This window comes from Dufourea novaeangliae, unplaced genomic scaffold (genome assembly GCF_001272555.1).
Source record: "Dufourea novaeangliae isolate 0120121106 unplaced genomic scaffold, ASM127255v1 scaffold53, whole genome shotgun sequence".
Taxonomy (NCBI): domain Eukaryota; kingdom Metazoa; phylum Arthropoda; class Insecta; order Hymenoptera; family Halictidae; genus Dufourea; species Dufourea novaeangliae.
Window position 1 is genome coordinate 476,282 of NW_015373925.1, and position 144,179 is coordinate 620,460.

Below are 144,179 nucleotides of genomic sequence, written 5' to 3' on the forward strand. Positions count from 1 at the left end.
TACAAATAAACAGCCCTTCTTGTAAGTTTCAAGTTACATTGATCAACTGTATTAAAAGAACATTTCTATTTGCTTAATAATGATGAAAAACAGGTATATGACTTCAAGCATACACAGCCTTATGAAGGTTAAGAGAACATACGCCTTCACTTTCTTTTAAAAGAAAATATTAAATCATCTACAACGTATAATGTATCACATGGTAATACATCTAATATTCGTGGTATATAATATATTCAAGCGAAAGTTTCGAAACGAAACGCGAAAGTTTCATAAAACTTACCCCGTTGGGCCGACTGTCGGGGGACTTCGCCTGGTCCTATTCAAACAACTTTCATTTGTCAATTTGCTGCAGCACGATTGGTCACAAATGGCATAAACCGGGCTCGTTGACTGCAGCTTAACACATCGCCGGGACGGTTTACCGGATGGATTAACTCGAGGGTTTGTCGAGAAAGTTCTTAATGTCGTAATGAAAACAGAGGGGTTGCCTTCGGGGTTTGGCGGGCCAGACGTGAAACCGGAGGGGACGGGTAACTGAAAAACTCGGGTAACGTCCATGACTATCGTATTCTCCCTTCGTTCTTCCCGAAGCACGCTTAATCCGATGATAGAAGACGGTTCATTTCTGTACAGGACGTCTAAGGATCACGTTCATTCGTTACTGTACAGAAAAACCGAAATTGGTGGTCTCGAAATGGAGAACTTCACTTAACGATGGAACGTTCATGCAGAAATTTTCTGTTCACATTCGCATTGTCAAAAATAACATTTTTTATGCCATAATGAAATATAATAGGTCGTTTAAAAAGTTTTTGCGTATTTTATAGGATGTGATTGTAACGTAGTTTTACGCATTTGTATTTTATTTCCACCATTTCAGTGTTTGTTTTCTTTTTTGTGTATCGGTGTATCATCAATGTTCTATTAGTAGTAAATCAAATATTTTAAGATCTATGAAGCACGAACGTGATTAATGTTCATGCAACTCACGTATGCTCTTTACTGGAAAGTTTAATTATTTTAGTTATAAAGCGATCAATGAAATCCTCATTCAGTTCGTAATCAAACACTGTGCATCACTGTAATTAAGTACCTATACCTTCCCGAATGATTAATAGTTTTGCGGTGATACCGCAGTCTGTACAGCAGCTTTTATCTGCTGTTTCGTTTCGGAAATTTTATTCTCCAAAGGGAGTGACTTTTTGTGCCCCGTAATAAATTCTTTGGGGTACATATTTTGAAGTAAAAGGCAGAACTGGAGTGTGTAACATCAATGCAACCCCTTTCCACTGAGAGTGTTCGTAAAATGATAAAGCTTTGGATCCAAGCTTCGAAATATTGATAAAGTTTTATACGTAAAGCAGCTTGTGCCGAAGTTCTGAGGGATAACATTCGCGAGTTCCCATTCTTTCTCTGTACTTAACGGTGTGGTAATATTCCAAAGCATTATTTTTTCACCGACCGCAGCCAGAAGCTGAAAGCATCGTTCGTTTATTAATTGAACACCGCGGTTTAATCCTCGTGGCAATAATGTAGCAGGATTAATCGGCTGATGTGGCGAAACAAGTGAATATTAGGCGATAAGGGATGGAAACTGTGGATAGAAGTCTGAAAATTATTAATCGAACCCGTAAGAAGGGAACTGAAATTGTTTGATACCGCTTATATCGTGCGGTAATTGCAGTTTTGGCAATACAAATTCATCGTTTGTTTACTACTCTGAATCAACATCCATGAAAAAAGGGCGTAAGTGTCTCTGGCGCGTAAAGTTAATATTCATTTTCTCGTTAAAGTGAATACAATAATGAGAATCTAAATGATTGTGGATAATAAATTTGATACTGCTTACACTTGTAGTGCAGGTCATAGCAAAGTTTACAAAATAAACGTACGTAGAGAATCGAGACAATTTATCTGAGAAATCTATATTCTACGAAGACAGTAATACAAGTCTACGTAACAATGAAGTAGGTATACTTTTCGTTACTATTATGTAATAGTTTATTAGATATATTATTAACATTTAAGGATATGTTAAAGATATTTTCGAGTGATTTTATTAGCTTCCAATATTATTATCACAGAAGAACCTGTAAAAAAACAGACGCATAAACTTTTTAACAGTAATACCCAAAGGTAAACTGCGGATTTTGTACATTTACCACATACACGATCATTTACGAATCAGTGCATTGAAAAAGATTTCGTATTGTTTAGAACCTGGTAGAATCCTAAATAAAATGAATATGAATCCATTTAACTTCAGTTTCGATAGATTACCTCATAAATATCTGAATTTGCATAAACGTCCGCAGTGCAATTCAATACAATGTAATTTCAAACTTTCTTTTTATTTGCACTGTACTTCCTCCGATTTCATTTCAAACTTTGCGAGAATTAACTCTACGACTTATCAATCAAATGCCGAAGACAAAACGTAGTAGGGGAGACCGGGGCTAGTTGACTAATTTGTAATATGTCTGATTATAACAGATGAACCATTCATATTTTGTTAACTTGATGCATAGCAAAAGTTCACACATTTACTTAACTATACAGGCCTAATTTTGTAAATCGCTTTAATTAAGCCTAGGTTGTAGTTTTTATCATATTTAGATTAGTGCGAGCAATAAGTCAACAAACCCCGGCTCTGGGGTTAGTTGACTAATCGTTTACTTTTAAATGTTTAAGAACACAACAATGGTATTAAAAAAAATTAAACACTTAATTGTTCATATATATTTATTGTAACGAATTAAATGATGATTTGTAGGAAAAATTAGGACCAGTTTCGGCCTATAAGTCGTAATTGGAGTCACAGTTAATGCACACATAAAAAACTATATTAGAGCTGATGCAGTTTTTGTGAGTCCATCAACATACGCTATCACTGTAAAGTTTATTAAATACAAGCATTCTGCATCATATTTCGACTCTGAGAATAATCCTACCTATGCTTAGTCAAGTAACTTCGACCGAAATTGTAAAATGTTAAGGGCCGTATATAGAAAACCTGTACATACAGGATAAAATGAAGTACTGTAGATTATAGTCAATGCATCACATTTACACAAAATATTCATGGAAAAGTATTATGCAGTACTTAATGGATAGAAATTCATAAATAGTCAGGACAAAAATATTTACTCATTGCCGATGTTTTTAGATTTTTTATTCTGATTGATATAACACGGAAGTTTCTGTCACGGCAACACATTAAATGGCGAGATAGTTCACCGTTTATTCTATAATACAATAGTTAAAGGGAGTTAGTCGACTAACCTAATTAGTCAACTATCCCTGGTCTCCCCTACACTTTCGGACCATGCATCAACCCCAATGCACCGTAATTAGAAGTATCGTTTTTACATTAAAGCGAGGAATACCTATTTCGGTTGACAGTTGTCTATTGGAAAAAACGTTTCACAGTGATCCGATATTCGATCAACGAGATTTAAATCACGCTTGACAAGTTATGAACGTCATTTCACTTCGATGGTACATTCGAAAAAGCATTCGAAATTGACGTGTTAAACGGGTATAAAAATGGTATCCGCGAACGACATCAAACGCGAAAGAGAGAACAATGTTCCCGGCGTTAACCGGTTATCTTTGGGCAGCAGAGGCGAAGAAGGATTAAATCATTGCTGCAACATGTGTCATCTATTGTGCTTGGCAGCTCGACTGCAGAACGATAGCATATGGGGGCGTCGGCTCGTGGACTCGTGAACCGGGGATCGTCGTCTTGCCCGCCGCTCGACAAACGTTTCGGGATCGTTTTCACCCCGGGGCGCCTGTAAATCTTCTCACCATAAACACATCGGCGAGGTTCGGGCACCGAGCGCATAAATTGGGGACGTCGCTTGGCAGATCAGCCGCGGCGATAACCTCTCGACAGTCTCTGTCCCACGTTCCCCGTCGCTATTTGCATGAATTTTCCCCCGAAAAAAATACTGCAACCACCTCGACCCTTTAAATGAACTATAACTGTGAAACTAGACAATATGCCCGGCTTTGATCCCTTTAAGTCCTAAGCAGTGAAATAAAGCGATTTTTACACGTACAGTTATTTATTACGTATACAAGTGTATAAGAAAGAATATAATGCTATCAAAACATTTTTGGATCGATAGGTACTTTTTGTGTAACGAAATCTTGCGTTTGGAGAACTTTGTGTAAGTTTTCATTGAGAAACGTAAATAAAATAACTTATGTACTACTTTGCTGAAATATAAAGATTGCATTATAATACTAGACACAATATTATAGAAGCCCACTACATGAGAAATATACAACCAAAAATTTTCCATGATTTAAGAAAACATTGATTTATCATACTGCAATGAATATGTACCTCAGTTTCTTTAAATATGAAAACGTTCTAGGATCCATGTGGAAGAAGTGATGGAACGATATTAAACAATAACTGCAACACGAATAACAGAGTTGGATAATGGCCTAGTCCCCAAAATGTTATGTACAGCAATTTAAAAAAGCATCTAAACTTCATATACGAAAAGCAGATTAGACAAACACTATTAGATAAGTACACCTCAAAATATCAAACACATGGAAGTGATATCGGATGGCAAAAGTTTTCAAATACCCTTAATCACACCACCCAAGCATTAATTAGTAGAGTCAGGATAGGCCACACTGCTTTAACACACTTACATTTACTAACCAATCAGGAACCACCAATATGTGAACAATGTAGAACACCGATCACCATTAATCATGTATTACTAGAATGCATAAAGTACAACCGTGCTGGAAGAATTTCAAAGTTACCCAAAGATACAACTATCCTTAAGTCGGATGAATATCTATCAAACCTCACTCAATTCCTACAGATCGCAAAACTATACCAGAACCTATGACTTAATGTATTATAATAATAATCAACAAACAGAAAGAAATATGTACGAGTTCTCTACCCAGACAATATAAATAAATGTACCGCGTTGCTAATGACCTTGGCTGTTAAAGCAACGTTAAAAATATAAATAAAAGAGAAAAATGTTGGATAATGTAAGTTCACTGAGAAAAAATTGCGAGTGAAATGTTGCGTTAACGTAACGTTGGGTCCTAATGGGTTAACGAAAACTCAATAACAGAATAACAATTTTTTTTAATAGTTCTTTATTTTCTCTGCCAAATTACCTTAATTTTTCGTTTCCCTTCTCAAGTATTCATGATCGAAACTTAAGGAAAAGTAACAGAAGATAATGATTCTTTTTTGTGCCTTGTGTAGGGCATTTTATAACACAGTACTCAGGTAAAATGCCTCACGCATGTGATAAAACGCCCCCACATAAACGAGTCTTTATACTATTTTTAATGAAATAGGGGAGAAGCCGGTAATATAAGCTTATTCTTCATTGTAAAAATATGAATAATATAAAACGCACCTACTGATATTACCTGTAGTTATATATTTTGTGTTCTTAATGATGCATCGCGATGTCGTAATAAACAATTGCTTATTACGTTGAATTTTTTGTTTTAAAATATAGTCCTTATCCATACAAGCTTAATGCCAATCTCGTATGGAATTTAATATATTACGAACTTTCCGAGAGTCTGTTAAATATGAGTTATTAATTAATTTGTTAATTAGTTAGTTATTTCGACTGTTACTTTATTGACACCTATTTCGCAATGCGTTTCACGGTTGTTCACAACTTCGTAACGAATCGTCAACAGCGTAAGTTGACATGAAATTTATTTTATTTTTACTTGTTTATTATATACTGTCGTAGTTTGTCGAAAAAAACAAGCAATACACTGTATATTTCAGTAATTTAGAAGATGATTTTACACACTAAAATAAGTAAACAGTGGTATATAAATATTGAATCGGAAAGAACAGTGAGTATTTTCAAGGAAAATCATTGATCTGACCCTGAAGACAACAAAATGCTTCTAGTAGAACACAAAAGGTTACATGAATTTATAAGATCAGAGTAAAATAAATAAAATACGGTCAAAATTATACGTATGTAGATTTTTAAGTTCATAGTCGTTATATTTTTGAATAAAGCTCTCCAAGGCGAATTTAATAATCTATAACAATGTGATCTTTGGACAACGTTATAACACAACAATATTTGCACATTGTAGTTATTTATACTAAATATATCGAATGAAGCAAAAAATACACAACGGTAAGAAACACATTATTTTGTACAGTGATAAAAAAAATATCGACATATTTGTGATTGTGTAGTAAAAATTGTGATAAAAAAGTATCGACATATTTCTGTTTCCGTCGACAATTTTTATTAATACTGAACAATAGTTACTGTGTCTCCCGCACAGAATAGTTCGTTGCATTTTCTATACCTTTCTGTTTTGTTTTAAAGGAAAAGTTAAATTCTCCGTCGGTAAAAATTCAATTGAACAATTATACCATTTTAAACGTCGCGGACATTACTTTTACGTAGATTTAATTGTTATATCGAGCAGAATTAATAAAATTACAATAATAACAAAGAACATTGTATTTGAAAGCCTACAATAATCGAAGAGAAGGTAAAACAGTAGAAATTAGTACAATACAATCCCGGAGTGCAGAAATTTGTTTTTCAAAATTGGTTGTGTGGTATGTTTTGTATGTACATGTTATTACCTACTGTATTCTAATTCTCTAATTTAATATTTACAATACTATATTAAGTAACAGCAAAAGCACACCAAAATGGTAAAAAACTATAGTAAATCAATTTCAAATAGATTGATATATGCAAGTACTGTTTTCACCCTCTGTAATTCCTTTATCGTTTATAATTAATTTTTCACGTATTCTAAAGGATCTTGCTCATTTAATAAATATTATTATTATATTCCAAACATCGTAGTGAACACAAAGAGTACTAGAAGCCATTTTATAATTGTGTTGCAGTTTGTTTGAAATTGTTTTAAACATCCTGTAGCTCGTTCGGTGTATAACACATTTTTGATTATTTGAGTGAATAGATTTGATATCTGACGTATCGACGTATTGTATGCGTGGGAACACTCCATATATTTTTTCACTCTTTCAGCCAAACGAAACCGTGTACGGGCGGCAATAACGAAAATTACAGCGGGAACTTCATATTCCCGAAGAATGCAGTACCTATAAAACGCAAAAAGGGAGGCGCGTGTGGTGATATTTGAAGTGCCGACTGGATGTAGGAATTTCAGACGACAATCACTGACGATATTATTTATTGAACGTTTTTTCCATTTTCGAGAGAGTGAGTTCCTTGGAACTAAAATTTAATTGGGGACTTGTTCTATATATGACTCCTACCAAAATTAATGATACATCAGCGCGTAAAATGAGCATCTGCATAGTCAGACTCCGTCTCTGTCTATTATTACTGAACTTCCTGAATGTTTTATTATACAGTTCTGAAAATACTTTAAGAAGCTTCACTTCAAAGTTAAACGACAAGGACCATTGAATATTTGAGAATTTATAGCAGTCCATAAGTAATATCTAAAAGTGCCATTCCGATCATTTTATAATCACGTCGACATGCAAAGCTAACTGAAACTAGATAAAATAATCATAAAATCGTGTCTACTGCTATATCTATAGTTGCGTCCCGCATTACATACTATAGAGTACAATTTTGTTCGAACATCAGATTCTGTAGACACATTATAGGGACACAAAGGATATTTTACGAAGATTTGTAAGAGTTCTGAAAAGAGATTTTTTGTACTTAAGTAGACGAACGTTGTTTCTGAAACTTGAATATTGTATGTGACTTCTGTATGCAATAAGTTCCTTCCGCTCACTAAAAGATACATGTAATATTATAATTTGTTGTACAAAAATGGCAGAAATAATGAGTTCGGAAGGTATTCCTTATGAAATGGCAAATTTATTTCATGTATCTGGGCACTATGAAAAGGATAGATTACAACAATAATTAGTTTATCTTCTTGGAAACCAGAAACCAGACCTCCACGTTGTCAAATGTTTCCAAGGATACCATAAAATATCAGGTGCGCTTACCCTGTATTATACAGGGTGATACAAAGAAGGTTTCATAACTTCTAGGGTCGATAGTACTCGCCAAATGATGTAAAAACGTTCTAATAGAGATAGGTTGAAAAATTAATGTTTTCAAAGTTATGAACACTTTTTTCTTTCGGTACAAGTTACTGACCTCGCTTCGGGAGCTATCGAACTGTATGGAAACAATGAGTTACCTCATCATTTTTTCTTTTCCTCACTACAAAAGGTTATCGATAGTTTCATTAGTTTTTCTACAATTTTCTGTATTGTTTCCATACGGTACGATTGTTCCTGAAGCGAGAAAGCCACTCACTTTATCTAAAACGAAAAATTGTTTATAACTTTGAAAATATTAAGTTTTCACCCCGTACTTAAAAGGATATTTTTATCATTTGGCGTGCACTATCTACCCTAGAAGTTCTGACCCCTTTTTTTGTATCACCCTGTATGTACCTACATAGTTAAGTCAATAAAGAATTCACACACTTACACTAACTTTTGCTTAAAACAGCATACATTCGGCGTCAAAAGTATTCGTATACCCTTTAAAACGGAACAACTTTTGTGTAAATAAAATTGAAAAAGTTGCAATTGATTGGAATCGCGAAGAAAATAGTAAGTGTCGCTTTTTACAACTTTGTAATCTGAGGTTATAATGAAAATTTAATAAATACAGTTCGAAGATTTACGTTAGTTATATACACGTTGAAAATTTCATCAAAATCGGTTAACGTTGTTACGAGATACAAACGATTAAAAATATTGAAAATCGCAGTTTTTCGCGACTTTTGACCTACAACTGTAGTATGTCTAAAAATTCTTACATCTCTTGATGCCCGTTATTTGTTTCTGTATTAATAGATTTCAATGAAAGTTTCAGTATATATATAACTAACATAAATCTTCGATACGTATTTATTAAATTTTCATTATAGCCTCAAATTCAAAAGTTGTAAAAAACGACATGTACTATTTTCTTCGCAATTCCAACCAATTGCAACTTTTTCAATTTTATTTACACATCATTTAGTAAACTAATGTCTAACTTCACAAAAGAACTCAAGCCATTTGAATCAATTTAAAAAAATTCTTCCGTTTTAAAGGGTGTACGAATACTTTTGACACCGACTGTATATATCTGCCGGTCGGTGGCTATATAATACAGGGTGTCTTAAAATAGCTTCGATTCCCGGAAATGAGTGGTTCTTGAGATGATTTGAAACAACTTTTTCCTTAGCGAAAATGTAAACTGAGGCTTTGTTAATGAGACATTAACGAAAAACCTCGACCAATTAGAGCGTGAGTCTGCCGGCCGAGCTCCTGCGGTAGCGCTGGGTGCGCGCTGCGATTGGTTGCCTACGGTACCGCGGGAGCTCGGCCGGTAGACTCGCGCTCTAATTGGTCCGTGTTTTTCGTTAATATCTCATTAACAAAGCCTCGGATAACATTTTCGCTAAGGAAAAAATTGTTTCAAATCATCCCAAGAATCACTCATTTCCGGGAGTCGAAGTTATTTCGGGATATCCTGTATATGTAGATGCAATATGATTATTGATGTATAGTAAGTACCTATCGACCCGATTGTGTTATTCAGTCGTATATTGATGTGCGTTAAACATCGAACGTCATGTAGAAAGTGCGTCCTAATTTAAAATGCGTGAATTTACCTAACGCAGGTAGGCGATCGTCGTGTCTTCAGCCGTCGATACGGTCATCAAACAATCATAAACAGAGATACCTGGACAGCTGCACATCACGTGCAAAACATTCACTACCCTCAGAAAAAATACTTACACCAAGCCCCACTCCTCCCACCTCATATTGACAATTCTTCCACAACATATACCAACCAAAATCCTACATTTTCCACCAGTCACAAGTTAGTTTGTTGCAACAAGCAACTACGCATACAACTACCAACAGAACACATTCAACCGTAATCGAGAACACATCCAACAGTCAGAACAAACACAACTAGTGTACACATACGGATACATTATATTCTGTTACGTTTATATTGAAGTTTAAGTGTGTTACAAAGTAGTGTTATCGTATTCAAACCACATAATGTCACCATCTTCATTTATACCGTTTCCAACGATCTTCGCGATATTAACACTAGAATTGCATACCAGTGTTGAATGTACAATAAATTAAATTTCATAATATACTTACATATATTAATACTATATGATACAGTATAGCATAATATAGTGTAATTTAACATATATGTATAATGAATTAAAGGTCGACATGAATATCGATGAAAGCATTTTTATGATTTCAATAATTGTAAAATAACAATCTTGAATTCCGTTATTTTCACGGGTTTGATAGTTCTAGTGTTAATTTATAATCGAGCAGTGACAAGTCGCGAGCTTATGGTGAGTACACCACTACAACTGTTATACCATTTTTATGAGCAAAATATATAACCGGATAAAAACTATAACCGAAGTGCAATTCTTCGAGAATTATGTAATGTCTGTGTATGCATAAAATGCCTCGAGCCGTTTAGTCAATGATTAAGTAGTGCAAAGTATTAACATATGGGCGTGATGAGGTTATCGACGAGTACCGTGAAAGGAAGGCCAACAACTGCGATAACTGGAAATAGGACGTAAATTTTTTGAAACTGGAATTTCTAAATTAGTTCCCTATTACGACAACTACAGAGACTCTGTGACTATACAGTAAATCCTGGATGAGTGTTCGAAGGCTCCTCGGCAATGACAAAGGGAGGTCCCTAGGTGTAACGCTGACTTTTTAATGAAGTTGAGCACAGCCACAAAGCTTGAAATTCCGAAGCCAATAATGTTTTAGTCGCGCATGACCCTTAGTTTATGAAATATTTAATGTTCAGAGCCGAGAAGCCTTCGAACACTTATCGAGGATTTACTGTGTTGAAAAGTAGTAGTAAGCTGTCACTGTACATTGGTAATGAAAAAGATTTTTTACATTCGTTCGTATTTGTTTTTAGAAGAGGGGTGTAACTTACGTTTTTTTATTCACACACTTGTACAATATGGCAACTAATTTTGATCATACCCAGAAGTTTGTTGCTCGTTTCCGGAGACCCTCGAGCGTACGATGGATCCGTCGAAAGAGAAAGTTGACCCGTCAAGAAGTAATCCTCCGTAGAAAAACAAATTGAAACGTCGAAAACGTGCTCGGTGTAGATTAGACCAACTGGTTACTCTTCTAACCCCTTTCGACTGTCGGCTCACCCCATCGCCCTTACACGGGCAAATACATACATACGTTGAATAAAAGGACACGTGACATCGAAAACCATGAATAGTTAGGGACGAACCCTTTCGTTGAATCAATAGTCATTCTGCCACGGTCCCACGGAGATGGACGTAACGACGAGCTCGCTGCTCGAGTGGCCGCACTCGATCGAGTTTGCCAATACACTCGGGCTACTTTCGATCGAGTTATTCATTATTATTGTTACACCGCGGCGGATGGATCGGTCCAGCGATTCCTGAAGTTGCTTGTACAGAGGGTCGTCGAGACTGTGGAACGATGACGATAATCGAATAGATGTAGTAAATGTGTAATTGTAGCGTGAACACTTACGCCGAATTAATCAAAGTTGTTGTACATCTCGCATAACAGTGGTAAGCAACCCGTCTTTCGGCAGCTAGCCAAAATTGGAAACCCAGTAATACGTGGGGAACCGTTCAAACCATAACCTTAAGAAATCTAATTTATTAATTTAAATATTATTTAGTTTAATTTACCTTTCGCTTGATCTTGTTTCTTCACACATTACCTGATTGAAAAGTGGATCGCAGAAAACAATTCGTGGGGTGGTAAGTAAAGGGTGTTCCACGGCAGATTTAGGATTTTGTAATGAAATAGAAATAAAATCAAACATTATATTTGTTTACTAAATGATGCAAAATGGGGTTGAGTCAAGCGGATTTCACTTTTTATAAATAACCTCGGTTAAGTGTCCTCCATTGTTCTGCAAACACTCTTTGAATCTGTCCATTACATTCCGCGCAACTTCTTGAAAAACTGTTGCTGGGATCTCGTTAATTTCCTAGCAAACATTATCTTTTAATTTGAAAATATTTTCAACGTGATTATCGTAAACCTTATTTTTTAAATAACCGCACACAAAGAATTTCATAGGGGTGACCTCGAATGATCTCGGAGGCCATTAGATATTGTTGAAGTTACTTGAATTTAGTTTTTTTTTTATATGGAATGTGTACAGAGCGTATTTGATATACGACTTGCCTCTTTGTTTTGGTCACTAGCCGTTAGTGGCAAGCCCTCTAGAGAAGGCGTGAACTGCTACTTGTGAATCATGAGTGATTCGATCACGTTCGTTCCCAAGCACGGTGATTTTTCGTGATTTTTCGTGATCGGTTCTGATTGGAGGAGAAACATAACAGTTCTTTACACGCGACATATAACTTGTATATTTTATATTAACGACATCGAAACAAAAGTCGAGTTATATCGTATAAAGTGAAGAAATAATTAGAAACAATGAAGAATAATGCATACATTAATGATTATAAATTATAATCTACATGTTACCTAGTAAATTATTCTTTTAGAATTTCTTGTTTTTTCTAATGATTTTTAACAACACAAAGAGTAATGTAATTTATCGTAAAATCATATTGAATACGTTTTTCTGTTTAAAGATCAAGAACATGCAATTGCAGTAAGCCAATTCACTCAAGATAAAAATATCGCAATTACGGTCGTGAATGAAGTTAAATCACGACCGTGATCGTGATTCGGCGATCACGGTGATAAATCACCGTTAGTGATTTTGCACGCCATCTCTAGAGCCCTCGCCGTATGAAACGCGTGATTTGTTCAGAAAAGGAAAAACAGTGAAAGCGTGAGATAGAGTGTAAAAGATAGTCAACTGGCACGTGTATCCACCGATGTATTATGGTTTCTTTTATTGGAATTTGTTGATTACATATTTTCTGTTTATCCGACTGATTCAGAGTGTAGCCTATTGTTGCAATGCATAATTTAAATTTTGTTTTTTTGTGCTCCATTATCAAACACGTGAGTTGTGTTTTTTTAACATAACCCGCAACAGATATCACTGTATTTGGAAATCAATTTTCAATGGAAAAGAAAGAATCATTACTTCTAAAATATGACGCGATTGTGAACGCACGTTGTTCTCTCGATCACTGCGACATTGTTTCTGATAAATCCGCACGATTAATAAAACAAATTAACGCCTTCTTTTAGGTATCGAATCCTAAAAACAGCGGAGATATTTTCAATGCAAGAGATAGACGGACCCCCCTATATACTCTTGTACGTGTGCATATCTGTTGTCATTCTTTGTGTCTTTGAGTCTTGCCTTTTTAGCTTGGATGTCCATAAATTGGAAATAAAACCTATAAATAGAAGTCTTTATTGCTTTTGAAGTTATAGAATTTGACAAAGAATTCGTTCAAATATGTTTTGCATATAAATAAATCTATCGTTCTATTTTGTGTACATATAATGTTTCAAGTGCCAAGTGTTTATATGTTTGTGGTAAACGTGAATGCACAAAACTCTTAAAAACACTTCGATAAAGTTCAACGAAGTAATTTATGTTTCTTAAAATTTCAAACAAATACCCTCCGTCAAAGTTATTGGACATCATAATCCACTCCGCTTTGTAACAAAAAATTGTATGAGAACTATACATAATAAAAATCTACTACAGAAAATTCAGAGAGAATAAAATTAAATTATACTTTATTCTATATATTAAGACTCCGGGTGGATTAAATATACATTTAAATATGAAGTTAAGCTGGGTAGAGTATTAAAATAAAATAAAATTTAATTTTTGGGCCGGTTAAATATACATTTAACCACAGTGAAGTGTAATTAACCAAACAACATTCAACCAAAAATATGCAATAAAGTGTATTTCATTTCATTCTCTCTAAATTCGCTTCCGTAAGAATAAATCTGCATAAACATGAGCCACCCATTGGATCATGCTTCTAACCCCGTGCACTGAATTAATTATCGGACCTATATATCGAGTAAACAAAGAAGCATCTCGACGGATAACGGTTGCTCGTTTCTTTTCCTCGACACGTGACCAGCATCATCCCGCGGTCTTCTAAAAAAGATGATTAAACGGGGACCACCCCCGACGAAGTAGAATACACGGTACACATAACCCGTCGAATCCACCCTCGTAACGGACAGCGGATGCATTAAAAAGCCCGGGACAATGAAGCGAGCAAATAGACCGAGCACACTCGCCGGTTTGCGGTTTGTCAAGCGCGCGCCGCTTGTTTTTTCGTGCTCGTACAACATGTTTGACCGACAAACTCTCTTTCTTCCATTACTTTAAAATAAGTACATTAGGGACCGTCCTCGGCCAGCTCTTCGCCCTCTCTCGTGTTTTCTCTCGTTTTCTGCCCGACCGACGCGATGCACTGTCAAACAGGTTTTTCAACCGGTGCTCAGCCATCGGTTGGACCGTCGAGTTTTCGATTATAAGATTTTAATCGAATTATAATTACGCGGGGGTTGGATCGGTTGACATAACGACCGGGGATTGTTGATTTATTATTACAACCCCGAGGACTTTGTACGTTCGTAAGAAAGTGTATTAGCATAGACTGTAATGTAAGCTGTAATAAAGTTTCTGAAAGGTGTTTTGTGTAGACTGTGGATGTTTATGTATTTATAGCATAACTTAACTTGGACAATGCAATATAATCAATATTCTGATTAATTTTTTTTAGTTTTTAGATATTAGTATCTGAAATTGGGAATTTGCATGAATTTCGGTGATCTAGTGTTGTGTAATGTTTAACTAAAGAGAATTTCATAATTGAGGAAATAAATTTGTATTAAATATGCTTTTTGAAAATTTGTCGAAAACAGTGAGTGTCTGTGAGGAATCGAAAGTCTAATTGCACTGAAATAAGTCATATATTCTACATTATATGAAACTTGTGTCAGATTTATGAAATTTTATAATTATGTATATTTTTAGCTGAATAAACTCCATAAGAGTATAGGTTTGTATGGATTGTATAAAAGAATGTCATTTGGCATGTCAGTTCGCCAGTCCAATTGTAATATAAAGACTAAATTAAACCAAAAATATTTTTTGTAGGTGAAAATGACCCTGACATGAACACACTGGACAAAGTTCCATTATCGTTTAACAATCCCAACGTCTTATAAAAAGTGTTTATAAAGTGGAAACTCGTTTTTGCATAAAATAAAGAAGTGATGCTTCCGTGGAAACTAACAATTTTAAAAAATGAAAAAGCATTCAAATTATATTGCCGTTCACAGGAATGCACTTTATAAAATCGTAAATTAAACGTATATCTATTTCTGTAACTAAGTATTCCAAGAAAACAAAAACAAAGTAAGAACGTCGTGCAAGCGTCGTTAAAATTTTAATCTTAAAATAAAAACATTGCACGCAATTGTCGTTAAATTTTTTATTTTATTTTTAAAATAAAAACGTTCTGTAAACATCGTTTACTTTTTTATTTTAATTTTAATATAAAAACGTCATGTGAGAGTCATTAAATTTCTAATTTTTATTTAAAAATGAAAACGTTACGCAACCATCGTTACATTTTTAATTTTTAGTTTTGAAATAAAAACGTTCTTTATCCATCGTTACATTTTTAATTTAAATTGTAAAATACAAATCTTATATGCAATTTTTGTTAAATTTTTTATTGTAATGTTTCCTGAACATATACTAGCGTATTTCATAAAGGCATATACACCGCTGTATAATTACAATTTTTGGCTGAAAAGAGAAGACAAAAGAAATCACATTGATGTGTCTGTTCCGCGTGCTCGATGTAATCTGTCAAATGAGAAGAGGACTTGGACAGCTTTTATGGCGATTGTGATCAGCCCCCGTCCCCGAAGATCGGTCGCGTGACCATGCAACTTTCGGCGAGCATCGACGGCGAGCACTTCACCCTTCGTATCTAGGGGGTGGGGGTGGCACCCTTCGTTGTCGAGTGGCTTCTTGTACGTTTCTCGTAAAAATCAAACCATCTTTTATCACGATCGTTTGCGTTGATTTCGCCCGAAGCCTCGTACTCGACGCTTAGAAATTTACTGCTGACCTCGCTAGAGCATTCGATGGGAGCAATTGAGCGATAACGAGGGGAAAAAGAACGTTTTGTTATCCTCGCACTGCTACGAAACGGTATTTTCCTAATATTGACCTCATCGAAATAAAGCAATATGTAAAATTCTCAAACTGAAATTTTATAAATCGCTTTTTGTTTTCTTAAACCATAATTATTGTTTAATGATAGTACATTTTTAATTTCATGGACTAAGATTAGTTTGCATCGTTGTCAATTAAATTCATATGTTTGAATGACACAGTATTGCATCAAGAAAGTTATAGTAATAATCATAATAATTTATTCAAAGTAGCGGGACGAAGTGCCTTTTATGTAGTATACACAAGTTTAATTATCACGTCGCAAAGTAACTTGATGGATGAGAAAAAGGAACCTCATTCAAAGAAATTTCACTTATGACTTTCAATTTATTTTCTTATAGAGAATCACACATTGCTCGTTAATACTACACTTTGTGGAACATCCTGTATATCACACTTCAACGAGTTATTTAAAAAATAATCATTACGATTACATTATACATATTTGTTTGAATTGATCTTGTTTTGAACATGAGTGACGAAAAGGTGTACTTCGAGCAATTTTATGTTTTCTTTTTAATTTCCGTTCATTTACAGCACCATCATTATGCACATGAGAAATCTTTTTTGTTATTTGTATCACGTTTTTCACACTTTTTGTCGCTCATTTTTAAGATAAGATAAATTCAAGGAAATTTACTCGAATGGTAATGATTTTTATTTAAACAACGCGTTCAAGTATCAGCTTTCAGGAATTTTATTAATTGGAAGCAGCGATTTGTAGCGATCTTTAAAAAAGCATCATCTACTGCAGAAATCCGACATTACTATTTGGTAAACTGGAAAGAATTGCACTCTATATATTGTATTAAATTTCGATCATTCGTGCATGTTATAAATCCATAAAACCTCTAACATAATTATTATATTAAATACAAAGTGAAATATTCCCTCTAATTAAAAGTAACTGTTTATATATGAAAATGAAATGACAACTTGATCGTGGATAATTTATTGTTACCAATTTCAGTCATTTCCACATGATGTAAAATGTAACAGAAACAATTCCGACAGGACTGACTATAGCCCATTTTCATACGTGATTGTAATTTGTTACACATAATATGGATTGGTTTACAAGCAAATAAAACTTTAAGTGATTGGATAACAATACACGTTGCGTTTTGATGTAAAAGACAGTTATCGTGGAAAAACCTTCAATTGATTTCTACCGGTCGGTTCGGACAGATGGTAGAAATTTCTCCGCATTAATGTAACTGATTTCCATCTCCCTCGACACTAACGTAGTGGACACTTCAACATAATTAAAGTAATTATTTAGAACATGGTCCTCAGCATCGATTTCAGTGAACTTGAAATATGTTGTCAAGGCCATCATTCTGAACAACTTTTGCCCATACACATTATAGGCGGTCTCTTTTAGTTTCCGAGATATCCGCGAAAAAGTGCTCCTACTAATCATTGAATTTTGTCTATACGTGTACGTTCATGGCAATGGGTGCGTCAGCATCGGGCAACCGTTTACCTCCTGTTTCTATAAATATAGTACAACCGGCGGCAAACAACAGGTGAACTTAAAACTCACACTTAACCAACTTCAGTGACTTTGAATACTGAAATCAGTATAATGCGTTAAATAGTATATTTTTTTATTCTCTAACAAGCTCTAACCTACTCAAATCGGTATAATGCTTTGAACAGTATTTTTTTGTTGTGGTTAACTAGCTCTAACCTACTCAAATCAGTATAATACTTTGAACAGAATTTTCAGTTTCTCGCTAATATCACCTGTAGATACAATGCAGTATTACTGATTTGAGTAAGTTAGAGCAAGTTAAAAACAAAAAAAAATACTGTTCAAAGCATTATACTGATACACTTAAAGCAATAGTTAAGGTGGTTCGACCCTGACTCTCTAGTCAATACAGCATCATATTAATAATTGGTATTATACATCCGCTAATATATTTTAAGAATGTATAAAAGTTATATCTATGAAATTCAATGACATTTCCATTGATCATTCTTCATTATATTATAAATAAAAAATATATTTTGGTTAGTCGGATGACTCCACGGTGCTCGTTTCTGGCACGTATGGCAACGTTGTCTTTGCACGCATATCTATATACGTGGTGCGTGTTCAGTTTTCCCGCGTAGTCAATATTCAATATTCTTATATGTAAAGTTAATTATATTCTCGTGCATTATAATGTAGAAAATTAGACTTCACTAAAACACAAAATAAGTAAAATATTTTTACGTTACCAAGTCCTCCACATAGTCCCAATAACCATCCAATAACCTACATATCCTGGATTTTATTGTCAAATATCTTCCTGGAATGTTCGGCATGGTACAAGATTTATTTCATTATCAGAAAGCTCAGAAGTTATACTTTCAGTACCTAGTTTTTAGTTACCATTTTTAGTTTTAAAAAATTATACTTCCGGTGAAATGTCGTAAGACTGCTAAGAGTTGTGTTGAAAAATCAATTTTTGAAAAGCTTTTTCTTATTTATTTCATCGGTGACCGAGTCACAAATTTTTTTTGTGTGTGTATTTCGTTCTAACAAACAATCTGTATGAATTTTATTTAATTCTCTAGTCTTTCGAATTTGACACGAGCCACCTTAAATGTATAGATTAACCAAGTACTAGACAAGAATAAATCGACTTGCCCGTTTTGTTGCCTTCTTTGCCGCTGCGACGTATTTATAAAAAGAAAGGACTAGCGGCAGTCGCTGCAGCAGCAGTTTTTCACGAATATCTCGGAAATTAAAAGAGACCGCCTATTATATGTATATGAAAAATTTGTTCAGAATGATGGTCTTGACGATATATTTCAACGTCATTGAAATTGGTGCTGAGGACCATGTTCTAAATAATTACCATAATTAATTCTGATTACGAGTAACTTATATATATGGACAGAAATGTATACGTAAAAATACACGAGGCTGAGTCAACGAGCAAACATATAACAGTTTTTTTATTCGCAAAGAAACTTAGACATTTAATTAAAGCTACTGTGTATTACTTTTCCACGTAGTCCTCTGCGACTTGAATGCATATCTGTCCTTCACTATTAATTGGATTCTTCGAGAAGAAAAATCTTTTGAGTGTTTGCATAGGTAAATTTTATGCACCGTCCATTTCATCTGGTCATCCGAATTCCAATTTCTTGTCGCGGAAACCTTTCTTGAGGGGACTATGCACATGGTAATCACACATTTAAATGCGCGGTTCGGTAATTGTTTGAACAATGACCCTTGGGTTATGTTGCAAAAAGTATATAAAAATCGATTGAACCATTTCGTTTTGATTGGATTGCAGATTTTAAACGAATTTCAAGATGATCACGATATATGTGGTCGCACGAAAACTTCGTAGCGTTTTATGCGCAGTGCCTTCGTTATTTTTTTTCTGGACGATGGAAAACTCGCTTGATCTGGTGAACAAATATTCCAGGTGTAAATGAAACGTGTTTACTGTACATGTTCTACGTCGTTTTTTTTCTCTGAGAAATACTGACGAAACGTATGAAAAAGCGCAAAGTCCATTTTTGTTACGTTCTATGAAACTTGTAAAATGTTACACTACTTTGACTGGAAAATTTTGAAAGCATCTACCAATTAGTAAGTCTAACCACATTAGATAATTGTTTCTTTACATCGTTAAAATATTCTGTGTTGCAGAACAACGTCGAAAAGAAAATCCATCTAGAAGCAGATTGAAGAGTTTTTTTTTAGTCAAAATAAACGAAGTTGTGTATCACTGGTACAATGAAGTTAAAGTAAAATTAAAAATGAAAAGTTGTAAAAGCAGTAATATGTAAGAATATGATATGAATTGTTAAAATGTAGGTTGTAACTTTGCCCTTAAAAACGATACGAACTTTCCGAACAGCACAATACTTCAGTAATTAACAGTAGCTAATGAATAGACTGCAGATGTTTATGCTTTTATAGTATCTCTCAAATTGGAGGATGCAATAAGATGAAGGTTTTATTAAATTTTAAATTTTACGTAGTAAGACTTTTAGCACAGAATTCCAAATTCTACCTCATTCGAGTTTTTAGATATTGCTATCGGAAATTTCGAATTTACATAAACTTCCGTAGTCTACTAATGAATACGGATTAGTTTATGTTTCTGCACTAAAACCGCATGCAGTTTGATTTACAAATCTAATCGCCATCGTAAGGTCGCTTATTGATTCTACTGCATCTTATTTAAATTTTGTCTCCTTTTAATAGAGATCTCTTGATTCATTAAATTCAAAGAAGTTTCAATTTTCTGATTTACACAGAAATAAACAATGAAGTCGCTATTTCACTGAAAATAGAGTTATATTAATATCAGGTACTTAGATAATAAACGTGTCGCATTTGAACCGCAGAGTTTGAACAGTTATATTTTATTTCGAGAGAAAGATTTTTCACCGCAATAACATCCATCTTAATCAATACACTCCATCGAATGAGTTACAAGTTATTTTATTCCATGTTCAAAAATTTTGAAATGGCTGATATGTAATTAATTGAAAAACGACATGCATTTAATTCAACGGAAAGATTCTGCTTTTTCGCATGCCTCTTGCTATATTTAATTAAACAATTCATTATCAGTGATTCTTTTGTTCTCAACATTTCATTTGCTTTCTGTCATAGTACATACTTTCTTAACAATCGCATGTGGAGTTTCTTGGTTTCTTCTCTGTTTGAAAAAACAATCTTTCAAATAGCATACTCGTCATGCATTGCTCTATCCTCATAGAGAAATTTCTATTAATTGGAATTGCTGTCACATAAACAGTAAAGAAACATTTGTGAAATGTATAGAGAAGGTAAGGGTAAAGTTTAAGTGAATCTAATATGCTTTCAGAGTTTATGATTAGAGGAGTTTACTATAGATACAGTGATTCCTCGATGAATGCGACACGAGCAACGGCGTTATTCCCACCACTGGGGGAGTCACCCTTTGGAACCAATCAAAACAGAGTAAACAGAAGCTAAACAGAGGCTCGGTTTCGGGCAAAGAACAAATTTATGAGGGGCAGAAAACCTTTCCTCCTTGCCATAAATGCTTCGAAGCGGTTCCGAGTACGTCGCACTCATCGAGACATTACTGTATTGCACTACATTTTAGACAGTCCAACGCAATAGACGCAGATGATTTAAGACAACAATTCCCGTAGCCTGTTGCGTCGTTACTAGAGTTACTAGCAATGAAATTTAATGTGTCCTATTCATTTACCGTTGAAGCACCCCATCGGATCAAACAGCAACAAAAAAAACGCAAAAACTTTCCACTCGACTCGATATTCCGCGACAAATTAACAATTACGTTGGATATATCGTACGATTATTACGAATGATCGCTGGTTACCTCATAGAAAGTCCCACCAAAGCGTAACACGTAAGGAACACATGTAACTTTCTCCAGAAAAACCATACGTGCTTGTGGTGGTGGCGCGCGTTCCCTTACCTGACAGTGAAATTCAGTGACGTCGAGCGTTACGACGCTGCATCGATAAAAAAAAAGAGGAACGAAGGGGAAACGGCGGAGGGAAAAGGAGGCGAGTGAAGCGCGGTAAGTTCGCGTTGGTGGATCGACATTTCGCGTTCTACCATCCCTTTCATGTCAATCCGGCTCACATTTTCCGCTCAAAAGTTTCGCACTGCTGAAATCCGCAGCGGGACGTCGAATCTTCAAGCCGCTATACGCAAATCGGGCTCCGTAACCCAAGAGAAAATTATTCCGATGCGGCGCCACCTCCTTCGACCTTCTTACATCGTCGGAAATCCGTGTATTTAAAGATAATTTGTAAAAATATGGGACCAAGTATAACAATATACACTAGCTCATGAGCGTAGCCAGGTTATCAATCAGGGGGAGGGGGGCAAAAATATTAACACATCGACTGCCACAATAAAAAAAGCTGTACGTAGCCAGACACGTTTTATTTTGTTTTCAAAGTCAAAAATCGTTGAAAATGTATGCGTTTTCTTAATAAAGGCTATTGGTCGTGTTTCAGATTATACAGCAATATTAAATATTACGCAAAAATTTTATAACTCTGGGAGCAGCGGGTGGGGGAGGGGGGCCAACATCTAATTTTTTTCTTGTAGGTTCGAGCAAAAGCTTCCTTTTTCCGTCTAGGCAAGTGCCCCCCGCCCCCCCCCTGGCTACGCACATGCACTAGCTCAAAGCCCCCGATGGGTCTTTTTATAGACCTAGGAATCAGTTTTCTTTCATTCCTCTTCTTCTTTAAGGGATTAGGTTATTAGCTACCTGCGAGCTCGAAAAAAGACATGTACTTCCGGAATTTATTTTTAAAAGATTTGAAGACTTTTTTAAACAAACGTCATTGTATTCGAAAGTATACATTTTAAAGTGCTTATAATAATTTCTTCAATGCAAAATATGAATAAATAGGGGAAATATCAGCGATCTCCCGGCGGCGTTTTTATTTTAGGCGTTTTGCGGTGACCACTGTAACTTCGAGTTCGTTTATCTAAAATAAAAAATCCGAGCCAATTTAGTTAATATATTAAATTATCTAGTGCCCGATCGTTCATTATTCTGTAAAATTATTTTACGACAAAATGGCGGCTGTTCAAAATCGAAGTATTGATTTTTGCCAAAAAAATCGTTAATTTTTTATCTATAAAACAAAAACTTCGCAATGAAATACGGAAAGCCACGATCAGGCACTAGATTTTTATATATAGAATGAGTCCACCAAAACTGAATCAGTTCGGTGCAGCGGTTCTGGAGATATTTTGGTCACCGATTTAGAAAATGTGGTTTTAAGAAAAACACGTTTATAGTTTCAAGTCAGGTTTACAACCAAATCAATGCAAATTGTTTATAAATAGTTATTCTTAGTATTATGGCTTCGTATAGCTTTGTGTATTTACTAACATAACCATAAATTGCATTGGGGCACAGTATTCATGACGTACGCACCCCTAGAAAGGGATTCTACTATTTTATATTTGCTTCGAAACTTCCAAAATCGTATACTTTAAACGGGCGTAACTCCGTCAATTTTGGTCGGATCAACATCAAACTTTCACATAATATTTCTAAAATGATGTACCGTAAGAAAATATTCACACCCAAAAGTCGATTTTTTCAAAATTTATAGGTAGGCATTACCTCTTAATGATAATGAAAAATGTTGAGGGAAAAAATTCGGATAATCGTATCTTCTAAGAGGTGTGTGAAACAAATATGCAAGACTACACAGCATAAGCGTAATTACAACAGTAACAGATAAATTGATATTACATAAATGTTCGCTGTTTGTTTTAACTATCAAATCATAATCAAGTTAAACATTCTCCACACGTTCTAAATCGCAATCATATCTACCTATATGATCGCATAAATACATACATTCCACACATTCTACTCCCACATATACATATAATAATTTCTTAAGATTTAATATAGGTGCGTAACATTTGCAGAATGATACACTATCAATATAATTCACATTATATTATTAAATGATGTATACAGTAAAGTAAATATTCCTATCAAATTATGATAAATATAGATGAGAAAAATAAAAGAAAAAGAAATCTCGACTGTCATAATTATGAAAAATGAAGAATTCTGTCCTTGACATTATTTTCGATTCATTGGTTCGCAGCGCAGAAGAACTACGAATACGCGTGAAAGCGCGACGAGCCAAGGGGATGGTGGATGGGCATAGAGTAAATCGATGTATCCTATCGTGAAGGCCGATTCTGCTGGTGTGCGATATGTCCATCAACGTGGCCGAAAACGTGAGTCCGGTGCCTTCCCGGAACTTACACATTGTTCGTAGCCCGATCGAAATGAATGAGATAGCGGAGAATAGGGGGGTCGCGCACGGTAACAGAGAAAAAAGGAAGCAAAGGGGAGGATCGTGTTATGTACTCTGGAAAGGGTTCATTAAAGACAATGAGCTCTAACAAAAGGTCTTTGTTATTGATTGCACGTGAAAGCTGGTTAGAGATTTGCAATAAAATGGATACCATCGTGCGCTAGTTAACTTTCGAATGTAGTTGATAATTCTCGAGCTCTATTTACAATTGATCGACGAGTGAATACGTAACTATCGCTGGGAATATGCTACCCAAAATAATTAATGTTTTAGATAACATTAGATGCATCGCATAGTTCCAACAACGTTATAATACTAACAAGGAAAAGTTCTGAACCCGAAAATTACAATTTTAACGAAACTTCGCAGAAATGTAAAGCATATTGAACTATGCTTCGAGCAATCTTTTTTCGCGCCCGTTTTTACTCTGAAGGGGTGAAACTAGCCCTTAAAGTTTTCACGTCTTTTCATTTTTTTAATATAACTTTGTAACTATACGAGATAAAGCAAAACTGTAGATACAAAAATTTCTGTAATGCGTCATTTACCAAAAAGGTGATTTTTTTGTTATTTCACATATAAATTTTTAACCGTAAGAGACAGAGTCATTGCATGTAACAAATGTGCATTTATCAATGGTGTAATTAATTATGAAAGCGTATGAATTTTATACATTCTTTTATTTGCAAAAACAATGTTCCACTTTTGTACTTACATATATGCTTATGCATACATATACGTGATATCTTGTGTCATTCGTATTTTGTTACTTCATATTCTAAAACAAAGATATGCTGTCATAATTCAATAAACGGTTGATAAATGCACATTTGTTACATGCAATGACTATCTCGGTCTCATAAGGTTACGCATATATATGTAAAATGACAAAGAAATCATTTTGTTTATAAATAACGCATCGTAGTAAAGTTTTCTTTCTGTAGCGTAATCTATCATAAAAACCTGAACAATTTTTGTATTTACAGTTTTGCTCTATCTCGTACTGTTACAAAGTTATATTAAGAAAACGAAAAAACGCGAAAACTTTAAGAGCCGATTTACATTACATTTATGCGAAGTTTCAGTAAAATCAGAGTTTTCGGGTTCGAAACCTTCCCTTGTAAGTTAATGGACATTATTCAAATAACATACAACTTTGAGTTATTTGGCAACATATCTGGAACCTTAAACAAGATAGTATGACATTTATTGTCACGCCATATCACGTCGAAAAAATGCAGCCATAATCTTCTGGTAAAAAAAACTGTTTCAGAATAAATGTATTCTTAATACGGCAGAATTAAGAGAAAGAACCATTTCTCATAGAATTCACTTTTTACATATTGTTAGTGGAATTTTTCCTAAGAGTACGCATCTCTTGCAGCAGCACAATAGATTGGCCTGTGTCGGTTAAGAGTACTAAATACCTCAAATTCTTCAAAAGATTCTACGAATGACGTGTTCGATGAAACCATTATCATTCTGAATGCAAAGTATTAAGAAATAGTAAGTAATGTGTACCACAACCGCTTCTATTTCTTATATTATTATTATCTTAAATACTTCAGGAATACTCTTCGAAAAGTTTAAATAATATAATCATTCTGTCTATTATAATCATCACATAATTATTCTGTATATTATAGCAGAAACATGCAATTAGTACCTATACAGTCACTTCTTAATGTTTATATTACTAACAATTAACAGAATAAATTACTGAATTTGACATTGTTATGTGAATGCTATATACTACAATATAAATGAACTTTCGTTGATTACAATGTTCAAATATATATTTTTAACATAAATATGGAACATAAATAGAACGTCTGTTCGAATTTTGGTAATTTATTATCACCGACTTCAATTACACCTGTAGATGATAAAATTACAGACATCAACCCTTTGCGTATCTGACCATAGCTTGCACTATATACAATTGTAATTTGTTATTTTTAATGATATTGGTTGGTAAACAAATAATTAAAATCAATAGATTTCAATGCGCATTCAATTTCGATATAAAAATCGACGATCAGACAGTAATCATTGAATTGATTTCTACATCTCACTTTAGACGGATGCAAAAGGTTTTTCCTCCGCGTCAATGTAATGCATTCCTATTTTCTCTACGCGAATTTAACGAACATTCGAGACAAATAACGAATTCAATTAATATTCTGCTTATATACGACTAAAATCAGTCACTAGTCTCTTCACATTTCTCAATAATCTTGCTACACTCGATCATAGTCAAATTGATCCATTGTTATGCATGCTCATAAAAACGAAATCCTTCCTTAACAGGCGCCAATCATAACACATTCACCACAGATTGCAGTTCGTTATATTGAACGGTCGTAATCGATCTATCGGCATCAATCATTCGAAACTCCATCCTCTAATCTGTCAGAAATAATCTTCATCCGTGCCTATCAGTGGGTTCAAATTCCGACTCCGACGAACGTTCATTAAACATTCAAACGCAAGAGTCTCGCTAGCCTCTGAAAAATCAGAACAAACGTGGAGGGCGAATAAAAAAAGGAGGGAATAGGGGGTAGAAGAAAGAGAAGCTGGAACCTTTTTTTCGTCCACGTGGATCGCTCGATCGTGTTTTTCAAGGGGCAAACTCATTCGTTCCTTTCGTCGTCGCTATTCATTCGACCCTCTTTCCTTTGCTTCTCGATCCTGACCAGCTCCTCGGGCGGGAGAGAAGGAGAGAGAAAGAGAGAGGTAACGAGAAATCGGCCACGGGGAAAGAGGAACAGTGGTTATCAGATGTACGGAAACAAAGCGCGAAGGAAGCTGAGCTGAATTCCGGGAGTGGACGCTCTCAAAGGGTAGATGGTATCCTTCAGCCCCTGTTGCTAGTGCATCGCCGACCCTGGAACCGGACACTTTTCATTACGCTACCCTTTGTCCTATGGATATTTTTTTTGCGACTACACCTTCATTTCGGGCCGACAGTCAAATTCTGCTTGCAAGGGGTATAGCTTGTCGTGATTATTGATCCCTTTGCCACTTTGTTTTTCAGTCATGTATGTTATCACTGGACTGCGGATTTTATGCATTTATAGCTTACATACGGCTAGGTGAAATTCAATGGAAGACAAAACTCTTGTCAGACGCACACCGATTACCAATTTTATTCTTAATCCAATAAGACACTACCTTTAAGGGAACACGCCACTTTGGTGGGGTTTAAATAAAGCACAAGTTCAAAAAACTTGTTCCACGAAATTGCTTTTCGAAATCAATTAATTTTTTTACAGTTATATTATTCAATCATAGTTAATTTAAAGTACCTAATTATTCAGAAAAATAAAAATGTGGCGGCTACAGCCTGATGCGTGAAGGTTCTCTGCCGGCTTGAAAATCGTGGACGACTCGATTGTTCGGATATCAGTGATCGAAAATTAAAAAATAATTTATTTTCTGAAATGTAGATAGTATAGCTAAAATGTGGCATACGCATTTTTGAAAATTCGGAAGATTGTGAAAATGAGTAATAGTTAAATCTTTATTTTGGATTCTTGCCTCAAAAACTCAACTTTAAAAATTTGTTACGAACAAATGAATCAGGGTATACAAAAATTCGTACGCTATATTTTAGCTATAATATCTACCTTTCAAAAAGTAATTTAGTTTTTAATTTTGAATCACCGACATCCGAGTACTCGGGGCTCTCATGCATCTGGACGCCGCTGGAGGATTATCACGCATCAGTCTGTAGCCAGCATGCTTTTATTTTTCTGAATAACAATTTAACTTCACTATGATTGAATAATATATTTCTAAAAAAATTAATTGATTCTAAAAAGTAGTTTTGTATGAAAAGTTTTTTGAATGTAGTTTTTATTTAAATACTATCGAGGTAGCATGACCCCTTAAGGGGGTACACCACAATGACACAATTTTAAAAAATCGAAATGTTTTTTCTCTTAATTTCCTTAAAGTCTTAATTTTTGCATAATTTTCTAAGGCCAATTGGAGACGAAATATGGGTCTGTGGCTATAATATGGAGACAACGCAGTAATCGAGCCAGTGTACCATTTATACATAAAATCCTCGAACTTTCTCATCAGGCCTTCATACGTCACAATTTTCACGGAATTTATTGAAATTTTCAAGAGTAGCGAAAAATTTTTAAATGCAATCTCGACAAAAATCATTCTCCAATCACAAAAAAAATATTTCACGGTTTGTATACCGTTCAATGTTAGTTTTCATCTCGCAAAGAATCACGGTTCGTAGTTTGTATTTCAACGAATGCCACCATATAATTAATACACCGCGGCAAAACTGAGCATCCAACGGGAATGAATCATCGCGGCAATAATTATTATAATGGTGTAGCAGTTGGTACGCCATTGGGTAATTCTCGCGATACGTTTTAAGCAAATGTGCTTCACATTCAATTTGTCGGCTCGCCGCGGTACAATCGGTCATTAAGGATGAGTACGTTGAGCGCGAGACGGAAAAATGCCGACTATATCGTCGAGGGTTCGTTAGCCGAGCAACGTTCATTCGGATCCCCTCGCCCCTGTTCGCGATGCAGATTCTGGAAAAAATTAATCATCCATCCGTCTCCGCAATCGTTGCTTCCATGAGCCTTTTGCGGGAGGTAAATGTTATTATCCCTTAATTGGTAGAGTTGACGAACGTGAACTGCTATAACGGTTCACGTATATGAGGATTTATTTGGAAAAGATTAAATTAAATTTCATTAAAAAGCTAATGCACATATATTCTGTCTATTGATTTTGTATCAAATAAACAGGGGAGGATCTGATTAGTTCAAAAAAAAAAAAAATAAAATAGGGGGTACCAGGGACAAATACAACAAGAGGAATAGGAGACATCTGTAATTGTGAGACAGACAATAGATTTAGGCCTACTAAGGCGTCTCGCCATAGACACGTCCGCGTAGCGTACAACATGACGATTACGCTACGCTCGAGATTCTGTCCACTTGAGCATATTGAAAGCGTATAGAAAGCAAATTGAAAGCTTCATTTTCCTGAATCGCAAAGATGTCGAACGACGAAGAGGACGTTATAGCCTTATATAATTATATTCGACGGCGTAAAAGTCGGAGAAGATATTGGTTACATCCTTACATAGAAAATTGTAGACTATTTGTTGCTGCGCTAGGATTAGCATAAGATGATCATGTATTTCATTCTTTCTATAGAATGAATAAAAATACATGCAAGAATTTATTGCGTTTGGTAGCTCCGCTAATCCAAAAACAAGGCACTAAAATGGAATGTTGTGTTAGGCATGCAAAAACATGGCTATTTTTTCTATTTTCTTATATTTTACGAGTAACTTTTCAACAATCCGTACGAATTTCATGGCCAACATATTTCACACTCAAACAAAATGAAAATTTTGCGTCCTTCTATACGCCCAGTGGCAGACATCGTTGACGACGCGCTTAATTCCGAACGCATGCCGCGACGGAAACGCAACGCTGAAGCGTATGTGGACACACGTTCATTGTTTCACATTGGTCGCTACACGGAAGCGTCCTGCAAGCGTCAAATGTCTTTGAAGTGTCTATGATGAGTCGCTTTAGTGGACAGTAGGCCTTAGGTGCACTGAAGAAGCACCGTATGTATTGACAGGGTTTTCATTCAGTGCTATTCATTGCTAACCACTGTAGCCAAGAATACAGGATTAGTCACGAAAAAACGGACACCTAAATATTTCTGTTGGGATTGAAGATAGGAGAATATGTTCGGCAAAAAAGTTGTATTGTTCAAGAAGGCAACGGTGGTGGTGTAAACAACTTTTTGTTTGATGATAGTTTCAAGGTTATTTGGAAGTCATTGACGCTTTTTTAAATAGCATCACGTAATTTTAACTTCATAGCGTTGTAGCTGATGCTAAGACGGGTTCAATGATTGAGCATAATGTGACCTTGAAATGACCTTCAATTCAGGAATCCAGATTGGAATAACGGAAAAGTCTTACCGACTAATATTGAATTTTCCAATTTTATGTACCTCTTTCTGAAACATCGTTCGAGATATCAAAACCAAAGTTTAACCACGCGCATTTTGGACCTTCTTAAGCATACTCACATGTTAGACTTAAAACCTATTGCTTGGAACTGAAGGTATAATTTTCCCAAAAGTACTTCATCCTTCTCCTCATTTTTCAACAGTGATTTTACTACCAATGAACGAAATAAGATACAGAAGATCCACATACCAATTTGTGTATCGAATTACACGGAACATGCGGCTAAAATTTCGTTTCAATATGTTTTAAGGTCTCCGAGCAAAATATACATACAGTCAGTCAAAAAAGTCTCCATACACCCTTTAAAACAGAACAACTTCAAAATTGAACCAAGTGACTTGAGTTTCTTGCGAACTTACAATTAGAAAGATTAGTTTACCATATATGTAGAACAATTTTTGAAAAAGTTGCAACTGGTAAGAATTCCGAAGAAAACAGTAAATTTAGTTTTTTACAACTTTTTCATCGGAGACTGTAATGAAAATTTAAAATATACATTTCGTACATATATGTTAGTTATATACATGCTGAAAATTCCATCGATATTGGTTAACGTTGTTATAAGATACAAATGGTTGAAAATTTCGGAAATCGCAATTTTTCACAACTTCCGACCTACAATTGTACTAAATCTAAAAATTCTTACATCTTTCGATGCCTGTCACTCCTTTCTGTATCAACCAATTTCAATCCAAGTTTCAGCATGTATATGTATAACTAACATAGGTCATCGAAATGTATTTGTTAATAAATGAATAATAGTGTTCTTGAATTATCGGTATACAATAGTTTTATTAATAGAATACGATGTACAAGAAGGGCAGAAAAATACATACGTGCGTGCTGTCTGTATTCTGTCGAGTGGAATACTGGAAAAAGAAACGCACGAGATCGACGTCTAGATATAAAAATTCTGGAGTCCCGGAGCTCACACAGCTCACATAAAATATAAATGTACCATACTCAACAGTATTTATTAAATTTTCATTACAGTTTCGTTAGAGAAAAGAGTTGTAAAAAGCGCCCTTTACTACTTTCTTCGCGATTCCGACCAATTTCAACTTTTTCGAAACTGTTTTACACATCATTTGGTAAACTATTCCTTCCAACTTCACAAAAGAACTCAAGTAACTTGTTCCAATTTTCAAATAGCTGTCCCATATTAAACGTAATATATGGAGACTTTTTTGAGTGCCTGTATAAGCTTTCAAAAATGCCATCTCTCGGGAAATCAAGTACAAACGACTCCTACTTAAAAAAGAAAAATCTCTAGCAAGCTTATATCTATTCGAGCACTAAATACACAGTAGAACCCCGGCAAGTGATTCAGCTGTGCGAGAATCAATCAAAAGCATCGACTTAAGCCCGCAGCATCCCCCCCCCCCCCCTGCCAACCCCCGGTTATCATTAGACATCCCCGATAGCCCGTAATCCCGGCCCGTTTCCCGCCGCCCCGATACGTAACCGCTTCATTTTCTCGTTCGGAAAATAATTACTGTTCCGCGGCTTGTGATAATTCGAGCGTAATGTCTTTATAGCCTCTTCCAACACGTTGCGGTTCCCTCTGCGGGTATCGGACGGACGGCCCGTCGTAATGAGAGCCGCCGCGGCAAAATCTATCTCATTGCGGAGAGAAACCCTACTTTTCGAGTGCTTCCCGTGTATGGCATCAATCGCGGATATCGCATCATCTCCATCTGCCCATAAAATCTGCCGTACCTCGTTAGCCACGCTTGTTATGTTCTGCACCCCAAATTCAGACACGCTCCGCCCTCCACCCACCCCCCCGGCTTACCCCCTCCTGTAGCCCCAGCTGGCAAGGATTTCGCGTGTGGGAGAGGGAGATGGAGGGATCCAGGAGCCCGTATAGGTACCGATGCACGATGAAACGATTCTATTCCCAAGCACTTGTACGTATCGTCAGCTACCCCTAATTATTTCGAGTCGGATTTAACGAGAGAGAATACCGGTCAGGGGAAAATATACATATGTATCAGCCCGATTCATGGATTAATCCGTGTCATTAGTTCCCCCGGGGAAATTGATAGTTCTACTCTGGAACAGGACGTGTTCCGTTTTTTTTTTTGGATCAGTTCGACCATCGTCGTAACCGCTGCGTTTATTGAGTTCGATGCGTAATGCAGGTGTGAATTGTAGATGGTTGTTTGTAACTGTAGGTAGAAAAAGAGAGGAGGTTCGGTTTTCTTCCTTGGAATGCAGGGATCTGCGCGTGGCAGCGTCAAACAAAGGAACGGGACATGTTCTGTGTATAACAGTTTATCTATTTGTCTTATTGCACAGGATGTTGATAGAAATGTGGGACAGTTTTACAGTGTGGATTCTACATGCTGAACTAATATGAAACAATTATGTTCGAGGCTTCGTTTCCGAATTGCTGATTGTTGAGAATACGGGCGGAATACGCGTGAAATACTTCCGGCGGGATGGTGTTGTATACCAACGTTAATAAGGAAGGAAATCGACACATACGCAATGTAACTATTTATAACAGCGTTATACTTAATTGTTAACTCCCATTAACAATTTTTATGGCGGAAGGTGTTGTATACCAACGCTAATCTTCTTTTAACATTAGTATTAGTCATCTGCGTACTTTCCGATAATTATCCCAAAAATCCAGCAAGTCAGTCCCGACAGTAAACATCCAAAATTCTACTTTCTATGATCTCATCCTTCCCTTCTTACTCATCTTGGAACTTCGCCCTCAATGTCTCACCCCTTAGTGACTGCTAGACTCAAGATTTCCCCACTATCCAAATTACCGAACCTATATCTTACACGCATCTCTCTCAAAACCCAGCATTACTCTCTGCACACTCTCTGCATAACCGCCTAGAAGCGACTTAAGGAGTACTATTGTACGCGCAAACGTATTAGTCTAAGTTTCCGTAATTGTGTGAAGTTCTTATTAAATAAAATAAAAACTACCAGTCAACGGAATACGACAATGGGTTATTCTATTTGAGATACGCGTTCTTCGACTGTTCCACGACTTAACCCGTAACTGCTGCTAAGCTATTATAGATACGCTTACACTGCTAGCCGTTCAAATTGACCGGCACGCGTAAATCGTATTTATAATATGTATATGTTTCAGCACACCTCTCCCCTTCATTCCTAAAATGAAATAAAAAAGTAAATAGTACAAATCGTCAAAATTATAGCATTTATTGATGTAAACATAATCATGTTAGATACAAAAACGGTAAAGCTGAAAATTTCATATACATATTGTGCAATTATGTCTCGAGCATTGTGAGCACACAGGTTTATGTCAAGTTATGCAAGCATGCGATGCTTTTCTTTTTTTTTTGCAGAACACAAGTAACAAGTCTTACATTTCGGCAATTAGATGTCTTGATAAGTAGCACGACTACAAAACAGCGCGTCTACCAGGCGACTGACATTCAGAATATGAGAAAATACACTGGCGTATGAATTCACAACTATAAAATTAACCGCGTTTTTTAAGTTTTAAATAGCGCTATAGTCAAATTGACCTGATAGCAGCAGTTAAGGGTTAAGGCTCCTTTATACACATCCGGGCAGTGTGCGTTCGGTGTCCGATCCGAGCGATTGGCTCTGTCGGTGCCACGGATGGCGCCGGACACGGCCCGGATATGTATAAAGGGGCCTTAAAGGTCGATTTATACATATTATACGCACAAACAAGGAACGTATCCGATCAGACAAGTATTCTTCAATGCATTTGAATATAGGTTGATATGTGCAGTATCGGCACGGACACGTACCGGCATAACACAACCGTAAATATTTTTTTGTAACCGAAGTATAATTAACCACCGTTTGATGGTGCTGTGACATGCTTACCATGAAGTAACTTTCTGTTGACTGATTGATCGGATGCCACCGTATAACGGCCGTATAATAGAAGTACACGTGTCTTTGCCTGAACGTTGCCGACACGAAACCGATCCGTGTCGGATACGGATAATGTGTATAAATCCACCTTCAGTTCCGTTCATTTCATTTTATTGTATTTGAAAAAGTGTGAATTTCATCTGCGAAAGGGTGAATTTGATCTCCACGAAAGTAGAATTTGATCTGCACAAAAGTTGAATTTGATCTTCAAAAGGGTGTATTTGATTTGCAAGAAATTGATTTTATTTTGAATATTCAGAAAATTAAGTCTCATCAACAAAAACATTAATATGGAAAATTATTTTATTAACACTTCGACTTCCATGTCACCTAAATATGGGTGACACGTACCTATATTACAAACAGGCTGGGTTATTGAAACACTGTTAACCATTTTTTTGCGTAAAATTAATACCGTAGTATAATTTAAAACAAGGCCAACAGTCTCTATTAACTAAACGCATATATTTTCGACAATTTATAACTTACAAATCAGAATAAATTGGGTCTGGTTACATACGGCCGTTTTCACTGTAGCAGTAAACGTGTTAAGGTTGACTAACTTCTGTTGGAAACATTTCTTTGACAGTTTATCGAAAATGCCTAAATAATGCTGATTGATCATAAAGGGTACACCCAGTATAGTGTGGCCTAAGATATTTAATGTAGAGAACACTCGTAATTTATTGATCCCGAACCCCGCGAAATCGAATCGTAGGAGCGTTTCAACTCGGCAAATATAAAAAGTAAACGATAGACTTCAGGATCGATGCTCGACAGAGCCTTCCGTTAAATAGAGTAGCCAGGGTTCGCCGTCGCGCTTTCTATCCCTTTTCGACTCGTTCTTCTCTTATATACCTCTCGTAAAAATAAACAGTGACCGGGGAAAGTTGGTAAATTCGCGGCGAAAGGTAATTCCAACAAATACGCCGCCTGCCGGCTACTGTGTCCCTGGTACGCGTATATACACACAGGAGATGCGTGCTTTTTCAATATCGGTAATGCATTTCCCCGGGGTCTGTCCAATCTGCGGCAAAACGTCCCTTCACCTCATCCCCTCTTTCCTCCGCCATCTCCTCGGTCCTCTGTAAATGATAAAGTTGCATCGAAATCCTCGATTCTCGCGGCTTAAAACCCCGAAAATCGGTACCGATGGCTATTCGATTCTAACCGATGAATGGCGCGAATAGAATCCATCGGCCACTGAATTTAATTACACCTTTTCCCACGGTTTACTCCACAGAGGGATTGTTTCGAATTAGTCGAGGGGTCCACTGCAGGAGGAAGCTATTGCACAACAGTATTGTGAGATATTCAGGGTTTGGTGGAAAGTAGTGTACATCATATGTAGTGTACTATGATTGTATATACAGTCACGAATCAGTCCTCACGATTTTTTTGGCACTTCCAAGCATCTGACAACAATATAGTGTGAACAAAACTTAGTCAGTACTAAATCAGCAAGAAATTGCAAGTTTAAAAATAGCCAAAATAATTTCCCTTCAGTAAGACATGGGAGTTATGATAATCTATTTTTAAATGGGAGTACGTATTTTTAAGTTCATAATATTGGAAAAGATGTAAAAACGAATTCAATGACCTAGTATTGGGTAAGTCGGTGGAGACGTGGCTTAGATTTTGATCCTCTGATGGTAAGACGGAAAACAGTAGAACCTTAAAATTTATACACAGTTGTTTACAGTTGAAATACCGCAATTACGCGGTAGCTTTTAACAGCTTTGAAATTGAATCAGAAGCCTGTGATTTTAATTGAAAGAACAATGCGAATTTTGATAAACGAAATATGTAAGTTCGTGTGTGCAACACCCCAAAGCAAAAATTTTATTGATGGTTAAATATAATTAATGGTAGTCACCATTTAAATTGTGGAAGATTAAACGAAGATGTCAATGATGTTATTGAAATCATTGCGTTTTGTCTTCAAAGATGAAGTTTAAAAGATGATCCACGTGAAATTAATAGTGAAATCTGAAAAGATGGACGAGTTGTTGGTATGGCTTATAAGTTAGTTAATTTTGCGACACAACTTCCTCAAAGTGATACATTTTATGTCCAACTCTATTTATTATTATACTAATACTTACTTCTTGTGATAAAATCATCGTTTGCAAAGTGTAATGAACATAACTACTCTCATAGACGACGATACATTCTTGCCCACTTATACAGGGTATTTCGTTCTATGTGGGAAGTACAGCAGAGGTGCAAATCCCACCAAAATCGGAACAATCGTTCGATCATTCAGAGTTCGGAACATAATTAAAGGTTCCTAATTATATAATAAATATATGATTTACAAGAACTTCTGAAAGAAACAAATGAATTCTGTTTCTAATAACAAAAAGTTATATCTGGATCATAAACAGAGTCCTTCTCGCTGTTTTAACCCTATTGCTGCACTAACGTCAGCCGAATGGTAAGTATACAGTACGGCAATGTGGGCCGGTGTAGGATACCTTCTTCAGTTATTCTACCGTTTTCAGTTCAGTGCGTTACAAATTTATAAAATGAAAATAAAATCTGCCTAAAAGTAGTTATTTAAAATTGTATTTTATGGAATGTGTATTTTATAAGAATGGAAGCAATATGAAGATAGTGTGAAGTGTTTTCTTTTCAAATATGTGAGGATATACAGAGTGTCCCAAAATAGCTTCGACTCCCGAAAATGAGGGGTTCCTGGGATGATTTGAAATAACTTTTTCCTTAGCGAAGATGTTATCCGAGGCTTTGGTAACGAGATATTAACGAAAAACCCCGACCAATCAGAGCGCAAGTCTGCCAGTCGAGATCCCGCAGTAGCGTTGGCTACCAATCGCAGCGCGTTTATTTGGATTATTGGATATTTGAAAATAGGGGATCGGTGTGATTGGAACTTATGGCGAATTTGTACGATTCATTTTATGTTGCGATCTAACACAGGTAGGCGATGGTCGTAGCGATTGTCGCGTCTTGGGTTGTCAATACGGTCGACAAATCATTCCTAACAGGGATTCCTAAACAGCTGTACCTCACATGCAAAATATTCGCTGTCTCTAAATACAGTTTTTTAAATGTTGTTTTCATGCTGGCTTCTAGAAATCCCAAAAACAATACCTACTTACACCAAATTTTTTTTCTTTAATGAAATTGTGGTCTTGAGTATAACAAACAGTTTTTATTAACATTTTATGAAAATGAAAAATTGTTTAATCTGTTTAAGATAATCTTTTATTTTTTCTATTATTTCCTAATAATTTCCGTTTCTTTTCTTCTCCAATCTTCTTCTTTCGCTCTTCTGCAGCCAAAACTCTTATTCTCTTCTTCTCCTCTTTTTCGTTTTTTTTCTGTAGAGAAACCAAGCCCCACTTCTTCTCCCTCATTCTACCACTTCTTCCATAATATACACCAACCAAAATCCTGAATTTACCACCAATCACAAATCGATCCATTACAATAAGCGACTACGCATAGGTACAACCACCAGATAGAACATATTCAACTGTCAACCAGAACGCATCTAACAGTCAAAGCAAACACAAGTATTATACACATTCACGTATCATACATACCTATGCACATTCTGTTATGTTTTATTAAAGTTTAAGTGTGTTACCAAGTAGTGTTAACTTATTTAAATTACATAATATCACCATTCTCCAACGAGTTCCGCGATATTAATTTATCAACGAGCAGTGACAAATCGCGAGCATGTCGTGAGTACGCCGCAACACTTAGGTTGAACGATGTAGTTCATTCAACAAAATTGAAAGCAACATGAACAATGTGAATTACCATTCGATCAAAGTGTTCAACTGAATTGAAAATTTTTCGTTGTTGAATCAACGTCATTCTTCAATCAAACTGAACCGTGTAAATTTACCCTTTATGTATGACGACAGCCGATGGGGACACGTGTGCGGTTCCAATACCCATTTCAAATCGCGACGTTGCAGTGTTTCAAAACAGCGATCTGACAGCGTATAACTATACTTCGTCTTCAAAGTGTGAAGATCATTGAGAACAAGTAAGATCATTAAAGATTACGATGTTTTTATATTGTTTTCTTTGTGAATTCGGAATATTTAAAACAAAAACTGAATTATTTCACTGAGAAAAAACAAAGATTCAGAAATTGTACTATAATCATTTTATTATAGGTGTCATTTCAATTTTATGTTAAATTATGATTTAATTATACCTTAATTGTTGTACTTAGCGTTTGTAATTATTATATTGGTATAGTAAATTAATCAGATTCATCGGAAGAATTCTTAGTATCGCTATCAACATAAATAAAGCAACTAATTTATATATCGATATTTTTCTCTTTTCTTTACAAAAACTATGGGTTTTTCGTGCTATGACGGTTGTTTTAAAACCAAGCTGACCGTCAACGATAACTTCGTGTAAGTTTGAGTACAAGGTTTAGTTCAAGCGTCTTAATGAAAGTGCAAGTGAAGTTTCGAACCCGAGAGTTATCGCAAAATAAACTTATTTAGTCACACAAAAGAAGTAGGAGTTACTACAAATTCCCCTACAGTGCCCCTAGGCATACAAAACAAGTACATAGTCGGAATCTGTGTTTCTAACAGAAACTGACAAAGTTTAAAGGATTTGTCCGTCGTAGACCCGAAACGACGGCTTTAGAATCTGACATTACCGTTATTTTTTATTATTTTATTTCCTTCGTTCAAGCAATTTCAATTTCGTTGACACAAAAAGAATAATAGACAAAAGAAACGAACATTTGGTCTGCAGTCCGCCATATGCGCTCGATAACTGGGACCCATCCGCGCCTGGCCTTACCGAGGCGCACTGACTCGCAGACAATACAGCTATAAACCATACCGTTGTGAGACTCGAAAATTCGTCGCGGTCAAGTCGCACCGTGACCACGTGCGCGATATTTTTCTGACGTCCGCTTCGCCCTGAAGGAGAGGTTTTCCACCTCCACGTGACTTGGAAAAACCGAGAAATTTGCCTTCCCCTTCAGGGCATAACCAATAAGGAAGCGAGTTTTGGTAACGCCTTCGGCGAATTTGGAGAAAGCGACGTCACACGAAAATCAGACTCAAACCAGAACTCACCCGGTGAACATCACACACACACGTACACAGACACACAATTGTAAATACAGTCATTAAGAAACAATCGAAGTGTGCTTGATTTACGGTTTCAAAATCTAAAGATCGTGTAACGGTTCGGCGATTAAGTGCGAGCATTGCACGACCTAACAAGGATTATCCAATTGAACATGCTAGGGGTATCCATGGATCCCAATGCCGCTCTCTGTGTGGTTGTAAGCAATAGGTAATTATAGTATGAATAAATATGTCTATTAAAAGCAATTAGGAAAAATCATTGTTCGAATATCAACTTGTGAGTCACGGAAACTAGGCCATGATGATGCCACACTTTTGATCGCTGGGATACCAACAATTGAGTTGAATTTCATTCTCCTGTTCCTGGAACAATGAAACGAATATATCAAAAACGTACCAAGACATGTTTCACAATTTATAAGAAAACGCCCGCAAACTGTATAAAGTATGGTTCTATCTCGTGTGTCTTTAGTTCTGAAACACCCTCTATATTTTACAAAATTCAGTAACGAAGTGATTAATGTCTCTTAACATATGTCATTAAATTATACATTCGACTCTATGAATCTTTTCTTTTGTTTCAGGTAAGTGTCCACTTCCTTTTTATCTTTACCTCGATAAATGCTCGATGTAAAGGGGATCAATGAGATGAGAAAAACGCAGGTGGTACGTACGTAATAACCATAATGATGTACACTTCTGCTTATAAGCATAAGTACTAGTCTAACAGCTGGCTGCAAAAATTTTAACGTGATTTCCAAACGCAAATTTTTTACCTTAAACGACGCAGGCAGTGATACCAATGACAAAACCGTTAGTCTGGCTGGTCGGAAATTTTGCGTTTGCCGGGGGCCTGCGCCCAAAGGTATTAAATTTCAAGGGGCAAAACGTCATATCCAAATGGTTGAAAATTTTTTTGCTAATACTATATTATGCTACAAAACTCAAGGTATCATTGCCAGACTATTTGGTCCTTGCAGAAGTACTGCCAGAGTGGGTTAAAGTGCACGGTGCGTACGTTAACGCGCGCTCCAAGCGGTCGGGACACGATTACTTCGATAGTATAAATTATCGCTGTACGACGTTTCTAAATGCTACTAGAATTGTTTTCATTTAAAAACATTATCAATTGTATAACCTTTCATTATTTTTAATCAGAAGATACAATAATAATTGAAAGCGAGAACGAAAGCAGCGATGAAGAAATTCATGAAGATCATCAAGGCAGCAGCACTGACGACGATGACTGTGAATGACTGCATGCTTGTTCACATGAAGTAGAAAATTAAAAATTATTTTATAAAAAGTGAGTACTGTTAACAAAGAAAACGATTACTGTTTTCATATAAAAAATGTTCTTTTTAACTCGCTTCAATGTATATTAAAAAACATTTGCACTATTTAAATAATTTTATATATCATTTATTACTATAATTATGTATGAAAATACGATATTTAATTTCAGCTTCACTGAAATTACGTACCAAGAAATACTTACGCAATAAAATTAATCACTGTGTCGGTCGTTTGCGCATAAAATACGCATCACGCATACAACATATTTTAACGAAGTCTGGCATGATCTTAACAACCAAATTTTGGTCTGTCGTCGGCTATATATATTACTAATAATGTATGCAACTAATGAACAAAAATTCATTCATTTGGAAATGACATACAGCGATAATTTATATTATCGAAGTAATCGTGTCCCGACCACTTGGAGCGCGCGTAAACGTACGCACAGCGCACTTTAACCCAATCTGGCAGTACTTTCGCAAGGACGTAATTACATCGCACGAATCTCAGAATTAGACGAACCTAGGTGACGAACAGAACTCAATACCAGGTAGTCGAAGCTAAAGAAAATTCGAATATATCCCAAAATTCTGCATATAAACAAAAATGTGGAACCGTTCATAGTCGGTTTTCCTATGTTATTCGCGTACATCGATTATCGCGTAAACCGGAGACAAATTACCTTACAGGCGAATTCCTGTCGTCTTTCAATCGAATTGCGCCGTTACCATATACGCCTCCCGATATCGTTTCCATGTCACAGTCTCTTTCCCATATCCGGATCCAACGGATATACACGGTTCATGGAAGGGGGGTGGGCGATAGAATCTTGCACGGGCCGCCACGGGCCTCCGCGAAAGAAAACGCGGCCGCTTCTCCCTCGTGAATTCTATGGGGTCGTACATTTGCCTGGGAATTTCATAGGTAGCACGTGTCCTTATGGTTTATGCGTCTGGCTGGCTAGCCCATGGATGAACCCCGAAGAAGAAACAGAACTGACGCCGGACGGCGATATTTTATTGCGCTAGAAGCGTTCGGAATGATAAATCGAGTCGAGTCACACTGATATTTCACCGTCAATTAAAACTGCTGTTCTCCTGGGGTTTATATGACCCGAAATACAGATTATATTTTAATGGGTATCATGTTTTGAAATATTTGAGTAATTGAAGGCCTGGAAAGCAGAACCGACGCCGACGCACAGTGGTCCAGAACGCTGATTTAGGAGTTCAGAAGCTTATTTGGGTGTAAAAATAGGAATATCAAAACCAAACTTGGTAAGCATGTATTTAATGTTGATGATTGATTCCATGATTCTTATGGAACCGCACACACTGGACCAAAGCGCAGTGAAGAGAAGCGCGGCGACCGATGCGAATTGTTCGTGGAGAATATTTTTCGCGTCGAGTTGCGTCGCTTCGTTGCGCTTCTGTCAAATGAGCGATGCTTAGCGACCTATTTGTTATTATAGAAGGAATATTCGCGATACAAACAACTTTAAAATGTCCACACCAGGAGAATCCTCGGTGCTTTTAATTCAACAACAAAAAGAGTTGTATGATCTCTCTCACAAGAACTATAATAAAAATTTTAATTAAAAATTGAATGGGGTTTTTCATTAATTTTGGAAAATAGTGTATGGAATTCAACATCGATCTTTCTGTATTTTAAAATTGAATGAACCCAATGACGCCTCTTCCTGTCTTTCTCAGCTATTTCGCATAGCAGAGCAATAAATACAACCTCGTCGTCTGAAGAATCCATATTGACTGAACGGTAGTTTAGAAATTTCGCATACGAAATGTCGCTAAATGCGCGACGGCCTTAATCTTATAGGGAGAAATGCTTCAGACCCTCGGATATTTGTTTTTTTGTGCCCGAAGCCCGAACCTCCGCAACAAAAGCGAAGGGACAACAAAATATACGCTTCACAGGTTCAACGCCCCCCTCCGCCCCGCCTGGACAGTAATCGCGTTGAATAAGCCAGACGATAATCGAGAGGAGTCTGTATTCTGTTTCGGTGTTATGCATGCAAGTAAGTCTGATCAGGCGTGAAACATCTTTGAGAATTATTATAAAAATTCGTTAGGTAGTATTATTCCAAATAAGGTCTAAAATTAGTCTAGAGACTTTTGGCACGGTGGTAGACAGGGCCGTTCCTGGCGGAGGTGCAGAAGGTGCCCCCGCATCTGGGCGGCGAAATTCAGGGGCGGCCGCAGATCGTTTATTATATGTAAAACTTGGACTGATACGAATGATAATCAAAACTTTCTTTATGATTCGGAAAATTTTAGACAGACAGATATCAATCAAATTAATTTTATATGTAATCTTTGTAACACTACTCGTATACAAGAATAAACTATCTTTATCGACAGCCCAAAGTAGTACAAGACATTTAGTCATATTTAGTGGATTAAATTCGTGTAGGTAATTAATGGTCGCTATATTTATCAACCATAACATCATTACTACAAACATTATGCGTTAGTTTCGTACTCATATACGGAATAAAATATTCATGTTAAACAAAACCATTCATTTTTTAAGGATATTAGTTTCATTTTATGAATATAAAAATTAAAAACTAGTTTTTATTTCCATAAAATGAATCAAAGATCCTTAAAAACTTAATGGTTTTATTTAAAAAAAAAAAACATATATATATATAGGCATTGCATATTACATTCTGAATTGAACAATATTAAATTAATAAGGGCGGTGATACTATTTTTGTACCCGGGCGGCCAACAACCCAGGAGCGGCCCTGGTGGTAAATATCTGCTTTTGGTTACTTTTATTAATTTCATACAGTATTGATCGCTGATTCCTGGTTTCTCGAAGCAGATTATTCTGCCATTCACGAAGGCGGAAACTTCAATTACAATTTTCCCAGATGGGTTTTTGTTCGCGTCACAAACTAAATAGTCTGCTCCTTTTCATTTGTACAGGTATCACGCGCTGCTCGTCGCGCGGGACCACGGGTGCTAGCAAAAAGCAATCCGAATCTCGTATGATATCGTTAGTGCACGGTAGATAAGATAGGATACTTGGCCGGAATGAATTGCTTGTCGTTTCTTATCGCGAACAGACATAACTTGGCCGGGGGAGTTCTCTACGTCGCGTTATTCCAGTTACCAGCAGTTCAACCGTATGAAATCCCAAACTCTTGAGCCGCGTCGAATTTTCCGATCGTGAACGCAACACATGAGAAACTTTCGGATCGTTCGACTTGTCCATGAAACATAGGCGGAATAGAATAGTATCAGGTTGTTAAGTTAAGTTTGTTTGAGTTCTGCGCTTTTTTCACCTTAAAATACTTAGTCGAGAAATACCGTTACAATTCTTTTTTTAATTTTAATTTTACAACTCCCAGCTGCTTCGAAAATTCTGTGGTCAATTGGGCTGGGTCTTCTTTCAACAATACAGTCAAATCATCGGTATCTCCATTCTTGCTAGTCGTCCAACTTAAGAATGTATAATAAAAAGTGTAGGTTCAATGGGCATAGTCAGGTTATCAGACAGGGGGGGGGGGATATTAACACATCGACTTCCACAGTGAAAAAGGCCGCACATAGCCAGACAAACTTTATTTTGCTTTTAAAGTCATAAATCGTTGAAAATGTATGCGTTTTGTTCATAGAGACTGTTGGTCGTGTTTCAAATTATACTGCAATATTAAATATTATGGAAAATTTTGTAACTCCGGGAAAGGCGGGGCGAGGGGGGCGAAATCCAATTTTTATTTGTAGGGTGAGGCAAAAGCCATTTTTTCCGTCCAGGAGGAGGCAAGTGCCCCCCTGTCCCCCCTCGGCTACGTCCATGACAGGTTGCCATTCAAAAAGTTTAATATGACCTTTGCAGGACACTTCAAAGTCATCGCAAGATCCGATATACAAGAGTGTAGTATGTACCTAATTTTTGTCTGGCACACTTTTTCGTATCATTCATATCTTTCGACATATTTTAGTGTTCTCAAATATAAAGAAAATTATGTCAAACTATAAAAACATGTCAAGTACTGTAAAACTATACACTGTATGAAAAAGTGGTTCAGACGAGAAGTGAGTGAATTGTGTCAAGGAGGACGTAATCCGGTGTAATTACTTTTTTTGTAGATGGCCGGGTAGAGGTCATATGAAGGTGATATTCGTTTTTTTTTAAGGGAATCGTATAGTCTTAAATACAGTAATCGATCTGCCTCGACATACCCTACAAAAAAGTATTAACCCATTTATGTCAACAAATCATTAATTTAGGAGATATTTTGATCTTAATATGTATTGCAAAGTGATTGTCATTTCAGGAATGGTGCAGACATACTTACTAGTATCACTTTGCAATATTCAGATTAAAATATCTTGTAAATTTATGATTTCTAGACATAAATAGATTAATACCTTTTTGTAGGAAATACCGAGACGGATCGATTACTGTATTTAAGACTGTATGATTCCACTTTAGGAAACGAATGTAACCTTCATATAACATGTATCTCTGGCGATTCACAAAAGAATTAATTCCACATGCTTATGTCCCCCTTGAAACCATTCACTTCTTATGTGAACAATTTTTGTCATGCAGCGAAGAGTTTTTCAGTAGTTCACATGTATGTTTTATAACCTGACATCTCGTATAAATATGTAGGTATTAATGAACCATTTCCTTTTTCACTCATATTTTATTGATTATTTCTATTCGCAAATTTATTAATTTCAAAAGAAATACAATTTAGAAGACCGATCGCTGAAATCGTACCTTTTATACAGTGTGCCATAAAATGATTTACAACAAATTAATTTATTCTTGACAAGAGATTGAACATCTAACAATAAGGGTCCTAATCATTGTACACTGTCCAATATTAACTTGCCTAAAAATTAGTGCCAAATAAGAACTATAACGTAACATATCTTAAGTGATATAATACATATTGGCATTTTTCCCCTGGTATACTTATTAAACTGCACTGTACAGTTCTTTGGTTATCATATCAAAATTGAGGGGAAAACTGTTAAGATGAAGCTTACGCTACTACCACACTTCAATCTCTACCGCGAAGCAAAAAAGTATCGGCGTATCGTTTTTAAATCCGTAGGATAGTAGAAACTCGGGAACGTATAACGGCTTAAGATGAGCAGCTTTGTAGCAAACGATATCAACGACATCTTGGATGGCTGGCCTGTACATTAGATTCGTTTTCACTTCGTGATCCTGGTCCGACTTGTATTGACATCGGTTTCTATGGAGCCAGACGGTTAATGCGCTTTCGATATTTCCGCTGCTGGAACGCTGCAAACCAGTTCTATGCTATTCCGACTAAAGACGTCCCGACACACAACATATACTATATTATATAAAATGATAGCTGAATTTAACTAGATAACATTTACAATTGAAAAATAAAGATCTTTTGGACAAAGGAATACGTGAAGAAACTAGGGTATTGCCTAGTTACTACACTTACTTTTGGGTGTACTGACAAGCGTATAGAGCGGTAGGGCATAATAACAATAAATAAATATTTATGTTGCGCCGAGACAGAGTGAGAATTTTCTGCAACAATCGAAAGGAATTTCAATAAGCTAATAATAAGTATTCTAATGGTGAAAGAAAACAGCGTGTCCCTTAGAATATTTAGATTTATTTATTTATTTATTTATTTATTTATTTATTTATTGCTTTAAGCCATGTGTGGTTTACTTTGCTTTCCCTTAGAATAATTCGAATTTAACTTCAAAAAAATGCAATTAAAAAAAAAAGAATGAATATTTTGTGGTTTCCACATGGCAATACCCCCGTTATAGGAACAATTTGCAATATTTGATCTTGATTTTGTTCTCTGACACATCAAGACTCGTCGTCGTCCGAGGAAAAGTGCAACGGCCCTCTCTGTCTCCGACGATTGCATCAAAATTTAGTTGTCAGCCGACATGCGGTTTCTGCGCGCGGCACGCAGACAAGAAATTCCCACTGGTCTGCACGTCGCGGCCGTAAATTACGTATCTGGCAACGAATCAAGGAAGACTCTTGTAGTCATGCCACATTATTTTCTGCCCCCGACGAAGTACACCGACACGAGACGATAGTCACGAAAGTTGTTCCGTAAAAGCGCCGATGCGCTTCAACACAAATGATTTCCGACTTCGATCGGTCCGATTCCTATCGGCACTGTCCTTTGACGATTACAACAATCTAACCGCACGTGAACTACAGATCGGGAAACGTTGTCATACGGCTGTTGTTTCAGCTGTTTAACGCCAAAATAAATGTATGGTAAACAACGGCTTCAAGTTTCTGTAATCTACACTAATATCGAAGACCAAGGCCCTTGCTAGAACCTCAGAACTAGCACATATACAGGGTGAACTACGAAACGTGAATACCTTAGGCTTAGATTATTCTACTGCTAGCTGTTCGATCGAAATTTTTTTTTTTATGCTTAACCATCAGTGCAGACGTCATAAAGAGAACTAAGCAGTCATTTTTTAACCGTTTACGCGAGTGTATTGTAGCTGATGAATATCATTTTGAACATCGTTTTAATTACGGTAAATGATATTTTTTTAATGTTCCTTTGGTTTAGAAGAGAAAAATTATTTATTATGATGCTTGCCGAACTGTTTTGTTACTCCGTTGAATTCAGAGGAGAGAAATTTTTTGTTTCTACCAATAAATGGGGGAAGATAAATAGAATGTTATAGAAAAATTGTCTGTGAAGTACAAATAAATAGAGCGACAGAATGCCCCTTTTCAATATGTACAGTGGGTAAAGAAAGTATTCGCACACACTTCAAAACAGAACAAATTTTTTTTAAAGTGGACCAAGTGATTTAAGTATTTTTGTGAAGTTAGAAAGATTAGTTTACTAAATGATTTGTACAAGAAAATGTGAAGAAGTTGCAATTTATCGGAATCGCGAAGAAAGTAGTAAAGATCGCTTTTTACAACTTTTTTGTCTGAGACTTTAATGAAAATTTAATAAATACATTGCGAAGATTTACGTTAATTATATACATGCTTAAACTTTTATTAAAATCGGTTGATACGGAAACGTGTGATACGCATCAAAAAATGTAAGAATCTTTAGATTTGCTACAGTTATAGGTCGAAAATAGCAAAAAAATGCGATTTTCAACATGTTTAACCGTTTCTATTTTATAACAACGTTAACCGATTTCGATGAAATTTGCAGTACGTATGTATGTAACTAACATCAACCTATGAAATGTTTTTAGTTCAGTTTCATTGCTGTCTCTGATAAAAAGGTTGATAAAAACGACTATTTCCTATACAATTCCGACCAATTGCAAGTTTTTCAAAATTCTTCTGACACATCATTTAGTAAACTAATCCTTCTAACTTTATAAAGAAAACTCAAGTCACTTCCTGCATTTTTAAACGAAATTGTTCTGTTTTGAAGTGTGTGCGAATACTTTTTTTATCCACTGTAAATACTTGTTTCGTGATATCTTTTGAAAATAAATCATATCCTTTCGACAAGTACGGTATGAAAGTGTAATCATATAAAATAACGTAACGAAAAGCTTACGAATGAGAAAGTCATTTCAACCTTCAATTTATTGTCTACACTTTCTTATGAGTGTATATACTGCTATTTATTATGCATTCAACGTACATGTATCTATACGCTAGTTCAAAACTTTGGAACCATTCATCATATTTATAACTTCTAACAGAACATAGCATAATATACTCATTATTTCAGGTTATCAGTAACACCGTCTTTCCGTAGTCATGCAAGGGCAATCCATTATAAACAAAACGGTCAAATATATTATCTTTCACTGGATTGATACTATAAAAATATATTTTCCTAAGTTAGATCGCTGTTAGTGGATTTATACACAAAACTTGAATAGAAAAGTATAAAAATGTATCCTTAGTCTATTTCACTCAACTTCTCTTACAATTATGTTGCGAGAAATCGTACAATTGTATTTAATAAAATACTAATGATCTTTTCAACATCGAAAAGAAAAATGTCATTGGCGAACACTGTTGAACACGCGCTGCGATTGGTAGCAGACTCGCGCTCTAATTGGTCGGAGTTTTTCGTTAATATCTCGTTAACAAAGCTTCGGATAACATTTTTGCTAAGGAAAAACTTATTTCATATCACCTCACGAGTCTCCCATTTCCAGGTCTTCCTACATTTTTGTTACATTCTGTATAACCATACACAAAGTCTAATATTTATATATTTTTTGTTCAAAAATTCAGCTTGATTCTTCCTTCAATAAGTTTCGAGTGGTAGCGTATTTTTCATGTTTCATTATTTATCCTTACATGTTTCGAACAAAACGTTTCATAAACTAGACCAACATTCTTTTAATCAACTTTTGAATTCGCATTACAATGAAGAAATTTCTACTTTTTCAGCGCTGCGATTTACGTTACAAAATATTGTAGCATCGATAGGAATGCTGTTTTTCATAATGTATTCTGAGATACAAGGCTGTACCGACGAATTCTGTTTATCGGTAATCTTGAAGTATCTTGAACCATCTGCAGTTCCACCCGATTTTAATAATCTCCCTGTACACATAGGATGTGTATCTCACTTCCGGAATTATGACAATTTTTTTGCCAAACCCTTGTGCTCTAAAGTGTTCTCGGTATTTTCCTTTGGCCTTGTATGAATATCATATAATTGAACTATATTTTAATACGTTGATTTGATAATATATCCATAACATTTAAAAAATGCTAAGATAGTATTTGCGTACGATGCTGATGGAATATTACGAAATATACCAGAGACTATTAGAGTACATGTAGTGATTGCAGTGAAATTGAATGTCGAGTCAGTCTCGACATATGACCTAAAAGGATTAAAATCGTACAACGTAAAATACTAATTATGTGCCTTCGGTATATTCAATTTTAACGTTTCGTAATAACCAAAATATTTCGACTACACCCGTGAATTTTTCGGCAACATCGCCCCAGGGTCTTCATTTAAGGTAGTATACATACAGAGTATCCCATGTAAGTGTAGGCACGAAATTTTAGGACATACTTTAAACTTTACAGAAAATTGTGTTAGACAAAAGTTGACCTATATTTAAGTGCACACAACTTTCGTAAATCAGAGTTTTGTTATCTGTATTTCTTTCGGGGATATGGAACCTATCTTTTGATCTCTTGATATGTCACGACGCTACATAATTTCTGTTGATTTTTTTTACGTTATTTGTGATTATTTTATAACACAGTTATAGCTGTTCGATTTGTCACGATTTTTTGTAACGAACAATATTTAAAAAATGCTACAGTGTCATTCAAAAAACAAAAGACAGCTTCCATTTCTCCGAAATAAATGCAGATACAGAATGTCCGATTCACGGAAGTTATGTAAACTTAAATAGTTTAACTATTACAAAACTATTATAAAACTTAATAGTTTTTGCTAAGTTCCAAAAAGTACTGAAATTTCGTCGTGACACTTACGTGGAACACCTTGTGTAGACCAGCTGCAGATCAGTGTCTATCATGTTCAATTCCATTATTGTAAATTGGCTGTTTTACGGTATGATCCAACCATAATAAAGAAACGAAATTTTGTGGGAATAGGACAGTCGGGGGAGTAAAGTTTTTTATTAACCCCTTCGCATCGGAGGACGAGATATCTCGCCACGTGATTTCATTCATGATATGCTTTGGACGAGATATCTTGCAACGCAATGTCTTTCATGCGATGCTATCTACAAAATATCTCGCGACACAAAATCCTTCATGCGACGCTGTGTACGGAATATCTCGCGAAGCAATACCGTTCGCGTGCTGCTATGAACGAGATATCTCGCGCTGGCGTTTCCGTTTTTCAATGTTTACAACTGAATGTCACTCATCGGTTGCTTCAGACGATGGTATTCCGCTTCTACATTGAGCTCATTACAACAGTTTTCACGGAGCATTCCGTAAGTGTAGTCATCATGTTGCGATGATTTAATAAGAATCGCATTATGAAAAAATGAAATCATTAGTTTCTAGAAACATAACATTTTCTTCATTTGACATTCCTAACCTTTTCTACATTCACATTCACAGTGACCTACGAATTTATTTTGATACAAATCGTTAGACGAGATATCTCGCGTTGTAATAAAAAGGTATGGGAGATATTCCGTACACAGCGTCGCATGAACGACTTTGTGTCGCGAGATATTTCGTACATAGCATCGCATGAAAGACATTGCAAGATATCTCGTCCGAGGCATATCATAAACGAAATCATGTGACGAGATATCTCGTCCTCCGATGCGAAAGGGTTAATACATCAAGAGCTAATAAACACCCGAAGTTAAAATTTTATATTTACGGTCCTTCCCTCCAACCCCAAAAAATTCCGCTTCGTTATGAAGGTTGGGTCATACCGTACTACATCCTTTAAAGTCACCATCATTAAAAATCCTGCATACCATAACAAGATGATCTAAACAAACCCTTGATTCCCCTCTATAAAACACAACCCAAGTGACAAGAACCAAGAGATCCCCGCCCGATCTCGACGAAGAGAGAAACAGCCTTCAGGGAGAACGATTTCAATGGAATCTGAGAAAATTTGCTCGCTAGCCGACCCAGCGTTTCGACTTAATCTCGACACAGAGACGGTACCTCCCATTTGTATACAGGACGCGTTCCGGTCTCTCGGCTGCTGCAGCCTTCCCTCTAACAGAGCATCACGAAGGGTGGCTGTTTGAAAAAGGGTTGGAGGTGATTGCGTTCCGATTGACACGAGTTTATAGAGTGGCCGAAGACGTACACGGTTCGCGGAGTTAAAGGATGAAAAGGGGTCCTGGTAGGGGGTCGAGGCTAGGTGGAACTGGTAAAGGAGTAAAGGAGAAATATACATAGAGCGGAGCAGGTGCTCGCCATTCTCGCCCTCTCGACGTACAATCCTTATAGATAACGCGTCGTTTGTAACTGTCACCGAGGTGGAAGAGAGACAGCCTACACGTAAGTACACACGTACACGTAAGCCTGCCGGAAGCCGGGCGTCTAGAAGGAGCCAGACTCACGATGACTTCCTGAACGAGAAAAAGAGAGTTGGCAAAAACTCGTACATCGAGTGGCGCGTACAGGGGCGGGAGAGTGAGACGTAGGAGGGGTTGATATAGAGGGGGGGGGGGAGTTCTCGCATACACGTTTCTGAGCTTCGTCCGTGGCTCCTACAGCCACTGGTGTCTACCCGGCTACGATACCTAAGGTCCGCTGCTCGGAACAGCGGCGTGTGTCAGTGGAAGCGTCAGTGACTAATGTTACCTGAAGGTGGATTTGTATACCGGCTGAAATCGATAACGGGCTGTCGGAAGTATGGGAGGAAAGAAGGTAGGATGGGTAATAGGGAGGGACGGTCTCGCGATAGATTCTCCGAACAGACTGGCGAACGGGCCACCGAACAAGTGACGGCCGTCTTATCTTCGATCTGTTCTTTCTCTGTTTCGTATTTTCCGATACGTCGATTTGCTTGGAACTAATGTTCGAACACTGATAGTCGGCGGCAACCGGGTGTATGAAAGTGAAAGTACATCTTCGAGAGTAGTTATACATATACCTAACCGGGACGGATAGCTTTCGTAGTCACTTGTCGGTTGTTTTGGTGTTCTTGTCTACTCTCTTTGGTAAATAGGCATCGAAAATTCGTTGGACAAGTCAATTTCTGTAAATAGAGTAGTCTCCTTGTTGAGGTAATATTGAAATGATTTGGATAAACGGGTTGATAGTTTGGACTAACCAGTGTATCCTCCTCGGTTTAGTGTTCTACTCCCGCGCAATAATCCGTGGAGTTTTGCGTACGCTGTCTTTCCTGAAGGTGGAAGAAGTTTTTTTTGCTTACAGGTGATTATGAAGCTGAACTGTTCCATATTGTAGAGAACCAGCGGTCTAGTTGACACTGTTTGAGGAATACTAATTAGATAATATCTTCCGTTTAGATAAATTTTTTAAACAGATCCGTGTACATTTAAAGGCCTGAAACTGGACGTTTTGTAAGAATCTTTGTTTGAGACAATTATAAAGTATCTATTGTAGTCGTTTTCTATTATATGGATATATTCATACCTAACAGGGCGCTCGCAAAACGTAAAACTAAATCGCATAACATCACGTACTATCTTAACCATCACTGGTGTTCCACAGGGTTCCCACCTTGGTCCGCTACTCTTTTTACTCTTCATAAAGGACATCGAAAACAATATTTATAATAGGTAATTTTTACTCTTCGCAGATAACCTTAAAATATATAACAAAATTGTCATAGCATCAGGCAGTTATAAGTTGCAATCAAGTATAGACAAACTGGACGAATTGTGTGTTCGAAATAGAATGGTTTTCAATATCGAAAAATGCCATATTATGAGATTCACTAGGAAGAATAACCGTTATATCTTCCCTTAGTGATTAGGTGGTATCCAACTTCTACATAAATCTAGCACACGTGATCTCAGTACAACCATCACATCCACACTGTCTTTTGACTGCCACATCCAGGACATTGTATCTAAAGCAAACAGATTCATAGGTTTCATCCTCAGGTACTTTTTCGTACTCGGTACTTTCGGGTCTTTTGACTGCCACATCCAGGACATTGTATCTAAAGCAAACAGATTCATAGGTTTCATCCTCAGAAATAGTAAAGATTTCAAAGACCCCAAGTCCATTACTACAATACGCATCAATAATATGGTCACCACAATCCAAGAAATACAGACAATAAATTGAAAGATCGCAACGTAGAATACTTCGTTTTCTAGCATATAAATCAGGCAAACCAATGCATTCTTTCGATCACGACTATAATAAGAGAAATCAAAAATTCAATATAAATAAATTTAAAACAAGAAGAGTAGTATTGGACATGTGTTTTCTACATAAAATTATTAACGGACAAACAAACGATGCAAAGATCACAGCACTATTAATCTTCAATACCCCTGCCCGACCAGTAAGAGCTCCCCTATATTTCAGACCTTCACCATACACATCCAGATATAACAATAGTGACCCAGTTAATACAATCTGTACGCAAGCGAACAATTATAGCAACCAAATTGATTTTTTTAATCCGGACACTAAAGTATTCAAGACTAAAATCTACCGGGAAATAGAACGCTCCAAACCATAAGCTAAATAATAATGTAATCTTTTTGTAAACTAAATGGGCTTTATCCCGAGGAAATAAATAGTATTATTATTATTATTATTATTATTATTATTATCTTGTATATGTATATACGCACCGTCGTGCAGCCGAGGCTTCCCGAGTTTTCCCGACGTCTTGCGAGATTCCGCCACGCTTCTCCTGGAAATATCACGCGATTTCGTTGAAATCCACTCCTGGCACACACCTGTATCGCGCGATGACTCACCGCCAATCACCAAGTTGTGCAAATAAGGACTCTCGGTGCTCGAGCATTGTCCTACGCCGAGAGCCCAGAGAATAGGAATAATACCGGTACTGTTCTCACGCGACAATTTTCACGTGCCTCGCGTAGTTGTCGTAAAGTTCCTATTGTTGCAAACCGTCAACAATTCTTATCGTACGCGCAGCACGTCAGAGTCCACGACTCTTTACTTTGTATATCGTCAAGTAAATGTTCTAAGTCTTCGGACAGTTATCGTAATTCTCGCGTGTTTTTTTGGGCTCGAGCGAGAGTCCTCCTTCAATCTCCACGCTAAGCGCTGAACGATACCAGCAATTCAAAATCGAAAGCTGCGGCCAGCGGCCTGTCTCGATACAATATTAAATGTTACTAATAAATAGACTGCAGATATTTATGGAAATTCATGATTTGCAGACATTGATAATAACATTGTTACGTGTTACCCGATAGGTAGCACGTATTTATAATGTTCAAGCGAGAGACTTCCGATTAGCGGCGTCGTTTTGGTAACGATGCCCAAAACAGGGACAAAGTAGAGTCGTGGTACGACCGTAGAACAGAAAAGACGTGTCAAGATAAGTACTCCTCCTCTTCAAATAAATCATTCTTCCTTTTTATAAACACTGTCTTTATTTAGTGGAAGTCATACCGCGCCCACGCAACAATATATAAATATCATTAAGATTTATTAAAGTCTCTTTTACTACATCTTGCAAGATATAGTTTGCTACGAATGCATAAACAGCTGCAGTCTACTAATAAATTTCAGTTGTAGAAGTTACTGCCCAACTGTGGTGTTCGCCAAGAATAAAAATACAGAATTTTGAGAAAATGGCGGTCTTCCAGGGAGTATTCAAGATTTCAGCGAAAAATCCTACCTTTTTATGCGCAAAGGAATGTAGTATCTAGATGAGAAATAGATGACTTCGTCGCATCAACTGCATAATTTACTTCGAATGACCGAAAAAAACATTTCAAACGCATCAAACATTGAAAATATGTAAAAAATAAAATATCACATTTTCCGAACCTTTTAAGTTCACTCAAATTTTAAAATTTGTGTACTTTTCATATGGACGAAACGTTTAATAATATATTTTACACGATTTTTCGCTGGAATTTAAAAAGGAAGGACAAAAAACTGAAACAAAGGTTTGTCGAGTACCTACACGAACACGTTATTTATTCATGGAACTCGTCCATTTCCCCAATTTTCTCGGCCATTTTTCTACTAAACAGATGTCAACATATACAACGAAATGTAACTAACACTTACGCATGAAAGTCATTTTATTCTCAGCGCACAAATTAATCTATTTACCGTAACTTTATTTATTCAGAAAAGTCTCGTTTGATCCTCACACTTTGTTTCGACACGAGTTACCGTCTTAACTGCGGGAGTCAATCGATACCAATAGGTATTTTCTGTGCACGTTTAAACGACTTCGTGTTTTCCAACATTTTGGCTACTGGCTATAGCTGTTGCCAGCGCGGAATGGTTAAATGTTTTGTTACGTACGAAGACACTCTCGTGACCTCTTAACCCTATCGGGAGTTGGTTTGCATCCGACCAGATTACGTAATTGCCAACGAGGTGTTATGGTGTGGCCAGATTTTCTTGGAAAACAGTTTCCGTTCAGGAACAGGCGTTTCCCCCACTACTCTTAGACTCGATTTTCGGGGTATAAAAAGGGACGCGTACAGCTCATTCGCGGACCATACTCATACCAGAAGTCTAGCTAGTGAGATCGTGTATTAAAGTCCCTGTCAAGCATTTTTAAAAGTAAGCTTAAATCTGCATAACAAATCCCCGCATTTATCAGTGCGTGAAAACCGAGAACGTTGGAATTAGCTTCCGCGACCACGACTTACAATAATATTAGTAAAACCTTTACTTTTTGAAAATACTTTTATACATTTATATATTTATAATTCAGTGTTGTTCATTTCAACTCTAGAATAACATCTAAATTCCCAGCTTGAAGTGAACCCACAAAGACTTTTACCGCTCGAAGTGTATCGAATTCTTAAAAGTTACAAGGACCATACTAACAATCCTAGTGGCTCCCTGAGATGAAATAGGCTCGGGTTCGTCTACGAAAATCTTTCCTAGTGGCTCCCTGTGATGAAATAGGCACAGGTTCGTCCACATAACAAACTCTAAAAAACCAAACTCGCCATTTCCTCGGCTTTCGCAGCCGCTTAACCCTGGCTCGTAACAGTTTCATGCGACCAGAAGGAAACACAACTGTTCCTAGAGCCAGAAATCAATCGAACAATGCAGTAACTTTGATTTTGTATAATCACATGATCTTTGAAGATGGATCTGAACGTTCGAGACAGTTTATATACACGGTTTTACGTCGGGACAGCGGTATCTAAATGAAATTTAAATCAGCTCGATGATGCGAGCGGTGAAAGGGCGGACAGGGGGATGCCCGAAGCTGGTACAAATGACCGCGAAGTGATAAATAATGTAACGGAGCACGGTTCTCGTGTTACGTGTCGAGGAAACGTATCGTTCCCATTACACGTACGCATGTGCACGGCTATCGGCCGCGGTCGAGCAAACATCATACGATGCCCGAACGACACATTCTGAACTTCGACGTAGCAAATGGTCTCTTTCACGCATCTGGTTCGATACCTTTGATTATTGCGTTTCTCTGACTGCACGGATAATGCGACCAAAACGTGATAAACGAACACATCTGTTAGTAAGGTAATTACGAGGTTTGATCAAAAAGTTTGAGGACTTCGTGTATATACAGTGAGTGTTAAAAGTATTCGTACACCCCTTAAAACGGAACAACTCTTTTAAAATTGGTCCAAATGACTTGAGTTTTTTGTGAAGTTAGAAACATTAATTTACTAAATGATGTGGAAAAAAAAATTTGAAAAAGTTGCAATTGGTCCGAATCGCGAAGAAAATATTAAACGTCGTGTTTTACAACTTTTTAATCTGAGGCTATAATGAAAATTTAATAAATACGTATCGAAGATTTATTGATTATAAACTTTCATTGAAATCGGTTACTACAGAAACGAGCGACAGGCATCAAAAGATGTGTGAATTGTTAGATTTACTACAGTTGTAGATCGAAAGTTGGGAAAAACTGCGTTTTTCAACATTTTTAATCGTTTGTATCTCGTAGCAATGTTAACTGATTTTAATGAAATTTTCAACATGTATATAACTAACATAAATCTTCGATATGTATTTATTGAATTTTCATTATAGCCTCAAATTAAAAAATTGTAAAACACGACCTTTAATATTTTGTTTGCGATTCGGACCTATTGCAACTTTTTCCAATTTTTTTTTCACATCATTTAGTAAATTAATGACTCTAACGTCACAAAAAAACTCAAGTCATTTGGATCAATTTTAAAAGAGTTGTTCCGTTTTAAAGGGTGTACGAATACTTTTGACACCCAGTGTATTATGTAGGAAAGAAGAGAAATATAGAGGCACCTAGCTACGATGTTACAATTTTTCCTTTATTATCTTAACTATAATCTATACACGGTATGTTCAAAAAATTCCAAGACTGGTGTAATAAAAAATTGAATTCTGTTGATTAAGGAATCTTTATTGTTCAGTTTTCTATATACATCCCTCCTCTAGCTACACACTCAGTACAACGTTTATAGAGCGCTTTGAAAGCCTTGGAGAATGCTTCTTGTGTTACCCTGCTTAATTGCTCGGTTACTGCCTGTTTTATTGCATTCACCTCTTCATAGTAGGTCCCTTTCATTGACTATTTGATTTTCGGGAATAAGAAAAAGTCGGCAGGTGACAAATCTGGCGAATACTGTGCATGTTTAATAACAGTTACGCTTTTCTTTGCCAGAAATTCTGTGAGGATGATTGACGAATGTGCGGGTACGTTGTCGTGGAGCAGAAACCATTCACCCAATTCCAAGTCAAATTCTAATATTTAATTCGTCAGTTATTATTTTTGTCGTTAAACAACGGTCTCTTGACAACAGGAGATGTACACACTCAACATTCGCCTCGGTGCAACTTGTCGAAGGTAGTCCTCCTCTTTCGTCATCTTCAAGTGACTGACGACCTTCTTTAAATCGTTCGAACCACTGAAAAACTAAGCATGACTCAGACAATCATGTCCGTATGCTTTTTGCATCAGTTTGTAAGTTTCAATCGTAGTTATTCCACGTTTAAAACAAAATTTAATTGCGGCCCGTTGCTCCATGGTTGTAATCGTGACAACGTATAAAATCAAGTAACTTTTAACAGCGTAGTATTCATGAACAAATGAACATCGTGAAACACGAAAATTATAGGCCACTAAGAAAGGGCTAAATTATTTAGTATCATCTCAATTTCAGAGATGAGGCTAATAGTATATCTGTAAAAAACTCAATCTAGGAACTTTTTGAACTCATCGTATATATCGCTTATTCTGCTTAGCAGTACAAAACGGAATCAGAAGCTCGCTTTCTGACTGTCATCCAACGAAACATGTGGCCCTGTCCGTTCGTTTTCGATCGTCACCCGATGGTGACTTCCAGAGTGACCTACGTCAGGTTACGATTATCGGGTCCAGTCATAATAACATGCGTCAGTCTCGACCTCTGCTTTGGCTAACTGAACCGACTACGTGCGAGACCTTCTTCGCACTTTAACACTATTAGAACTACCAAGCAAGTCAAAATGACTTACCAATACATTCTTACAACGATGATTAAAATGTTATAACAATCCATTTTCTCAGATCTTTTGCAACTTTTATTACGATACAACATTAAAGAAATTAGTTAATTTATAAATTTGTTAATTTTCAAAAGTTTGCCATATTTATCGATCGATCGAAAACGATATGCGTTTATCGTTGGTAGTTCTAGCGTTAATAACGTTTCCACTTTACTTTACAATTCTGTATCATTAAGCTTAATAATAATTCTATAAGATCACTATAAAGGTAATTTCATTTTGCTTTTACACACCTTTGAAATCTTTCTTTTAGTGGCGAATTCTTTCTTGGGGCGGGGGTGGTTGAATCAAGAAGTCTATCTTGGGGGAGAGGGGGATGTGTAAAAGTAAATAGGTAATTTTGAACTATCTTGAATAAGAATAAGTACATATTTTTATATTTTATTACTCATGGCTGGGGGATCGCTCCTATCACCCCTCTCTGGATCCGTCACTGTTTTCTTTCCAGTTTTCGAAAACGGCATGGCAAGCGGACGGCCGTAAGCAAGAATAGCTCTTTCTGTGATTTCATAATTGAATGGGTGCGTGGACGAAGGACGTATGTTACGTTTCATACAAATTTACAAGAAAACAAAATCAATTCATTGCTCACTGCAGCAATTAAAGAATAACAATAATACATTTTTTTCTGTGCAACTCCTGATCTCTAGTGGCATTATCGAGTACTAAAAACTTCGCCAAGTGTGTTTTACATCACACTGGCCCTCTTTTCATGGGAAACACCTTTCGAAAAATTTGTAATACACGTCCTTCTTCTAGACACCCTTCATCCCTTTAGCGCCTAAGTCAAAGGTGAGGGAAGAAGATAAAAATTTCTTGAGATTAATTATAACTGGGGGCGAAACATGGTCTGTGATAATTCATTCAGTCAGTAATAATTTCATTATTAATATTTCAATTGTAACGTGTATGATTCAGTTGAGTCGATAAACACAAAAATCATATAAAATATAAAGGGAGTCAACACTGACCCAGGAGCCGGTTAAACGTGACTATGGCGTATTCAGATATTTTTCTAGTTATCTGTTTACATATTTTTGGGCTGGACGACAGAGCAGTTTATCTCTGGTAGTGAAAATGGGATTGTGTATATTTTCCGTAGGACTTTATAACTTCTCGTGACCTAAAATCAGATATCATTAGAAATGGCTCGAATAACGCGATGATTCGGCTCATTTTCACCAGGAAAATTTCACTCACGTCTGTTGGTGAAACTTTGTAAAATATTCATTGAAAATAAAGCGAAATCGGCCCTGCGTTATTATAAAACGAACATTCCGCCAAACTCGTCGTCGCATGACGGATCAACGCATTGAACGTGACGTTGAAAACAGTGCAGAAATATGACGCCGATAGTCATTACAACTGAATGCGGTGAGAAATGCGTAAGTCAATACGATGTGTTTGTTTTTCGCTTATAATGTTAGTGTGTTGATAATATGTTATATGCGACACAGCAACAGTTCCCTTCTGATGGCTGTTTACACCTCGCATTTGTTGTTCTTGAAACGCAACTTGTTGGAGGGAAGTATATTATTATATAAATAATGTAAAGGTGTATTCTCATCTAGAGCGTTGATTTTTAAGCAACTTTTATAACTGAAAAGTAGTAGACCAAAGAACTTGAAGTTTTTCGTACATGTTTGGTTCATATTTCAAGAAAGCACAATGAAAGCTTTATGCGATTATCTTTTATATTAGCTATGTTATTACATGCTTTTACAAGGTGTCGCTCTGAATTACAGCCGCAATGTTTTTGTATTCATTTAAAACAGAAAAGTCCAAAATAATCTTAAATATGTATACGAATGTGGTTATAGCCCCTACTAGTATAAAGCAAGAGCAAAAGGTATTTTGACAAAATGGCAACTATATAAAGGCAACATATCAAATTTCTGGAACCAACTTTTCAGACTCGTATTCTTGAACTCGTAAAAAATCTCTTCTTGACATTTGTTTATGCTCTGCAAAAAATACCTTAATTACTAGAAAAAATCAGCAAAAGTTATGTTTAAATTCTCTTAATGTATTTATCAAAGTACCAGGAGAACAAAATTCTAAAACACTTTCTAATGATTCGTACTACTTTTATTCTCTACATGTTTATCATATACGTATATTAGCTCTCATTTCTCGTCGACAATATTAGAAATAAGTTTAAATAATTTTGGTCAAATATAATCATGTTCAAGAATACTAAATTTTGTTACTTTGCTCGGCTAGGACTGCATTTTAAACCGCTGTGCAACGTCGACAGCTTCTCTGTTGTTTTTTCCCGAGATTGATTTTACTTTTCTGATGCATTGCCATTATACGTTCAAAAATTATTGCTACACCGGCGCGTATGATTTGCTTCGACTTGAATTTTAACACTAGAACTACCGACGATAAACGTTTATTTGTTTCGATCGGTGGATAAACGTGAAAAACTTTTGAAAATTTATAAATTTATAAATTGACTAATTTCTTCACTTTCATATCGTAATAAAAGGTGCAAGAGATCTGAGAAAATGTATTGTTATAACATTTTGATCGTCGTTAAAGACTGTATCGACAAGTCATTTTGACTTGCTTGGTAGTTCTAGTGTTAAGAGAATCAGTTTAGTCAATTTCATTGAAATTATGCAAACAATTCACCGTCCAGTTTTATCGTTTCAGTATTGTTCAACCAAATTGAACCAAGTAAATTCGCCTTTACTTTTGAGGTGTTTCACTAACACGTATAGTGAAGTATAATCTAAATTCCAAATATTCTTATAGATTCGTATCTGAACCGTCCACAGATAAGAGATTAAAAATAAGAGAGTAATGCCAGATTTTACTAATAGACATATATATCAAACGATTCTCAGTTCTGTGGCTTCTGACTCCAGAAGATGCTTCTGAGGCATTCTGTGTCTCCTGTGAGTTTAATCACGATTTTATAGACTTTCTTGCTGATTCTTTAACGATGATAGCTTTTTTATTGATGATACGTATACGCAATCAATCATGTTGCCGTCTATAGGTCTTTACGGTTACAGTCTAATGGATTTAAAAGCCATTTGTGGCATGAAGTACGATTGTAAGTTCTCCACGTCGTTACTCCCCCATTATTTATGAATTGATTTCTTGCGTGAAGTTAGTTTCCCATTTCGTTAATCGTGTAACTGATAAAATTTCAGTATGTCTGTCTTCAACGGAATTGAACACCTTTATATTGGACCTAATCTTGGAAATACAGTACCGACCGTAATTATACGAACGATTATAATTTTGTATATTTTACAAGCAATTTACATGTAATTTCATTGTAAATGTACATACATGTTTGTTCGGAAAATGATGTTCACATTATCTAATATACATACATGTAAATATGTAGAATAACGTTAGTTTTTGCAAAATAAACTAAGAACGCTTCAGATCAAAGGGATAATGGTCAATACTGTATTTTGCAATTATTAGACTTATTATGTTTCTGTCGCTATAAACAGAATATATTTATACCATTGTAATATTCGTGCCGCTTCATGATAATTTGAATCGTCTCAAAGATTTATTAGATCCGTACCATTGCCATGGGTAGCAGAGCAATCCTCAGTTTATGAAAATCACGTTAGTGCTCTCGTCCGCTAACGAATTTAATTCGCCTCGCCACAAGACAAGTCTAATCGTTTCTGCCGCTGCCTCTAAGACGTCAACTCGAATTACTCCGGTAACGTAGTTCCTTTATTGCACGAAGTAATAGAATTACGCGTCGTGTCGTTTAAGAATAATTGGTTAACAAGTTCTCGAAGAATTGTGTAAGCTAAAATAAATACGATGTGTACGCTTGTTTGAGTAGGCGGAGGGAAATATTTGACTCACAGCTGGTACTATAACACGCGACATTATTGGGAGTAGGATTTGATATTATTTATAAAAAAGAAGTTTTTCATATTTTAATTTGGTTATTCAGCGATATAATGCCGAGCTAATGTACCAATATAATAATGTCTAGCTGTTATTAAATCTAATTTTTCATTCGGAACGAAGATGATATTAAATACAACAATTCATAATATTAAATATAATTTACTACTCTTAGAAGATATGAGACTAATTTATGTATTATATTTAATAGTAAATAGTAAATATAGACGGTAATTGAATAATATTATGAATAATAATGCGTCAAAATGAGGTCGGAGGTAAAAATGGGATTCTGAGAGAATAGAGAATTTTTAAAGACTAAAAAATCTTGAGTATTAGTATATAAAAATACAATGATATTATGTATATAATATTAAAAAAATAAATATATAACAAAATCTAATAAAAAAAATACTATTATGTTCAATACAAGTTTCAGTGTGGATACTACCAGTATTTAAACATTTACACTACTTCGAAAAAATGTGAAATATATTACAACTAAACCGATTTAATGTATCTATGCTTACTGCTATTATCTCATACAGCTATGAACAGTTGATATCAACTGATGAAAATAGTATTTAACATTAAGCGTTATAAATAAAAGAGCAATAATACAAGCTGAACTAAAATCCATTTTCTGGTGTTGTTTAGGAGGATGATGTAAAGTGACTCTACGCTGTATCTTATTATAGTTCTAGTCTCAGAACAATTAAAATATGTGTTTTCATGAAACTTTTGAGAGTTGTAAGCACATTTCGTTGAATACCAATACTTTATTAATGACAATAATGCATCCAAAATATTACAGTCCCTTTTCACTGCATCTAGTAAATTTAACAGTGCTTTCGGCCAATGTCACAACTAAAAAGGAAAAATAACACTCCAACATTGTTCCCCAAAATGTGAAGTGAGGGTGCAGTGGAAGAAAGGGAAATTGCAGCGATGGTAGATGTTTTATACTCGACGGCTCAGTATACAGTTGCCAGAACTCAAAGTTACAGGTGTTTATGGAAATAAGTAGAAGTTAGGTTGACTGGTACATAATAGTTTTTCTTTCGCCTATTGTAGTTTTCCCTCGATGTCGCCCCATTCTTCAACGATAATTTTGAATGTTGTTAAATTATGAACACTACTGATACTGATGGTGTTTCCAAAAAAAAGTAAATCACTGCTAGGATGTGATCATGAGCATGTTTATGTCATAAATTCTCTTGTAAGCTGTGTAAAGTAGGATTTGTCATTCTAGAAGCCTCCAAAAATACGTCGATTGAAATTGTGCGGTCTAAAATATGAAAATAAGTCCTCCGGAAAAATGTCGTTTGAAATTATGATGTGCACGAATACTTTTTATGCTTACTATATTGGATAGTACATTGTAAAGGCCCATTTACACATTCAAATAATTTGCGCAGACTGACTTGTGCATTACACGTTCAGTCTACCTTGTAGAGTTATTTTAGTTTTCTGCATTACCATCACATTATATGGTTAATGGGTTTTGATTAAACAGTGTATTGTATGTTTTCTTAAAATTGAAAATATTGATGACAATTAATAGAAATGGATAAAACTAATCTTTGTTTGTGCAAATTTGGAATGCCCAAGTTAGTTTACGCAAATTATTTAAACGTTTAAACGAGCCTTTACACGTTCAGTCTATCGTGCACAGTTGTTTTATACATACGTAAAAAATAAACTATACATATAAATAGTTATTACAAATTAAATAATAATACAAGTAATAGTAGGGGAGGCCGGGGTTGGAAGAAACAGGGCTTATATCTTTTTAAATAAAAGAGACAGTGCTATGATAACAAATAATCAATAAATTATGATAATTAATTGATCTCATTAAAAAAATAATGTTATATTGTGCTAATTATAAAAAGACAATGTATGTTATTTTGAGTACCTATTGATTAAGAAATAGTGTAGTATTGAGCCAATGAAATAGAAAACTATAATGTTATGTTGATTCTTTGTAAATACTAGCTAGTTTCGATTATTTTTTGTCTTTCATTGTGCACAATTCTGCTTAATCTCTTCGTGGTACAATTTTACCCCACTGTTGTTACTTTTTACCCCAAGGTGGGGCAAGAAGTAACAAAACGGCTCTGTGAATTTTCACGGTCATAATACTTTTAACAATTACTCTAAAAACGTTCCATCGCTACAGAACTAATCTTGAATCTCCAACTTATCTTTATAAATTAACATTAAATATCTAGCTAAAATATAGACTTTTTCATTTGGTGAAAATACAAATTACTTTCTACCACGGTCTCCCCTAATTATTTGCCAGGAGCCTTAGCTTCCATTTAAACGCTTCGTTTTACTCGCACAAATGTGAATATGTACAAGTCAGTTTGCACAAATTATTTGAACATGTAAAGCCAGATCCAGACACATGGAACGCGCATTACAGAACACTCTTGAAAGGGTCGATTTTAATGGGTCGACGCGCAGCTAACGACTTCGTGCAACGTCAGGCCGAACACGAGCATTCTGACGCGCATCGTAGAAAATATCAGAAGGAATGTCTATTTGTTATCATGCCTACTCGAACATTAATTACTGTGTTAAAAAAAGAAAATTATATATTTATATCGGGCTTATAAAAAATTAATTTTTAAATAGTTACAAGCCTACTTTTCTGTTGCATGTTGCTCGAGTGTGGACGAGATTTTGGCCGCGCACCGTGCTGCGCGTGTTCGTGCTCGATGTTAAGCCGCGTACTCACCAAGCGAGCGAGCACGAGCGAACATTCTCATTCAGTGCTCGTTTGGTGTATACCGCTGAACAAGCAAGCAAATGTTCTCTCGTGTCGGTACATCAAAAGAAAGACGTGTCCGCGTTCGTCTGGTGTAGACGGTTATTTGTTGCATTCGATTGCTCTGTGAAATAAAATGGAATGGTGTGAAATAAAAATGGAATGGTGTAATGAAAATGTTATTAAACTCATAGAAGAGGCTTACTGTAGCCAAGAATCGTAGAATACCTTTCCTATATAGTTTGTGTCACTCTTCATTATTTTTGGTTCAACAAGATGTAGAAATGTTTCAAAATCTTCGGTCAACATTCTGCAGAAATTTCGGAACATTTCGTACCCTTCTTCTTCCTACAAATCCCTTAACAAATGGCTTCCACTATACCGTTGTCCGTTTTTAAACAGTGAAGTTTGCCACCATTGTTTATCTTCTTTTCTTTGTTTTTATTTTTTGCACAATAAAAGCATCACTTGCGCAAACAAATTTCTTCGTATTTATTATTTCACAATCTGCTCGCGGTCAGTCTTCGGATCAATTCCGAACACAAATGAATTCGTTCCAGAGTGGACGTATGGCGAGCATTTCAGTTGAACACGAGCGAACCCTTGCTCGCTCGTGCTCGCTCGTTTGGTGAGTACGCGGCTTTACACGTGTCTGGACCTGGCGTGAGCTTCCGTTTAAATGCAACGATTTGCTCGCAAAAATGTGAATGTACAAGTCAGTTTACGCAGTTTATTTGAACGTGTAAACGGGCCTATACAGCGACCAAGGCAGGTATTCACGACGAGAAGGTACAAAACTTCTGCACCCCGTGCTCCTTATCCACAATCAGCTTAAGATTCCCCGTCGCGATGTGCCTCGAAGCGAATGTTTCCGTACAATTATCGTCTCAGAGTCAACAGACACCGAGTAACGACCCACGAACGTTACCGAAAGTGTTTTCCTAAACGCGTCAACAACGGGTACGACGGCGAGAAAACGGATCGCGAAGCTGGCCCGGCTCGTTCCGCGAATTCCCGGCCTGTTACCGAGAGGCTCGAGTAAATATAAGCGTGACGCGAATCTTGGCAGACTCCGACGACGTTTTCCTCACCCACGCTTCATCCATTACTCGGGCGAAACAGGTGTGCGTATTACCGCAAGCGAGCCAACCGTGGAATTTCTCATCTTCCCCCTGCCCCTTCCTCAAACATCACCAGCTCATGGTAGACGTTCCTGTGAAAGCCGTCTTCGTGGAATTCCCGGCGATCGAACGGGACAGGCCTCCTACTCTTTGTCTCTGTTGCTCAATTTAAGACCCCTTCCCATGTAACGGCCCCCAAAAAAATGACATTTGAGAATTCTTTTCAAAGAACACGAAGAAGATATGATAAAAAACTTCCTGGCTTTATTTATTATACAGTTAAGTAAGTAAACACAGTTTTTATTTCAATATTCGTGCAGCGTGACAAATTGTAGGTGGCGCTAATTGTAATGATCCATAATTGTATTCTACAAACGGTGCCCACGATATTTCGATAGTAGCTCGAAATCAAAATTTCAAATAGATGATTGAATGTTACTCCAACGTCTGTCGTACCACCTATCATGAAGTTGAAAAAATAAAATGGCTGCATTCGGTATGAATTTTAACAGAGATGTAAAAAAGGAGGAAATTTTACGTATATTATTGTGAGTGACACGAGAATTTATGCTACAAAATTTTCAATAGTTAGCTGATGCAATTACGAAAAGAATTCCGCAAGACTTTTTAAAATCGGTTAATAACTTTTTGCGTTATGATGGGCACCATATGTATACAGTGCGACTTCGGATCAACCCGATTAGCGTCATCTACTATGCAGGAATATTGAAACAAAATTCTTTTTATTTACCTGAATCTATAACAAATATTAGCCAGGAAGGTTTTACTATCTTTTTCGTTTTCGTTAAAAAAAAATTCGTAATGTCACCTTTTTTCCGGCCGCCAAAGAGAAAACGGACCTTAATTTTCCGGGAACCACGTGCCGTCTCTATACGCGACAAACCACGACCGAATCGATTGACAAATATGAAATTGCGGATAGAAGGGAGACTCCACGGAGAAATCGGCCGAAATTCATGAGACCATGGGTTTTTTTTTCTTTTTTTGTCTTCGACGTCTTCCAGCCCCCTCCGACAGAGGAACCGGTGTCTCTTAGACTTCTTCTGCTTCCTCCTCCGGCGTCGACCATGGGTAAACTGACAAACACGTGGGGAACCGATCAAGCTGCTTTGGAGAGGAGGGGAGATAGTGGCTGTAGGTGTCAGGGAAAGTGAAATATACGCGCCCTGGTCAGACGGAAAGACACGCGGGGTTTAGTGAGAATAGGTAGGGTTTCGTGGGAGTCGTGGCTCTTCGTGGTGTTATTCAGTTCTGTTTAAGTGTTTCAAAACGTAGGTCAGTGATTAAGTACGTTACACCCTTCCTCTAATTTTTGGTTTAAAAGGGATACCGTAAATTGGGGTAATTTTGACTCAGTCAAGGTAACTGTCTTAATGTCAGAAAATTATCAGTTTCGATTTTCCAGCTCTTTTGCAGGTATTTTTACGCGAAATATATTGTTACGCAAAAATTAACTTGACAATTTGCGGATCTGCAAAATTGATAATTATTATTTTCAGGCTTTCGGACAAAGTTACCCTGACTAACAGTAAGTCGAAGTTATCACAATTTACAGTATATCTGTGTTGGTCGATGGCTATATAGAAGTAGTATTGTTGTTGATGTATAGTATGTTTCAACTCGATTGCGTCAATCAATTGGAAATTACAGTATATAATGTATAGTAAGCATGGAGCTTCGTGTAACAAATGCGTCCAAGTTTGATATTCGTACTGTTATACGATTTTTACGGGCAGAAGATTATTCGAGCAATTCACAAAGAACTAGTGTGCGTACATAGACAAAATACCCCAAATCGCTAAACAGTAATTAAATGACGTAAAACATTCGAAAATGGCCGTGAGAATATTACCTACTGATGAGCAGCTGCGGATGTTTATGCAAATAAGAAATTTTTTGAAACACTATTGAGGATTTTTTTAGGCTCTAAAAAAAATACGAACCTCGTTGAATTTCATTTAACTTTTTACTACACTGAATTATAGACACCTGAATCTAGTATAAATGCATAAAGTTTGCAGTCTACTGATGTATGTCACGAAGAAAGACCGATAACTGATGGTGTCGGGAAATCGGACGCGAATTTGTTGCAGACACAATTCGTAAATTGGTTCTCCGTTATGACAAGTGCTTGCAGGTGCTGCAGGGCTATGTTGACAAGCACAGTAACTCTTCGATAGGCGTTCGAAGGCTCCTCGGCACTGATAAAAAGAGGTCCCCAGATGTAACGCTGGCTTTTTAATGAGGTTTAGCACAGTGGTAGAGCTTCAAATTCTGCATCCAATTATTGTATTTGTTTCAGCTGCATATGGCCATTAGGTTATGAAATATTTAACTTTCACTAAATATTGATGAGTCTTCGAACTTTCATCGAGGAGTTACTGTAGTGGCTGAATGTAAGCTTTCTTGTTAAAGTTTTACATAAAATGTCTTGTTCACATTCCATCGCCGGGAATCCAACAATAGTTAATATAAATGCATTAACCCTTGTATGGGCAACCAAAGTATTCACGGTTATATCGCAATACTCTTATTTTAACGGGTTAGATAAACATAGATAATTTTACTTTCATACTTTTCCGAAACTCTTAGTTTTCCCTTCCTATAATATACCAAGTGCTGTTTTAGACACGAACATAAAAAATTATTGGAGAACTGGGCACCCGGGTACCCGGTTGCCTACACAAGGATTAAGTGTATTAAAGACGTACAATTATTACTATTATTATCTATATTCTTTACGGACAAGAACTTATGGTTGAAGTTAGTGGAAATACCAAAGAAGACCACAGACCACGACAGATCAACGGAAATAAATATCTTCGATCCGAGCTCAGAACAGAACCGGCTCCGGTCATTGGTCTATCAGCAAATTGGTAACAATACCCGAGTAATTACCGATGTCTGTGCACGTATCTAAGATCAATGAGATCCCCGGAGTATATACGGCTACGGGCACGTTAGGGGGATGCGAAGCGGAACCGCGAACGAACCTCCACGTCTTCTATTTTCGAACGGTAACGGAGCAATGCCCCAAGAGATTGCCAGCCGAATTAGTATTTAATAGTGAAAGTTTCGTTCGCCGGGAAAGCTATCGTTCCTTTCGACTTTTCCCGGTTCAACGGAGGTCGGACCTCGACATTCCGACCGAGAATATCTCGTAAAACGAATTAACCCCTAAACAAGAACCGACTGTTTCTGCCGACAATTCCGTTTTAAACTGAAATTCTGTCAGAACGATACGATCGGGGTAATTAATTTTGGTCTTTCATGAACGTTCGTTCCGGTGGCGGGAGAGATACACGAATGCGTTTTTCAGCTCGCGATGGAACGAAATTTGTTGGCTGGCGCGCCCCCGTCTTCTTCTTCTTTTTAAAAGGGATGTTCGCAAACTGATACACGCCGATTTTTCTGTAATTTTGCTCAATTATTTATGGGACGAACCTAAGTATTTTGCTGTACTTCGGTGGTGGTAGTTTTAGACTTTAAGGGGGAAATCACCCTTTCTATCCGAAGCCTCCCTTTTTTGTTTATTCGCTTGCAACTCATAAACTACAAAACGTATTAAAAAAAGGTATATACATATTGTATAAAAAAATCATTTTCTTGAAAATTTTTCTCATGTCAATTTGATGCTGTCGAATTTTCAAAATTTCTAACTACAGTTGGTCTCTTAAATAAACAGAGAACATTTTACTGTTTAGTACCTGCGGCGTTATTTGTCGTATCCTAACACGTTCGTATACAGGGTCCCACCGAAAATTATATACAGACGGGCATAAGTTGATTTTACAGAAAAAATAAATCGCAAATATAGAATAACATTTTTTCATTAGAGACTTCGTTTTCGAGAAAATCGACTTTGAACATTAATCTGAAATTTGAGCATTCGTTATGGTAGTAAGTAGAAACGGAATGGAATGAACAGACACGCTAGCCATGTCCTATTCAATTGCACACGTATCCAGCAAACTTTCAAATTTGATTTTCTCGAAAACGAAGCCGCAAATGAAAAACCTTTATTCTATAGTTCTTTCTAATCTTTTTATGAGGAATCACTTCATGCCCACTTGTACGTAACTTTCTACGGTAACGTGTATATATGTACATACGTTTAGCAAAATTTTCAGTTTATGCTTCCGAGAGAAGATAAAATTTCTATGTAATTGTTTAATAATGGATTTAATGAATGCATTTCTATCACTATTGTAGTCGCGGACTTGGACCTACAGATAGCGTTATCTACAAAGCGACCGCCCAGAAGGGATTAAAACTAAACTATAGAGCTTCTATTAAATGTCATTAATAGTGTCTGTTTTGTTTCATTTTAGTAAACGTGTGAATCTCAAACGAGAATTTTCTCCTCACCGTATGGGCACGCCAACTACGGTGACGAACGGTTCGAACTTAAATTTCCATAATCGATAATTTATAAAATTCCAGAAAGCTGCACGCTCCCTCCCGATTTATAGTATCTTCTGATCCCTGCACGGGGAAGAATCATAATTCCTGTTGTCTTCCCGACAGAATATTTTCCAGAGAATGTTTCACGTAATACCCTTTTACGGAGCATGGGATGTTACAACCCCATCCCCCGTGACTCCGCAGATTTTTCCGTTCCTCCTCTTCTTTTTTTCTTCTTTCTCGAGCGATATCAGCCCCTCGATACCACGCACGGTCGCCCGTTGTTTACGGGGCGCGTACGCGCCCAGACACGGCCATCACACCGCTGAAGAAGAGAAGGGCCGCGCTTAATATTCATAACGTCTTTCCGCCGTGGCAACTCTAAACACATTTTAATAACATTTTTTTACGGCACCGTTTCACCGGGCCCCTTTACAGAAGCTTCACGGCGGCTTTCAGAACGCTTTGGTCATGGCCTAAGAATAGGGGGATAGGAAAAAGGACAGTCGCTGTTGATGTACGGTTGAGAGTGAAACGCGGAAATGGACCTGGAGGGGAGGAGGACACGTAACAAAGGGACACACCGGGGTGAAGGAAAGCTGGAACAAACCGGGGAACGAGGATGGAGAACGATGAAACTGAAGAATAACTGCGAAAATGAACGGAAAAAGAAAAGGCGACCAAAGAAAAGGGAGAATGGGTACTCAACCCTCCACGCCCCACTCATCGGCCGTCTCTTTACGACAGAATACATTGCTGGGCCTTTTCAACTCTCCCCTCCGCTTTCAAGCATCGACAACCTTCGCCCACCCCTCCCCACCTTTCCACTCGTTCATGTTCTCAAAACTCGGCCACGAAGCATCGAAGTTTCGCAAAGTCTCGCCGCGTGAAAAATCGAAAACGCTTGAAAGCTCACCGGTGTTTTTCTGCTGACGCATTTTTCGATGGAGAAGAAAGATCGCCCCTGCTGCACACTGAAACGATCCGCGTTAAATTTTCGTCCTCGATCCCTCTACCCATGCAGTCTCGTTCCCCGAAGCGTTGGAACGAGGGCGGGGGGTGGTTGGCCTTGGTTCAATGGAGGATTATGGATGCTGAGAATATGATTAATGTATCGTGGGTGTAACGAGTATATAATTGGTAAATCATGGACGTTTTAATGCGTTAGTACTTATTTCGGATAAAATATTCGCTTTAGGGATTTTATGCGGATCAAGCCACTATTCGTTGAAACATAAAATGAAGAAATTCTGTGACTGCACTCATGCGTGAAGAAAATTCTGATTGTAACTGGAGGGTATCTTTTTTTGACTCATAAGTGTGGTATTTTTTGTACACTAACTGTGGACATGATGCACCGTTCCATATTCTGAGCATTGAATTTCTAAATTCCGTTCAAGGTTTTTTATGTTACTGTTGAAATATCGTAAAACCACTTTGTACATTGATTTACATTCACAGAATACAATTATGCAGAGACGGTTTTAAACTTATTTACCAAATTGTTCAGTAACCGTGTACCCGAGGACCAATACATAACGAAAATTGAATATTAATAGAATATAAATTAGAAAGGAACTCGGAGAGGTTTTATCGATACTTTTTATTAACTTAAATGAGCAGACATCTTTTAAATGTGCTTGAATGATTGTCACAAATTGCTCGGTTGCAGTTCTCGCAATTTTGTTTTTCTATGTTTCGTTCATTGGAGCATCATGACACACACAGGATATTCATTTGAAAACTTCAAGTTGTTAATACGTTCAAATATCTCCTTCCAAACTTTTTTGGATTTATCTGGGACGCATCTGATTACTGGCCCTCACGATAGAAACCATGAACGTTGTCTCGACTCCATATTTAATAATGATCGATCATCGTAACATTCAATTGAATCACGCGTAAAACTCCAGCATTAAATAAGTTAAAAACTTTTGAGTATCTGATCCTATATGGTGGGTGATTTGCGAAAACGAAGAAACCTGAACTTCCATGTCCTGGAAATTTCATTAAAATCGGCTACCTAAAGTTGGCGCCCCCTCTTTGTACGAATGAAAAGAGGAAAAAGATGAATCTAAGGAAGGAAGAACAAAATATCCTAAAAATTGATCGAAGATATTACATAACATTTTTGGTGTATTTGACATGTGAATTAATACATTTATTAAAAAGAAAAGGCGATGGGGTGAGAGATGAGGGATGGAGGACTAAATGTTCCATTAAAATCGGCGACCCGTAGTCGGCGCCCTCCTTTTGTACGAATGAAACGAGAAAACGAAGAATCTCAGCAAGGAGGATCAAATAATTCCACATATTTGGACCATATAGACGAATATTGTAAAAATTAATCAAAAATATTACATGATATTTGTGTTACATTTGAAACATGAATCGATAGTTTTATTAAAAGAAAGAGGGTCGGAGGGGATATGAAGGACGGAGGACGGTCTCAGGAAGATACGATTTGGCGAAGTCAGTCGGACAACGACAATCGTTGGGAAGCAGAGATTGAGAAATGGTGGTCGGAGGGAAGACGATAAAGCACGCCCCCTACCCGTTAGTATCCCAACGGACAAATATTATTTTCCATCGCGGATGCACTCGGCTGGGTGCACAAGGAGAGGCTTAAGCGACTGCGGTATACGTTTTCCACGACGATGCGATCCTCCACGGTTCACTTAATTTCTCATCTCTCTTCGTGCCGGCACCAATGACGTTACATTATTCTCTCCCGATATGCCGCCGGGACACGGAACATATTTGCTTCTCCCCCGCGACCTTCCCACCGTATTGTGTTGCGAAAATGTCGTTGCTCGGTTCACGCTGAGACTGACAGACGGTTTGCATCCTTTTCAACGTTTTGCTTGAAATAATACCGGCTTGCCTTGACGTCGGAGATATTGTTTATTCTTAAATCCAAGCGCACGCGCGCGCTTACCGTTCCATAAAGTCACATCTTACGGACGGTCGCTGCTTTAATGAATACGTGAATGCTTGTAAAAATTGAATTCTGCTTAATCCATTGGGGCACAACTTTGTGTTAACTCGTTAATATTTCACTTAGAATTTTTTTCAATGGATTCACATTATTGGATTCTGTTTTTCATGTTGCAGTTATGAAAGAGTATTTCAAAGGATTTTTTAATATTTTTTTTCTAACTACTTCTTCTTCCACTTATATTCTATGATGTTTTGAAATTTAAAGAAATTTAAATACAGTAAGGACAACATGAGAGTTGGATAGGATATTCCTCGTGAGAGTTTCTACTTCATCCCCATCTCTGAGGGGGAGGGGGGCGTGGAACCTATCAAGCGCATAATTTATTGCCTCCCCCCCCCCATGCTTTTGTTGCCGATGCTTGGGTTTCGGACAAAAAATAGATTTGTGAGGTGTGGAAACGATTCGCGGTGCACCGTAAAAGTTTGGAACCGGTTCCAAGTTACAAACTCTCTCTCTGCAGACTTTACTGTACTTGTAGCACTATGATAAACCAATGTGTTCTTAAACGATAGAAACTTTTGTATGTATCATTCTCATTTAGTGGACTTCTATAATATGGTGTCTGTTATTATAATGTATTTTTTATATTTCCGTAAAGTAATATGTAAGTTATTTTACTTATATTTTATTATATTTCATTTACGGTTTTCAATAAAATATTGCACAAAGTTGCATAAACGCACCACCATGTTATATAAAAAGTACCGATCCAAACATTTTTGTAATAGCATTTATATTCTTTCTTGTATGCCTTATAAGTAACAAATAATTATGCGTCTGAAAATCGCCTTATTTCACTACTTGGAATTTAAGTTTTTAACATTCTTGGCACCTCAATTGTTTTTCTTTCATTTTTACTTGAGACAATGACCGTTAGTATGGATCCAAATTCTTTTAACCCTCGGATGGCTGTTGTGGCTCTATTTTGAGCCATGTTTTTCAGAGATTTGACAGACACTTCAACTCACGATGATTGTTTTAGAGCCAACGATTGTTTACATCAGAACCAATATATGGCGAATCGGGTGTCTTGAAGAAATTCATTCATTAGACAGTATTCAATGCTGTATCACGAAACCAGATGTATCAGCTGGGTTTAGAAATACAGATTTTATTCATTTTTGTTGCGACTAAACGCAGGTAGGCAACGGTCACAGCGATCGTTGCGCCTTGGGCCGTCGATACAGGCGACAATTCATTATAAACGGGGATCCTTGTACAGCTGCACCTGCACCAACAGTTGTTTTAATGGTATTTCGAAAGTGACTTCCAGGAAACCCAGAAACAATACATACACCAAGCCCCACTTCTTCCACCTTATTCTACCATTTCTTCCGTAATATGCACCAACCAAAATCCTGAATTTTCCACCAATTACAAGTCGATCCGTTGCAACAAGCGGTTACGCATACAACCAATAGATAGAACACATTCAACCATCAGTCCGAAGACACCTTTCAGTCAGAGTAAAGGCAACTAGTGCACACATACACATACACAACACATTCTGTTACGTTTATATTAAAGTTTAAGTGTGTCTCATAGTAGTGTCAACTTCTTTAAATCACATAATATCACCAATCTTCTTCGCACAATTTCCAACGAGCTCCGTGATAATAATTTATCAATAGGCAGTGGCAAATTGCCAGCTTATCGCGAGTGCGCCCTATCAGTGTTTTTACCAGTAGGATTTGTTTGAGTATTATATAATGTGTACAGTACATTTTAAATCAACGAATACTTCATTATGCATACATTGTGCAAAGTAAATGTACCGGTGATTACGAAAGTGGTGTAAGTCGTGTATTTTTCGTTTCGAGATTTTTAGAGGTTTACGTTTGGGCGATTTAAAAATATTTTTCCTTTCTGAAACAAAATGTTTCAAAAACTACATGCCCTTCTCATGTGAACCTGTTTGTAATAGTAAAATTAAGTAACTTTTACAAAAATTCTAAAAAGATTCTACTCCCATGAATGACTTACATAATTTTTTAAATTATTAGTATATAGTAATTTGTGACTTACGATAACAAAAAGCAATGAATTTTATAAACAAAACAAGTCAAAAGCAAACATATTTATTTATATTGTAATTGCACTTTGCTTCATTAATTTCTATTTATATTCTGCTTCAACAACAAAATTTTCAATTTCCGATATTTCAAGAGTTTTAAAATATTTGTGATGATTTGGAGGTACGTAAAGTAGGTAGTAAATCCGTTATGTCTTTTTATTGTTACAGAATCCTTTCATAATATTGAAATATAAATCGATATAAAATTAAATAAGAGGAAAGCTCCATTTTCCTGTTTCTTTTATTTACACCATTTTCATAATTACCGGGAGAAATGCTCTTTATTCGTGTTTTATTTTTAATTTACTGGTATATTGTGATTTATTTATATCCTTTGAAAAAAACAATCTTTAGAGTTGGAAATATTTCCAATTTTTATAACCAAAGAATCACATACCTAAGTGATAAAACAGAAACGAGATGCGTGATTGTCGATATTAATCCACTACGGGCCTCCACGAACCGCCAAACCGTCCGTCGGTACCCCGAGGATTAAGCATTATCTGTAATCTTTGAAGTCGTTAAAGTAATAATGAGCTGAAAATTGCGCAGTTATTTCTACAGATTATTGATCCCAACATTTAATATTCCGACAGAATTAGAATCGAATGAAATCTACCGAAGATAAATATGTACATAATCAACTTGAAATTGTATTTTCAGCTCTAATTTCTTTAAGCCTGTACGTCTTTCACCAGATTAAAAGGCTTTTGTATGATAATTTAGGAAGAGTTGGACTCCACAGGTAAAACGGGTCACTGCATTAACTTCTAAAATATCCGTTAAATGGCACGATCATTACTTATCTTAGAAGGAATGGTGCACAGGGATCAAAACGGACCCACGGTTCACTTCATTATCTAGATTAAGTTTTACGAATAACGAATAAAAAATAAATGAAACTATTTCGCTATTGTTTAATCAATTAAACGTGTAAAATTCTCATTTTTATAATAAAGTAATATTTCTTTTCGAATCAGTATTTAGACACTTCGCAAACAATTATTTAAGAGGTCATTCTGGTGTGACGAGTGGAAAATTGACGAAACTTTAGGATTTTTTTTTCACTGAATATAATGACCAATGATTTCTGAGCTTTTTTGGTTTATTAATCTGTTTCATAATAATACAAAAAAATTTAATTTGATGTCCTAAGAAATGATACCGCAGTAGTCTCTTCCCCCAAAGCGTCTTCACAGTTACAGCATTTCCGGATACAAAAATATCTCAGAGATTATACTGAACCAATTTGAATAAAACTCAGCATGAATATTCCTAAGATTATAATCTAATACTAGTCGAACCGATTTTTTTTATTTGTGCTTAGTTTTGTTTTGTTTACAAAAAGAAATGAAAGTTTATGTCGAAATTCACATGTTTGGCTTTGAGTAGCTGTCATTTTTCAAAAAATGCATTTTCTCAAAATCGACTTCTACAAGTAACTAGTTTTTTCGTGTAGTTTAATGTAAAAAAGAAATTGTTTTGGATAAAACCTCACAGATATCTGTGTTACCGCAAATACTGTAATTGTGAAGAAGCCTCGGGGAAAGAGCTGCTACGGTATCATATCTCGAGATACAAAATTTCTATCAATAAGACAATACAACTCAATTTATACACAAAAGCATGTATGTTTTGATTATTAAACAGAACGTTTATTTTATATGAGACAAAAATTCATGAATATAATCCTATTTTCCGACCTGTCAAGGGTATGTAACCCCATAAAGTTTAATATACTCAATACTCGTGAAAATATCTACTCACAATTAATCGGCGATACAAGATACATCCTAATGTGCATCTTGAATAACGTACAATCTGAAGAGTCCATTTTTCCAAAGTATCACACCAGAATGATCCGTTAATCTTGTTAACTGTTTAACGGTCAGAACAACGATCTTCGATACTATTGCTTTTTACTACGTGTCATTCGAACGAAGTTGTGCCCAACTCTGCTCCCCACGCGTTCGTAATTCCCGCCCAGCGGTTTCAGCGCATTCAACGGGGGCGTCCGTTCATAGGCTGTCGAGGGTGCGCGTTGAGAGACCCCTTTTGAAATTGTTTGAATAAAATCGTTACGAAAAAACAAGGAGAAACGAACCGGTTGATGAAAGGATTTTCGTGTAAAAGGGGACAGGGGCTAGCCAAAGTATTACGTCGTGATTACGAAAGACGAGAGCCTCTGTGTAACACGGCGTAGTTCCATCAAAGCGATTCGACACACACGGCACTGTCACGAATGAGAGTCGGCCGACGTCGTATCGGGCCTTCGTACGACACGCCGATAAATATCGATCCTTGTCCCTCGTGTTGCACCACAGGGCTTATTTGGCTGGGGAAAAAGAGGTGGGGCTGGAGGGGATGGGGAGAGGAAACGGAACGACAAGGGGGTTATTTGGGAAAATACGAGTCGGTGCAACCCTTTCACTTAGGAGGGGGAACACGGGCTCGATGTGAATTGGTCACGGTATACTTGGATCGATATCTCGATTGGGATAAAAAATTAGCCCGGTATTGTAACGGTGACTAAACGCACGAAAATCGTGAAATTCTGTGAACGGCCGAATATAATTGGGCCAAGTTTCACAATCCCCGTAGCCTTTTTGTCTCGTCACTGTAAACAAGAGTGAATTTCAATTATCAACGCGTATATTAAACGGGAATTTGTAAACGTTCGCTAGAATCCAATTTAGAACGCGGCACCCTCTAGCCGCGAGCTATTCTACAGCATTCCGGTAGAACGTGATAACCGGAGAAGGTAAGCGTGCCTACATGGCAATGCAATTAAAGGTTAATACTTCTGCCTTGTCCTTGCAATTATTCTGAAAATGCTTGAAACTGTCTTCCAATAAGAAACGCGGGCGTACGTATTTTCGCGAAGGAATTCCATTTACTTTAGAGAAACGATACTGACCAAACTATCGTTTACGAACGGGTGGTAGGGCAACAGGCTGCTTAAGTAGAGCTTACCAGAACAGTGGTGCGGTTTGACAGAGAAACGAGTAAGATTTTGAAGTGAAAATTGTACGAAATTGTAGGTACAAGGATGGCTGTGATATAAAGTGTACAATTATTAACATACTCGTGATGTTTGAACAGCATAGCAGTGACTTTTCCAGCAGCTACTATGGAAGAATTAATGTTAATTGGCCTTTGTTAACGCGAGTCGACCGAAATTTTTCTACGTTGCCATCAGCATGAGAGAACAGGCGGTACACGCGTTCGTTGCTCAAAGAATTATTATTCGTTTCTCCTAAAAAGAAAGTATTAAACTCAATGGAATTTTTCAACACTTTATACTTGGTTTTGTGACGAAACGCATAATAGAGGTTGAGGTGAAAAATTCAAGTGAAGCAGTAGAAGTTTATACAAGCCCTGGTAGGAGAAAATGAACCCTTTATGATTGAAAATAATAAGCGAGGTACTTTACAGTGACTCGCGCTTTCGTTTGCGTAGTTCCGGAATAACAATTCAGTGTACAAATTTTTATGCAATACCCATTTATGTTTCCTCATTGCATATCTTCACTTTTACATTCCTTTGTGATCAGTTTTTCCGAATTTTGGGGATACGATTCGCAGTGTGGTATATAATTTCGTCAAATAAATATATATGTTAAATTATCGTGTACACTCTTGTACGACAGTAAACTTGCGACTTGAATAATTTAACAAATCGAGACCGCGATGACCGTTGCGCACACGGCAAATTAATGACGTGAGGGCTTGTTGAAGGGTTTATGCCTACGTGCGAGCTCGAAAAAAGACATGTACTTCCGGAATTTATTTTTAAAAAACTTGAAGACTGTTTTAAACATACGTTATTGCATTCAAAAGTATACATTTTAAATTCCTATTAGTAATTTCTTCAATGCAAAATATGAATAAATAAGGGAAATATCAGCGAACTCCCGGCGGCGTTTTTATTTTAGGCGTTTTGTGGTGACCACTGTAACTTCGAGTTCGTTTATTTGAAATAAAAAATCCGAGCAAATTTAATTAATATATTAAATTATCTAGTGCCCGATCGTTCATTATCTTGTAAAATTAATTTACGACAAAATGGCAGGTGTTATAAAATGAAAACTACGCAATGAAATACAAAAAGCCATGATCAGGCACTAGATTTTTATGTATAGAATGAGTCTGCCAAAGCTGAATCAGTTCGGTGCAACGGTTCTCGAGATATTTTGGTCACCGATTTAGAAAATGTGGTTTTGAGAAAAACACGTGTAAAGTTTCAAGTCAGGTTTACAACCGAATCAATGCAAATTGTTTATAAATAGTATTATGGCTTCGTATAGCTTTGTGTATTTACTAACACAACCATAAATTGCATTGGGACACAGTATTCATGACTGACGCACCCCTAGAAAGGGATTCTACCACTTTATATCTACTCCGAAACTTCCACGACCGCATACCTTAAACGGGCGTAACTCCGCCAATTTTGGTCACATCAATTTCAAACTTTCACACAATATTTCTAAAATGATATACTGTAAGAAAATATTAAAACCCAAAAATCGATTTTTTCAAAATTTATATAACCTTACACTCGGTTACTAAACTAATGTATTCACAAGTTGAAACGATGTGTGTAATACAAATGATGGTGTGTGTACTGTCTGAGTGGTGGTGAGAATCTGCCCGTGTCTTCCTCTCAAGTTGCCAATGTTCGCTCAAGAGGGTGTGTCTCTTATTGAAGAGAAGTGGGTGAAAAAATGGTGGAAAATTTGGGTGTGGCTATTGTGTGATTGGTGTTAGTGATGGTTTTCCTTATTAGGAAGTATTGAAGGAAGTAACTTAGTGGGTGGAGAGTAGTGGAGACTGCAAGTGAAAAGTAAGAAGGGTGGTGAAAGGAAAGGTGAGAGTGAGAAGGTCTGTGGAAAAGGATGACCTGCGATTGAGGCGTACGGTGGTGGAAAGAAAACTGCGTGTGAGAAGGTTTCAGGAAAGGGACAACCTGTGGGTGATGCATACGGTAGTGACGAAAATTTATGGCTACGTTTACCGGTGATTTTATGAGAGTGAAAGTTCGAAGTCGAGAGTAACGGAAGTGTTTTAAGATTTTGTTGGTATAATCCGGCCGTTCGAATTTGAGGCACGTAAATGAAATTAACAGACTTTTCGGTAAGATGGAGGATCGACAAATTGTTGTACGACAATTTATGTGTACGTACAACTCTGGTATTTACAAAACATTCTTCCTTTAGAAATCGCATGAGTCGAAGATCGTTTAAATCGTTGGGATCAGATTCGTTGAGCTCCCTTGCGCTTACTTAAACTTCGAAACTTTAAGTCGAACTAGTGATTAAACTTTATAAAGCTTCGGGTAAGCTTCTAGTAAAGCTTATTCTTTAGAGAAAGATGTTCTTCAAGCAAGTGGCGGGTAAGATGAAACTTAATTCGACAGAAGTATTTCAAATTCCCTATGATTATTTAGAAAGATTTCAAAATAATCACTGTATTGAAATCGCTGTATTGAAGTTGAGGGGCATCAGTTTGAGCTCCTATGGCTTCCAAATAGTACATATTAAAAATTATTTTGTAAATATTTCGTTAACTACATATTAGGTTTAGGACGTATGAAGGTTAACACATTTTTGCTGAGAATTTGATACTGTATCGATCTACGGTACAAAAAAATAAGACATTCCGGTAAAAAAAAATCAAGGTCACCTTGAAATCTCTGAAATATCTCCACTCACAAAAAAAGCACGTACCTTATAAGATGTGCCCCTTGATACCATTTAAGTTCCACGCCTCAAAATTTTCATAAAGTGTACCGTTAAGTCATTATTCGAGGTAATCAAGTTAGCTGAAGAAACACCCTGTATATTGTTTCAAGAATTTAATAGTTTCAGTATTTCTTTATATTACTTTATAAATGAATTATAAAACAGTATAAAATTAAATATAAAGTAAAGTATTCAAGAAGAAATATTAGGACCTACATAATATATCAAGTAAATTAAAATTCTTAAGACTTGAAAATTCGTAACAAATTTTTTGTATTATGTATTTTTGTATTATAAAGGACATGTGAGGCTATAAATTTCCTCGGGGACGAAAGCCGGACCTCATTCGACAACCAAGTAGTTTTTATGCAAACATTTATGGTAAATATTTACAATAAAGGAGCCACCTCCGATGTCGATGCTCTTTTAATATGTTGTCAAGGTCATCACCCTAAGTATTGTAGTATTGTGAAGGTTTTAGTTGGGGGTCGCCTTTTGTAAAAAAAAGTTATCTAAAAAAGTAACTTTTCTTCTAAATTTCTGATCAGTATAGTGCTTCAGAGTTGGTTAAAGAATTCAAGGAAAGAAAGTTATTCGGAATTGGTTAGAGACAGTTCATGAAAGAAAAGTCAATCAGAGTTGGCTCGATACAGTTCAAGAAGAAAATATCATTCAGACTTGGTTAGAGACAATTCAAGAAAAATATACCATTGCACTCTTAATAACTTTTTAATAAACAAAATTTGATAACTGAAACTTTCTAAAGGTTACTCGGGAGGGTGACCTTGGCAACATAAGTCAAGGTCAAGGGCAGCTTACTTATCAATTTTAATAAAGTGCAATACTAAATTTTTGTTCATTACTTTCTTTACACACGGTGACCCCAACTAAAACCTTCAAAATACTACTCAGGGCGATGACCATGACAACATACTAAATAATAAACGAAATCGGAGGTGGCTCCCTTATTTGTAAATATTTACTACATTTGCATATGGTAAATGAATTTTTTTCTGTTCACCGTATAATTAAATAGAATATTATCAAAATAACTTACTTTTTGTGGAAAAGTTCATAATGGACAGTACAAGGAACGCAGTCTTTTTGGGACAAGAGTGTCGTGTAGAAAATGCTTGTATGAAAAATGATATGAAAAGAAGCGAAATCCGTAAATATAGTCTTTGGACCCACGTTGAATACGAGAGAATAGACGTAATCATGTTTATGCGGGTGTTTATTATTCCCAACCTATCAGAGCTCAATGAAAAATAGGTAGGAGTTCCTTAAAAGAAATTTTGCATTTGAGGACTTTGTTCAAGATTTTCGGATTCTGAACCTCTGTGCGGCGGCCCGTTCGAAATCGACGCGTGGGATCGATTTTTCCACGTGTTAGACGCTTCCGAATTCTACTCATTGTATACCGGAAACTCTAATTCCCCAGAGCTAATCTCCGCGCCAGTCCTCCGGGCGAACTTCTAAAAAGTTCCACTCGAAGCGGTAACTTTCCCGTCAGCGGCACGCTCTTGGGGGTTAAAAAGACTCGCGCGAGGGATGACGTGCGATCGACAGAATTCCGCTGGAAACTTGTAGCCGCGGTCGTCGAATCGATACTTGGAAAAATATTACTTCGTCCGATGCACCGTTCCAAGTTTCAACCTTCTATTTTTACTTTGGCTTCGTGGCGTTCGTCGACATTCCCTATTTATCCACTCCTTCCAATCGCGATCTATTCCCGGCCGACTGTGTAATTTAATCGTTCCTTTTGTCTCGTTATACCTATAGGACTTCTTCCTATAAATAATAATATTATATACATATAATTATAATATATAATATTATTTTACGTCACGGTTGTTTTGGAAATATGATGAAATCTTGGGAACGACGATAATCATCTTTTGATAGAACTGACCTTTTCTGTTTTACGAAATGCGGTATGCAGAAAACTAAACCTAAGCTTTACACCAGTAATTTTATTTTCAACAGAAAATAAAATAATTTGAGGAAATCCAGGGAATGAGGAATCCAGAAATGGTAAATTGAATTCTAAGCGTCTCTAATGATCAATTTAATTTCCCGACAGTTGCAAGTATTATTTCTCGAGGCTATTTCAAAAGCTGTAGGTTTTAATTATGCTCACTATAAATCCAGTGTTAGGCATTTTCTAAACATTTATAATGAGTATAATTAAAACCTACTATTTTTGAGACAGCCTCAAGAACTAGCACTTGTAACTGTCGGCATATTAAATTGGTAATTAGAGTCTTAGAAGTTAATTTACCATTGCATAAATCTGGCGAGTATTTTCGTTCCCGGTTTCTGTCTCCCATACTAAATACTGGTTGACGTACCGTACATATACGTACAAAATTGTCAAAGAACACATTAACAGAAACTCAAATATTTCGGCTGGGAAACATAATCGATATTAATTTTCAACGTTATACCTTTCCTGTCTCTACAATACGTACAAGAAAAGGCATGGAAGTGTTCCCCTCCGATTTTTGTGAAACTTCGTACGTTTGTTAAGTAGGCAAAGAAGGGACACGTATTTTTTTCATCGGCTGAGACGCGACATTAAAGGATGAAACCACCCCTCAAAGTTTCAACCCGGAAGTAGGCACTACCTCGTAAAAGCAGAGCAAAAACAGGATATCTTCTAATAGTAAAATTTTATGGTTTTTTACGTACAATAATATTGTGTTAACAAATTGTCTAAAATACAATTTGTTTATAATAAAAAAGTGTTCTATAACCTGATTTTACAACTTATTTAAATTTACATAATGACAAAAAGTGACGAGCAAAAGATACTCCGTCGAAAATATTCTGAGAATGGATGTGGCAGGCGTGAACTAGTTTCGAAGATAACAAAAGCAATCATCTTTCTAGGTAGCGAAAGATTTTCGGTTGCGTTTTTGTTAAATGATTTTGGTTAACCGTTTTTGGTAAATGACATCTTATGATGAGAAATCAATTACGTTCAAATTTCCAAGTTAAGCTGGCAATTAGTTTCTTAGATATAAGAGGTCAAAGTTAGAAAATCTAAATTCAAATTCGTTGTTAGCAGTGAACAAAGCCCCTGGGAACAATTTTTTAAATTATCGGACTGACATAAAAGCCGAATACGTATGAGCTAACGTGTCAATGAATTTTAACTTTGACCTCCTATATCTCAGCCACTAATTGCCAGCTTAACTTGAAAGTTTCTTGTTAATCATCATGTAATGTTGTTACCATTATAAGGTATTATTCGGCATAAAATTCAGTTTCACAATTGTGAAACCCAAAACGGGCGATTTTTTGGAACATTTTGTTACGATCAATGTCAAATCATAAGGTATCATCTGAATCTTGGGTAAGTTTGGGTAATATTTTTACAACTAGAAACTTGTTAAATTTTATTATGTAATAGTAATTGATAAAATTGTTAAAGAAAATAAACGATTTTTAGCTACAAATGGACTTATACTACTTTCAATAATAAGAAATTATGAAAAATATGAAAAATCAAGAAAACATCAATCATTGTTTCAATTATTGATTATTACGAATGGACTTATTCCACTTTAAAAAAAAACATTCTTACGATAACATTTTCAGTTAAACTTCTTTTGATTAATTTATGAGGATATTGTACATCATTGACCGTGTTATTATAAACATAAAAACAGGACTTATATGTCGCACTAAAAGTACCATTAACTCATTTTTTCAAAAAAATGGACTTATTCCACTCTCAAAAAAGACGGCCTATTTAGCACAAAAATTAGTTCCAAAATCGGTGGGACCAAAACCGAGCGATTTTTTGGGATAGTATTTAAATCAATGGCACAATAGCTAACCGGAAACCGTTCACTGTTCTATCTATCTCTTGGAAGTATATGTATTTACAAATTATCCGAGAACCGCTAACCTCGGCAAAGCCCTGTGATTACCAGCGACAACGGATCAGTGATAGGATAGAAAGCGGAGTACCTTAAGGGTACGCGTTGTACATGGACGACAGCGAGCACGCGACAATCACAAAAGGCTACTCGGCCCTGGACAGAGTAACCAATATCGGCGTCCTGTATCGCGTTTCTCTTTGACAGGCTGCGTTTTACGTTTACAAAACGCGGAGGAATTAGCGGGGCGGCGCTGCTGCCGCTGCGCATCGGTCGCTCATTTATTCCCGAGCGTCCCTCTAATAAATTTCCCGCTGCTTAATAGTTCGAATGCTCGTTGGATGCCTGCTCCAAGAGAGCGAGAGAACGCTGTCCTGTACCGTTTCCATCCAGCGAACCCCGTGTATCACTCTAACGATCCTATCCACGATGAAATAATTTCGAGGTCTGCGTTCCTCTTCAAGTTCGCGTGTTTTTTCTTCATCGACGGTAAGCCCTTAGACATCGGGGGAATTCCATTTCGAAACTGAACGGGACAATCTGGCGCTCAATTAGCAAAAGATTATCGACGTTTTCGTATGATATTCACGATTGCTTTGACCGTTAATTGTATTTACGAGCGGTGACTATATGTCCTGGCACGGAGTGGAACCACTGGTAATTGGACCATGTCAATTGCAGGACGCTCGTAAGCATTTAATATCCACTCGTCGCTATTTCACGACAAATTCTCCGCGATGACTGCCGACTAATTACTTTCGCAGGCGACGCACGGTAAATAATTGGGACGATCAAGATTGCGCGGCGACACGGGGTAATGGGGAGCAACTAAATTCGGGGGATGCTTGATCGATCCACGATGCATGGAATCTCGCGCGCACGCAAGCTCCTTTGACGTGGTCTTCCGACGTGATCTGGTTGATAGTAATCATTACAATTAGTGACGACGATTGAAATTTTTGCGTTTAGAGTACAAAATTCAATGTCGCATAGTTGTTTAAAATAATTTTCATGTCTCGATTTTATTTTGATATTATTCATCTGCATGACCTACATGAGGTAAGATGGTAAACTTATCATCTTCCTAGGATAATACATTCGGTTTATAATTTATGCGATTTACAGTCATCCACTACAATGCCATGAAATTACATTAAAAAATCAAACATACGAGTGCGGTCACAGGATCCTCTATTATTTTCACTGGATCATATAAAAAAATAACGATCTTGCGTTAATGCTTCATTACATTGTATGCAGATCCACCTTTGGAGGACTGGATATAGTGTACCAAGTGCTTAAACTGATGGCATGAAACATGCACTAAATATCGAAAGGCTGGGTAATTCACATGTAAAAATTGTATTCATTAAATGAATATAACCATCTCGCCCAATGGTCGGGTAAGACGGCGAATTTACTGACAAATTATTTTTTAATTTACACTAAAGATAATTGTAAAATTATTTCTTTTTGTATTCATATTTTTGTTACTATAACATGTAAGATGATTATGGTAAAATATTATTTTTTTTGTAGAAGGAACACAAAAGTTACACTTATTTTCGTTTAATATCGTCATCTTACCCTAATTTCCTCTACGTGTACAAAACACTGTAAGTACTAAAAGTCATATTTTTCAGGAAGACAAGAAAGTTACGTGAGTTAAAATTATTTACAAAATTTAATTTGGTTTTACTGTTAAATAGTACTATGAACATAATAAGCCAAATGTATCACAAAATTTTCTATTTTTTGCATTAATGTAGTCCAAATTTATAAAAACCAATATTATATTTGTAGAAAACCTTATATGTGCCACCTCTTGGTTGTAAAAAAAAACTCAATGTGCCATTCATTTAAATTTTCAGATGCTGTCAGCACCAATTCTGTTTATTTCCAGATTACTTGTATAAAAGACTAAAAATAACTGTGTTCTCTACACAGACGACGTTAGATGTACCAGTCGTGCCATTTTTAGCATTATTGGTAACTATTTAGATTTACAAAGGAGAATTGCACTTACACAATTGACACGTAGAATATTTTTCGATAAAAAGAACAAAATTTTTCAATTTTTCAACTTACAGTGTTTGATATAAGAACTCTTCAAGTATCGAGGCTGTCTATGTAGTATACCTACCGACTAACGATTTCTTCTTCGATATTGGGATAATTGTAATTATTTAGAGGCTGCCAGCGAATCATCGAAGGTTCTACTGGCGCTTAAATTTAGTTTTGTAAAGTTTTTATAGATTTTTTGCTTGCAGAAAATTCAACATCGACTTAATGTTTCTAAACGGGATCATGTATTTCTCACTTTATCCACTATATTATGCGTTTCAGGATGTGCTCCAGAAGAAAAAGAAAGTACGCTTTTGATCAACGATACACGTCATACATTTAAAAAGTCAGATTCTTATAAATATTAATGACAGATATCAGTGACATCAGTGGATATATATCACGATGTAATGTTTACACGTCGAGGATCCAGCTAAAAAGAATCGAATTCACATTTTCATCTCTGTGTTACATTTTCCTGTGTATTTCTCCGAGTTAGGTTGTGAAACAGCATTCGCTGAACCTCACCCGTATGCCGTCGTATTATTTATGAATGTACCGTTATTTTTCGGTCCTTATCTTTCTCTTGTTTTTCTTTTATGGCGAGTAAAAACGTAATAACAACAATAATAAATAACATTTGCGATAATACGTTAAGAATATATTTTGAAATCATTATGAAGCCGAAGTTAATTTTCTGAAACATTATAGCCGGATAAGGGGATCAAAAATGCCCTTATACCCAATTGGACTTGTGATGGACCATTCGATAGTTTACTAAGAAAACATAATATGTACCAGTTTTCAAACGTCTATCTTGATTAGGAGGATAAGAATAGGAAAAATTGGGATTACATGTTTTTTCTGTATTTTCCTTATTTAATGACATGCAAAAATTCTGTGAAAAATCTGGTAAATGACAGTTATAGGGGCACGTGATAGTGCATTTTTACCGATTTTTTTATTAAGAATCTTAGATGTAAGATATTAAAAATACTAACAAATGTTGAACACTGCGAATTTTTATTGAAGTTCTAAAGACACTAGATTTATCTTTTCACAGTAACGACATTGGGTAAACACACAAAACGAATGAACACATAAGAGGTTTTGTAACTTTTAAGATCGAATTTTAAACAATAATAGTATTAATAAATATTAGGTACATGGAACTTAGATTTTTTAATATCTATACCTTTTTATAACGTATAGATTTCAATTTGAGATTGGATTTATTAAAGTATAATTAATTAAATTAAAAAGAAAAAATACAAATTTCACCAGTGAATGAACATTAACCAGTACATCAATCATTTCTAACGAATGGTGCGAAAATTGAATGAAAAATATGAAATAAAGCATTGAAAAAATCAATATTTAATCATTTGCTTATTTTAGTAACTTAATTTACTAATTTATATATATATATATGTATAATGTTCATTCACTGGTACATGCTCATTTTCTGGTGCATCCACCCTATTATCATACGTAGGATAAGTACTTACTGTCCCCAATTTCTTGGAGATCTTTTCGTAGATTGCGCCATAGTTTCAAAAATCAAACACCGATTCGACGTTTTTATCGTCATAGAATAAATTATATTTTAATTTTTTATATTTCCCTTATTAAGTATACATATATATATATATTATACAATCTTAAAAATTTCTCCATTCAGCAACCGAATATATAAATTAAGAATAAAATTAACAAAACTTTCTACTTCATCGGTCACGCTAACAAAACCTTCGATCGAATGAATGAATTTCTCGTTTATTTCATGAATTCTTGAAAACCTATTTATTGATAACACTAGTTTACAAAACCCAAAAAATTGTATGTGATCCAAACTCCACTATGAAATTCTTATGGTACGTGGTCGCCTAAACTCAAAAATCGACATGAGACATAATTCTATGGATGCATTTTTGAGATATCGCCCGATGAATATTGTGGTAATTTTTTAAAAAGACGACCCGACGTTTTTGGCCCTATCTCACATTATAGTTAACCGATTTGATCGCGATGACTCTTAAATTAAAGGTAATTAAATTACACACCATTCCTTCTTACATTGTTTTCCAATCGGACCAATAGTTTCAGCGAAATTGAGCGAAACTTAAGAAAAATTTCATTTTTTGGAGCCGAAAATGAAATCGAAAATTCACTACATCGCCTGGAAAACATAGAAATTATTATGTGACGTCCAGATTCTTATTTTTTACGTAGAGTACGCACCTTTACGAAGAAAACAAGCCGAACCTGAGCAAAATCCATGAAGAAATAAGGAAGTTATGAGCGATAGAGTGGAAGTGCCTATTCTCAACTTTTTCCCTATTTCTTCCTATTTCTTGGAGAATTACGTATTTGTCTTCAATGAAAACAAATTTTGATGTATTTTTTCCGTGTATTTATTTATTTAAGAAGAAAACAATTTGAAATGCATTATTTTATTTTTGAAAAATACCACCATAATAGTCACCAAATGACTGTAAACTAGTGTAATCATAAATCTATACATATATTGAACGTGTCTCAATACCTCCGATTTCTCGACGACCGTTCCCGATCGTCGCGCGAATAGTTATGCGATATACATAATTTTAAAATGATCGCGCGCCGCGACGCCGCAAAGAACCTCTAATTATACGCCTGGAGGTTTTCCGTGGGAATGAGTTTCATTATGATGTTAGTGTACTCAGGGCGAATGGCCCCGAGAGCCATTTGTCACGACTGTCGCAAGTTCGCCAGTTTAATGCATCCGTGGCTCCGGTTCCTACCGGCATCGCCTTTGGTGCAATTTTCGAGCGACAATGCCCGTTGTCCGATGGACAAAACGGATTTGCACGTATCACGTGTGCAACCCGCGCCCCCCCCCCCTCCCACCCCGATAGTTTTCCGCTAATCCATATTGCTCGATAAGACGGGGCGGGGGACAATTCGTGAATGAATGGGAAACCCATTTGTCCAATTCGAATTGATCGTTCGGTCGGTCCCGAAATTATGCGGTGTGTCCTGTACGGGAATACGAATCACAAAACATACTTTCTTCCTGGATAAATTGTTCTTTTGTTCGATTCACGTCATTCATAGGACGATTCATTCACGGGTCAATTAAAATGGCTTATCGAATGCAGAAATTATTTGTACGTGAATTATGTGTCCAGAAACATTGTTTTCACAATCAGGGCTGTTCGAATATTATCTATTAAGGTAAAACGCCAAATGATAGGATAATTTTAGAGATGATTTTAAAGAAATTTGGGAACATTATTAAACATGTAAAGGTCCTTATGATATGTATAAAAAAGAACGAAAAAGTTTGTTTAGAATTTTGGAATATAAATAGAGGCACGGTAGCCGCAGAACCAGGACGTATTTTCCATTTGAGTCATTCTGTGGTGGAATGTTTCACGCCCACACCGTTGGACATGGACAAAAAAAACAGAATGTTTTGTTATCTACACACTAGTAGATAAATACAAATGATTTGTGCAAAATATCGAAAACTCTTTTTGTAATTAACAGATTTAATACTTACATAATTAATTAAAAAGGAAAAAATTGCTTTAAATGTCGGCTATACATTCAAAAATCAATATTTTTTCGAAATCCTGGGTGCTTCTCTAGTATTTAGTGTATAGATGACAAAACTTTTTGTTTTCTTGTTCCATGTCCAACGGTGTGGGCGTGAAACATTCCACCACAGAATGACTCAAATGGAAAATACGTATCGGTCGTGCGGATACCGTGCCACTATATTTCATTAAAAACATTTAAACAAAATGTTTTGTCCTTTTTTATACGTATCATAAGGACCTTATGTTACATTTTTAATCAAGTTCATAAATTTCTTTAAAATAACCTCCAAAGTTATCATCGTGGCGTTACTCTTTAAAACAATTTTACAAGCGCGCAGAATTCAATGGGGCTATGTTTCTTATGTAATATTGTTACGATTCGCGACGGTGGAACAACGATCGGTTATTTTTGCGACAGATGGTATTTGTTTATCCGAAATGCAACTCAGAGACGAAGGGGGCACGGATGAGCCATGAATGTACGATTTTAGTCCCTATCTGGGATCATCAATCAATTTGAAGAATTTATCCTGGGATTGTGGACTTATGGTGTCGTTAGGAAAACTTGAACCTTGATGTTCTCTGTTCAAAAATCAAAGAAACTCTTTCGTACCGTAGTGCAGATGTTTAAAATGATTTTCACTTCCGAGGCTTGCTTAGGTAAACCGGAGACAGAAACGCAAATGCTACTTGGCTATAAATTTCAGAGAAATTTCTTCGTTGGGCCTGAAAGAGTATGTGGTCGCACGAAACGTCCGCCAAGGGCCCCGAGTCTGGATTTTGTCGTCGCGTAATAGAGGCGTACCAGTACCGCCTACGCGAATGAGTTTGTAAAATATCGGCAAATCCTTCAAACAATTTATGGCTAACCGCTTACGCCACGTCTCTGGAACTTCTCGATTTAGGCTCTCGTTATATATCTTCTCCTTGTCCCTGAGTACGCTCGGCTTACGAATGTAACAATATTTTTATTTGTTAAAAAAATAGTTATATATATGGAGGTAACAATTGTGAATAAACTGTTGATTTTATTCATTTACTGCAGGTATGCTCGGAACACAATGAAATAAGGATGCAAAGTTTAATTTCATATTGAATCCAACATGTTCCGTAATTGGTGAACCAAATTTTGGTGTTTATATACATAGTTACCATTAAAAATTGAAATTTGAATAAAGGTCCATATTTTTGTACTGAAAATTCAAAGGGTATCCTCAACTTAAGGAATCACAATTAGTCAATATGTTCCATGGGTTATGAAAATATTGGTCTGTATGTATTGTATTGAAAAGCTCTGACAGAAATGTTCATTGTAACGACAATAGTAATAAATGAGACTGCGGATTTTATGCATTTATCGTAAACACGAATGTCTAAAACTGAGTAAAGTTGAACTTTTAATGAAGCTTTTTTTATTCTGCCCCATTGTATAGAAGTTTTAATGGGGCTATCAGATTTCTATTGGATTTTTGGCTTTTTCAGGATCTTGAGATTTTGTGTATATCTTTTGGGTATTCATTTTTTGTTAATGTCACAGTAATGGCTAGTTTTTTCATATCTTAAATTGTATATTAATAATCCCCCACTTTGATTGTCTATTCTATGTATTATAGTTTTCGTTTACAAAAATCCTGAAATAGCCGCTTTACAACGTTTACGCCAGAATCTCTCCTTAAGTTCCGAAAATCATTCTATCGAAAGTTATGTCTCTGTAAATGTGTATGTACATATATTGTTCGGTTCAATTTGACGCCATGTTGAATTCGTTCACAGTCCCGTCTGTCCAACAAGTCGAATAGGTGGTTAAGAACAGTGCCTGTGTTCTCAGTTTCCGTCTTTTAGTTGTATTTATTGCGTCTTTTATACTTCGTTATTTAAAATTTTATTTTCATTTTAAATTGTCGTTATAATAAATAAAATAATGATTTCCTCAACTTAAAACTCGTATTTTTGGATTCAACTCATCAAATACTGTCAAAAGACACAAAAACCGATCACAAAGTTCACCCAATATTTCTTCCTGCACGAGTCAGACATTTGGCAAACAATTACATAATCTCATTAACTGTTTAAAGATAAAGGTGACGATCCTACACAGATGCTAATACTTTTCAATATTATATGTATTAAGCCGGATTCACACTAGCGATCACGGTCCGGTTAAATCACGTCAAATCAGACAGCAGTCTTTATCAATCAGACGTAATCTAATGAGAGACATATAGTCTAAATTCAGATTGATCGTGATAAGACCGTACCTTTGATCGCTAGTGTAAATCTGGCTTAAAGGTGGATTTATATTATCCTTATCCGACACGTAACGGTTCCGTATCAGTAACGTGCAGACACCGACAGATGTCCTATTCATATTATACGTTTGTCTGACGGTGACAACAGAAAGTCACTTGGCGGTAAACATGTCACAAATACAGTACCACCAAACAGTAGTTCATTGTACTTCAATTACAAAAAAGCCTTTTCCATTGTGTTATACCGGTACTTATCTGTGCTGATACGGTACATATAAACACTTGTATTCAAATGCATTGAAGAATACTTGCCTGATCGGATACGTTACGTGTCTGTGCGGATAATATAAATCGGCTTTTATTCGAATAAAATTCTGCCCAACTCTGGTATTGACACAGTGCAGAGGGTTAATTTCGAATCACCTAGGATTCATCGTAGCGGATCGGATGTCGTACGGTGACCTCCGGTGGTTGAGTTAGGGGGGTGGGGGCAGAACGCAACCCCGTGGCGTGTCTCAGCTCGCGACAGCAAGTGGGAAGGTGAAGGAGAAACCGAGACAGGCCGTGAGGCAACGAGCAGAAGAGACAAAAGGAAACGAAAGGAGCACGGCGAGAGAGCGAAGCCAGAGGGGGTGGCGAGCGTCGGTGGCGCCTCCAAGCTGCGCTTTTGGTGGGGGATCCGTGGGGGGACCCAGGGGCGGACGGACGCGACGCGCGGCGAGAACCCGTCTCTCCTCAGTCGACGTCAAGCCGTCGCGACGCGTGCGTATTATCTTTCGCCGGTTTCACGTAGCTCACGAGACTCGCGTGTCCCCCCTCTCCCGGTACAGCGTGACTGTCTCATCGTCGTTGTTCGGCCACCTGTTCGATCCAGGAAGTCGATCGTGGTGGTTTCCTACGAAAGGTGAACACGATCAGGGGGTGTACATGGTGAATCATCATCCAACCACCCCCGGCTCGCTATACCCGCATCGTGCGCTATCACCGTACATAAACCGTTCTCGAGGAGAGTACGCGCGTGGGTTACAGGAGGGATACCTGGGCCCAGGCTTGACTGACATCCTTATGTCCCGTGGTGTACCCGAGAATACCTCGATTCTCTCGTGATAACGTGATTTCGTCGGCAGCCCACTTGAAAACAAAAACGGAGCAGTGCGCGGTCTGTTTTCACGGAGTGAACAGTCTTGTCTGTGACCGCGTGGAGACCTCACACGGGACCAGGTGTCTAGGTGATTATCAGTGCGAAACACCTTTGGATTATGACCGTCGGGTAGGTATTTGAACCGTCATATATATATATTCTGGAATTATTGTCACTACGCGAGGAGGGCTAAAGGAGTTGCAGTTGTTCTGATCAGTTCTGGGTAACGGTGTTGGTCTAGTATGGGGGTAGTAGAGAATGGCTCTTTGTATGGTTGTCACGGATAATGAATCCCTCACGGTCTGTATTATCCGCATCATTGCGATCGACGACGGACGACCCCACTGACACCGATCAGTCTCGTGTATACGAAATCGAGAATTGGAATAGGAATACGATCTTGCGAAGCGTTGGTAAACAAGACTTCATTGTGTTACTATGACACTGGGAGCTTCTAGGAGGATCGAGAGATTGCCAAATGTTGCGAAATCGTCGCGTTGCCGGGATTTACTAGAACGTTCCTTTGATTTTCAGGAATCTTGTAATCCTTCAATTTCATGTAAAGTCGTGAATCTGCCAGGTCGAATTTGTCGATTGATCTTCGAACAAGTGCCGAGTGAAATGATTTTGGCCGAAGGACGATCGTTTTCAGTGTTCAAGATTGTATACCTGAATCCTTTTTTTTTCTGTTCGGATTGTGATTCGTTCGTACGTTTTGGTTCGAAGATATACCTACCTTTTGAATTATAATAGATTGACGTATGTAAATTTTGTGCGTTACTTTAGTCTTTCAAAAATTGCTTTCATATATAGAATAATTATTCTGATCAGGATTCTCGCTTTAAGTCATGTCTAAGGTATTTTTCCTGTATACGTGATAATTGTAATGAAATAAGAACGTGTATACGGGGTAGATTACATTCACCTGAGCACAGTGGAAGGGTTCTCCAAGTTTTCCAGTGACAGTGTAGTGATAAAACCAAACGATTTTATTCCAATTCACATTAACATACAGCGAGAGAAATAGTTATCGTACATCAGTGATTGTGGTTGTCAATTGACAGTGTTTTTCTGAGTACATTACTAAGTTAAAAGTGATTCACTTCTGTGTATTCGATAGTGATTTCCCATTCAATGAAGTTGGTGGAAAATAATTTGGTTGCGTGAATATTCACAAATTATTCGTAGGGCGACGAAATTAACAATTTCACAAAATTAATTTTAGCGAGCACCACTTTATATCCATCTGTGCAAACGGTATAGAATTATAATGCTGCAGACAGGAATGGTAATCAACGATTTATTTCTCAAGATCCAAATATATAGTGTGGTACGATGGTAATAATTTTTACCTTAGTGTTACATCTTAGTGTTGTCAACTGATAACGCGTGTTATAAATACGTTTATCTGTCTGCTGTGCCTAAATACTGTCATTTGGGAAGATCGAAAAATGGTGACATGTGATTTACAGTCTTAAATAATTCGATACCGACTCTAATATTTTAAACAAAATCGAACTTAATATTACGGTACAGTCTAATACAGATAACTTTTATCTTAGCGTCACATTCATGTGTTGTCAATTGTCCACGAGTGTCATCGGTGTACAGACTACCTTTTCCCGACACTGTACAGTGCATCGAGTGAAGGTGATTTAACGATATAAATTAAATTTCGGGGTTCTCTGACTCATTTATACATATTTTAATAGATTAAAACAATGTAAGTTTTTCTTGTAAATAATCAATAGAATTTTAGTATTGTCAAGTATTATTATGTTAATAATATTACATTATATACTAATATTATATTGCATTACAAGAAATTATAGTATTGTACAAAAGCTTTTTCAAGTTTAGCAAAAGAGGGCTATTTCAAATTACTATTGCAACTATAAAAAGGAATAACAAACCAATATAAAATGAAAAATCGATACTTATCTTCAACAATATGTTTCATTGAATATTGTATACATATATTATTTTCTCTTACACGAGACAGAACCTGGATTTCGGTTAACAGTCGAATATGATGTGACATTTCCATGGTCCCATAGGCAGCGCGACCTAACATAATTCAGGCTCGCTCATTTGTTTATTAACACCTTCTAATTCTAGCAATTGCCTCCATACACACCTGCGGGGTTCATTAGTACCAACAAAAGAAAGTTTTTTTTTTATGTTTATCGCGTAGACAGCGCACTGTGCACCGTGCCTAAGAAACCGTCAATTTGAAAAATCACAAGATACACTGGAGTAAATGTCTTACTTACTGTCACTGTCACTAATACTACCACTTTATTTTTCGTATAAAAAACGTAACGCATAAAGGATTGTGTACAAAAAATTCTATTATTAAATCGTTACTCCGATTTACATAAAAATAAACCGTTCATAAGTTTAATCGCATCCGTTGAGGTGCAGTAAAACTGAATGTCACTATAAGAGAAAAATGAATTGTATTGTATATCGTATTACTTGAAATTGGGGGAAAGTGATAATTATCAACATTCATATTACTCCAAAATACCTTCAATAAGAAACATATGTAAATTGGCTAATAAATGTTATGATCGTACTGAACACTAATAAACAGAAGATATGGAGTAACTCTGTTCGTGTTTCAACTTCAAACCTAGTACATTCTAACGAGGTATGGTACATACTAACTTGTATGGGATACAATTAAGGAGACTTTAACCATATCTTAAACTGAATATTGAAATAACAATCGCGTTGGTTACAATATTATTGCGTGCGTATGAAGTTCGGTTACGAATTTGTTTTACTACTGATAACTATGGCTAAAAAACAACAATCAGATTTGGAAACTGCAGCTGGAATATCTGTATTACATAACATGAAGATATCAAATCGGGCAATAGCACAGCAACGTCAAATATCCAAATATTGTATGCATGACTGCATAAACCTTTGCGTTGTGCAATTGAACTTATGAGCGGTAGTCAGAGTATTTTCAAATTAATGTCAACGAATGAAAACGCAATTTGAGCGTCAAGAACGTGACTAGTAGGAAGTGATGGCGAAGTCATACTAGAGAAAGAGTCGTAATTTTACTATTCAACCTGTATCTATTGTGCCAAATGAAACGTTAAGGTATATTAGAATTGCTTCAATTTTTAAGGTGACAGTTATAAAGACCACAGGGATTGCTCGCAGAATTTAATTAATTATTAATTCACAGATAGTGTATAAAACTTTTTTTTTTCAATGAAATAGATGTAAAATAATACTATGTTCCAGACTGAGACGTTTAAACAAGACATAAAATGATTAAATAAAATTCCGCTGCAATCTCAATGTGGCAGTAATTGGGACGTCTACCCTAATATCCGTTTCGCCTTTCTTTGAACATTTCCTCGATCCTCTAGATAGAGCGAACCGTACGGGAACGTCTAATCTTCAATAACGAATAATGATCACCGGCGAACTGTTTACATTGACATCGCCGTTGGCCTTCTCGCCTTGACGCTGTCCCGGCCGGTTTCGCAATTTGTCGCGTGTCGGTCGCGTTCGTCTGTTGCATCGTTGCTCTCCAGCTTCTCGGTATCGATTGCTCGGCACGGTAATTATCGATTTGGTGTCGGCCGACCGCGTGGCGTAAATGATTTCGACGGCCTTGAGGCCCGATCGAACGACACAGTCCGGTTGTGTTGCCGACGCCGCGCGATACAAGCTCTCTGGGTATACAGCCGCTATCGATATTATTAGATCGCGTTCGTGCGGTCGATTCGGACGATTCTCGACGTGCATACATGCACACACGTATACACATATAGAGTTCGTATAGTGGTACCCCCTGTTGCTAAAATTCATCAACGTTTGCGTCACGAGTCGAACTTCGCCGGTTTCGTCGTTTGTTTCGTTTGGCAGCGCATGGACTCGACTCGTTAGCCTCCTTCTTGTTGCACAATATCGACCGCGAGCGCGTGCTATCGTTCATGCAAGAATTATTGAAAACGATCGTTCCGATACACGTACCGCTCGACTCGCCCGAACGATAAAGAATTCAATACACACGCGGCCACCATTTGTGTCAACTGTTCCGTTTTCGAAGATTATGCCCGACTTCTTGGCTGTCGAGGAACCTTCTTGACGCGTCACGTTCCCGCTGGGATCGTTGCTGTAACTCGAAGATATCAGAGGAATAGTTCGAATGGTTACACAGTCTTATCTATTTTTAAGGAAAGGTCACCAGTTCCTTTCTCAGGTCGATTGAAAAGTTTCTGATGGTTTATCACGTTGGTAGCACATTAATAACCGTGCAGGCATAGTAAGACTATTATTGTCACTGGTGTAATTACAAACTGTGTCGAATTTGTTTACTCGTGTTTGCAACGTGATGATTAGATTTCGTAAAATTTGAATGAATTATAGTGATATTACGAAATGTGTATGAATGATAGTATGAAAAAAAAGATATACATATATATGTATATAGATTATATTTAATAAGATGACAGAATGTATCAGTCTCATTATGTGATCTTAAAATAATTTAATTTCATTCCGAAGTATGTCCTTGAAAACATTTACAGTTATTTATTGTACCTAGTACATACAACTGGCTTGTATTTAACCTGTTTTGTCTGTTTTTTAATACAATTATGTTTGTTTATGTTCTGTAAGTACATTTATTTGTCAACGTTATATATCGGCAACCAATTCGTGAACTGTACTTCAGATACAAATTGAAGAATTTAAAAATTACATAATAGTTTCTGTCACGTTACTGAATCTGTCTTTTTACGTAGTGTAAGAATACGAAAAGAAATATGTAATTTTTACAAAACAGAGAACAAATTCAATTTTTTACCAAAGTAAGATCTTTTAAAAATGTTTGTTTACATCAATAAATTTTTCATTTGTTACCAATTAACTTTTGTTTAATATATTTGTTTTGTTAAACTATTAGACCCAATCCAAATATGGTAGCGTTCGATTCCTAGAATAGCCTCTATAAACTTGATAATCTAAAGTGGAACAATGAAAATTACCATCTTAAGTATTTCAGGAACTGTGGAGTTAAGGAAAAAATGTTTGCACATTAATTGTTCTCGAAAGGAATCCTATGTAATCACGTAGTGGTCTATTTTACATTACACCACTTTTATTTGAAAAAGTCGACTTTTTTTCTCATATTTCTAGAGGTACACGACATTAATTTTGTATAACTTCGTAAGTAAAATATAATCTAGAAATATGAATCCAAATAATAATAACGGAACATTACATTTTACAATTTACAAATTGAAAATTTATTTCATGAAAGAATCTAGGAGAGCGTAGAAACTCTTGGATCAACATAACACAATTTATAGCTCACTTTCAACAGTTTTCAGAGTATTACTAGATACATGGAATATAAAAAAATCGTTATGTCCTTGATAGCACCTTAATTTTATTGAACTTTCTCGATATGCTTACAATAGTCAGCAAAGTATTTCATATGTATTAGTGTTATTCGACTCTTTAAACAAAGAAGGCGATTTCATTCCTTATCTGCACTAAACTATATACATATCTCTTTTTCATTGCTATACATATATGAATAAAAACGTTGCACATGTACTCTTTCGGAAATGCCATTTGAATACTTCTATTTTCACATTATTAAATAGGTTATTTAAGTAACTTATTTTAAATTGTTCATTTTATCGTATAAAACTTTAAACTGAATTGTAAGTGAATCAAGACTGTCCTTTTATGTGTGCATTTATTTATAAAAAATTTCAGTACATATATCTGAACCTCAGAGCCAGAGTGTCTTAAGTCACATTTTTCAAAGTTTAGAGGAGAGTAGAATTGAGCGAGAAACATTCGCTACCTTCGAATTATCGAATGGATTTAAGAGAAGTCTCTATATGTAGAAATGCTGAACTTTGCATTAATTTCCCTATGTGATAAACTTTATACTGTTTTAAAAATATGAACTTAAAATCATTTTTAGATTATTATGTATTCATATTAAAAACTAGACGATTTAGAACAAAACAAGTTTTACCATCGGGAAGAGTGCAATATTTCATACGGGAAATATGTAAAATGTAATTTTTTTTAAAACTGGATTTAATACACTCTGGCTCTGGAGTCCAGATATATACATATCTGTATTAGTATAAATTACATCGTATTCACGTTTATTGGTACCGGATAACTTAGATCTAATTGTGTTTTATTTTTATCTTCTTTTGTATCCACATAAATGCACAGAGATTGAAACATGTCATTATAAACAAGACGAATGAAAAATAAATCAGTGAATGAGAAACCACAGCTTAGGATGAAAAAACATTGTACTTGTTCCGGCCGTTTCTGAGTTTCCGCAAAAGTCGTTTATGAGCGAGTAACGAACGTCCGATAAGAATTACGAAACAATGACCTCGGTTACCGAATAAAGCCGTTACACTGAAATCATTGAACGGCGTGTATGGAGCATGTATAGAATTTCTATATTTTGAAGTTTCTCGAAGGCTCTCTTATCGGATCAGCAGCTTCCGCATCGAAAATTCATTACACTACATAAATTGGAAGATTTTGTCTTCTTCCATCCACGTTTCAATGCAATAACGTAAAATTTCTCGGCAGCAATCAGTAATGAAATATCATAAAGATTTAAATTTTGGGTAAAATCATGAATATTAATGATACTAATTAATTGCAAGAATGAAATTGGTGTAGTTGTTTATAAGTGGAATGAATATATGTGGACAGAAGTGCCGAATATTAACTTCTTTAGCAGTTATGTATGTGTGAATGCAATGATTGTTACCAATAGTGTAGAGTATTCCACTCTCTATAATGATGCCTGATTAACCTCTTTCCTAATCGCATCATCAGCTTTACTTAGTTATCGTTCGAATAGGCTTGCCTCAGTCTTGCCAATATCAATTAGGAACCAATTTGAATGAAATGGTCGTTAAAGATTGTCAATTGCTGTCTATAAACGCGGTAGTAGTCTATAAAAGAGGAAAACTGTGCGTCATTGTACAACAAAAGTAATTATTTATACTGTTGCTTCAAGCTCGATGGAAGTAACCGTTTAAGTAAAATTGAATAATCTGTGAGATATTTAGGGATTTTCGAAAATCGTCAATAATAAAATACAAAAAATCACGACAATTACGAAATATTATCGATACGAATAAATATCGATTTTCTTGATGTTTTTTTCGTATTTCGCGGATTAAACAGATCAGGAAATTAGAAATAACTTTCTGGTAATGTTGTTTCGCGCGATAACGGCACAACTATGAACGATGTACACCAAATGTGAAGGTCGATCGCTCAATTTAAACTCCAGACATCGGTGTCAACCGTTTCAAAAAAAAAGTTTCGAGAAAAATGTGTTTAAATCTGTATTGTCTTAGATTTTTTTGACGGCTGAAATCTCCATAATTACATTACTGTTAATAATTTCGCACGAACAAACGGAATTCTGTACTTACTGTAAATGTGCATTTACTCTAAAAGTTTAGTATTATCCCTTTGCAATCATCACATTTCTTTGGTGGCACTACCGACTAGTCAATGCACAGGGTTAATACCAGTGAAACATTATTCCACCCCGACTTAAAGAAAACGTATAAGACTTAGGTTTATTAAATCCATTTTGAAATCGTCACCACGAGTCTCACTCGATGGTACAAGGACAAGGAAGGTTCAAACATTTTACACCTTCGTTAATTTCACGAATTTGGGCAAATCCTTCCGCGGATACATACTTCCAGAAAATACAACAAAAAAGCAATCCAATTTTTTGAAAAAGTCTAAACTAGAATACCTCCTTAAGAAACGCTCCGGGGACATTGTCCCCATCGAAACGGCCAAAAAGAAGCATACGAGTGTTGGTCCAGTCAATGACGTGTGTAGCGTGCTCGAGGGTAACAAGGCCCCGGGCAAACTCAAAAGGAAAGCTCGCGCGCGAAGGGGTTCTGGGCGAAGGGGAACGGAGAAAGTCCGTGGAAGGAGCAGAGGCAACGACGACGGGCACTTGTTTCTCGCGTTGTTTCACTAATACAAAAACCTCGTCGAGTTCGTGCCCGGCACTGTAAAGCAGTGGGAGAGCCAACATATCTTGTTTTTCCATCGTAAGAAGCACGACGTGCAAGCTTCCCTTGGTCCTTGGCTCCTCGACTGTGCCCGAGGTCAAAAGTCCTCTGCGAAAGACAATTCAGTTCCACTTTGCCCCCCCCCCTCCCCCGTATCGTTTCTCGCGATCGGTAGGAGGCAACGACCACGGCGCAGATAAATCCGCGATACCGATTTGTTGCTGTACGCCCCGTGTGTCCCCTGATTTTGGCACGAGGCTCACGTGCCCCGATACGACGACGTGCCGCTCGGGACAAAAGACGACGGCAGCGGGTGGGCTGTGCGACACGACGTGTGCGCGCACCTTTTTTTTTTCCATTCAACGAGGATGCGCCCACCGATTTTCCCTCCCGTCCTTTTTTGGTATTCGGAACAGGTCGGGGATTATTTCGTGGGAACGATCGAGACGTCTCGAGTTCATTGCGGTGGATTGAAATTATGGATATTGAATCTTGGGGTGCGTTGACGCGCGGAGTAATCATTAGGCGCAAACGTTTTCACGTGGCCTGCGATTTAAAACAGTAGACTAATAATAATTTTAATTCTAGTTCGATGAAATACGTAGTAATTGTTGCATATGTATGTTCAATAGAAAATTTGTATTGTAGTAGACAAATTCTACAAATATTGCTATTATTATTGAGTTTGAATAATTGAAGTGTACAGAGTGTTAATAAAAATGTGGGATACTTTCACAGGGTGGATTCTATATGCCGAAGAAATTGTAAGACAAAAAGCAAGAATGACGAAATTGCGCTCGTGGCTGTGTTTCTGAGTTATTAATTGGTGAAAATACGAGTAAAATACGCGCCTAGCGCGATGGATTATACTACTTAAAATAAAATCAAACTAATGAAACCAACACGTGGAACAATCGAAGCTCCTCAAGTAGAATAAATCGCCGTGTCAGACGTATTTTACGCGAATTTCGCCCGTATTTGCAATAATATTTCGGAAAGGAAACCTCGAACACAGTTTCCTGATTTTCATTTTAATTTGGCATGTATAATACATCTTGTCAAAGTCTCCTACACTTCTATTAACACTGTGTCTTAATACTTTTTCGATTTATCATAGATTGTGATTAACATTGCAGCTTTTCTAGACAGATTACAAATGTTTCCTTTTTACGGTATTTGTAACGTTTATTCCGCTACAAAACTCATGCACGGTTGTGAATATTTAAATTGGGCAGAATGTTGAGCCTTGTACTAAAGGCTTTTCTACAGAAATAGTAACATCTAAATAGCAGTTCATTAAATTAAAACCTTTATTGTAATACATTTCGCAATTCAGGAGATCGTATAAATGTATAAACTTCCGCAATCTAGGTATAATACATGAATGGAGCCTATAAAGACTGATTTCAAGTGTTACTTTTAAAACAATAACACGTACTGAATTACGTTGGTTTTTGTTCTAAGGACAATGTCCCTATTTCTAATTACGTCCTGATTTCTGCTTAGTAGGTATATTTTTTATTTAATGTAAAAAGTTAAATAATAAATTAGTTATACGAAAAATTATTTAAATTAGTTCAGTATTTCCGTACAAAATGTTAGCTAAATTTAATAAGTGTGTTCGTCGTAAAGAAACGTGATTTGAGTTGTTCCCTTGCGATCGGGATCGTGAGTTACACGTGGGTGCTTGCGTTTTTACTCAAAAAACTTACAGAATCTTTTATATTGTTTGCTAAAGTGTAGTTTTGGCAATTCCATTTCCGATGAGCAGAAATAGGGACATTTTATACTTCATGTTAAATTAACTATTATTAAGTTAAAATGTTTTTAAAAATACTTTTTTGTAAATTTAATTACAAAAGGAGGTTTAAATTTTATATCTAATAATTTTTTTTGTCAGTTTCTGCGATAGCAGAACTCTCACATGATTAGAAATAGGGACATTGATCTAATATGCGATCTTGCTGTGATACATTGACGTCGATAACGAGATGCATTAACAGGATTGCTTATTATTCCCACAAATCCATGGCGACCATATCATCTGTAGAAGATGCATCAGAACTTCTGTATTAACCTAATAGACGACTACGTGGGAAGTGTGTTGTGAAATTTAATAATGTGAATCGAGTGAAACTTAACGCATTACCTCTGGTGGTAATTATCGATGATTGGCGATATTAAACTGTGCTAAGGAAATATTCACTTCCTTAATTTGTAGACGGCGAAGTTTTATGTAGATTCTCATCGTTATGGAGTAGTTCCTGAAAAAGAACCATTAAACAAAATTTTATTTCTTCTATTAAGGGTTCAATTGTATTTAAAGTAAAGGAAGGACAGTATTAAAGTTTCTTAATGCTTTTTATTACAATCTATTAATCGTTTCCAGAGATGCTCGAAAAGTTTATTAATCAGTTAGCGTAAGTATCCGACAATGCAGAAACATATTTTCTAAAACAATTTATGGACACTGCAGTTACAAAGAATATCTTTGTCATTTTTTTCTTTTGTAGTTTAATGTATCGGATTTATTAAATTTAAATATACTTTTTATTTTATTCTGTTTCAGATATTTGTAAATGTTATATATTATAGTCTTGTATTTATAGTTGAATAATAGTTTGGAAGGATAAATATTCACGTTACTATCCGAACACGTTTATTTTTATTAACGGAAATTTAAAAAGCATTATTTTTTTAGAATATATCATTACAACGTACCTTCTTCGTAATAACGTCTTAGTTACATAGTTGTTTATGTTTTCCCTGTAAATATACTCATAGTTGGTTCGAAAACTGAACGAGTTAATCTATCTTCTCGACAGCATAGCATTGGATGCAAAATAGAATACAATTATTTACTCTTAATATTCCTCTTAAGTTGCAATAATTTATTTCAAAACTTAATTTATTGGACGAAAATGTGGAAGATCTGTTTCATTCTGTTTTATAAGCCTCGATATTAATATTATAAAATATTACGTACCTACATTAATGTAGGTACATAATTAAATAATTATGAACTGTAAAAAAAATTGGAATTAGAAGAGTTTTGTTACTTCTGTTGGAATAAATCAAAATTAGACTATCAAGTTTTGAACCTTGCAGCGTGATAATGATTCAAGAAAACATTAATTAAAAATTGATTACTTTATACGACGACGCATCTAGTCTGAAAAAACTAAACAGTTACAGTAATAGTACTTTACGAACTACTTCAATCTCCTTATGTAACATACAGTAAGATACAAGTTTCCTTTATTATGTATTACACGCCGTTCATAAATCAATTAACACCTGGTTCTTCTAAGAGAAACATAAATTATGACTCAACTAGAATCCCCGTGATCTGTCTTCTTACTCTTGTTTGATTTTCTATGTAAGATTATGAATGAAAATTGTTTACATTTAAAAGAATTTGAAAATATTCATACTGGCTGGAAGATATTCAGTACTCCCATAAGTCGTTGATCTTAATTCAAAAATACTTATCCCGCATAGACGAACATATTATTGGAAAATACAAGAATATTGGAAAGAAATGAGTTTAAAAATCTTCTAAGAAGAATGTATTCATAGACTGTTGTGATCATTTGGAAGGGTTTTTAAAATATTTTCATAATTTATATTATTTAACAACAACATTTCATTATTATTTATTTTCACCGATATCATTTTCCGTTGATTTATGAAAAGTCGCGTACACACAAGGAGTTGGTATGGTCCATCTTGAAACACGAGCATTAGGACCCTATTAATCAAATCAATGCAAAACACCTCGTAGAAGCGAAACGTACAATGAAACGGGAACACCCATTACCATACATGCTCGCCAAGCATTTGCTTACCCGCGGAAAAAAAAACAGTACACGGTATTTCCTTCGCGAGCGTCGTATCATTACTATTCATACCGCATTATTATCGAGACAAAATTAGAAAGGACTCTTCTCTAACATGCAAATAGTGTACGATATTCAGGTCATTTTTTTGCAATAGCGATTACTCTTTCATTGAAACGGAGGGACAAAGTTTGTATCGATCTGTTCTTTATTTTTACAAGTTCATCGTGTGTCGTATTGTCGACAAGAATTTTCCGTTGCCGACAATAATTACCTATGTGTCAATTATAAAATGGAGAATGTAATTACATGCTAATGATGGGTTACTGTCATCATCGTGATAAAAGATTAAGGAAAACACGATCTTCTTGTCATGGTTCAGTCAAGGCCACTATATTGATTGTACGTAATTCGTGTTGCTGGAAAATGTTCACTTATTGTTTAATTTGGATTACCCGTTGCACATAATGTTATCAATTTAAAGTCTAGAAATAAAATATTTCCTTAAGCATAACGTCATAGATACATTATTAAAATTCGATATGATCGATTTATTGAAGAAAATAATGAATTACTCACAGGTACACCTAATACTAGAAATTTAAGCGGATGAAATTATAGGCTTTACCAATCAATATTTTAGAACGATATCTGACAAATTTTGTAAGTTGCAAATTATAATAACATACCAATGATTAATCTATTATACTATTATTCTATCAAATTCAGTAGCCGTTTCCAGGGGAATAAAAAACGTGTATATATTCTCATTAATGTAAACTATATTTTCTTCTTATCAAGGAAATTATATATTGTTCGTTGCTATACCGGATATTACCACTGCCAATTATTTATGTATTAATCAACAAAAATGTTTTCATTAATGATAACAACAAAATAGACTGGAACAGTTCAATACATTTACGAGATACAAAATGGGAAAGTGAAGCAGTGATAAGTAGGAGTATTCAATTATTTACATACATTCAAGGAAATGACGGCGATAACTCCTCTTTTACTTAGAACATTTCAAACTGTTAATACCTTATGACCCATAAGGTACTATTCAAACAGTTTTTGAAACATTTCTCATATCATTAAAAATAAAGAAGATTTTTAGGTTTTCAGTCTTAGGCAGGACACCCTGTATATGCCACCACGTGTCCATAAAATGTTAAGTTATTTTTTAACGCTAATTCTTTCTTCTTGTGATCTTCTGTGATCTTCGAATAGATGTGAAGGTGCCCCGATCGCGTGTCGAACGGCTGGCAGGCACGTGCGCTTGGAAAAGCGTTCGTGAAAGAAAGGTGGAGCCACGAGAAGGATGGACAGTTCGGAAGGAAGCTTGAAGCGGGAGGAAAGATACACACTTGCGTATAGAGATGGACAAAGCTACGTTTTAATTATTATTGACATAAACGGGCGAGTGGGGACTCGTAACAAGTGCAACTGTTTTCATAGTTTCGTTTCGAGAAACGCTTCTACGGTCGCGTCTGTTTGCACACATGTTTCGACAATACAGCCTAACGTTAGCGATCCATAGAGCCATTTACATCATCATCGAAACTTCGTTTCACGAAGCAATTTCGTTTATCGATTGCTTTGTGTGCCGCGAATGTGTGTGAGAAGGAGTGTTTGCGAATGAATAGAAAAAGGAGTCTAATACGAAGCTGTCGATCGAGAATGTGTCACAGTGTTACATTTAAGGCGTGTAAGCATACTCGAGGAAACAAGAAAATAGGGGAAATATAATACGTGAAATATATATTCGCAGAAAGTAGTGGGATTTTAGCGTTTTGTCTTGTTGGTATTCGTTACATGATAACATACCAGGAAATAATTGCATATAATACTCGAGGTATTATAAGAACGCCGTACCTTTCCCGTTTTTCTTAATCCCGTGGGTAATGGTCTTAACTGGATTCATGGAAATTTACTAGCGTCTCCTGATTATGATATTCACATGCTCCTCTTTTCTTGAATTTATATTTCCGTTGTATTCTTTGCTATTATAAAGATGAAAATAGTTTGTGACTACCTGCAGCATTATGTCCGTCCTGTTGAAAATATATTTAGCTCTTTGACATATATGTATGAAAGTATATTTTAGCTCTATGACAACAATGGTGCGTTTAACCAAAGTTTTTGAATAAATTGGATATTGATGTGACGGGGACGATTCCATAAACGGATGAATTCTTTAATCGGGGACCATTATTTAATCGGAAAGGAAAATTTATTACCCTGGACGATTTTGTAATCGAAGTGTTTCTGTATTCGGGGTATTTCTATCATCGGGGCGTTTCTGTAATCGGGGCATTTCTATAACCGAGACGATCCTGTAATTGCGGCGATTTTGTCACTGGGGCGATCATATAATTGAGGCGATATTGTCAATGGGGCGATCCTGTAATTGAGGCGAATTGTTAACCAATATGATTCTGTAACTGACTCGATTCATTAACTGGGTTATTCAATAATCGGAACGATGCCATGACCGGTGTCAACATACTACACGTCTGTTTCGCAATAAATCACTGTATTTCATATAGCAAAAACGGCAAAGCTTGTCAGCGGTAAACATATCGGTCATTGACGAACATTTTTTTCTAACGGAATTCAGCCGTATCGTAACGTAATTCGGCTGCATCATAACGTATTGCCTGGAGACCACTCATATACATATACTATGTGTATACGAAATATATGACTGTCGAGGGACGGTTAGAAGAAAAGGTAAAACTAAGAACGAGGCAGAGAAGAGTAGCGGTGATTCATGGCTGATGAAAGAGGAGCGTGTGAAGTACGATAACACGCGTTGCTAGGTCTGGCCAGGCTCCAATTCTAAGACGGACTGCGATCAAATCGAAGGTTCACAAGAAACGCTGGCCGGTATGTAAACAAACGTGTACCACTGGATATTCGATCGTTGTATAGGGCTCGAATAAAAAAAGGTCGTTAAGACGGGTCGTTACGTTTATGGTATGCAGATGTAAATGCTAGTCGTATTGGTATGGTCGAGGCGACACAACTCGTCCGTGTACAGAATTTCGCGCGGTCTCTATTTATACGATTAAAGGCACACTTGAAAAAAAGAACAACAATAGCGCTATTTAAACGCGTACTCTGATTAGAAGCCAATAATGTGTCACGACGCGTACCTATATGCAATTGCATCGATACTAAAATTGGTCGCTGATATCGGCCGTCGAGAAACCGTTTTACGCGGCCTCGTACATCGAGATGACGTATGATCGATCATGTTTAAAAGAGGATGGGCGGTGGTCTTCCTAATTCGCTGTAAAATGCCGTTTTAATTGCAATCCTAACAGTGCAAAGTCGATTGATCTTTATCTCGAGGTAACTTATATTGCTCTCAACGCTGATCTGATCTTAACTGGTTAGTGTTAAATAATTCAGATACTTTGACAAGGTTGCTATTTGAAATTGTTGAATATGCAGAACGATCCACGCAGTTGGGTCGAAAAATATTTTTTCTGGTTGCAATGAACAGAATGTTTCAGGAAAAAATGAATGATTCGTAGAGTTAAACTTTCCTATGTCATACTCCTTTGCGTAAATACGATGATGCATGTGCACTATGCAGTTGCACAGTTATTTCTATGTGAAAACAGAGACTTTTTTATATTTTTAGATAGAAAAACACCGTAGCATTTCTCGTCGATTCCTACAAAATAAATTTTCTAAATTAAGTTTTATTTGTCGTATATTTCTCATTACCAAATTTACCAATTATCATTAAATTTATAATATTTATTATTATCATTCTATTGTATTATTATTATTATTGTACTATTATATTATTCATACATCAATTAAGACACCACTATTCTTAACCATGTCCAGTATCTATTCCAAAAGAGATTACAAATCTCGGCTACCTTCTCAATTTTGTATAGTATTCTCCTGTAAATCATATCATTTTTCAAACCCCAAAATTTAACCCACATTCGTCCCTCATTTGCCCAACTTAATCTGTCCTTTAATGTCAAATTGACACAGTGGTAATAAATTAATATAATGAATAGATGAATAGTTAAATTTGCAAATTCTTTAAAATAAAAGACACGGTGCCTCAGTCAAATTTACCTATACAGGACAGAATAATATCATTTCTTAAGTGAAAAGTTGACACAAGAGACGGATGAGGATTAAGAATTAATTTAATTTTGATTAATATACATATACTACCACCCGGTGAACAAGATATCGAATTATGTACTTATTGGCATGCGTAACACTTATAATTTTGTCGATGCTTTCACTCTGTCAAAGATGAGCAATAATTCTGAAAGGAGGAAAAGCGAAAAGTGGTACGATACAAGACACGAACTGAAATATTATATGACCCCGATGAAACACGACGATGACACAAAGAACCCACGTTTCCCGTTGAACAACCCCGTGAAAATCGAATCTGTGCCGATCGAAGCAGGAACTTAACGTCGAATTAATCAAAGTTCACGAGAATAATGGCGAAAGTTGGCCCGGAAAAACGTGTCCGCCCCACCAAAGGAGAAAAATTACGCGAGAAATCAGGGATGGCAAGTAATTCTCGCGCGATCGGAATACTCGCGCTCGAGATGATACATTGGAATTATCGTTTAACCGATAAATCAGAGCTGAAAATTTGGCGTCGAGCGCGCGCGCAGCCATTGGTCTCGTAGTAACGAAAAGTTTAATGGTAACTCGAGGAGTCCGAGAAGAGCTAACTTCCGGTATCGTTGGTTATCGTTAACTGGCAAAAACCTGATGAAAACCTTGTTTAGATCAATAGGGTAACCGGTGTGTGTACGATAGAGGGCTTGGACGTGGGTGGATGGGGACGGGAGTGCACGGGGACGAGGCTGAAAGCTGTAGAAAATTCGTTAATTAGTTTTCCCTCGCGCTAGATGGATGGCTGGCGGTGTTGTGGTATGGATTTCAATGCGGTCATTTCCGTACGGCGGTGGGCGGCGTTGTAAAGCTAGACTAATAGTGGGTCCCGCGGTATAGTCGAAATGTAATCACCATTTCGATGAGAATAATATCAGAATATGTCGTCGGTGTTTCATTTCCAATGACTTCATTCGATCGATGCAAATTCACGCCGTGATGATATTTTAATGTAACGTCATTTTGATATCATTCTCGGAAACGTGATATGTGTATCACTCCTGTGATTCGTTATTCTCATTCTAATTATCTCTTGCATATTGTTCGAAGATTGTGTTCTGTTTTACATTATTGGTTCTTGCGTGTATTTTTAAGAATAATAATAATATTTAGTTTGATGGGTAATCCCTTTGGTATTAAGATAGAATGAGAATAAACAAACACACGTAAATAAAAGATGAAACAAAATAAATACAGTAATGGGGTAAAAATATAACAGCTACTTAAGGGTACTTAGTTAATTTTTGTCTAAATGCGCGTAAGGGATAAAATCACTTTAGTGGTCCGAAAACATAGTGTCAATTTGACAATCTTTTGTAGATAAATAATGAAATAAATGAAAGATCTAGTGACAGACCTTTATTGTTCACATTTTAAAGAGTATGATATAATTTTTCTTTTTTCAAAATGGCCATGCTGGAGCCCTACAGGTGTAGCTTTTTGGGAGGTGCTCCGGATCGTAGATTTAGACACCGAGAACAACAAATCGAAATTTTTGATGATTTACATGAAATTGGCTACAGAAATACGTACAGATATTTTAAAATACTGTTTTTTTTTATAGAAACGGTGGACATTTGGCAAAAGAGTTTCATTCTCAACAAAGAAATTTCGTACAAATGTGTTTATAACAAGAACAGTTTTTAACGAATCGTAAAATCTGTACATACTTCTGTAGCCTTCATGTAAATCATAAAAAATGTTAGTTTTTTGTCCTACGTCTAAATCTACGGTATTCATGTTGCAAAGACCCGGAGCACCTCCCAACAAAAAAATAGCTTCACTTGCAAGGCCCGAGCGCCGCCATTTTGAAAGAACAAAAATAGTTTCATACTTCTTAAGATGTGTAGATACAATAGAGACCTCTAAACAGACCTTCCATTTATTGGATTATTTATCCACAAAAAATTGTCAAAGCGGCATTATGTCTTCGGATCGTTATGCTAGAGTGGTTTTACCTCTTAATGACAAGTCAAAGAAATCAAAAGATTCATCAATAGTATTGGCCATGATACATAAGCGGTTTGACGAGTGAAGCTTACCGTATTGGTTCTGTGATATTGAACGTGAAATTTTAGTTGCATTCGTAACGTGCATTAATTTGACATTAAAGACAGTTTGTTACTATCGTTATTACGAGAGAGACATTAGTTATATGTTTCGTTTCGATGTACTCTCAATACTGAATTCTCCGTAGCATCAGAGATATCGTACTGAAGGTTTCGATAGTTAATTATTTTTTAAAACTGATATCACATAATGAGCTGATGATTCCACTTCACCTAAACATTCTACATTCAACTCTATGCTTTATTTATGTATATACTTACGTTGTACTTTTCTTTTTATCGTTCACCTCGTATTTAATTTAATTTTAAATTGAATTTAAGTAATGAAATTCTATGAATATCGTTTGTACAATGTATATCTTCACATATCATCTGCCATATTCTCCGAGTGGTGGCTGTTACATCTACATGTGCACTTTAATTTAAATGCATTATTACAAGTATTGCATTTATTGCAAATCTGAATTTGTATTTATTAAGGATTCAACAATTATTCATTTAATTTTGAAATTAATAAAGCCTTTATCGATGGAAATCAGTTTCTATTTGATACTCGTTGTTATAAATTATTCTATAAATGTACGAATTTCAATCAGTTAACTGCATTTCAATTATTATTACATTATAGGTCCGTATAACACAAAATATATGATAAAATCGTATTTTTTCAAATGATTCTTGACGTGAGTTTCATTGTTCCAGTCATAACTCAAAATTATTCGGTGAATTTTGTATCCTTTTTCAGTCGAAATTACCCGCTCGAATATGTACTAAACTGGATCTTGTCCCTATAGTACACCCGTAATGATTTATCGATCGCTACCCACGGTCCTTTGCATCACGTTTGAGTAATGCAGTAATTCTCCCGTCCACCGTGCACCCCTTTTCACGTTTCGGTCCTATTTGAAGCCATAAATTATGTGTAACAAATCGACATGGAACTTATTAATTAATCGGGCAACCAGGATATCGTTTAATATTCAAACACGCGCGAGGCCACGCCTCGGACATTCCCGTGTAACGTACAATTGCTCGTCACAGACGTGAAATATTTTATAATTACTTAAACAGCACGCGGAATATTCTTCTCGTATCGTTGGAACCGTTTCGTCTTTTCCGCCGAGTGAATTGTATTTCCGGAAAATCAATCGTTGTAACCGGCAAAATTTTATGTGAAAAACAAACGTCGCCGCTGTTTGTAAATTCTTTTTTTACAATTTTATCAAAACGAGGCTCGATTTATTGCAGCTGGATCAGTTAGTTATGACAAAAATATTTGTTTCATAAGGTACACTGCGGATATTTATCTAAATGTTTAAGATTTTATCGTACGTGTCGGCCTGAAAGTGCTACTCATAAGAGTATCCAGATTCGCTTTTCGACATCTTGCGAGGCGAATGTCCAATTTGTTCCTTTTCAATGTTTTGAAAATATTAAATGCAGATATGGAACAATTTTAAGTACACGAATAATTAAGTTTGCATATACTTTTGTGATGCACTGTAAACGTCGATCTGCTTCAATAAACTCATATTGGCGTACGGAGTTAAACGAGCTACTGATGTGCTACTCGAAACTCGAAGTTCAATTAATTGTTCTCAGTTTGAATTAACTTTATACACACTGCCTCACAAACTATGTATGTACTACATAATGACCAAGGTACATAATTTTAATTATTTATACCCCTACCAGCTTACACGTAATATTTTAGTAATAGTAACGAGGGTTCATGCGTAATTATCCTTTAAAAGTTTGTTATAATCCGAGTAGTTGCATGTTTTCCTTTTCATTGTTAATTCCTAATAGCTAATAACTTTCTTGAAATCCTCTTGCTCATAAGAACTAGAGGATCACGTACTGTAGCTGTTGTGCACGTCAAGTTGACGAGTACTATTTGTACATTGTTTCTTTTAACCAAACTTGATTTCTCTGAATTACCTTTCGATTTATTTTAAATTACATTTAGTAAATTTTATTCTCAAATCACCTAATGTCATATCGAGGATAGCATTTAATATTCGATATTATAACATTTAACTATTGCTCGTACATATTAATTTTCATTTATGAAAATAGTCTGACACTTCAATCCAACATCCACCGTATAATTTTCAACAACAAACCTAAAGTCATGACAGTATAAAAAAGTACATGTTATATACACAAATTTATACCTTTTGAGATGGTTTGTTTCCTAACGATGAACACGATAATACAATATTATACTACGGACTGTAATACAAACGAATATGAAGAAAAAATAGGTAAGCACAGTTTTAAAAATATGTTATAAATCCCAGTAGTCCTTTATAATGGCATCATATGTCTCAATAGGTTTGAATGATGACAGAACAAATTATAACAACTGATAAATATGTTTATTCATTAAAACGTCTTATATAATAATTAACAAAGTCAAATTGATGATAGAATAAGGTAATTAGTTATAATTTTATGAATAGTGAGATGTAAAATTAATACAAAGTCCAACTCTACAGCTTGAACATATGGTTCTATCCGTTTTTCTACATTTGCTGCTGAACATCTAATACATCGGTTGGTTCGTAAATTTTATTTATAAAGACAAATAATTGAATTTGAGAGCATATGTTCCAACAGACATAGTCAAAGTGGGACATATTGCCCCGTCAGTTTCGAAAGGCTAAGATATCCAACATTTACTCATTAATTTTCGTTTGTGCAAGCAATTCACCGGTTTATTATCGGCAGCGCAATAAAACACAACAAAATCGTTCACCTATCTTCGTGACACTTTAACTCTTTCGTGACCAGCAGGACGTACCTATATACGTAGTCCTACTTGGATACTCGAACTGTACATCACATGCGAAATCATCCTTTTCGTAACCATTGCGACACATGTGTCCTGTTCGACTATCCGAATTGTGTGTGACACGCCGACTCGTAGTTTCCCGCGTACATCCGTAGTAGTGGTGTTGTTTGTGTGGCTGTTCTCGTCTTGCTGTTGATCCATCTTTTGACGTTTCTTTCTGTGTTCCTGTTTGTGAAGGATAGTCCAGGTAAGAGACTGCACGTGAACAAATCCTTATTCGAATGACACTCTCGTGTTAATTTGCGTCAACCTACCGTTGAAGACCGTTTCGGGTGGAATTTTTTTTGAGGATAGATTCCCTAAAAAAGTAACATTTTAACTCGCGTAACGAAAAATTGTCGATGAGTAAAGTAGTTTTAATCCCTTGCCTTATAACATCGAGTCACACACGTGATGATCATTTCCAACTGCATATAATAAACGTTCATAGAATTCGTTTTGTTTAACCCTTTCAGAGCTAGTGGTCACATTCGTGTACATGAAGTTTCTTATAATTTTACACAAGGCCTTAGGTAAAGTGTGTTGCAGATTCATATTTTTCTTATAAATTTGAACTTCTTCATGCTCTGAACTTATTTGAGTCCTAACATACACATGCGTGTATATTAAATGTCTACAAAACTATGGGACATTTAAACACTTTTTTCAAACAAACTATCATCAAAACAGTCTACTGAGTTAGAATGTGTAACCAAATATTTTTTTACTCTTAGAAGAAAAAACAGGTCTGAAAGGGTTAAGTGGAAGTGAAATACTGTTTCGCTGGTATTAACATTTAAGATTACGATTAAATGTTACACTTGCCATAAAAATAGAATTCCTTCTACATCTGGGAAATTATTAACGATAAAGTAATTCTTAAAAGTGCAGTCATAAAAAAGAAATCGTAAGCAAGGGGTTAATAAAATGTAACCGTTGTAATACCATCTTTCTTCTAAAATTCCAATCCCAATTCACACTACTCAGGATAGTTCCAGTGGGATTAACAGGCCCCACATACGATTTTTCAAAGAAAATCACGCAAAACTAAGAATGAAAACCGGAAAAATTCCACATCGATTTAGCATCCGTTATAGCCTCGATCGATCGATGGACAAAGAGTAAATTCAGGAAAAAAGAAAATTGATCCGTTCGCGAAAGGGTTGAAACACCATTCTCAGCTGCTGAACTCGAAGGATTCACCTGACGGGAACACGACACGCGCGATCCGTCGCGAAGAAATTCGACGAGCATCCGACGGAAAAGAATGAGCCAGGGGGCGAGCGTAGGAGGGAAAGTGGAAGTTTCAGTGGATATCAGAGCGGAACGCTCGAATCGCAGAAGGTGCTGAAAAATGCACGGGTGTCTATTGCGACAAGCAACGGTGCCGGGGCGGGTTTGCGGTGTACCCGCGCGCGCGAATCCTGCCGCTCCTCGTGTCTGACTACAAACGCGGCCAAACCACTTGGTTTCCCACGCGAAAGTGCTTACGTTGCTCCGATGGAGAATATGTTCGGCGGGCGGCAGGGATTGCGGAGCAGCAGCGAGTTTCGGAGTCTTCTCGCCCCGAATCTTTTTGCTCCCGTTGCTTTCCCTCTCTTGGCCGCCCCTATTACCGTCGGATCCTCGCCACTCGGACGCCTTTTTCTCGCGTGAACCGAGAACGAAATCGAAACTCTCGGGCACGCCGACCGGGCGGTGAGCTCCTTTGTTTCGCGCTGTGAAAGCGGCTCGTTGTTGGGTTCCGTGACCACCTGGGAAACCGTTATTGTTACTAATTTCGTTCCGTTCGTTTCGATTTCAATTCTCGCCGGGTGAGTAATTGTACAGGGTGCTGTGAGAGTATTTGAGGGCATGTAGTCGAACGAAAGAAGTTTTAGGTTCACTTTATTCTTTGGATGTATGTTTGTCGATTGTTAACTGGAGGAAATGAGTCATTTGTTTATTCGTATTCGATGTTTTTTCTGATAGGGTTTTTAATCTTTCGTTTATCTAAGGAATTCGTAATACACTGGCTGACATTTTTATAAAGTCACTATGTTTTTTGATGAATTCTTGTAATTATTCCATACCAATGGAAAATTTATGTTTGGTAGCATTTTGGGATTAATTAATGAAAGCATACACAAAGGTTTCAAAAAAGAAATATAACATTTATTTAAAAAAAATTATAATTCAACGGAAAACAAGCTGCGAAATTTGTATGAAGTCATTCGGTTTTTACATAAGTAAAGTGGAAATTAACAATAATTGTTTTTCACTATTTCCATTTTAATACTTCGTATAACCACTATGTTTCTGAATGAAAATACAAAAACAGATACGATGGAGCAATAAAATTGATGGTACTTTGAAAATATACTAGCGGAAATTTCTATAGAGTCATCTTCATTTTCATAGATACCTCTCCTTCTATTAAGTATTTTCTGAAATGGACAATTGGAGGGAAAGGGAAGGAATTTTATCGTGGTTCTTATTTTCTATGTTAGAAATGTAACTATCTTAATCTGAATTGTAATTGTAGTTCTGATTTCTGTGGACACCCTGCAGAATGAACCGGCGCAACAGTAAGTTTCTAGTTTCTGGGAAGTCTTCAAGCAAAAATCGTTTCAGATGAAACTTTTCATTTTTTCTCTTTCCATCGGAAACCTCTGAATAACGCTTCGAGACGTACAACTCCGCTAGATATTTCGTTACGCACGCGAACACTTCGGATTCTCACGCAGAAGTGCTTACGAAGCGACACGCGAAACGACACTGCCATTGCAAATTCTACTCCCTGTTTCCTGTCTTATCGAATATCTTGCATCCACCAACGTGGCGGTATTTCTGAAAAGATTTGGCAATGAGATATCTCCTGTTCTCACTATAAGCTCGCTGCTGTTCCATTGTTTTCTTCGCCATAAGGAAAGCGACCGTATGCTATTACAATACGTGATCAAATTATTGGATGCACTTGCGAGAATTGGCGATTTTACCATTTTAACTGTGTACCGTACGCGGCTGTTCCAACTTAATTGTCGAACTCTTCCGCGTATCTCAAACGTCGGGTTAATGATGTTTGAGTGTATTAAAACGCAATGATGTAAGTGGATTGTATAAATTTATTTATGAAATAATCAACAAGTCTGCACACTGGTTGTAAGGTACTGTATAATAAATAGATACAAGCATCTCTATGACTATCGGAGCTGATGTGTATTTGTGAACGGCGCTGGTGGTGTGTTGACACGTAGGTGGGAAGCGCAGTGAACATTTTCATATTCTTATTCGCTAAAACAAGCTACAAGCCTTGTGATTTGTGGAAAGTCTTTTTCTATTATACTCGACGCCAGGGTAATGCCGATCCGCACGGAGACCGGACTTCCGACACAGGTAATATTCGCCCACATGGCGAACACTCTTTGCCTGACTCGATGCATAAAGGGTCGTAAAGTAATTAAAGGAAGCCAGAGTTTCGCAGTTTCGAAATTAAAGAAAAAATCACGTAGCAAATCCTACCCTCGGTCTTAGCAGCTGTTAGAAAACCTAATTACAGTAAAATGACCATAACGGTATTTCTGAAAACTGTATACGCGACGCGACAAACTGTATTTTCTTATGATTACATAAACTAAGATTAATTCGTTTGTGTATTCTTAGTGGATAATTGTTAATTAAAGAGTATCCAGTGTAAAAATATTGATATTGTAATTTGATATCTACACAAACAAAAGAAACATTTTTCTGCTATTATAGTAACTGCTATTACCTCGGTAAATGCTGATTATTGATTCCGACCGGGAGTTCTGAACGAAAAGCCACTGTCTGATATTCCGTATTATACAAAATGATTCATGAAAAGTACGAATAATATTAGAGTAATACAATTTCTCTAAGAACTGAATTTAGGAAAATGGAATTCCATCATCGCTTATTTAGGTTGTGTACGTATTATCTTAAATACGTACATGTAGGATCTTTCAGTTACTATAAACTTGTCAAGTGAACGTGACGAAAAAACATACTCTGCATACGAAGTTATAATCTGTTTAACAAAGAAAAGTAGCTCAAAGTATTACATAGTGACGAATGTAAGGTAAACCTAACAATAAGTAATAAGCCTTTCTGGTTATATCTTTTTATATTATAGGCGTAAAAAAATCTGAAGAAATTCAGGAATACTTCCCAAGGTCTCTACTGGATGTTCTAATAATTTTTAAAGTCAAATGATAAAAGTTTTTTTTTAACAGCAATCCCTTTGTTTCGGAGATATTTGAGCGCGAAGTTTCGCTTGTGTCATAAAGAGCCAGGGAGGTCTCGAAGGGTTAAAATCATGCTGAAATTATAAAAGAAACCCGATCTTCAAACATTTTCGGTTACAATGTACGGTTAAATGCTACCTATCGAATAACCATGTTCTTTCAAGATTTGAACTATAGTTAGTTGCGTTTCAGAGCGTCTGAAGAAAATTATCGTCAAAAATCCCACAAACGTTTTGATTTATGTAACAGACCGCACGAATTTTTTCGCCTACCCAATATATCGCGTGTTTCAAGGAAACATTTTCAACAATATCAACAATTTCAGGCTGCGTCCGGAGCGTATACAATGGTCCGTCGTTTTTCTCCCATTCGCCGGCAGGCTCGGCTTGTTTATCGGCACTCGTGCTAACCAGACGCGTCGTGTCTATTCACAAATTTCTCTCTAATTGTTTCTTCTCGAGCCGACTAAAAAACTGTAACATAGCCATTTCCGTGACGTTCCGTGATATTAGGCGGGTTTGGAGCCGCGACCGCTCGATTCCACTTGCTATTGGGGTTGCGTGTACTTCGCGTGCGCCACGCTAGTCGGGTTGACCAGGGTGCGGGAGGGGAGGGGGGCTAGTTGTTATATTTTTCTGCTTTTTACTTTTTATTTCTGTTTTGTATTCCATATTCAATACCATTAATGACATCCAGTTAAAGTATATTCAGTAAATCCTCGATTAGTGTTCGATGGCTCCTCGGCACTGACAAGGAGAAGTCCCCAGGTGTAACGCTGACTTTTTAATGAGGTTTAGCACAGTGATGGAGCTTGGAATTTTGAAGCTAATGATATTTGTTTCAGCCGTATATGCCCATTAGTTTATGGAATATTTAATGCTCCGTGTCGAGGAGCTTTCGAACATTTATCGATAATTTACTGTACTTTTCTTCACCGATGACTATTACCTTATACAGGGTGTCCCAGATCGGGTTGTACAATCGCATAGGAGAGAATTCTAGAAGAAAAAATGAGTCGAAAAAAAGAATAATATTTTTCCAGGTGATGCTTCATTTTCGACATAATCGAAATTGAAGATTTGGACTGGACTCACGTAACTGTACATTGCAGGTCGTTTCCACTTATTGAAAGCGCAAATATATGTGATTTAGGTGAATTTTTGCAAACCAAATTACCTCGAAAACGAAAACTTAAACAAAAGAATTTATTCTTTCTTTTCGATTTACTTTGCTTATAGACTCACCTTCTGTCCTGTTATACTACCCGACCAGAGGCACTCTGTATAATTAAACTGAAACCGTGGTTTTGAAAAAAGTCTTTGTGAATGTTGAGACGTCTTGTACGAAAGTGCCCTGAGACGGGTCTAGTTGCTCCAAAGTAAAGGGCAAGTTGGCGCTCTGTTAAAATGTGGAAGAGAGTTTAATTATGCATAATATAATTATATTTTCTTGGAAAAATGAATTTGATTATTGTAGAAATCAATTACACTAAATAATTCGTCTGTAAACATTTGTCTTACGTTCACATTGCTACGCTATATTCCTCCATGCTATAATTATTTTTTTTTTCATTTTATTATAGAATTTGTATTTCGCATGCGACAGCTATGGAGGATCACGGTATAATTCAATTAACATAGTGTAATTTTCGAATTGTCCCACTGCATAGATGATGCTCATCAGTCGCAGATCGAATACAAACTGCAGCTTGCCAACGAAGTGATCGACAACTCGCCAATAACGGGTTACAGCGTGTCCACACACACGTTCTGAACTCGCGAACAGGCTCTTTGATGTACGGCCTCCTGAGGGAACAATGTTCGGTGTTCGCTGACGAGTTCGGTGCAAGCCGCTCGCTGCTCGCGAAAGTGTCCACACTTGTGTTGGGACTGATACTACACCAATGCTGTCGATAAATGACGGAAAATTTTTATCTGGTATCGAGTAATATCAAAGATATATGCATGAAGAAGAATTGATACTTCTACGAATATATCGGAAACTGGTTGAAACTTTTACGAAAATATCCCTTAGATACCGAAGCTCCGCAAACCTGTACGAAGACCGAATGGGGATCACTAGAGTCTCCCACGGAATTTTCTAAAAAGCTTTCTAGACGTACTTAAAATATTTATAACAACACTGAGATCTGTATTAACACTAGAACTACCGACGATGAACGTATATTTATTTCCGTCGGATCTGTAATCACGAGAACCTTTTAAATATATTCAAATTCTTGAATTAATCATTTTCTTCATTTTCATATTATAATGAACTACTCAAAGATCTGAGAAAGTATATTGTGGTAACATTTTAATCATCGTTAGATTATTCTACTAACCAGTCATTTTGACTGCTTTGGTAGTTCTAGTGTTAAACAGTTTTATCAAGTACTTTTCAATGTTATGCATCTTCTGACTCCGACACGGTTTCTTGCAGTATAAATTCCGATTTCATCGCCAGAATCGGATGACTCGTCAAATTTTAGAACTTATCATTTTTGACAGTCAACTGCAATAAATGCAACGTCGTGAAAGTCTATATTAACACCGGAGGGGATCCATTGCTAGCCCATTTACCTTATTTGTTAAAATCTCAGACACGAGAAATAAAATCACGAAGAAACTATAAAGACGTAATCTCAAGTAAAAATTGACGAATAGCGAGAAGCAGAGTCGTCAATTTATACACAAAAAAAGTTAGCGTAAAATATTCAAATGTGGGGATCTAAAAGGTATGGGTATCGATTTAATGCTGCAACGATCAATGTACAATTACATTTGATACTTCACGAAAGTATTGACATGTACCAATACCATATAAACGGATTAGGAATTCTTGTATTTTCAAGGTACTTGAAAAAGTCGATTCCATTATTCATAGTATCGATATCTACTCGGTTGCTATAAAATTGATGTTCATTGGTATCGGTCTAAAAGGCATCAGTATTGAATATTATTATCGATTTTCTCAGATTTCGACGCCTTTCGCTTCTTCCCAGTGACCTATTTAAGTATCGAATTCTTTGAGTATCAGGAATATGTATCATATCAGTCCCATCACTAGTCCACACTGCCGGTAAACGTATTCTAAACTACGAAATAAAATATCAGTATCACGTATTTTTTCATATCTGTGAGTGTATCATAGTTTCTTCTAGTTTTGTGTATCATCTTATCTGTAAAATAAGACATTATTCCATTGAAGATTTCGTTCATTCATTTGAGAATTCGAGCATTGAGCAATGTTACAAATACAACAGCACTTACAAAACTGTAATTTCTTTCATGTACAGGGCGTCCCAAAATAGTTGTAAGTCTTTGAAAGAAGTCATTCCTTGGGTGATTTGGAACAAAATTTCTTTACCGAAAAAATTCTCAGAGGCTTTGTTAACGAGATATTACCGAAAAACTTCGACCAATCAGAGCGCTAGTCTGCCGGCTGAGCTCTAGCGGAGACATTGGCTACGCGCTACTGCGGGAGCTCAAGCGATAGACTCGCGTTCTGATTGGTCGGGGTTTTTCGTTAATATCTCGTTAACAATGCCTCGGAGAAATTTTTCGCTAAGAAAAAAGTTTGTTTCAAATCACCCCAGGAATCAACCCATTCAAGGACTCACACCTATTTTAGGGCACCCTTAATGTCAAGAAGGTTTATTGACGAAAAATAAGAAAAATTGGGTTTTATTATGAATAATAACAATATAATCAGAATTATTATATATGTATAACTATGATAACAGTAAACAAGGTTGTCAAATGGCGACGAACGCAAAATGACATGAGACTGTTTCCAAATATTAAAATATTCTTGTGAATCATTTATATGTCATTTAATGTACATAAAAATACAACAAAATATTTGTTCGGTAATTTGTAAATAATTTGGGAATGGAAGGGTTTAACATTATCCTTTCTGACTTACGTGATAGGGAAAGGGGGAAGGAGGAAGAATAAAAGAGAGAAAGAGAGAGAAATAGGGGAAACAATAATAAAGGGGCAGGCGAAGGCGAAGGTTGAAGAAACGGGACGGAGGCAGGTGGAAAGAGAGTCGCATTCGTGTTAATCTAATCACCGAGCGCACGTGCAACTGGCAGGGCGTACCGTCGACATTTTCCACAGACCATTGGCTGCGCTCTAAATGCACCCCGTGCAAGAGAAACGCTCAAAGCCCGCGGCGACTGTAATAACATTTCCATTCGTCCGCTGCAAAAGAAAAAAAAAGAAAGGAAGGAATTTCTCCTTGCGGCGGCGGCTCGAATTTGAAAAGGAATATTGCGTTTTCATTCGACGCTGGGCGTTTAGTATGCGCGGAGGCGGTCGCCTCGCCAGATTCCATCCTGTAAATGCTGTACGACGCCGGGATAGTTGACCCCAGAGCTTTTCTAGCCACTTGACTCGCTTGGTTTGCCTGTGGGATCTCGCCGGAGTTGGCGTTCCCCGTTCGGTGCTCGTTATTAATGGAACAGTGGATAATACTGTGGCGGGAGAACTCTATCGTTGTTAAATGTTCCGTTTCTAGGCATCGCTCGAATCGAATAAATTGGGCTTGAAAGACAATTGTTACACGTAACGTTTTTAAAATAAATAGACTAGAGGATCACAGTCTGCTTGCCGTAGGAATGGAAAGATACGATAGAGAGGGTGTCCCACGTAAGTGTTGCCACGAAATTTCAGGACTTTCTTTCAACTTCACGAAGAATTGTGTTAGACAACAGTTGAACTATATTTAAGTGTGCACAATTTTCGTGAATCAGAGATTGATTATCTACATTTTCTTCGGTAAAATGCATGTTGCCTTTTGTTTTTTAACTCTTTCAGTCCTGAATTTTCTTTTAAAAGTAAAAAACATATTTGACTACACATGTTAACTCAGTAGACTTGTTAGATGATGTTTTGTTTAAACAATTTGTTTTTTAAGTGGTTTGTTATTCAATTTTGAATTCACTAGACCAACTGAAAACATTTAGAACATGAAAGAATCAAATTTATTAGAAAAATATGGTGTGCAACACACTGTACCTAAGGCTTTGTGTGAAATTGAAAGAAATTTCATGTACACAAATGTGACAATCAGATCTGAAAGGGTTAAATGAAACTACAGCATTCTTTTAGTATTTTTTAGTAGAACAAATTATGAGAAATCCTATGACTAGAAATATATTATCAAAAACACATGAATGACGTGTAAATAGTCAATAAAAGTCATGCAACATTGCGGTACATTTGTACCTTGAGCGTTCCATTGTTTCTGAACTGAATGCCTTGATATACCACAACGTAACACATTTTTACGTAACACAACTTTTTTTACGTTATTTGTGCTTTTCGTAACTTATTTATAGTCGTTGGATTTGTCACGATCCGCTCTAATGAAGAATATTTAAAAAATTCTAGTTTCATTTAAAAAACAAGGGGGATCGTCCATTTCTCCGGAAAAAATGCAGATAAAAGAATTCTGATTGACGAAAGTTATGCACGCTTAAATATAATTCCACTCTTGTTTAACAAAATTTTTTGTGAAGTTCCAGGAAAGTTTTGAAATTACGCGGCAACACTTACGTAGGACACCCTGTACACTAATTAAGAAATGTTTTCTTATTGAAGCACAATTATTTTCCTTTATTCAATTTGTTAACTTGTTTTTATTGGGGATTGTGGCTTGGGTTGAATACTTCTTTCATTGTTTGAAACTTGGACCGCCTGTTTGAGAAATAACTTATGCAGGCTGTTCAAATATGTATAGGGTCTAAGACATTAGGGGCTTATAGTACTCATCGAGCGTTCGGTAATGTAAATGGACGTCGCGACATTGAATGTAAACAGATAAACTGGTTTAGAAATACATTAATTCAAGGTTGTATTACGACATGCGATACAAGATACGGAAGGAATACATATTTGAAAATGTATATGCAGTACCGCTCAGAATTATTCGAACCATATGACTTCCAGAGTTTATGATAATATTTGGACTCAGGTATATATTGTATGGCCCTTAGCCAATTATATGTATTATTTACGAAACAGAGTCCCTCTTTTTTGTCAGTTGCTCGTCACAAATGCATAATAAAACCAGAATATTAATGTGCCACTAATAGACCGTCTTTCGACTATTATGAATAGTTTAGGTTTTTCCGTGAATTTCGTACTCGCTGACGATAATGTACCTACAAAAGAATTGTTTTCCGTGTTATTGTTTCTTTAGGACCGTGTCCCTACCACAAGTCTTATAAATACGAAGTTCACCTTTTTCTTAATCATTCCTTGTTCGTCCCTTGACGAAACAACATTCACTCTAACGTGCCAAAAATGCTGAAAGTTGCAGAGATTTCAATTTGAAAATGTTCTGCGGTGTGTGAGTTTTTAGTGGTGAAGGCTTTTCGATCGTTGATATTGCAAATAAATTAAAGATATCGAAGAGCAGTGTGTGAAATATCATCATGAAGAAAGGAGTGTAACGCATAGAAAGTGATCTGGACTTTGTGTTTTCTTAAATCAATCCAGGCGTTCGAATACTTTTGAGCGGTATTATATGTTGGTGTGTACTTTAAGTTTTGTGTTCAAATGAACGCAAGACATCTGGAACGTCTGTAACAAAGTTAACAACTTAATTTTGTATGCTTCTTCGAAAGGATTGATTTTGGGACCTATGTTCACTGTGACATTTTATTATCCGATTCGGTGAGTCTTATAAGCACCCAAAGTCTTAGATTCTTTTCTTGAACACTCTGTACACAAGTCTCCTTTTCTCACTTAGTATTGTCTTATTATTAGATCGAGTATTTTATACGATTATGGAAAATATAAATATTTAATGAAAGTTGTGTCTTACTTTTAACATATCTGTTGTTACGTGAGATTAATTTTTATAGAATAGATTATGAAAATTTGCACATTTGCCGTTGATAAATCCGTCAAATTACATTTAATGAGGTTTTACGGTTTTTTATTGCTTATTTAAGCAGTTGCACAAAATACGGGGTAGAAGCGTGTATTTCGTATCGGGGTATTATGTACATTACGGCGAAATCTAATTGCAGAGAATCTTGTTCGATCATCGTACGGTTACCCTGATGCATACTGTTTGCTAACTGCTATCAATCGCGCATCCCATAGCATTTGTCACCAGAGTAACCAATGGACACTCTAAGCATCTGCGTTTGAATTATCAACACTTCCAACATCAACTTACACGATCAGAACGTATATAACACAATTGAAATTACAGAGAAGAAAGAGACCTATCATATAATGACTACACTTATAATTCATATTTTCAATTCTTCCTACATACGGATGGGAGGAAGACAGTTCTCAAATCTCATAGCGAAACGTCAGGCTTTTATCCCTTTCTAATACAAAAAATTAATTACCACTCGCTTCAGTTTATTGATGTATTGAGTTAAAATAAATGGAAATGGTGCAGCACCTGCTTGCAGGTGTATATGAATGTAGTACAGGGTGTCAAGAAATTACATGTCGCGGCTATTATAGCCGGATTCTACACCTTCAATTTCGCAGAGATACAGGTAAAAACTTTGCCAAAAAATTCACCTTAATCTTAAATTTGAAGGTCAAATTTTTGTATCGTTGCATTATATTATACTCATCGCGAGGATAAAACGTCTGAAAGGAATCATGGGTCCGAACTCAACCGTTCTCTTAAAAAATGATGTTGAAATTTCATTCATTTTCAAACAGCTTTTATTTGTGATATATTGTATCTTGTGAATCATTCTGTAAAAATATAGAGGCTGCCAAAAGTTTCCGACCAAAATGTAAGTTCATTATATCTTTGTCATAACTTTTGTCAAGGCTATTATTGTTGTTAGAAACAGATTAGTTTATGCAAGAAAATGTTTAATATCACTAAATCTGAAAAGAGTTTATTCGTATCATACAGTCTGGCCCACGAAATGTGAGCAGCTTAGATTATTCTACTGCTAGCTGTTCGATTGGATTTTTTTTGGCTAGTACATGATTCAAGGAAAGCTTGAAAATGATTGTACCAATTTTTTTATGACCCCTTTTCTTCAGACTCTCCAAGGTCATCTTCAGTTTTTTTTTTTGGATAAACCTATAATTTTTTGCCACCCATCTTTTACAGAATACTGAGACGAATTCGGCAAGCATTATAACAAAGACAGTAATGTCTCGATGAGTACGATGAACTCGGGTCCGCTTCGGAGCATTCGGGGTAAGACTGAAAGGTCTTCGGCCCCTTATAATTTTATTTTTTTGCTTGAAGCTGAGTTTCTACTTAGCTTCTGTTTACTCTGTTTTGATTGGTTCCAGTAGGGACCCTCCTGCAGTGGGAATAACGCCGTTGTTCGTGTCGCATTAATCGAAGAATTACTATAATTATTTTTCTTCTAAACCAAAGAAACATTTAGAAAATATAATTTACCTTAATTAAAACAATGTTCAAAATGGTATCATCGTCAGCTGTAATACACTCGCGTAAACGGTTAACAGATGACTGCTTAGTTCTATTTATCAGGTACAATAATCTTATAAATAGTTATCTTACAAAAATAGTTCTGTGTATGACAGTAGAATAATCTAAGTTGATCACATTTCGTGGTCTACCCTGTATATTTTTAAATAAATATGTTGATATTACGGTTTGTCCGGAGACTGTTGGAAGCCACTTTATGTCGTATTTGTTACTTACAACCGTCATTACTATAGTCTTTTCTCCACCATCTACGTAAAAAAACAACAACATTATAACGTATTAAAACTTAGATTTCACCATGTGAACAATTGGTTCGTCGCCATCAGATTCGTTTGATGCCCGTTTACGTATCCATGGGGGGGGGGGGGGGGCTATTTTCCCTCCAAAGCGACTAATTTGTAATCGTGTAACGAACATGCGTCACTGCCGCTCGTTATAACTAACAAGGGATAACGACACCGGGTCACATTTCGTTTCAAGCTGCGCGCTCTCTCTTCTTTTTTTTCAGGGGCAAACGTTTCCACATGCCGCGGCGGCGACGACAGTCCGCGTGGAAAATATAAAAAAAAGTGAAATTCGCTCAGGAATCCGAGCATTATCATATTCCACTCGAGCTGCGTCGTTTCGATACGTCGTAGTCGTGTCGCCCCTTCCATTGTACAATTTACGACGTTCCTCGATCGAACTGCGACAACTGAGTCGGTTGTGTCAAGCATACATAAAAATAAATAAAAGTTTACGAGACGTGGTTCCGCGGCACCCGACACGGAAAATGAAATTAAGATAAGGTGACTATACAGAGTGATAGAAAAAAAAAGTTCATAACTTTTGGAGTAGGTAGTACTCTCCAAATGATGAAAAAAAGTCTTGATAAACACAGGTCTGAAAATTAATATTTTCAAAGTTATAAACAACTTTTTCTTTCGGTTAAAACAACTGACTTTCTCGCTTCGGGATCTATCGTACCGTATGGATTACCTTATCATTCCTTCTTTTCCTGGTTACAAAAAGTTTTCCATGGATTTTATTCACTTTTTCACAATTTTCTTCATTGTTTCCATACGGTACGATAAATCTATCCCGAATCGAAAAGGTCACTCGCTTTAACTGCAACCCAAAATTGTTTATAACTTCGAAAATATTAATGTTTCGACCCATGTTTATCGGACTTCTTTTCATCATTTGGCGAGTACTATGTAGGGTGTAACAAAAATGTTGAAGGATCCAGAAATGGGAGACTCGTGAGGTGATTTGAAACTTATTGTCGTAAATATTGATGTCGAAAAAATAATCGGACACGTATAATTATATAACGTTTTTCACCATGTATAAATACTTTCGAACAAAATTATAATAATTTTAATATTTTGTTGAATGTCCCTTTTGTCTAATAACATGTTTCAACCGTGTCGGCATATTTGAAATAATTTTCAGTAAATAATTTTGAGTAATACGTCTCCACTCTTCTGTTAGTCGTATTTCTAATTCCTCTTTTGTTCTTATGGATGTCGTCCGAATGTTACGATCTAAAAAATCCTATAAATTCTCTATTGGATTTAATTCCGGTGACTATGGCGGAGGATGGAGTACTTTTGAACAATTATATAATAAATATTCCTGACCTATTCTTCCTTTATGTTTCTGATCATTATCTTGATAGAACTTAAAACTGTTTTGTATATCCATATTCGTTGCACTTTTCCTTAAATTTTGTTTTAATATGTCCAAATACTTGTTTTTATCTAGAATTCCACCAATAAATACTAACTCTCCTACTCCGGCAGTTGAAATACAGCTCCATTCCATTAAGCCTCCGCCACCATGTTTCACTGTCGGTTTGGTATTATTTATTTGGAATTGTTCAATCGGTTTATGCCACACTAATTTTTGTCTGTTAAATCCAGAAATATGAAACTGACTTTCATCTGTAATGATCACATCATTCCACCACGGCTGTGTTTTAGAAATAAATTCTTTGGCGAATGCTATACGTTTCTTTCGATTGATTTCATTTATGTATGGCTTTTTACGAGCCACTCTACTATTATAGTCAGCTTCTTTTAAAACATTTAAATTAGGAGCAGTTAATCCTCGATTGATTTTCACTGTTTGAATAATTTTACGCTTATTACGGCTATCAAGAAGACGTGGACGTCCTTTTTAAGGAATAGATCCAATGCGATCATCATGATTGTACCTTTTTATAATATCCGCAACAGTACTCTTACTTAAATTTAACAATACTACTGCGCATAAGTATAATAATGGCGGGAAGGACCGGTCATACACAAGGATTATTCAAAAATAAATTATAATTATAAACAGCTAATTGTTGAAAAAAGTAATTCACTAGGGCGCTTTACACTGAATACCTGAAACTGACCGAGCTGCTACACGCACTTGATGTTTATAAACAATCTTAAGGAGTCTACGAATTGACCTTCTAAAGCGAATATGCCACGAGATATACAGGTGTCCGAATATTTTTTCGACATCAATATTGGATCTTATTTCATTTATGATTTATTATGTCCAGGATAATGAAAAATAAAGTAATTAATTTGACATATTTGTAAACTAGAATGTGAGCTTCATACTATCACGGCCCAGAAAATTCGACAACCACATTTTAAATGAGTATATAGAGCAATAATTACGTAAGTACCATGGTGTCCTATTATTAAATCAAGTAACTGTGCATCCATCGTTCGCTCTCCTCCTTCCACACAACATTCTTCTATAATCTACATCCACTTATATTACAAGACTTAATATTTAACGCATATCCATTTCTATCCTATCAGTCCTGCTATCCTGGCTTACCTACTAACAATCTGCATTATTGCACCTATCTACTCTTTCGTATACATTTCCCCTCTTCTGTCTTTGTCTCTTTCTTTCCTTATTCTTACTACGCTCCTTAGCCATTCTACCACTTCTTCATTACTTCATTCACTACACAATTGTCCACCATCTGGCGAGTACTATCTACCCTAGAAATTATGAACCCTTTTTTGTATCATTCTGTATAACTGATATCGCCGGTGAAGCCTCACACGCGGCGAGATCATGAATTACAAGCGTGGGTAAACAACGAAAATCGTATCTGCGGGTTGAAAAAAAAAAGAAAACAAAATAGTAATCGCCGGTGTACGGAAGCTCGCAGCTCGCGCGTTGTTTGCGATTCCTCGGATCTATCGCGCACCGTGTATCCGTTTTCACACGGTCGCGCGCGCGCTGTTGGTGTTCGCGCAAATAAACAGAAGTCGAGGATTCTCCGCCGGTATGGACACGCGGACGGTTCACGCATTTCACTTCATTAACGCGTTTTCGGCCGATATAAAAGTTTGTCCCGCGCCGATCTGTATATGGTACGTAGAACGCGTAAATTGTCGGGTAACTTGATCCGCGTATCACGTTCGCTTAGTTGAATTCGTTAACGAGTTGAAATTCGAATATTGTGCTCTGTACACGGTGTACACTCCCTTGGTGTATGCACTTTGTCCCTCTCGCTCCCTGTCTCGATAATAGCTCAATGCAGTACCCGCTCAATTAACGTGTTCCGCGCACAGACATTTTTTTGCTCGACGTTCCGTTCACGTCACGTGAGTCTTTGATGGGCCACAACAGATTATACTGTAAATATTTACGATGTATGTACATGAGCTGATGTTTGTAAAAATGAATGTGTTAATTTAATCCGTAATCACAGACAGGCGGTCTGGAAGACCGCTGAGTTAATGTGTTGAATAACACCCTATAAAGACTTCTTTTACTCTGTTTCCAATTTTTCCGTGATATAAAAGCATTATAATTATACTTTTACGGCGAATTACTTTAAATTAGAGCTAACTATGTTTATATATTCATAAATCTTAAGCAGCGTTCAGACTTCTTGAAAATATGTACAATCTTTTTTAAATCTCTGAAAATAAAGAATTGCATATTTTATTAGATTCGGCAGATAATATAAACGTTGTGAACACAAGAATGTAATAAGATAAAAAAAATATTAGAAGTTTCTAAAACATTAGAAGTGTTTCTGTTGCTCTGTTTTTACACTGCACAATCTCGATACACAAAATAATTTCAATGATTCTATCATTAACCCCTTGCCATACGATTTTTTCTACGACTTCACTCTCAAGAATGACTTTATCGTTAATATTTTCCCAGATACAAAAGGAATTCTATTCTTCTGGCAAATGTTACATTTATTTTAAACCTTAAATATTAACATCGGCGAAACAATTTTTCTCGTCGACCCAAAGAAAACGAATAATATATATGTTTACTAAATTCACTTTGAAATCGTTATCACGTGTCTGACTGAATGTTGTAAGGCAAGGGGTTAAAAATGGTTCCAGGCCGCTTCAGAGTCTGATGACATATTTCTTGCAGCATTCTTCAGTCCATGACATTGTACAACAATATTATGCTGTAAAGTACACGTGGTCCTGTCACGTGAATGATGTAATCATTTGAAACGATTTTTACCGTAAAAATTGCAATACCTCTTCGTAATCCTCGTTACCAAGTCTTACTCTTTTCGATGGCCCTGCATTACTTTCATTATATATACCTACATTGTAAAATACGCAATAATAGAACTATTTCGCCAATCCAATTATTATTACGTTAATACAGATCTGGCGTCTCACAAACTGCGACAAACTTTTTATATAGAATAAGAACCTCAAGTTAGTGTAAGAAGCTCAAAGTTAGTCCCTAGACTTCGCTACCGTGATATTGACTATCGAAAAGGTACATTGTTGCATGAGCGTGTACTATTATGGGGTGGGGTGAAATAAATGACTTAGCACCTCGTGAACGTCTCACAGTCCGCACGACTGTTATTACGGGTTAAATGACAAAAGAATTACGTTACACAAAGTGGTAATATGTAATAGGGTAGACACTTTTATCGAGGATGGTAGAATTAATTGGTATTATGATGTGTTGCGTTAACAGTGGTAATTGAGTTGTTGGAAGCATTGTGCTAGAAGTCAATTTTTAGTAACTTTTAGTTAACATTATAGGAAGAAAAGCCTAACTTCATTATATCTTGTGCATAAATACTGTATACCTAGCTTTAATAATAACTCGTCAGGAGGTTGTTTACGCTATCATTTCAATATGAGCTGATATTGATCGATAAGAATACAATTATTCGGATACGCTCAGTATACTCAGTATAATAGTGGAATAAACCGTTTTTACCGTGTTTTATTTATAACAGAGTTTAGTTTTGACATTCCTCGGTTTCTAATCAAGTATGTAATAAATACAATACACAGTGATTCCTCGATGAATGCGACACGAGAAATTGCGTTATTCCCTCGACTGAGGGATTCCTCTTTAAAATCAATCAAACCAGAGTAATCAGAAGCTAAGCAGAGGCTCGGCTTCGGGTAAAAACAAATTAATGAGGGGCTGAAAATCTTTCGCCTTGCCCCGAATGTACCGAAGCGGATCTGGGTACGTCGCACTTATCGAGATATTACTGTAAACTGTTGAAGAGTTAATCGCTAGCAGTCTAGTTACTTGTAAAACAGTTTGTTTATGGTATGTGTCTAAAAGTGTATGTTTGTACGAGTGTGTGAGTGGGAAGCAATCGGTCCATGGGCACGTTTGAAAAATTAAGTGAAAAGTCTCGATTAACAGTTGTGGTGTTGTCTCAGCAGCGATAATAATTGCCTTGTTTCTTTTTAACTGTCTTTGTGCTTCTGCACTGTTTTGGTAATTATTATCTTCCTAATTGAGTACCTTTTCAAATCCGCTTAGATACCAATATTTTCCCAAGATAAACAATGAATCTGAAGCATTTTCCTTCCATGTGACGTTCACGTTATTCGAAAAACAGACAGGGACGTCCAAGTGAATAGTATCGCATCCCTTGTCCTCGTAGGTGTTAACACAATTTCCAATGGATTTCTTACCACTTGGACTCTGTCATATATTATCCACGCCTGAACGCTGCCTACTTTCATTCCGTAGCTAAATAATTAACCACGACAGAGCACTGTGACCACTAGTGGCTTCAGCAGTTTTCTTTTTAATCCCGTGAAAGTCTCTGTGGGTGTTGCGTCCTCATCGAGCAGCGGAATCAGTGAAAAGAGGAAAGTTGTAAAATCGAAGATGAAAAGGGAAGTGCATCCTCTTTGCGACTGTATATTAATAACAGAACATCAAAAGGATTTCAACACTGCAATAAATTGATAAATCCAACGAATTTTTCTTTCGCGTGGTCCGTGTAATTATCGGGTAGGTACGCGGACAGGAATGCGAGGACGGGGAAAGTCAATGGGTCGAAGTCGAAGAGCGATTCGAATCGATCGGGCGTGTTACCTTCGCGGTCGTGTGCACCTATGTATTCGTACACGTCAGGTAACGGAGGGCTGGATGCAATTAACCGTCGCAGGCAAAGCAGCCAGCCCCGGTAAAGCGTTCCCTGATGCGTGTGTACGACCGATAGGGCGACAGGCGAGAGTTCGTTTTGCGAAACTGTCGATAATAATTAACGTTCGCGCGATGCCCCATCGCCAGGCGTGTATGTATGTTTGTGTGTATGTGTGTGTGTGTGCACAGGAAGTGCCTACGGGTAGGACATGACCGTCGTGTAACGAACTTTCGCGGACGGACTTCGGCTTCGCTGACTTGTCAATAATTATAGACTGGCGCCACGGGCGTCAAAGGTGTGCATGGTACACAAGAACCCTTTCGATCTTGTCCCGCGGAACTTGAATGAATATTAAATATTTCTTTCACATTCTGTTTTACGTCATTATTCCAATATTAACCCTTGGACAGCGGAGTCTGGGTCTATTTCCATCCAGAATTTTTGAAACTCCACACACCAAGCCAGCTTACAGAAACAAATTAAAAGGTACAGTTCGTCGCTATAGGTCTTAAATGTTCTATCTTCACTAGTTTCTAAACTGAGAAAAATGAGTCTAAAGTTTACGAAGTATAAGATTATAGAAACAGGAAAGTAGTGAAATAATCAAATACACTATAATATGATTTACCGAATGGCTATTTATTACAGTATTTAGCACAAGTTTATCTTATTGTCAACATAAATTTTGAATTGCTGTTAGTATTTGGAGATACCACCATTAACTCTTCGAAGCATAGGGATATGAAAAATGTCCTATGTTTATAAGGCTTGAACTTGCATGGTGGAATATTATTCATACCACCTTTAAATCGTGAAAGTATTAAGAATAAACAATAATTAAAGTGAAACTACTTTTTGGTATTTTATAGAAAAAAATTTCTGTGCGACTAGTCATTTTTGTTGTTGTAAAATCCTGTGCTTCAAAGAGTTAAGAAAAAAAAACATTCAAAATTTCGGAGTTAGAATTTAAAAGAAAATCTGTTGTTTTCTAGCTTGAATTTTCTTTATATTGTGGTGAATTTGTATTGTTTGGATCAATAAGACGCATGTAAATTGATTAACTACATTTTTTTGAAAAATGGAGTTAGAACAGTTAAGAACTCGGGCGACAAGTTGTTTGTATTAGCGTTTTATAAGGAGACCTGCATAGTTTGACGAAATTCGTTCCAAAACACATCTAAAGACAGAAGGTTAGGGGCCCATTTGGATCCAGGTAACACCATGTATTACAACATCTAAAACAACGTCTGCTTTCCAAGGGTTAAACACTTGCACGATACTTGTACGATAGTTAATCGACTCGAAATGCTTGGGTAAATTTTAGAACGGTGAATTTCAGTCCGAGAACTGCGTTATGGTATTTGTATTATATGTATTGTCTTACCGACCAACCTTGATATTTCCAACGTGTCAGCTGAAGTAAAGAAGGGGCACGTAAACGGGACCTTTACGACAGTGGACGTGGTGAGATAGAATCGAACAATCTGCCACTGATCGTGACACGATCGCGAAATCTTGTCAATTATACTCTGTCATTGGAGTGTCAGTCCTGAGCGCTGTGGTTATAAGGTGGGAGTAGCGTATAATCGACCAAGCAAGGAAATAATTTGATTTATGTTCCTTTTTTATAAGTGGACGCGTAGAGGACATAGAAGATCAAATTTGTTTTCTTAAATGGAATCATATATATTTTTAATGCATTTATCGATGGAGTTCGGCATTCTTTTTAAGGGTGATTCTACGTGAAAAAAGTCAAAAATATAGAATCAAATTTTTTCATTTAAGACTTCGTTTTCGAGAAAATTGACTTTGCAAATTAATGTAAAACGCGTCTGATTCGTCGTGGTAATAAGTAGAAACGGTATGCAATGGACAGACGCGCTAGCCTCTGTAAATGTACAGTAGACTTTAAAGTCGATTTTTTCGAAAACGAAGACGCAATTAAAAAAATTTTATTCTATATCATCGATTTATTTCTTTACGTAGAATCGTCCTCCTTTTAAAAATTACGCTCCGCATTACGCGTGAAATCTAACATTTAACGTTGAACGTCAATTTCAAGAGGCTAAACATCGTATTACGGTAACCACTTCGCAATGTTGAAATTAAAATTGCAAAAGTAATTTAACCTTCATGTGTCCTCTGTGGGCCCAACTGCAAGAAAAAAACTATACTCGCGTCAAATTAACTCCTCCTTAAAACCATTGAACCTTTATCCGAAACATTCTTTGGTACTATCAACGGTTTCGAAGCGATTGATGTAAACGACGTACCCTATATAGGGTGATCAAAAAAGACGTCGTAAATTCTAGGGTAGCGAGTACTCGCCAAATGACGGAAAAAAGTCCTAACAAACAAGGATTGAAAAATTAATATTTTCAAAGTTACAAACAATTTTTTTGTTTCAGTTACAGCGACAGACTTTTTCGCTTCGGGAGCTGCCGTACCGTATGGAAACAATGAATTACCTTATCATTTCATTTTTTCCTGGTAACAGAATGTTTTCTACAATTGTTAATAGTCTTTTTTTACAATATTCTTCATTGTCTCCATCCGGTACGATGACTCTCGTAGTGAAAAAGTAACTCGCTTTAACCGAAACAAAAAATTGCTCGTAACTTCGAAAATATTAATTTCTCGACCCATGATTATTAGGACTTTTCTTTTATCATTTGGCGAATGCTGTCTGCCCTACAAAATATTAACCCATTTTCTCATCACCCTGTATAAATACACATCTAAGAAGACGAGGTCACGACACCATTCCCGTAAAACCCGAAAACTCACAATATCCAGAATTCACAGAATATTTCCTCGATTCCGCGTACATTTGACGCGCAAACTCTCCATCGGACTCCACAGCCGAACACCACCCGGGACCACGGACCTCTAACCCGAATTCTAGATCATAACCTCAAAATCCGGAAAATTCGACGGGGCGTAATTAGTCCAGGAACGAGGCGCGGCGTGAAGGAGACGACGCGGTGCGAAAGGGACGAGGAGGTGGATGGTCGGCGTAAGCAAAATTCGGTCGAAATGGAATTTAAATTCAGTGAACGATCAAAGGGAGCTTCTATCCGTGAAATGCGGAAGTCAAAAGTTAATTTCAATGGTGGTTGAGGGAGGGGGGGGGGGGGGAAAGCGAAAAGCCCAGCTCTCACGAGAATTCAAACGCGTTAAGGCGGGGAGGCGCGATACGCTGGCAGACCCGAAGAGACACGCGGCGGCTGTGCATACGTGTTTACATGAAATGTGTCGCGTGCGCGCGCGCACCGCGTGTTGGACGACGTGGATCCCCGCGGAGGGGTTGTAACGCGGATTGCACGTCCGGAGGGGGAAACACACGAATACCAGTTCCCGTTGGAAATGGGTGAAGGGTATTTTATTACCAGCCGGCAGATAATGCTGAATGTGCTCTACTTCGAACGCGCGCCGCGGTCTGCGTTATTATGCGAGGGGCCGACAGTGGACGACCAGGTGTGCCACCGATTGCAAGCCCGCTCAATATGTCGTTACGAAGGAGCGTACACGCGCGAACAACAGGAACGATACGACGACGCCTCGTTCTTCCTTCTTTTCCCCCCGTTTCTTTTTTTCTTTCTTTTCTTCCTTTCTGAGGTTTGCATTGTTTCGTTTTGACACGGAGTATCCGTAAACGGCGGAACGAGATCCTGCGCTAATTCCGGAATATTTCTGCGAGAGACGTTTGTTTTTCTTTCTTTCTCTTTCTTCGAATCGGGTACGCTTGCTGTTTCTAGCTGTTCGCGTAATTATCGAGTCACGTTAACATGGAATGTTCGTGAAATCGAAGGACCGTTCGGACAAATTAAAGAACAGGGAGGTAGTTTCAGTTTATTCTGTTTCTTTTTCTTGTTATTTCCATGAGATCCGTTTTGTCTGTTGCTGACCCTTCTGTACAGGTGTTTGCTTGTGTGGGCAACTGAGCACCCGGGTAGGAGAAGGTGGGGCAAAATTGGAAGGTTGAGAAAAAATTGTTCCAGAATACTATATTTATTGAGGTATCTATAAAAAATATTACATACAGGGTGTCCCAAAATAGCTTCCCGGAAATGAGTGGTTCCTGGGATGCTTTGAAACAACTTTTTCCTTAGCGAAAATGGTATCCGAAGTTTTGTTAACGAGATATTAACGAGAAACTCCGACTAATCAGAGCGCGAGACTGCCGGCTGAGCTCTGATTGGTCGGGGTTTTTCGTTAATATCTCGTTAACAAAGCCTCGGATAACATTTCCGCTAAGGAAAAAGTTGTTTGAAATCATCCCAGGAACCCCTCATTTTCGGAAGTCGAAGCTATTTTGGGATACCTTGTATAGTATCAACATCTGTTTATCGACATATTTTAAGATACAGTTTTAAAACTTAACACAGAAGGTACGAAAAAATAATTTTAAACATCTATTTCCACATGTCACACACTTGCATAGTATCTTCGTCTTCATCTTCTTCTCCATCTTCTTCTCCGGCACATGTACAGTGAGTCCAACCTTCATATTCTAAGCACTTAATCCACCCTCCTGTTGAGACGAAATACAAGATGTCACAAAAAATACATTTGGCATCGTTGCTGTCTGCCTGTAAGGAATTTTTCTTTCATTCCTGAGGAACGGTAGCTTTTTCTTCGTTCGTCTTTTTCGCCCTGAGTCTGAGCCTGCGAGTATCGGTGTGCTCCTTCGTTTCAGTTATTAAATTATTTCGGTATTATATGATTTATGGGAATGTTCCCATCTTGCTCCAAATGCTACATCGAGAATAATTGAATGATAATATTTTTATTTGTTGACGATTAACATTCATAAGCACATAAATAAGTACCTTAAGAAATTGCCTAACTGATAATATTCAAGACATAATATGATTGAGAATTGTTACTTAACCGGCTGATGTTGAACAGATGGCAGCAAAAATAAAATCACAATCGTTAGAAACAGAAAAACGGCGAGTAAACTCATGAAACGCTATAAACTGCCTGTAACTATTGGTGTAATGCAGAATTTAACGGCCTTTTTTAGTCTGTCTGATTTCAGTAACATGGATGCACAACCACACGAAATACACAATTGTCCCTTTTTTCCCCGCGTCTCTACCCATCAATACGGCCAACAAATCGTCATAGATGGGAATTCCTAGACAGCTGCATATCATGTGTAAAACATTCACTGTCCTAAGAACCATTCTTTATTGTATCGCGGCAACACCAATCCCCACTTTTTCCATCTCATCTGAAGCTTTAGAATCGCGTGAAAGCATCCGAAGGATTAAGAACACCTTGCACATGTGCCCACAAAATGAATTAATCGGTAACAGTTAAAAATCCCTGCAGAGATACCGGATATTGCAACGCCATCACATGCCTCAGCTCATCTTTATACCCGAGTCGTTTCAAAACCGATCAAAAAGTAACGCAAGAAAAATCGATTGGAGGTGACATAACGAGCAGAGTGCATATACGTTTCGCCATTCTCGCGGTGGAATTGTCACATTAATGTACGGTCGGTCACACGATCGATACTCGTATACCCAATCGATAATCCGTAAAGGTCCCCGACGAGCGTGTATCGTTCGAAGGTTTATCGATCCTCGAGGGATTCTCCCGTTGTATTTTCCCAACGTCGTGAAGAGGTTGACCGCGTCTAATGGGGCGACGGGATCCACTAGGATAAGGAACGAAAAGTTGTCGGAAGATGTGGACACGCTGCTTCGAATCGTCGTGATTTCCGGGTAGAGGTGGTTGGCGAAGTAGGTCCGTGTCCCGAGCTCGTTTTCGTGAACCATCCTCGAGAGTCGACTCCGTCCGACGAGTTTACCTTGGTGGTCGTCGATCCCGCCGCCTGATTTCCAGGCCACCGAGGTAGAGGAGTCTTTCGTCGTTCTCATTTTCAGTGAAAACAGACGAAAATGCGGCGCAAGTTCGTTACAGAGTCCTCTCCTCCTTTTTTTTCTCGCGTTCTCAATGAACGTCGAACGGGACTAATGCTACGTATCGACTTGAAAGCGTTTCACTCGGCCTAGTTGTTTCTTAGAGTAGAAACTCCCTGGTGAACACAAACTAACAGTGGGACAACATACTGTAGGGAATAGGGGTCAGCAATGAATGAGTGTCAAAACATTAATAATGAAATTCATTAAAAAGTAATGAAATAACTATGACCGTTCACAGGCACTGACTTGTCTCCATGCTTCATCTCACAGACTCTTGTTCTCTGCCGTTCCTTCATTCACATCATTGTCTTAACCCTTGGATAACGAAATTGGATCATTCGAGACCCAGACTATAAGCTTACGGTAAAACGTAGATTAAAGTTCTTGATAAAATGTTTGTACGAAATTTTGATATGGGTCAGAAATGACTCGGCTTCGTCTTTCGTGCCTCCGTCTTCGGAAGGTTTCAAGATCTAAAACATACATATCACACATTTTTATTATGCGTCACTATCGGGGCTTGAGAGCTGTTATGAAATCGATTTCGGTTCTTGAAACTGTTATGAAGATCTTTATTCTGAATAATTGTTATGGAGAACCTATATTTTAGACTATATCAGTTTCAGTTACGATTCTTACATCAGCTCCAGTATCAGTTCTGTGACCGTTATTTTTTAGGTTCCATATCAGTGCCAAAAAGGTTATTGAACCGATTCTCGTAACGATTGTACAGAATTTTACAGCAAATGAAATCACAACATATTACAGCTATAGATTATTGTGTATAGGTAACACTTTTTAAAATTATTATGAATAAGTAAGCAAATATACATATGTAGCGGAAAGGTGTCTAAAACGATCCCTCTGGGTTAAATGATTCCTGGCTACCCTGTGGCTATTAGTGGTGCTATATCGTAATGACGTTCTACAATAGTTCTCCCCGCACGTCACTAGTCGTTGCTCGAAGTGCCATGTAAATATCAGTGCTCTGTGTGTTGTCCACGAGAAAAATGAAAAATTACTGCAATTTATCTAAGATAAGGTCTTTTTCAATGTTGTGAAACTTTTGTTATAAACGGTTTAATTTGACAGCTGCTTCTTGCGCGGATTTAACCACAACTCAATAATAAGTTAATTAATGTTTCGTTACCGCATGTAATAAGTTGATGTTATATTCAACCACTGAATCAGTTGGATGTTTGGGGTCATATGATCCCTCCCTAGTAGGATAAAGTGATCCCAAGAATCATTTTACCCATATGCTATATTATTGTGTTTTTCTTTTAGTTACACAGTGAAAGCTGTTTTTATTTAAATAAAATGTAATAAATGAAATGCTTTTTAATATTTGTCGTATTTACTATCAGCAGGTATAAAATGCTCCTCGGGGATCATTTTATACACATACATTATAAAATGATCCTTAAGTATGCCTTCAAAAGAAATGTGAATAAAAAAATATAATTGATCAGGTAGCAAAATGTTATTTAAGCCAATGATAAGGTAGATAGACTAACTTACAAAAACTACTTTACTTTTATTAAAATAATTAGCATTTGTATTTTTTATATAAATTACGCCTTAAAGGGATCGTTTTAGACATCTTTCCCCTATACATATGTATAGATTAATCTATAAGCGTAATATGTTGTGATTTCATTTACTATAAAATTCAGCACAATCGTTATGAAAATTGCTTCTATAATCGTTTTAGAACTGATATAGAACCTAAAGAATAACAGTTATGGAACTGATATGATAGCTGATGTAAGAACAATAACTGAAACTGATAGTCTGAAATTGAGGGTTTTCATAACAGTTATCCAGAATAAAGATTCCTCATAACTGTTTCAATCAGAACCTTCATATGTATAACAGTTTGAAAAAATTACTTTCTGAACCGTTTCAAGCCCTGGTTACTATGCATTCAAAAACTCCGGATGCATCCTTAGAACCTTGCAATCGATAACCGAAACTATACATATGTATATCCACTCGAGCCACTTCCGCAGCCGTTCCAAACACTCTATCAATCGCGTTAACAGTCATCTAACAATAAGTTATTCTCTCCACTAGTTCATTCAACCCTTCATTCGCAGATACTACATTATTGCTCACGAATATAGTACGACTACAGAGTAGAAGATTAACCCCTATTCGTATCACACCAGAATTGAGGAGAAAGTCTAATCCATCAATATCGACGTTATCGATTTAATATAACCGACTGATTTTCGGAAGCTCGACTTAAGGTTGGACACGTGTCCAAAAGCTCAGGCTAAGAATGATCCCATGAGAATGGCCGATTATAATTTCTGTTACTTATTAACTGTTTATCGTTCTATATTTGTATTAACAATGAATAAGTACATGTTGCAACACTATTTTTACTGTTAAATAGGGTTAGTCGCAAGAAACAGAATACCTAAATACCTCTATTAGGACTGAATATAGAATATATTTAAGAGAAAACTGGTATCATTCAAGGGGACAAACATGGTGGTATAAGCAACCTTTTTGTTTCATGTTAGTTTGAATGTTTCTACTTCATAGCTTTGTAGCTGATGTCAAGACGAATTCAGTGAAATGGGATACTGTTACTTTAAATGCGCTTAGACTCGGAAGTCTAGGTTCGCTCAACAGTAAGATTAGGATAGTGTTATTCGTATGAGTGTCTCCTATGTGGACACAATATAATATTATGATTTCCCACCAAAAATTAGTTTATCGAATCATAAGTTTAAGGGAAAGTAATTTTAATCATCTAAATATTAGATTGATAGGAAGTAGAGGGCCGATTATCACTTACATTTTTAGAGTTGTAATTCCGTACAGTCTGTGGGAATTGATCAAAATATTATTCACTACCATACCTTTCAATTTTACAATCTTTAATTTTTGTCACCCTATGAAAGCAATCGATGAAATTCTGTATATATTGTAATTATAGCGGGAATAATAGTGATCTTAATATATTCAGACGGACACTTATTTTCGTATCAGGCAATGTATTTTATTATTCTGCCATGAGCTATGAATCACAATGATCATTTTTCTTTAAAATCTTAGCAGAAAAGTATTTACCAACAGTCATCGGTAGACTAAAAATCGGCCAGACCAAGCTTAGTAACTCCCATTTAATAGCTAAATGTGACCCAACTTATTGTGAAGTTTTTAATTATATCATAACTGTCTAATATATCATTCTAAACTGCCTGAAATTTTTAAATGTCTAAGAAAAGAATCTAACTGAAACGACCTTAAGAAATAATGTTACAACAACTAAAATCCCTAAGACACTAATATTTCTCAAGGAAATGAAGCTAATAGACAAAATAATGTAAATTACAATAGCCTACTTATTCCAGACTTTCGCTAATAATCAATTCAAGTAACCGATACGACATTAAATTCGTTTAAAAAAATGACGAAACAATAATATTAGGGAACAGCGCAGTTGAAGTTGCGTAATATTTTCTAAAACACCACCCTTAACATTAAAAGTTTCATCCGTATACACTAGTTTACGGTGTCACAATGCACACTTGTCTCCTTTTGCAAAGATAATTGGTGGATTAGAGAACATAGTTTGAGAATGTAATCTGTACTATTAATGGCGC